We start from the raw sequence: 123,266 nt of genomic DNA on the forward strand, positions 1-123,266 counted from the left end.
TCAGCAAAAGCCCTACCGGCTTCCTTAAAAAGTCAAAAGCCTAATAAACCTAATTCCACATGCTTGATCAGGACAAGGAAAAAGATGATCAAAGAGACAGATTCCAACCTCGGTTTTCAGAAGCGGACCCGCTAATATGCACAATGCTTGAGCCCACTTCCTCCAATTCCCACGATCAATTCTCGGATCAAACTCCCAAAAGCAAACCCAGAAACCAGGGTCCCAAAAATCGATCAAAAAACGAAAGGGGTTTCCTCCAAAATCCCCAAAAACACCGGAATTAAATCCTCGAAACCCAGAAACGAAAGCAAGAGCAATTCAGAACAAAACAGCGGATCACGAATGGGATGGGAAGAAAAAAAGCGCAGGGATCTAAATTTATGAGAAGCTTGGGAAGCGTGAAAGAGGATAATGATAACGATATGGTGACGTTAAAGCTGAGTCAGTTTTCAGTTGAGATGATAAAGATTGCGTAGGGGATATGACAAAGAGGGATAAGGGAAAGACCATTCTGCAACAGGACAAAGCCTAGGAACTGCCGTGCCCTTCCCATTATTCATGAGTCATGACCAGATCGTCATGATTTTCCAAGTAGCAAGTGTTTCTTCAAAATTCAAATAGAAAGTGCTCTTTTTTTTTTTTGTTTTTTCCATTCCAAGAAACAAACTTGATGGCTTTTGGGAAGGAGAAATTACGTCATTGGAGGTAATGGCGGTGGAGAATAATATTTAAAACTAATTTTTGAAATAATATTGACGTGCGCTTACTGCTTACGCTTGGGAAATTTGACTACTTGTACGATAAGGAATAGTAGTTACCTTTTATTTGTCAAAATAAGATAAACGTGTTTTTGTGTACCCAAAAGTTAGACTGCATTTGCTGTTGATGTTAGAAAGTCGTTCTTCACATTTTTAACCATTGAAAATTTTTATAAAAATATCGTAAACACTTTAAAAAATCAATATAAAAATTATTCTTATTATGATTTTGAGTATAATATTTTATATAAAATTAAATATTGGATGTGAGTTGTTATGTTATCTCATACGAAAGGTTGTGACACATCATTTATTTCTCGTATATATAATATTTGGTTTAGAGAATACTTTAATTTTCTAAATTAGAATACAAATATAAAGATTTATGCATTAAACGTTGAAATTATTTTTTATTTTTTTATTTGGGAAAAGCGTGTTTACATCCCCTCATAAAAAAAAACATATAAAACATAACAACCTAATTTTAAAAAATAATAATAATTAGTTAAAATGGGTGAAATAATCACTATATTAATGAATTCAATATTTTATATGTTTTTTTTAAATAACTCATTTTTAACATAAATGTTTTTTATTATTTTAAATATTTACATATAGTTTTAAAATAAATTATTATTTTTACAATAAAATAATAAAGACATTTATGTCAAGATGTGGTAAAAAAAATTATTGAAATGTTAGATTTCCCAAATTAGGTTTCCCATTACCCTTTTAATCAAATAATCTTTTAAAAAATACAAATTTCAAACAATTATTTAAAAATCAATTAACATTTCATACATTTTTTTTTTTTGTTAAACTCACTATTTTTACCATTCAATTATTTCCTTTTAATAATATAGGTATTATCTTTAATCATCTTAAATACTATTTTTTTACATATGCATAAAATTAGAATTATTTATTTAAAAAATTCTCCTTTGTAATTATTTTTATATAGTGTATAGGAACTCGCTTTTCTTTTTTTTCTTTTTTTTTTTATTTCCTTTGAATCAATATCCCATTTGTTCTAGATGCAAAGCATTGAAATCAAGACACTCGTTTAGGGGTTTTGAAAAAAATATAGTATTCATTCAAAATATATTTTTACACATTTACAGTTGTTCATGAGGAGTAAAATAAAATGTTTTTTTTTTTATTGAATTTTGAAATGTCTTGAAGAAATAATTTCAAATTTTAGAATTTATATTGAAAGTTTTTTTAGATTGTCATTAATCTCAAATTGGTTTAATAATAATTATTTTTTACAACTATTTTTATAAAAATAAATAGTTAAAAGTTCTCCAACCCCACATGTTTATTCAAAATCATTCTCCTGTATGTTCTATTCAAAAAATTAAATAAGCTATCCGGTTTAACTCTTTTTTTTTTAAATTTAATTTTTAGAAAAAGATCATTTTAAATTTTTTTAATTATATTAAAATAAATATATTTTGTAAATATTTAAAATATTATAATTTTGTATAACTTATTTTATTGAAAAATATTTTATTATTATTATTATATATATTAAAAATAGAAAAATAAAATTTAATTTAATTTTATATGTGGGGGGAAGGTGAGGCGAGGTGAGACAAAGCAATATCGGAATCCATCCCGGGTTTTAAAAAAATCAAAACCCGCACCAAACCTATTTATTTAAATTCTAAGCCCATGGGAGGGGCATCCAAAAAAACCTGTCCTTTCCTAATTAAAAGGCCGAAATAGTCACCCAGCCTTTCCTCCAGTTGGGCTAAGATTTCTCAGCAAAACCAAACTTTAGCCCAGAAAACCTAGTCTAGGCCCAAGTACACAAAACTCAACCCACCAAGCATGGGGTTGGCTGGACCAAATTTGGGACCAGAAAGACCGGGTTCAAGTTGTAACGAGCCCACATGCAGCTGTTTGATGGAGTAAAAAATATGCGCTTCTATTAAAGTCTAGATCCAAATAGCTTGGACGAGTCCTGAAATATCTATAATCATAATCATCACATCACATGTGAGGGCGGTGCTTTACTCAGTCCACTTTTTGACCAATTATTTAAAGCGGAGTGCGTTATGGAAAACTCCTGCCTTTCCAGGTATTTCCCCTTGAGATCCCTGGTCCATGGTCCAATCTGCCCACCCAAGTCCTAATTAATACGTCTAGAATGTGGGGGTCAACCCTCCGCAATAGACCTGGGTACTTTATAGTACAAATGTTTGGTTAAAAGATTTTTTTATTATAGCCATCAAACCATATTTACTACTTCCCATATTTTATTTTTCAAAGTTAAACGTAGACTCTCTCTAAAAGAACAAACACATCATCACATCAAGTGAGAATGACATTTTTCTTGTAAAAATCTCCCAACTATATTATTCTTGTACTAAACCTCAACCTAAATTTTAATATAGTAGTTCAAAATATGAGTTTGATTTGGCAAATGGCAATTAAAGACTCAAGTTTGTACAAGTCAAAGACCCAAAAATTCACGATCAAGTTTCCATGGGAAAATGCTATCACTCTAAACCAACCTTACATTTTGATTCTCAACCCCTTTTTGAGTCATCGAAAGAACTTTCTCTGCTTTTTTCTTTCCTGACAAACGGCCTATGTGACTTTGATTTTCTCCGAATACTTCAAATTAAGAGGAAAGAACACCAACCTTTACCATTGACCCAGTTCACACCTTCTCTTGGCTGTTCAATCCGGAATACTGATTCCAAATCTTGCAATGATGATGGCCCAAAGTAATATTCCCAATAAGCTTGAAGTTCAATCTGATTCAGGGAACGAAGCCGAATTAGAAAGCCTGGAAAGCAGAAACAGAGGAGGAACAGAGCCCAACAAGAGACTGAACAAGTTGAGATCAATCAAGCTCCCGAAAGTTCGAAGCTTCAAGCAATCCAAGAGATGGGTGAATTCTCGATCTGATCGGGTTTCCTCCATTTTATCCGGCAATCAAGCAACCCCACAAAAGCTTTCGCCGATCCCAATGTCGGATGCTTCCCCCAATTACATGAAGGCCACAAGCTGTTCCAGTGCCAGGAAGGAGAATTTTCAGGCAAGTCCACGTAATTCTGAATCTAGTTTTGGAAGCGTTGATTCAAATTGGGGGAATTCGAATCATCTGAAACCAAACGTTGCCCTTTTGGGGCAAAAATCAGTGAGAGCTTTAACAAGGAGATCTAGTTTTAAACCCATGAAGGGTTTAACAAGAATGTCTAGTTTGAGATCAAAGAGGTCTTTAATGAAGAAAAACTCTGGAGGTGCTGAGATGAAGAGGAAACTGAAGAAGTCGAGATCAATCAAGCTCGCAGGCTTTGAGAGCTTGAGACTGCCAACAGGAAGAGCAAAGAACCAGTACGATCGACCTTCTATTATTTCAGCCGGCGATGCAGCAACCCCGCGAAACCTGTCTTCAACAAACTCTTCTGATTTGAGGAAGGTGCATTGTCAGGCAAGTCCTCGTAATTCTGGATCTGGTTTTAGTAGCAATGGTCAGAATAGGAAGAATTGGGTTATTTTGAACCCAAATTCGGGCTCTGGTCAGAAAACTTTCATGAGGAAATCTAGTTTGAGACCTGTGAGGATTTTAACAAAAATGTCGAGTTTGAAACCCAGGAGGCCTACTGTGAGGAAACACGATAGAGCTACTTGTTCTTCCACTCTTAAGAATTCCAATTTCCCTCACCATGTTGAGCTCCATTCAGGAGGGAGTGAATCTGAGAGAATTTCAGTTATGAAGGTTTGTCCATACAAATATTGTTCTCTTAATGGCCATTGCCATGCACCTTTGCCTCCGTTGAAGCCTTTCTTATTGAGAAGGAGGCGTATGTTGAAGACCCAGAAGACCATGAAACGACATTTCAGTGGCTTAGAGAAGGAGATCCAGGCATACAAGATGGCGTTTAATATCGATACCAGCAGAGCAGGCTCCCCGACAGCAGAAAAGGCTGGAGAGGATTTTTTTGTAGAAATCTATGCTAAACCTAGCGGCAAGTCAAAAGGTGAAGGCGCACATGGTGGAGATGGTGAAGCCAAAAGTGACTCCGGAAGCCTTGATGAGGTCCTGCTTGGTGAAACATCATATCCTCAAATAGGTATGGAAGAGAGTCCAAGCCAACTCAGTCATTTTCAAGCAGCAAACTGTTCAAACAAAAAGGGGTCGGATGAATCAGTTTCTGAAGCCACTGATAGAGACTGGAAAGAAGAGGAAATTGTGGCATCCAATCTTGATAATGAGTCCCATAATTCCAATGTCATTGATGATCAACCAGATTCTGTTGTGTTCTGTTCGCTGGAGGGAGAAGGGCCTGGCTTATGCAACAAGCCCTCCTCAACGCTGGATGATACTGAAAGCACAAGTCATGAGGAAGTTGCTGTGGGTGGAAATGTCTTCCAAGAAGTCCATGAAGAATTTGTTTCCGTTTTGAACTCAGAATCCAATGAGGGTGGTTCTGAATCAAATGGTGAAAAGGCTGATGATTTAACCATTGCAACCGGTGAACCATCCAGCCCATCTAAAAGCACACAGCCATATGATCATCTGGAATCAATAACAATAAATGGTGTCGTCCATTCAGCCTCTACTTGTGGCCCCTTGGATAAACTGACTGAAGGTGGTGAAGAGAAGCATGGAGTTTCTAAGCTGGATTATGGATCCCTTCGAGGTTGTTCTCCAGCTGGAGACTCTGAGCTCCCATGCAACAGTGATGAGGCCATTGAAAGTCAGTTGGAAAAACAAAAGTTTATCAGGATGTGGCGCTTGATATATCAACATGTAGTATCAGGCACTGCTGCAAAGGTCAGAACACAGCTAAGTCTTGATGGAGCGGAAGGAGAAAAACAACAGGATGAGGCTGACTCAGTGGTCAATGGTGATGCTTGCCAGGATTTCTCTGAAACAAATCCAGATATGGAAGATAATGGTGCAGACTGCCAAAAGATTGAACTCTGCCAAATTGATGCCATTAGGCTGGTAGAAGAAGCAATTGATGGAATCCTCCTTCCAGAAACTCAAGACAACTTATCTGATGATCACTCAGTTACCAGTGACACAAATTCAGACCAGGAGATCTCAGAAACAAATCATGGTAAAGATAAGGAACGAAACATCCCAGCTTCCCCCAGTCCAGCAAAAGATGGCTTCAGAGAACTCAACGAAATCCATGGTAGAGTAGCAGATCCAGAACAAACATTGCTCAAACATGACAATACTACCGTCCAAGTACGTGAGAAAACAATTTTCAAGGTGGAAGACAAACCTAGCCAGAAAATGCGCAAGAGCTGGAGCAATCTGAAAAAGGTAATCCTCTTGAAGAAATTCATCAAGGCAGTAGAAAAGGTGAGCAAATTCAACCCACAGGAGCCACGATACTTGCCCTTGCAGCCCAAGTCTGAAGCAGAAAAAATATACCTAAGGCATCAAGAGATGGAAGGGAGGAAAAGTGCTGAGGAATGGATGCTTGATTATGCACTTCAACAAGTTGTTTCTAAACTAACTCCAGCTCGGAGAAGAAAAGTGGCACTGCTTGTAGAGGCATTTGAAGCGATCAGCCCACTGCAGGATATTGAATCCCCCTTGAAGCCTACTGCAGCAGTTCCTTTTCATGGAAAACCAGTGCAAGCCAGTATTAGTTCCTCAGGTCAAGGTGGGGAAGAAACAGGCAAAGAAAATGATGGTGGAAGTCACCCATTGACCCTGCTCGGTCCTGAAGTGAGGCTCAAAGAATGTGCAGAACAGACCAGTGATTCTCTTACTGTGGCACAGAATATTCCAGTTATATCTCCTGATCTCCAGGAAACAAATCTAGATTGTTTTTGCCCTGAAACAGAGCTGGAAAAACCTGTTTCTGTAGCTGCTGATTCAGATGGGAAAGGAGAAGAAATTGCTGCTTCCAGTCTTGATAATGGGGTGGATAATTCCACCCTCACTGCTGAGCAACCTGATTTTGCTGGTGCCTGTTTACCAGAGATCAAAGATTCTGGATTGTGTGATAAGTTTGCCTTCAAAACAGAAGATAATGGGAGCACCTGTTGTAAGGAAGTTCAAGTGGATGGAGAGATTCTGCAAGATGTCCATCAAGAAATAATTTCAAGTTTGAAGTCTGAACCTTGCAATTGCAATTTTGAAGCGAATGGCAAACATCTTGAGATTGGTAATTTCACTGATGAATCATTGGGCATAAATAAAAGTCCAATCCAAGAGGATTCTGAGGGATGGACCACAATCAACAAGGTGGTCTCTTCAGCTTCCGTTTGTGATTCAGTGGAGGAACAACGTGTGGTCAATGAAAAGATCAATGGAAGTCTTGATCCAGACTATGGATACCTTCGAGGAAATCCTTCACCTGGAGATTCTGAACCTGAATCCAATACCGATGTCACCTACAGAAACCAGATGGACAAACAGACACGTAACAGGATGTGGTACCTGATATATCAGCACGTAGTATCAGGAATTGGAGCAAATGTTGAAAGCCATGGACTTCTAGATGATGTCAACAAGACCCTTCCTCAGGGTGCCTCCGAAACAGATCAGAATAAGGGTATGGAAAATCATGATGCGTACTGTGAAGACACTGAACTCCGCCAGAGTGACGCAATTAAGCTGGTACAAGAAGCAATTGATCAAATGCTTTCACCTCAAAGCGAAGACCACCCACTGGATAATCCTTCAAGCACCGGTGTCATAACTGCAGAACAGGAGCTCTTAGGAGAGAATCAGGTTGAAGGGAGGGAACTGAGCATCTCAGCTTCCAACAGTTCTGCTGAAGATGGGTCCAGAGAATTTGACAAAATAAAAGCGAATCATGATAAGAAAGAGGATCCAGAAGAAGCGTGGGTTAAAGCAGATAATATCACAACCCCAAAAGAAGAGAAAACAGTATCAAAGGTGGGGAGCAAATCTAACCAGCCAGTGTCCAAGAACTGGAGCAACCTGAAAAAACTAATCCTCCTCAAGAGATTCGTCAAGTCGTTGGAAAAAGTGAAGAAATTCAACCCACGGGGGCCACGATTCTTACCGTTGAAGCCTGACCCAGAAGCAGAAAAAATTTGCCTGAGGCATCAAACAACAGAAGATAGGAAAAACTCTGAGGAGTGGATGCTGGATTATGCACTTCAACAGGTTGTCACTAAACTATCTCCAGCTCGAAGACGAAGAGTGGAGCTGCTTGTGGAAGCTTTTGAAACAGTTACTCCACCATCCCAAATTGAAGCTCAAAAAAGGCACAATGCGGCCTCACGGGCCACTAGTTGGCCACTAAGGTAAGAATAACGGCTGTTTCTTCCTCTCGGATATAATTTTTGGGTGATCCATGTAAGAAAAAAAAAAAAAATATCTTCCGGGCTTCTCTGAGTTTTGTTTTTGATCCGTCTGCAAAAAAAAAAAGGTGGCCAATTGTAAGTTTGTAACTAATTTATTTGTCATTGTGCCATATGGTAGGTGGCTTTGTGGTTCAATACTCAATAGTGAGTGAAAGGTATATATATAATAATAAGATTTCTGTAATTTTCAGAGCATATAGAAGTCTACATTTTGTGGGAGAACAAATGGAATGAATGTGTTTTCTAATTTGTATAGTTTCTTCAAGAAGATTAATGAATTATTCTCTATGGTTCTTGAATGCCATGCCAAATTTACAATGTCATTCCCCAACCTAAACAATTTCTCAACATTTGTCCATATTTCATTCGTGGCTTCTTGAAAAAAGAATACCTACCATTTTACATATGGTGCCATTGAGTCCGTTAGGACAAATTGCTGGTACATTTTTAGCATTTTTCTAATTAGTGCCAGACATCGGTGAGTTATCATCCAAAACATCCAACCATTTTAATGTTTTATTTTATTTTTTTTGGCTATTAACAATTCCGAGAATCGAGACCGAATCATGACTAATTCACAGTTTTTTTTTTAAGTATACAATAGTTTTAAAAAATAATTTGTAAATAAAGTTTTCATACAACCTAAATAAAATAAAGCAAAAATCATCTCTTAAAAAAGACAATATTTAAAAATCTTTATAAAAAAATTAATTCCAACAAAAAAAGAGATGATTTGTAAAAGTTAATTTTAAAAGGAAAGATGGTTTCTAAAAAAATGATGTTAAATGTTTTTTTTAATTTTTTATTAATATTTTAGCTATAAAGTATTTTAATGATAAAATTATTATAAATATATATATTGTAAAATTAATTGATTTTGCGTACTAAATTCATATTATAATTGATATATTATTTATAAAAATATAAATTATGTTTATCATCTCATATTAAAAAAATTATTTTATATTAAATTAATTATGGTTAAAATATATTTTAGCCTTTATCTCAAATATTAACTTTTAATTAATTATTATTAAAAATATAAATTAATTTAATTCTATACTATTTTTATTTCTATTATAAATAATAAATATTTTAATTTTTAAACTTTATTTGTTACTTTCTTATTTCTTTTCATTTTTCAAATTAAGAAAAAAAAATATTTTCAATTTTATTTTATTTGAGTTTATAATTTTTTTTAAACTTCCGTGCCCTTATTAAAGATCCCTTAACTCACATAGGCTCAAATATCTAGAATGCTAGGAGATGGATTCTATTGTAGAAAGTAGAATCCCAACCCAACACGATTGCAAATCAAGGTCATATTTCTCTCTCTCCATTCATATTTCCAAAGTCTTTTCCTTTTCAAGGTTTCAACTCCGTCTTCCTTCTTTGAGTTCCCATGGCTGGCCAACTATATTTCTTCTTCCCTACCGACTTCTATTATCCTAAGCCACCCTCTGTTAACACCGACAATGCCAACAACCTGTCTGTTCCTTCTCACCATGTCCCAAAAAGCGTGGACCATCAACAGCCCAAAACTCTAGTACACAGCGAGGTGCAGTCCGACAACTTTGAGAAACAACCATCATTCTCGCCAGTACGTTGCGCAGGTAGTTTCCACGCAAAATTAAGAGTGCAGAATCTACAACAGAGACTGTCGTGGCACATGGGCAGTTCGCCTTTCTTGATTGATACGAATCACAGAAGAGCTTTCCAGGAGGCCACCTTTAAGGTTTAGGTTTCATCGGATGTAGTAGCAGAGTCAAGAGTCTTGTTTTTATAACGGATTCTATGGAATTGAAAGATGTCTGCAGTAAATGAGTTAAAGTGTTTTCTTATCTCCCTTCCAAAAATCAAGGTTGGGAATTTTGTGTTCGGTTATTAATGTTTTGTTTGGTTTTAGAAAAGTTAAAAGAAAATCAAGATTTGGAATTTTGTGTTGAGTTATTAATGTTTTATTTGGTTCCAGGAAAGTCTGAAAAAATGTAAAAGGAAGAAAATAATAAAGTAATATATATATATATATATATGTATATATATTTAAAGTCAATAAATTATACTTTTGAAAATTTTAGGCATCATTAACATATTTTATGTTTTTTTTAAAAAAAAAAATTACCTATTAAAGAAAAAAGAAAAAAATAATAATGGGAGGAATATGTTTGATGGATAGAAATCGTGATTCATGGGAGGAACTCCCATTTGGTTAATGAAAAAAAAAATGGGGTGGGGTAAAGATCAACTTTTGTGTTCTTGAAATTACAAAAACAATTCAAATGGTTTAATTCTCAATTGGAAGCATCATCAATAAAAGCCCTTTAACTAATATTGTTCCAAAATAAGCTTTTAGTACGAAAGACTCCAAATCCCAAATGAGATATTAATTTCTTAAGTAAGTTAAAAGGAAATTAATATTTTAACTTAAAATAATTTTTAATGTTAAGCGTTTTAATGCTTTTAGTACTTTTATTGATATAATTTTCAAATAATATTTTAACTACATGATTATTGATGTGATTATATGGAATATTCAACTTTAATATAAAAAATTAATATTTAATTAAATTAATAATATTTTTATAAACTCAAATATTAATTACCCTAAACTTGAAACATGTGCCCCTAGTCATCTCTTTTATTTACGGGTTCAAATCTTATCTTTCATTTTTAAAAATGTGTCAATAATATTTTTAATTAAAATTATTTTTTAAAATTCAACAAATAACCACCTTTATCATGGATTCCTTTTTTATCAAATAGATGTTACTTGAACTCAAAAACCAATTAAACTCTAATAAATAAACTTCTAAAAGTTTTAATCACTAACCTACACTAACTCTACCTTCTAGTGATTGGATAATTAGTAATCCAAGTTCGATTGTTATCATATATATATATATAGGTATTTCTCTAAAAACAATCATATTTTGTTATTGTGGTATGAAAAAGAATTATCTTTCAACTCTTTTATCATTGCTCTCTCTCTCTCTCTCTCTCTCTCTCTCTCTCTCTCTATGATGATGATGATGATGATGATGATGATGATGATGAAGATAAACAAAGACATGGATGTGATCAGAATGGCTCAAGAAAATAAGAGAAAAAGGTATGACAAAACTATAGAAGTTTTTTAATTTCAAGTTTTAATATTCATGCTTTTGTTTATTTTAATCTATTGTTTCAATCAATTCTATACAAGAAGACAACATATTATTATGAACTATCGCAATTTTAATGGTTGTTTTTGGATATGATGTATTGTGCGTCATTCAATCCAAGCATAATTATTTTAGAACTATGATTGGGATTTTTATTTTTTTTTATGTTGTTAGGAAATTTCTTGATATTATTTTGATTTTTTTTATGTTGTTTGAAAATAGAAAAAGAATCAAAACAACAAAATAAAAAAAAGAATTAATTTTTCTAAATAATATTTCGTTAAAATATTTACATAATTTTTTTTTGTTAGGAAATTTCTTGATATTATTTTGAATTTTTTTATGTTGTTTGAAAATAGAAAAAGAATGAAAACAACAAAATAAAAAAAGAATTAATTTTTCTAAATAATATTTGTTAAAATATTTACAGATTTTTTAATTTTTTTTTTTTATGGATTATGTTTATTACTTGAATTTGCCGGTTCCATATTTTGTAAACAAGATGTAACACATGCACACCTATCCATTTTTAGAATATGTTTTCTAATCGAATAAGTTAATATATTTATAAATGATCTCAATGTATTTATTGTTTAGGATAATGAAGAGGAAAAGAAGTTTGAAGATGAATCTTGAATCTTACTATATACCAAAACAAAATATATCAAATCCAAAAGGAGAGGATGCGCATTTCATTCATAAGGCAGATTATCAAACCATTGGTGTCGCTGATGGTGTTGGAGGTTGGACTCAGAGGGGTGTGGATGAGGGGAAATATGCACGGGAACTCATGAAGAATTGTGTCCTCGCCCTTGATAGTGAAAATAAAGGGGTTGTAAATCCAATGATGGTTTTAAATGAAGCCTATTTCAAAACTAAGGCTCCAGGATCATCTACTGCTTGCATCATAACACTTACACGGGACAATGTACGTATTCTAATTAATTTCTGAAGGCAATACTATGTTATATAGAAAAAAAAATTATATTTCAATATTGGGTTTTAACCATTATTATTTGTCATTTTACAGTATTTGCATGTGGTGAATGTGGGAGATAGTGGATTTATGTTGTTTAGAGATGGAGAAATGGTATATAAATCACCAATACAACAAAGAGGTTTTAATTGCCCATATCAATTGGGAAGAAGCAAGGGATCTGATCGTCCAAGTTCGGCAGAGGTACATAAATTTGAAATTCACTCCAATTTTCGTGGTCGATTAATTAATTATTTTTTTCATAATTAAATCTTATGCTTACAAATATTAATTTGATGTATAGGAGCTTAAAGTTGCAGTAAAGGAAAGGGATATCTTAGTTGTTGGAACCGATGGTCTATTTGATAATATGTTTGTAAGTGAGATGAAGGAAATTATAGGTAATGTAGAGAAAGAAGGTTTGACACCAAAAGAATTGGCTTGGACGTTAGCAGAGTTGGCTTCGTATAATTCATTAGATAAAGATGGAGACACCCCATTTGCACAAGCTAAAAGATTTGCAGGATGTGGACAAGACAAAGGTGGCAAAGTCGATGATATTACCGTTATAGTTGCTTATATTGTACTTTGAATAGAATCATTATTACCTCCAGAATCAATGAAATCATTTATAAGGATGTAATTCAGTTCATAGAATTGATTTTAGTTTAGAAATGTATTTTGTATGATTCTAAAAGGAATATGTATAAATATTTGTCTAATGATAATTTTGATAAAGAAATTAAGCTTGATACGAGAGGTGTTAAATACGTTCATCTCATTTTTCTTTACATCCATATAATTCTTTTAAATAAAATTCATATATTAAACAACCAAATCACTCATATCAATCATTTTTTTTTTCTAATTTTTTTTTATATCAATTGTTTTGTGAAATAAAAACAAATGATTAAAAATTATTTTCTTAATTCAAAAAAGAATGGAATTAAAAAATTCATGTCAATCTTGGTTGAATTTAACTTAAAATGTTAGCAACATTAAGTTTAGAAGTTTTTAGAAATGAACAAAATGATTTAAGAACAATTTACGAAGTCTTGAATTTAACTTATAATATTAGTAAATGTGATATGAAAGTTTTTAGAATTGAACAGAAGTCTTGAATTTAACTTATAATATTAGTAAATGTGATATGGAAGTTTTTAGAATTGAACAAATGAATTAAGAAAAATTTACAATGTTCCAAGTATTTTAAGTGCTTAATGTTTTGTTCAAATAGGTTTCCTCCTATTTATAGGAATTAGTGGAATTCTGTGAAATTGTTGATAATTTCTTATCATTCTATAAGTTAATGTTACCAAACTATCTCAAGCTCGAAGAAGAAGAGTGGAGCATGCTTGTCATTTCCACCCTTTCCAACCCAAACAATTTGTCCATATGTAATTTGTTGGTCACTTCTTGAAAGAAAGAATACCGACCATGCTATGGTGCCATTGGGTGGGTTTGGACAATTGCTGGTTCATTTTCAGCATTTTTCTAACTAGTGCTAAACATGAGGGAGGGGTCATCCAAGCCATCCAACCACTATACTACTTTTGAGGGTTGCAATCTATTCTTTAAATTTCATTCATTTGCTCATTGTCTTTTTGGGCTATTAACAATTCCGGGGAGGAAAGGTGTTTCTATTTTCAAAAATAGCAATGGGCTCAGAATCCTAGAATGCCAGGAGATGGTTTCTATTCTAGAAAGTAGAATCCCAACCCAACACGATTGCAATTGCCTAAGGCCACATCTTTTTGACAGGAATCAATAAGAAATATTTTCATGCTGTCTATAAATCAAGGTTAATTTGCTATTTCTCTATTCATATTTCCAAAGTCTTTTCCTCTTCAACTCCCGTCTTCTCTCTCCGAGTTCCCATGGCTGGCCAACTATATTTCTTCTTCCCTACCGACTTCTATTATCCTAAGCCACCCTCCGTTACCGCAGAAAATGCCAACAATCTGCCTGTTCCTTCTCTCCATATCCCAAAAAGCGTGGACCCTCAACAGCCCAAAACTCTAGTACACAGAGAGGTGCAGTACGAGAAGGTTGAGAAACAGCCACCATTCTCGCCAGTACGTTGCGCAGGTAGTTCCCATGCGAAAGGAAGAGTGAAGAATCTACAACAGAGACGGTCGTGGCAAATGGGCGGTTCGCCTTTCTTGATTGGTACGAATCAGAGAAGAGCTTTCCAGGAGACCACCTCTAAGGCTTAGGTCTCATCGGATGTAGTACCAGACCAGAGCATTGTTTTTATGGATTTTACGTAGAGTGTATAACGGACTCTTTGGAATTGAAAGATGTCTGCAGTAATTGAGTCTAGTGTTTTCTTATCTCCCACTCAAAAATCAAGATTGGAATTTTGTGTTCAATTATTAATGCTATGTTTGATTAGAAAAATTTGAAGGAAAATACTATATATATAATTAAGTTTTTATTTTGTTTTAATTATATTTATTTATTTTTATATCTTTTATAATATAATAAAAAAATATTTTTAAATTTTTTTTCTTAGTACTTTTTTTAGAATCAAATATAATTTAAGAAAATTATATCTTTTAGAATTTTAGGTGTCATCAATATATTCTCTTTTTTTGTCCATTAAAAAAAAGGAAAAAAAATCTTTTCGTTAACTAAGAGAATCATACTTTTGAGGATCAAATTTTTCCCCTAATGTCCATCCCATTAAAATTATAGATAATCTCATATGAATTAAATATATTATATTATTTTATAAAAAGTGTTTTCATGTTAAATATATAGAAAAATATTGATGAAAGTTATTGTTATAAAAAATATTACTATTCTTATCATAAATGGTCTTTTTTTTCTCCGAGGATATTGGGAGCTTTTAATCAAATATCACTACCAAAAATTGTTATTATATTTTTTAAAAACTTTTTCTCATAAGGGGTTAAACATTATAAAGTAAGTTTCTATTTGTAATTCCCTTTTAAATATTTTAATATTCTTTAAAACAAAAAAAATAGAAAAAAACATTTGACGATCAAAAATAGAAATAGAAATAGAAAAATAAAATGTTTTAGGAAACATCTTTTAATTGTTTCCCTTATTTCTAAAAGATTATTTTAAAAATTGATTATATAAATATGAAGAATTACTAAATATAAAGAATGACATCTAAAAATTATTTTTAAAATTTTAAATTTTCAAACAAATTTTTATTTTATAAAACATCCTAAAATAATTTTGAACTAATTTTAAAACACTTTTTAAAGATAAAATATGTATCCCAAAACATCCTAATTATTTCTTTTTTCAGGGGTAGTACTCTTAAATATCTTCCCTTCTGGTAAGTTTTTTTTTTTCTTTCTGTCTATTAACAATTCCAGGGTGGAAACCGTGCCCCCTTTTTAGAACATAGAAATCCAAACCCAAAGGAAGAGCTAATTTGACTAACATAGGCTCTGAAATCTAGAATGTCAAGAGGTAGTTTCTATTCTGGAAGGCAGAATCCAAACCAAACACGATTGCAATACCCTGAGCCCCAAGTCATGATCTTGCTTTCCTATAAATTAAGGTGAAAGATTCCAAGTCTCTATTCATATTTCCACGGTCTTTTACCCCCTTCACTTTCGTCTTCTTTGTCTTAGTTTCAATGGCTGGCCAACTGTACCTCTTCTTTCCTACTGATTTCTATTATCCTAAGCCACCCTCTGTTAATGGCGAAAAGGCTAACAACCCATCTTTTCCTTCTCTCCAAACCCCAAAAACCCTCCACCATCAACAGCCGAAAGCTCTGGTTCACAAAAACACGCAGGGCGAGAAGCTTGAAAAAGAGCCATCTTCCTCGATAGAACATCGTGTGAGTAGTTCCCAAGCAGAAGGAAGACCAAGAGTGTACAACAGAAAAGAAGTTCAGGGCAAATCTGCGGAACTGCCGGCGGCGACCTTTCTTGATTGGAACAGTCGCACGAGAGCTTTCTAGGAGACCTTCATGCATGGCTTTTATGATTTAGATTTTATGAGATGTAATGGAATAGAGTCTGTTTTTATGGATTAATTTACATTAAAATGTCAGTTCGGAGTGATCGAATTTAATCTCGCTTTAAAAAATCTAGTGTTGAAGAGAATTATAGTATTTGCCCTTCTTTCAAAAGCAACCAGTAAATTTAATCCTTTCAGTCTTGATTTTTTATGGCTAATTACACACAATTAGGACACTTATTTTGATGAAGTCAAAGACATCGCTTTATTGCTTCATTCCCACGTGCTTTTACACCAAATTTCTTCTAGAAGTTTTCTGTTATAACAACCATTTGGACGAGACATCGAGTTTGAAAAGTCCTGCAAGATAAAGAAAATTATGAAAGATGTCCAATTCTTTATCATTTTATTCGTCATTAGTCATAATAAAAGTTCTGGTTCAGTTTGAATGGAATAAAAAAATGGCCACCGTAATTGAACCTTGAATGTGGCCTCAGCATTTTGAACGGCTTTCTATTTAGGCAACGTTGTTCCATATGTCAGTGGGCTCACATCGGAATTTGCTACTTTCTAAAATCTCATGTGGTTCATAGATTTTGGAAGTTTGAAAATGGGGGAACGCGATATCCACAAGTAGTGGGCTGAAAACCACTTTCCCAAGGTACTCGTCAATCACCAACCAAAACAAAATTCTAAGCACAAAGGTCTTATTACTTATTGGGTGGACGCTTCGCTCCCATCAATATTTGCTTGAAACCCAAGTCACCTCTCTGCTCTCCCCTTCTATAAATACCCCTGACATTGTAACGACTGTTGTTGTACAACACAGCAACAAAGAAAATTTTCCATCGTCTTTTTTCGTCTGCAAATCCCTTCAATTAGTCTTTCTTTTTGGAAGATTTCATGGCTGGCCTCCAATACTACTTCTTCCCCACTGATTTCTTTTACCCTCTTCAGAAGTCAACCAATGGGGACAGCACCACCAAGATGCTTCTTTCCCTCCAGACCCAAGAAAAAGCCGAATCAGATGGTGGGAAACAAGCCAGGACTGTGATGCAGGTCGACAAGTTTTCCCCTATCAAACATCCCTCTTCAATTGCTCTAACTCCCATACAGAAGAAGCGAGATGGGTTCCACAATGCAGCTTAGCATCAACCCGGAAAAAAAACTTGCAGACTCATGGATTTGGCTTTGTTGGGTTGTAATGTATTTTGTTGAAGATATAAATGTTATAATCAAAAATTTAAAAAAATGTTTTGTTGATTGCAATCCTCATAAGGCCTGAAGAGAACTTGATATGGTACCTTGATTGTAGTACCAAAAGCCAATGCCGAACTTTCAAGTCAAAGCTTGAATCTATACTAATTCTAACAGAATCCTAAAATTACAGTCCTGCACCCATAATTTCTATCTCGTGACAATCATCCTGAAGTTCACATGCTCCCACAATTGCTCCAAAAGGGACAAACTGTCTTACTTTTACATTCCGGAAATCAAGGCCATACACCGTGTTACATCTCAGCACACCAACCCATCAAACCTGGACTTTTCTCAATAGTACAGTAGTTTAAAAAAGTTATGCTTAAATTATTGTAGTAGAAGAAGTTATTACAAATATATGGTAGTTTTTGCCACATAGGAGAGAGGAGAGAGGAGAGAGGGTGAGAGAGGAGAGAGGAGAGAGGGTGAGAAAGAGGAGAGAGGAGTATTACAAAAGGGAACTCGTCTCTTGAAGAGACGAGTTCCATGAAAAAAAATATATATATTTTTTTAAAAAAATTCTCATTTACTCAAGGGAACTCGTCTCTTCAAGAGACGAGTTCCATGAAAAAAGACAAGGGAAAGACGAGTTCCCAGGGAAATTTTTTTTTTTTTTTTTAAATATATTTTTTATTTAAAAAAAATCCCAAATTAAATATAAAAAAAATTTCCTAAAGGGAACTCGTCTCTTTGGGAAATTTTTTTTTTTTAAATATATTTTTTATTTAAAAAAATCCCAAATTAAAAAAAAAAAAAAAATTCTTAAAGGGAACTCGTCTCTTCAAGAGACGAGTTCCCATGTAAAAAAATATATATTTTTTTTAAAAATATATATATTAAAAAAAAAAAAATTCTTAAAGGGAACTCGTCTCTTCGAAAAAAATTATTATTTTTTTTTAAATATATTTTTTGTTTAAAAAAAAATTTCCTAAAGGGAACTCGTCTCTTGAAGAGACGAGTTCCCATAGAAAAACAATATTTTTTTTTTAAAAAAAAATCCCAAATTAAAAAAAAAAAAAAAAACAATTTTTTTTTAAAATATAATTTTTTTACATGGGAACTCGTCTCTTGAAGAGACGAGTTCCCTTTAGGAATTGTTTTTTTTTTTTTTTTGTTTTTTTTTTTTAATTATTATTATTATTATATATATATTTAAAAAAAAAAAAATTTACATGGGAACTCGTCTCTTGAAGAGACGAGTTCCCTTTGGAATTGGTTTTTTTTTTTTTTTTTTTTTTTTAATTTGGGATTTTTTTAAATAAAAAATATATTTAAAAAAAAAAATTTCCTATGGCAAAAAAAAATTAATTTAAAAAATTGGACTTTAAGACGAGTTCCCATAGGAAATTTTTTTTTTTTTTTAAATATATTTTTTATTTAAAAAAATCCCAAATTAAAAAAAAAAAAAAAAAAAAAAACCAATTCCAAAGGGAACTCGTCTCTTCAAGAGACGAGTTCCCATGTAAATTTTTTTTTTTTTAAATATATATATAATAATAATAATAAAAATAAAAAAATAAAAAAATAAAAAAAAAACAATTCCTAAAGGGAACTCGTCTCTTCAAGAGACGAGTTCCCATGTAAAAAAATTATATTTTAAAAAAAAAATTGTTTTTTGTTTTTTTTTTTAATTTGGGATTTTTTTTTTTAAAAAAAATATTGTTTTTCCTATGGGAACTCGTCTCTTCCCTTTAGGAAAATTTTTTTTAAACAAAAAATATATTTAAAAAAAAATAATAATTTTTTTCCCATGAAACTCGTCTCTAGTTTCATCTCTTCAAGAGACGAGTTCCCTTTAGGAAAATTTTTTTTTTTAATATATATATTTTTTAAAAAAATATATTTTTTTTTACATGGGAACTCGTCTCTTGAAGAGACGAGTTCCCTTTAAGAAATTTTTTTTTTTTTTTTAATTTGGGATTTTTTTTAAATAAAAAATATATTTAAAAAAAAAAAAAATTTCCCCAAAGAGACGAGTTCCCTTTAGGAATTTTTTTTTATTTAATTTGGGATTTTTTTTAAATAAAAAATATATTTAAAAAAAAAAAAAATTTCCCCAAAGAGACGAGTTCCCTTTAGGAATTTTTTTTTTATTTAATTTGGAATTTTTTTTAAATAAAAAATATATTTAAAAAAAAAAAAATTTCCCTGGGAACTCGTCTTTCCCTTGTCTTTTTTCATGGAACTCGTCTCTTCAAGAGACGAGTTCCCTTTTGTAATATCCTATCACCCTATCTCCTATCTCCTCTCTCCTCTCTCTCACCCTCTCTCCTCTCTCCTCTCTGCAAAAACTACCATATATTTGTAATAACTTCTTCTACTACAATAATTTAAGCATAACTTTTTTAAACTACTGTACTATTGAGAAAAGTCCCATCAAACCTTTGTGAGATTGTGGATCTACACAATGACACATACAAATAATTTGTGGACTAATAGATGTTAGCATTACAGCAAAATAACAAATTATAGGCCCAATGGTGTATCCTAATTCCTAAGTGGATCTAAAGTAATTAATGACACCAAACTAACAGGTTGAATAAATAACTGAGTTACTACTAAATAAATAGAGTCAGACGAGGCGGCACAAATGTAGCCAAGACATCCTAGGGGCACTTGGGTCCTCCTCTCTTGGTCTTCCAGTTATTGTAGCAGGGGCAGAATTGCTTGTTCCCATATGTTCCTGGAGGCACGCACAAGCACTTGGCACAGCATTTCTGGCAGAAGAACATGCAGGGTTTCTTGTAAGCTGTTTTGGAGCATCTAGTCGTGCAACGGGGCGCACACTCTGCATCAAGTACACCACAGTCTTAGCCGTAGCATCATTCCAAATTGTGCCAGTCATGACTGGCTAGTTCCCCAAATTAATATGCAGAGTGCCAACAGTCTGCATATATGTTGATTAATTTGGGGCAGGGCAAATACTTTCAAAATTATCATTGATTCCAAAAATTATGATGTATGGAAAGGCTACAAATTCTATTTAATTGCCAGAAAGGGTGTATATATCTAATGCTCTTACCCTGAGGATGAAGGCTGCCTTGAGTGACACCATGCTGGAATAAATTATGAGGAAAGAAGGTTAACATGGAAGTTAGTATGAACATGTCAAAGAAGTTGTCAAATATTTAAGAGATGAAACTCACCATGGGAAAGCCGTTTGTGCTTTGTTGGGGCTGTGGAGTTGGAGCCTCGGTGATGGTAGCCTGGAAACATCAGTGAGTAACATAAATGAGCTATCAATTTGATACAAAGGTGGAGCCAGGCAAAAATGATCTTTTCTACTTTGTATGATAATACAATTCTGTGGCCCCCAGTTCTTTCAAGCAGCCTAACACCCCAATAGAAACTTCACTTCCCCCCCAGGAAAAATTAGAAGAGGTGAAGCACAATGTTCCTATTACAGTCCCCCAAGAAAAACTGACACAAGTGTTAGATTGTGGTTTACATGTTGAGCAACAGAAAAAGAAAGAGCTATGAGACACTTGACTTACATTGTTCTGTACTAGTAAAAGAAGCATCATCGAAAGAGAGAGCATCACAATGCTCAGTTTTCTTGCCATTGCCCGCTTCAAAGAAAGTAACTTGTAACAATAGCCAAGAGGCAGAGAGAGAACAGAGAGAAAGTTTTAGGAGAAGATGGTAGGCTGTTGAGGACGTTCAGGGGTATTTATAGGCAGTTGGATCACCATGTGGATAAATAGCGCACTGCCAATACAATGACAGTAACAATGAAGGAATAACCTTTTGTGTCTCCCAAATTACAATAGCACCCTACATTAGAGATGACCTAAAACTGAGCCTTTCCATGAAAATGACCAGTCTTTCCCCTCTGTGTCTTAGAGAAACAACTATTTCTTTTTCATTGTCTGCAACATCAGATTCTATGGATCGACTTAAACTGCTTGAATGAATCGGCAAAAAGGGGAATAAATAAAAAATAATATCAAGAAATCAATCTCACTGTATGGTAAAATCTGAACTGCAACATAATCAGTACTGTTTAACATACAAAAACCTGTGAAATTAATGACCAAAACACACTAGGAAAGACAAGAAAACTTGTAATTTCATCTGAATTTCCATGTAGTTTGAGCTGATACAGGTAAAATTGTATTCTAAAACTAGGGGCTTTTCATTCCCAAAGCTCTGCCACTGATTGCTCTCATGGCATGTGAAACGGAAGCTTGAAAGTGATAAGAGACCCACCTCACATGTGCACTCACATGCTCCTATATGGATTTGCACGGGGCCCTCTAAAACCCAGCAGCAACAACTATACTGAGAGTGTGAGATGGAAAATTGATGAGACATACACTCACCTGTCACCCCCTTGTCTTCTTAGGAAGGCAGACTAGTGGTAAGACATCTGTCTATCTATCTATCCATCTATCCATCTCTCGTGACCTATTTCATAACTTTTGTGCCGTTGTTTGTTTGCCACCTTTCTCTTTTCAATATTGGAAATGTAAGAGATAATGAAGAATTAGCCGTCCACTTCCACCATTCAGGTTAGGATTTCCCTAGGGGTTTTGTTAGTTTCCTACTGTCTTCTCGTGACTCGTACTCATCACTCATGGCTTGTTTCTGCAGATGTGGAAGGGTCTGACCTCTTGAAAGCTTAATGTTCTTTAGTCTAAAAATGGAGCTAGAATATTCGCTCTCATAACTAGTCATGATTTAGTTTATAAATCAAATTAAAATGGTTAATTTTATATAGCATGACAAAAAAAAAAAATTCAATTTTAAGAAGCATACCATAGTTTTGTAAATTTTTTTTAGAAAAATCTATATTTGTAATTATTAAAGTTTAAATTTACATATAAATATAATGAATCTTAGGGACTTTCTTGACAACAATTTGGTATATAAGAATCAAATTGAAACATGGATTATGTGGCTCATTTCAACCATTTTCTTTATTTCTTTCTAATTTTTTTTATATCACTTATAAAATAAATAAAAAATGATCAAAATTTATTTATTTTTAATTCAATATTATTTAATATAATATTATATTTTATATATATAATGCTTTTAACTATATAGCAACCATATATAATATTTTTTATTAACAAATTTTAAATATTTTAATCATAAATATTATTAACAAAGAAGTTGTGGATTTAAGTGTTAATTTAATAACTCAAGATATTTAAAGTTATTAAGACAATTTCTTTGAATTTAACTTATAATGTTAGTAACACTATGCAACACAAAAGTTTTGACACATGAACAAATGAATTTAGAATAATTTGGAATGCCTTGAAGTTCTTTTAAGTGTTTGATCAAATTGGAGTTTTTAGAAATGAGCAAATGGGGAATTTTTTTTAATCATAAAAAACTAGTGAATTTCTAGGAAACTCTTGATGAGTTCTTATAATTCTATAATGTTTTAGGCAAGATTTTACAAGAAGTCTTTACAATAATCTGTAATGTTCTACAATCCTCCAAACTAATCGTAGTAGTCCTACCAGATTATGGAAATATGTGGATATCTCTACATGTTGGTGGAAGCTTTCTACCTCTGTATAAACTTAAATGAGGGATCTTTCTTTTGGTAGAATGAGACGGATACTTCATAAACTTAAATAACTAAAATGGAGTATCTTAGTAATTAAAGTCTAATGATGGTAAAGTATAATTTCAATTAAAATTTGAGGAGTAAACTTTCTTTTGATCTTTAAAGTTCTGTTTCATCTCTTTCATTATTGTTTCACACTTGTAATAGTAATATTATGGGAAAAACAACCAGAGATTACAGTACAAGAAAAGGAAAAGGAAAGTATGATAAAATCATTTTATTTTTTATTTTTAAGATTTAATTAATTACTTTTTCAATTCTATATAGCAAGAAAAATATATGTGGTTATTCTTTTAACTTATAATATCAATCCTATGCAATGATTATGAAATAGTTGGAATGATTTTTGAACTATAAGTTGAAATTTCTTATCAATAATCTTTTTAACATATTTTGTTAAAATATTTAACATATATTTTTTATTTTGTGGGTCTTTTTTATTACTTGAATTTGAATTTAAATTTCCATATTTTATGAACTCAAAAAACTAAAGAATCAGGATTTGTTTACATCATAAAATTGTAAATTGTAATGTGGTATCAAGACTGTTATAATTTGTGATTGTATGATAACTAGTAGATTGAAATTACAGTTATTAAATTTACAATTTTTTGATAAAGGAATTGATAGATTATGCAGATAAAGAAGATGTTCATGCCAAAAGAATTGGCTTGGACATTAGTAGAAGTGATTTACTTAATAATTTTAATCATGTCATTTATCTATTTTTCCAAACATTTTAATATTCTTAAATTTAAAAAAAAAAATAGACTTAATTAAATTAATAATATTTTTATAAACTCAAATTATATAAAGATTATCACACTATTGTGTGATCGGGCGGTTGGGCTAAGAAAGGCTTGTATGCAAGAGACTAAAACTGGTTGCGAAGTGTATCATTGTTCTTTATAATGAAAAATAAAGCACGGTTGTAAATCCAAATTCAATACTAAGGCTAGAGATCATCTACTGCTTGCATCATAGTTACACAAGATAATGTAATTAATCTACTTCATTTTTTAAGCCAATAATATGTTAAATAAAAGATTTTTTTAGTATGGTACATTAATTAGGAATTCACTCATTTTTATGGTTGATAAATTAATTATCCTTTTTCATGATTAAATCTTATGTATACAAATATTAATTTAATGTATAGGAGCTTAAACTTGCAGCAGAAGATATCTTACTTGTTGGAACTGATGATCTATTCAATAATATGTTTGTAACTGGGATGAAGAAAGAAAATGATTCGATGCCAAAAGAATTGGCTTGGACATTAGTAGAGACGACTTCATATAATTTATTGAATAAAAAAATAAAGATATTACTGTTTACCTCTATTCAAGTCTGACCTTTTCTTCACCTTCTTATTTAAATCAGTAGGTGAAATTTTTTCTCTGATATAATTTTAAACGGAATATTCAACTTTAATTTACTTTCTCTCTATAAACTATTTATATTATTTTTAACAGTTTTTCTCAAATTTTACATTAAGAAAAAGTCAAAAGATAATAATAATCAAAAGTTTACGATTTATAAACCTTTTCAAACATTTTTAACATTCTTAGTCTTCTAAAAAATAATATACTTAATTAAATTAATAATAGTTTAATAAACTCGAATTAAAACTACCCCTCTTACTCAAATCAAAATTACCGCTATACACTTTGCTAATAAAAAAGAGATGTGATTCGGGGTAAAAATTTGAAACATGTGCCACTAGTCATACCTTTTATCCATAAGACAAATCTAAAATAAAAATATGTATTAACAACATTTTTTAATTAATATTAATTTTGTAAATTCAACTAATAACCACCTTTATTAGTAATTTTTTTCATTAAATAGGTGCTAATTTAACTAAATAACCAATTAAAACTTTAATAAATAAATTTCTAAAAGTTTTATATATATATATAGATATAAAGCTTAAGGAAACTAAGATTCAAGTACCATCAACAAAATGGGAAGTCAATATATTTTCCTTCAAGTTATTTTAAAGAGTAAAAAGGTTCTTAACTAAAAGATATTCATTTTTTAGATATATTTATTAAATGAATTAGTTGGAAATATTGATAATTTTATGTCAATGTAAACTTTTTATACCCAGTAAATTCGAGAAGACAAATTTGCTTATTAGAAAATGTAACATTCAGGAGAGATCACCATATTGCTGAAGGATTTTGACAAATCTAAAGAGTATTTATTAGATATTAATTTTCCACGTACTGTTGATGGAAAAACACTAATTTGTTTGCTTCCACCTTCTCCCTAAAGATAGTCTTGCATTTGTTCGTTTGTTTGTTTTCAACTTTTGTATAAGTTTTGTGATTGAAATGGCTACATATCGAGCATTTTTAGCAAATCTTCTGGTTTCAATGCGCACTCTTCATTTCAAGGTGATTATACTTGAAGCAATTGAATAACACTTTGTTCATCTCTAACAAGCTTCTAGATTCTAACCAGTTTCTGGGGAACATTTTGTAACAAATGCACAGAAACATGGTCTACAACAACTAGCTTCCAAAATTCAACAAAAATGTCTATCATTTACCCTAAAATTGCAATGGAGACACCCATCATATTAGTTAATGTAATCAATGAAAAGAATGAAAAATGGGGCAGAAACACCTCAGGGAGTGGAGGATGAAGTTAGATCAGATAAATGGAGACCGATCACTGAATCAGATGATGTTCAGGGTTCTGCATGCATGCAATAACTGAATCACGACAAAGGCGCCAATACTCTTTGTAGGGGATGGACATCCATGGCATTGGTGCAGGAAGACCAGTCCCCAAAGTCGATGGCATTCTGCAAAAGTTAAAACTGTGAGTTATGTTTAATCCTACTACATATGGGAAAAAGAATTGAAAAACAGGGCCATAATGATACAAAGAGATAAGGAAAATTCACCTTCTCCCAGTGAGCAAACCACGAGCTGATGACGTGATAAATGACCCACAAACACCAGAAAACATGTTTTTATAGTGAGGTAACAGTATTTGTCCTGCAATTTATTTTACCATTTGAGTTAACACCACAAGAAAGCAAAGGGACAATGTTATTCTAACACCACAGTCAAACAGAGGGAACAACAACAGAAGATACAATACAAGATACGATAAACAACTAGATGGTTCACTTTCAATGCTAATCCTAGTCCAGACTTCTAGAGTAAATTGTTTTTTACTTGAGAGAAGGTTGTATTAACTCACTCTTATCCAGCCAATAACATATCAGAATCTTGATGGGGAAGAACATTCCAAAACAAGGAAGTCTCAACAAACAAGTTCAAATTTAAAGTTGCTAAAAGCCATCCACATATTTGAATTATTCAAAGAAAATTCAAATAAGCTAAAAGCAAAAGAGTAAAATTCTGATTGTCTGGAGTCAGATATACAAATCCTTTTAGACATTTTGCTTTGCCTGATCAAACCAACACCACTATGATTTCCAAAAGAAAATCCAGCTAGTCCCGGAAGGCAAGCTATCATAGACAATTAAAGGCCTTCCTCAACAAAATAAAACCCATGAACCCCTGTTGTTGAAGATCATATATTATTTTAACATATCACCTGCCCCCATCAGGACAAAGTAGAAGAGTTCTGAAAAATCGCAGAATGCCTCACCTATGTTCGAAAGGTTGCTGCGAAGAAATGAAACCAAAACACTGGATCTCCTTTCACTTGAATCCTTTCTTTGCTGTGTACCCGTAGATGGTGAACCAATTTCATTAAGGCACCCAATCTCTGGAGAATCAATGGCATTACTCTGAGAAGATATAATTTCAAGCCATGTCCCAGAGGGAAATCTTCTCGGGCTCATCAACCAAAGGAAAATTTTGCTATAAGGTGTAGCATGAATTATAGATATAGTGATCTCAACCAGTATACAAAGAAGGCAGATGGTTGTATTCAGAATGGTGAAAAAAATATAGAAAACAGAAGTTGTTGGTAGTAGAAGTAATAGTGGTGTAAATAGAAGTGATCCAACTATGTGTTGTTCTACAGTGTAGTCATAGCTATCGAGCCTTCGACGAAGAGGATTCCACTTTCGACCCCTGCCAATTATTATGCGATTCGGTAAGAAACTTGACCCAAAGAAACTACTACTGAGTAATTAATACATAACATGATCTACTGCACATTGTCCTGGTAAGATATTATTTGAATCTACCATTCTTTTGATCAGAGAATCTGGCATTTATTCAATTAAAAAAGAAAAGAAAAGAAAAGATTTATGCATTCAGGTCCTCCATTCAAAAGCAACTGCACAAGAATCCTCTTTTAGGAAAAAATAATACTAATGAACCAGACCATATAAAATATAGCTCCACTATAATTAGTAGAACATCATTTTTGTCACAACGCAAATTGAAGACAGACCGTCTCTGACATGAACTCTGGTCTTTCTCCTCTAGATACTCTAATGGCATTTTTCCCATGGTAATTAATGAGACATCAGACAGATGAACAAGAATATGGCAAAGAAGAGTTTCCACCTCAAAGTACAATTTAATTTCCTTCAACTACTTGACAGTCTCTTATATGAAGCAGGAACCACAAATGGCATTAACTGGACATCTCTGATGAATATGCTTACTAATTTATGTATGGATTATTTAGCAGGATAATTTTGCTTTTGGCTGTGAATCATTCAAGAGGCATCCTAGAGTTCATTCAGTAAATGATGAAGAAATGCCGATAAAAGGCTAAAAATGGATCTTAATTCCTGAGTCATATGTTTATCTTTATGCTAGTCAGAAGATAATGGGCCATCTCTTAGCTTAGTTAGCAAGCCAGTTTCATGTCAAATTTAGTATAGGATCATCATATCAGATCCAGCATCAGAAATATCATGTATCAGATCAAAAATCTGGTGAAGACCCCAAGCATATTTCATCCTCAAATCTTGCTTATAAGGTATAATAAAAAATAAGGTGTCTCGTGTATGAAAATGGATTAGCAATGGCAGTCAAACATCACCAACTCTTAATACTTCCAAGCATTAGCAGCCATTTAAATGTGTCCTAGAAATACAAAAAGAAAAATTATACAAGTTCGAAGGAGAGAAGATATAAACACAGCCAAAGCAGCTGAACAAGCATAGAATAAACCTCTTAGCACAAAGAGACCAAAAAAAGATCAAACTAACACTGCTACTACCATCCATAACATCCATGGCCAACTCCAACACTTAGAAAATCCTCATACTTTCTCTTTCAAAGGGGTAATAGAACAGAAGAAACTGATCATCACAAAATAGTACAACCATCAAAAAGCACCAAGAATGATTAATGGGGACAGGTTTGCTTCATAACTCATTGGGCACCCAAAGAACCCTAGCTTTTAGCCCTTTGGGGGGAGCAAATCCGTTGGTTTTCTAGAACAACTCGCATTGATTCTATACTTTCTTTGGAAAAAGAACACCAGTACACTTATGGGACTACACAATGTACAATATAAAATTTGTCTTTTATCCTTTTTGCCTATTTTGGGCTTCTTTGTATACTTCATGTGTACTTGCTTCACCTTCTCTAAGGCGCTTTTAATACATGTCCTCTTTTTGCCCATCAAAAATAAAATAAATTTGTCTTTTATATTTACATAATTGGACAGTCAGCATGGTCCAACAAACCAAGCAAGCTTGGTTCTTCCAAAATTCATCAGGTCTGGATGGGTGGTTAAACCTGCTTGATAAGTTTGAAAAAAGTGAATTTATCCATAAATTGTAAAAAATGTGAGCGAGTGTGACAAAACAATTTCAATAATTAAACACAGAATAGTGGATCACAAGTTTTACCCGAAAAGGCGCCATAGAGCTGCTAAGGCTTGTATCTGCAGTGAATACAAGAGTGAGAGGAACCAATTTACACTTGACACATGTAGTGTTGCCAGTGCAATCATGTCTATCATCAGAGCAGCAGGTATGGTCACCCCTAAAATAATCCCAGATATGGCAAGCCCTTTAATGAAATAAATGAAGAGGAAACCCATATGGAACCAGAGAGTAGACCAGATTTGGATTGCATTAAAAGAAATCATGCCAAGAATTCCTGCCAGCTCTGTGTTTAACTTAAATCCAGCCGGTACTCCCATCAACCACACACAGCCTGAACGCAATAAATTGTTCGTAATATTGTGTGCAAATTTCAAGACACATAAGCAAGCAGATTCTGCATGAAATAACAATGCCAACCCAATCAAGCTCCCCAAAAAAACATCAACCACGATACATGACCACATGGCATGCCTATGTAATGCAGCTTTCTCCGCATATTCCACGCATGACAGGGACCTTATAAATCAAATAAAGTCAGGTTAATGAGGGAAGAAATATGAAATAATATGACTCCATTCCAAACACTACCATAGAGGAAACATTGTCTAATATACCAAGAAACAGCATATCACAGTATCATCTAGAAGATCTCCAAGGCTAAAATAAACCAGAACATGTGACAATGCCATCTGAATTTTTTTAGCCAGTATAAATATAAAAAATACTTAAATATTATACTAGAAATGGTTGAAATTGGTCAAAATAAATTTTAACACAGCATGGAATCAAACAATTTTCTTTTTTTTTCTTTTTTCATTTTGCCCTCATTTTTGTTCCACATCCTCATCTCAAAGCCTTGCCACATGAGGCTTGTGATGAAACTAAATGTCAAGACATCTTTTGTTGCATCCAACATTAAAGAAGAAAAAAAATCCCTTTAATTCATTAAAACAATAAAAATAAAAAATAGAAAAAAAAATGGGGGGAGAAAAAGAAAACCTTGTATAGGATGGAAATTGTAACCCTTACATATCAATTAAAGAATTCCAAATTGCAGACCCTTACAGTACCTGTGATAATCCCCTCCAAGGAAAATTGGCCAATACAAGATCTGACAACAGCGGATTCGGATATTTTTCCACGTATTACAGAATGCCTTTGCTAATATGATGCATATCCATGATTCCGAACCATAACTTGCAAAATGACTGAGAAGCTGAAGAATGATATAGAATAAAGTGGAAAATGAAGCCACGGAGATGGCAAGTAGGTTCCATATTAAGGCAGAGAACCTGAAAATGCAGAACATAGGCCATTAAACATTGCGGTAAAGGGGAGAGAGGGGAAGGGGGAAGCACAAGTGCTGAAGGGATTACATGCAGACAATGGGGAACTGAACAGAAGATCTTTTGGGCCGCACATTTCTATCAAAGAATATTTTAGCAGCATTAGAACTGTTGATTGCCAAGATCACAGCATCCTATATTTGGAGAATCCAGAAAACAAAGTAAGCAAATAAACAACTGAGCCAAATGCCAAAAAGACAACTCCATGAAAATAATACCAGGTCAAGGAGCGACTGCTTTTGGTGAAGTTCATCAACCCACTTGGGTTTCATCAGAGGATTTTTTACTTGCTCAGAAGAACTTCCAAAACACAACAAGAAATGGTGGACACCAAATCTAGGAGTCTCATACACTACTACCTAAATTTGTTCAAACAAAAGCAAGGATATTAACACCGCTGAAAATTACGACCAGAAAAATAGAAGATGTAGCAAAGATAATCATGACTTACATACGTGAACATCACAATCAAAAACTATTTGCCCGTTCCAATGTATGTGATGCAATCTAGGAATCCAATGAATTTCACTACCAAAATATTCATGAGAATCATATATGAACTGCATCCAGTTACTATTTCCAATAGAAGCTTGCCTACATTGTTCTAATAACTCGCCAAGTTTCTGACATCCGCAGCTCCATCGTCCATAATTTTCTCCAAATCCGTCTTGATAATTCTGCAAATTGATATGGCCATGAATGTTCGACTTTCTTTGATCATCTTTGTCCATTTCAATGCTTGACAATTGGCCGTTACAACTAAAATCTGCTGCACAGTGACCCAGAGTAGTGAAAGCTGATGTTTCTTGAAGAAATACAGGCATGTTTTCATTCGTACAATGGAGGATCCCCTGAAAAAAGGAAATACAAAGCACTGTAAGAAAATTTTAGCTAAAATCCTTTCAAACAGTGAAATAAGAAGAAAATTATGTGCCCATTGCAAATGACAAAGCAACTAGCAACGTGAAAATAAAACAAGCCCAAAATGTTATACCCAGGAATGAATTATAAGTAGCACCTTGTTAATGGAGAATATTGTACCCATTAACGCTGTTAGGATATGGACAAATAAATTTCATATAAAGAAGAACAAATATGAATGGAGATAGATACAAAGCAAAAGGTAGAGGCAATGAGGTTTCAAAAAATTGTATGCAGTCATCTTAAGTATCATAATGTTGTGTGTGTGTGTGTGTGACAAATATGAATGGAGATAGATACAAAACAAAAGGTAGAGGCAATGAGGTTTCAAAAAATTGTATGCAGTCATCTTAAGTATCATAATGTTGTGTGTGTGTGTGTGTGTGTGTGTGTGTGTGTGTGTGTGTGAGGTAGAGGCAATGAGGTTTCAAAAAATTGTATGCAGTCATCTTAAGTATCATAATGTTGTGTGTGTGTGTGTGTGTGTGTGTGTGACAAATATGAATGGAGATAGATACAAAGCAAAAGGTAGAGGCAATGAGGTTTCAAAAAATTGTATGCAGTCATCTTAAGTATCATAATGTTGTGTGTGTGTGTGTGCGCGCGCGCGCTGATACTATGAAGTTCACTTTGTGAACATAAAGACAACCAGCAATAATTTGGACGAGTAACAATTTGGTGAATATTGGGGAAAAGGTGTGTCAAATACTGAGAATCATTCAAAGACAATTTAAGAATAATACATGAACCTGTTAAAAGATATTCACAAGTTTGATTGTTATTAAACATATAATCAGGTTTTGTGAAAACTTTTGTGAACTTGTGAAAAAACTTTTAAATTCATTTCCAACCATCCGCACACTGGATTATAGGTCAGGTCAATTCAAATCCCGTACTTGGCTCAGGAAAGAAAAAAAAATGGCAGAATAAGGAAATTAAATTATGGTTTCATACCTGAAGACCAGATTCGTTTTTAGACAGTAAAACCTCATCAGCAGCGTGGGCTACAACGACATCCAGAGAAGCCGAAGAGCAGGAAACGAACCACCCAAAAAGGGCAGTGGAGGATGATGGTCTACACAAAGAGAGCTGCTTTGGCCACCAAACCCTACACTTTCTTCTCATTTTCATCTCATGGTATCAGCGTGGTGTCTTCTTAGATATCAAGAAAATCCAGCTATCGATGAAAGCAGACGGGTTTTATGGTGTTGAAGATGAAACAGCCGAAGAATTATTGGTTCCCTCTGTTTGGTTGATGAGAAAACTGAGGAAAATGGAACATAAATTTCATTTAATGCTGGGATCTAGTTGGATGCAGAGAAAATGAAGAAAAAAAAACACTAAAATTTAAGTATCAGGGCCAGCAACAGCTTTCTGTTTCCGAAAACGGAAACGACAAAAAATTGAAAACAATGGGAAGAACATGTTCGGCATCGCATTTCGAAAAAAAATAAATAAATAACATTCCCAAATCTTCCTGGGAATTGACGCCTTCTGGAAACTAAAAATGAAAGAAATTAAAATTTAAAAAATATATCATGATTTGAAGACTTAGGGCACGAATCAAAGAGTTTTCAAAGAATGTAGCCGTTTTCATTTCCGTTCCAGAAATAGGTTTTCCAAAAATTTCGCACCCTGAGTCTTGCAATCAAACGAGACATAAGCATGATAATCGTACAAACCAAACCCTATGTCTGAGAGAGTGAGAAGAAGCTCATTACGGAGGAAATCGCCACCATTGCCGTCGTAGCTTCAACTGAAAGCCAAAGCTTGTTTAGCGGAGAGAGCGAGGGAGCAACAAAATAAAAGTGTTTTGCTTTCTCTGTCCTTGTTTTCTTTTATTATTATTTTTTCCCCCTCCTTTTTTCATATTAATGATTGTAAATAAAAAAATAAATATGAGAATTAATACACGTTGATTACATTAATAATTTTAATCAAATAAAATAGGATAAAAGATATGCCAAATGTGATGGGAATAATAAGAAGAGGAAAATGGTATCGTAATTTGGCCGGCCCAGATATTCCAGAGGTTTGAATGTGAACAGAGGCCCAAACTAATAAATGGGCTACCCAAAATGCAAGCAGGCTTCGACGACTAAGCCCAAATACCATCTTCGTATGTATACATATTATTATAATAGTTGAGATCCGGAGGCCAAGGATACGATATCGTGACAAGGAGAAGCATCTTGATCAACTTTATCTTTTTCTCCTTTAAAAATGGGAATGAATCAGACTACAGAAGATCCAACGCCTTGATTTTAGGGACGGGTGGGAATGTGGGAACCGAATCTCAAAAGTGGGAGAACCATAATCTCCATGTGATTCAACGATTTGTATTTATTTTACAGCTTTTTTCCTTCTTTTTCTTTTTCTTTTTGAAGATCAAGTAACATTCCAACACTTGCATTCAAACTATACCTAGAAGTTCATCATTTATTGTCTAGTATTTTTAAACAAGACTTAGCTATCGTTATCAATAAATTTGTTACATGTATACATCAAATTAAGATTATCATTTTTGTCTTGTAACATACACAAACAACCTATTTGAATAATAAACTCCAAAGATATCTATCTAGGCCAAGCTAATTAAACATTAATTGACCTCTTTTCCACCATCGTTAAATTAATGATCTAAATTAAGTATTAAAATTTTATTTTTAGATGGTCAATTGTCAATTGACATTAGAATTATGGTGCAATTTAGACGGATTGACCCGAACCCAACCCAATGTTTGAACAAATTTTGACGATCATTTTCAATATTTTAAATGGACTTAAGTTAATTTTTTTCACCAAAACTCAATTTTGGTTGGACTCTGGTTAAGGTTTGAACATTTTCAGCTCAGTCCAAATCCGATTTAATATTTTTATAATATTTATAATATAAATTACCCTTATATAATAATATTATTTTTTATTTTTAAGAAAAATATCATATCATATTATATATTTATGTTTATTCTTTTATTATTATCCTTTAATTTTTTTTAATTTATTATTTAAATTTTCATCTAAATATTATACATGAAATTTGCATTATGCAATTAGACCAATTTAAATTCAACTCAGAGTATAACCCGATTAATCTAAATTTAACCCAATTAACAAAAATCTAACTTTAACAACTTTATTTCAATCCAAGTTTATAAAATAAAATTGAGTTGGGTTATTTCTTAATTCAAGTTGAACTTGGAATTGGTCATCAATATGAACAAGTCGTCCAAGTTACAACCCTAATTAAAATAGGTTATGAAACAAAATTTAAATTCTTAAAAATATATCCATGGAAATCAAAACCTCTAAGGAAAGTAGAAAAATAGAAGATGATGCGAAAATTTTTATTTTCCTAAATCTAATTTAAATTGTTTACATTTTTTTCCATCTTATAATTTAAAAACGTGTTTATAAAATTAAAAATAACTTGTTACTAATAAAACTACCCAAATAGGAAAAAACAAAAAAGGGTAAATTTAAAAGCATAGGGCCTTTATTATTTCAAATTTAAAAAATGTTAAAAGATAATAATAAATAAAAAATGTCTGATCAAGGTCAAATAGAAGGAAAATAAAGAAATGAGGTGGTGGGTCAAGATGGTTTAACAGTGACATGGCATGATTAAGATGTATGCCATTTACGTGGCAAGGTGGCTTCACTATAATGTCATTTTCGTTACATTATTAATCATACTTTATTAAAACATCTGTGTGTTTATCCCACCTACCAACAACCCATGTGAAATTTTGCTTATAATCGGGGCCTAGTCACCTAAATTGGTCCCACCATCCATATCAAATCATTAACTTAACTCAATTATCTCAACCGTCCATTCTACTAAACTTTATTGATTAGGTAAGTTCCTTTTTCTATGATAATATGTGTCACCCATGTTGACTCATGCCCCATCACACTAAAATCAATGAATGTTGTTAGATCCCAACTCATTCTGTGACGCAAACGTTTCCAATTTCATTATTATTATTTTTTGGGTGTTGATTAATGAAATGATATATTATTATTTGAGACTCTCATTAAATATGGTAATGATATTATTTATTTGTAAAAAAAGTGATTGCACTGAAATCAAAATTAAGATTTTTATTTGGATGCTTCTGTTTGGGCTGGGCAGCTCAAGTCGGTAGAATTGATAGTGGGTCACACACGGTACACGTTCACCGACAACCGGCTGTTGACCGGCTGCAAGTCGTGAACGACCGTCTATAGCACGTGAAAGACTATCAGTGGGTCGGTTCGGTTGTTCCGAACCTGAGGTTCGGTTGTTCCGAACCTGAGGTTCGGCAACAAGCCAGCAGGTGCTGGTCGCCTTCTCTATATAAATGGACTCCCCCGGACATATCTCATACGAGCCTTTCGTTGATTGGTCTGAAAGAAAGAGCATAGAGATCTTTTCCTTGCCAGAAGGTAAAACTCAGTTTCCAAGATGAATCACTTTTTTTTTTCTTTTTTTCTTTTTTTTTTTGGTGAATTTTATTGAGTGATGAATGGTGATTTTGAAGAGGGGGTTTGGGAGATCTTGTGGGTCTATGAGGTTTCTGGCAGTAGAAATTGAATCTGCCTCGACTGATAAGTTTTTACGTTGACTTCTACCTGGGGATCTGATTGTTGCTATTTTTTCGTTTTTCATGAAATTTTTATCATCTTTGGTTGGTTGTTGTAGGTAGAAAATTACATGATTAATATCTTCAAAAACCCAAAGAAAACATTTCTAGGAAGAACAAATGGCTACCGGAAAGTGCTTGAATTTCGTGTTTTCGGTAGGATTGTTATTTGGTGGGTGTTTTTGGAGACTCGACTGAAGGAGGGAGGTGGATTAAGATCTGTGATTTCAATTTGAGTTTTAGCGTAGGGAGAAAGGTTTGAAGATGGTATGTTTATATTAATTAGGCGATGGAATCGTTTCTTTGTTGAATCGAGATTTGTGATCAGTTTGGGGAAGGTGATTTAGGGGCTTGTGACCAGTACGCAGTGTTTGGTGGTAAGTGTGTTGACATCGAAGAAAAAATTTGGATTCACCAACAATTAACCCCATGTAGAGAATGAGGAAGCACTGTGAACAAATTTATTTTATAAAAGGTTTAGCGCAAGAAACATTTGATCGATCAGCTGGTTACGGTGAAAATTTTATCTGGATACAGTATCTGCATATGAAGAAATTTAGAATATGCTTTATTATCATTTCATCTTGAAACCTCAATCCCATTCGGTTTCCTCACCGGGAGATACCCATATTATAAACAAACTAGACAAATTATATTGGGAACTCCATATGCTGTGTTACATATTACTTGTTTTATGTTTCTCTTGTATGTTGGAACTTTGTTGGGCAGTAAGCAATATTCAAGATCTGAACGATCTGAACCTAGTTCCAATATAGGACTGCCTCCAAATATTGCTATCTTATTGATCAATGTTTTTGCTTTTGTTTAGATAACTTTGGGATCAAAATCAAGAACAAGGGTTTAGAGCGCTGCAGAAATTGGAGATGGCATTGGTTACAGGAGGAAGGTCAACATTGAACCCCAACGCCCCTCTCTTTATTCCAGCTGCTTTCCGCCAAGTGGAGGATTTCTCCCCAGAGTGGTGGCAATTGATTACCACTTCAACATGGTTCCGTGATTACTGGCTCAGCCAGCACCAGGAGGGGGATATTTTTAATTGTAATAATGCTGATGATGAATTTGATGCCAATGACATTGCTGACCTGCTGCCAGATGCATTTGACTTTGGCACGGAGGAAGACTTCTCACACATGGAAGCCCAGTTTGAGGAGTTCATTCAATCTTCAGAAGCCGAAGAAGCAAATAAACCATCTCACCTTGCTTTGAATGGAACGTCTGGAAATGGTATGGATGAACTCTTATTGCCACAGCGCCTGATTTTTATTTTCCCATCCGGCATTTCAATTATTATATTTTTCTGGATTGATTTTCATATCATATCAAGTAGTCTCTAAAGGTATTAAGTTGGGGTTTGAGTTGCAGGTTCAGCTGTGATGGATGTGAATGCACTGATGAAATTTACAAATGAAAGGGGTCCCAAGTCTCTGGCAGAACCAGCAAAGTATCAGGAGAAAGCAGGCAGGTGCATGAGCCCAAAATGCAGCCCTCGGCCCATCCAGCAGCCCCGCTGAAGGGTGTCAGCTTTGCCAGGGTTCCAGTTAGCAGATCATCCAAGGGGGTCGGAAAATAACTTTCTTAATGTAGCTTCTGTATAGAGCTAGGTTGCGTCCAACTCGTGTATCCCTTCCTATTCAGTCTCATGTATTTTTCTTCCACTTAACAATAGAAACTTCCCAGAAAATGTATTAAAAAAAAGTTTCAAATGAATGAAAAAGAAAAAACCCAAAAATTTGTGTTCATGCTCCCCTCCCATTTTCTCTGTAAAATCTGCAAGAGAATTTCTAATGGTATCATGTTGTCAAGTCCGTTTCAACCTTCACGTAGCGTTGCAAAACGTCATATTAATGTGCAAGTAATGACATCCACATCATCCGCACTCCCAAGATAGTGCGGGTGGCGGAGGGGAGATACTTCATGCTGATGATGATTGGGGTATTTTAAGATTTTAAGATAGCCAACTTCAGCCTGAACAAGCTTGAAGTGGAGAACAATCATAGAACCGCAACACTACTTTATGGGAGTGGATTGATCGAAAATTTATTAGGCATCATCAAGGGCAAAAACCAAACTAAATTTTGGCAGCAGGAGAGGATCCCCCTATAAATTACTATTTCTTGAAAATGAAACATTGCCGGGCTGCTCCTTTTTTTTACCTCTTCAGTTTCCCTGGATAATTTTTGGTACAACCCATTTCAACCATGCAATGCAGCCGTTCTACTAATAAATGGCACTAAGATTATGTTATTTGTTCCTCAGAAGAAAATGAAAATGCTTTTGTTGATAGTACAAGGATATACATCTCAACTAACATTGTGTCACACTACCTCTCATTGATCCCATCTTCCACCAGAAGGAAGGACACTGCATCAAAAATCCTTTTCTAGATCTGGAAAATTACACATGGATGGTGGTTAGCTCAACCATGTCAAAAAAAGTGTCAAATATACTGTTTTTTCCTTTGGCCAAAAGCCAACAAAATCTATTTCCTATTGAATCCTCCAGTTTCTCTCATCTATATGTTTAACCATGTTGCTGACAGGAAGAGTGACAAACTGACAGCCTTCACTTAACTTTCAAGTAGACATCTCTGAAAGGGATTTTGTACTCTCCTCTTGATCCCTTTTCCTTGCTTCAGCTTCAAGTTTAGATTGATTGCCAATGGCATCAGATATAGCCTTTGGTAGCCAAAACCCAGGTCTCTCAAGGAATGGTGCTCGATCAAGAACCAAAGGTTCACGTAGAATTACCTCAATGCCATCATATGTCCACAATGCCAATGTTGCTTCACCTTTGAGACCCAACGAGAACCAACCCAAGCCAGCTACTGCAATATCTATGCTGTTCACATCCCAGCTTGCTCCAGACACTTTGATTTCTTGCTCTTCCCATTTTCCTATTTCTGAAACTCGATCCACTCTGACAGGAGGCTGAGATAAGAAACCAGCAAGAAGAAACATCTAAATTAAAATTTTCTGTAGGAACATTTAAGAGCATAACAAATTCATGATAGCCACATAAGAAACAATGGAGCAGACACTTATTCCTGGATAACATGCATTTCTTTAAAATATAATCTATAGATCTGTATATCACTTTCATAAGTAGGATATTTTAGCAGTGTTACTATTTAACCACTATTGGGAAGAAAAATTCTTAGTTGGCATACAACTTTAAGTCATAATAGTACTTCAGTTGCAGGGTAAATCTTAACCTCCGTTTCTAATTTAGAACATCTCTTGATTTTCAAAGTTATTTTACTTTAAGAATAAAGGTGGCTATCACAGGGAACTTGATGCAGTTGGTTAAGCTCCAGCCTCCCCTAATTAAATCAAAGAACAAAATATTTATAAAATATCAAACTTGGGTTTTAACCAAGCAAATTACTATTTGATGCATCACTGGACCAAAAGTTCAAAGTGCGGGTCCTGTTGAGAATCACACGGAACCATATGGAAAGTAATGACCCTACTCGTGCAAACCAATAGAGAGATTGCATCTTTTTTTTATCAGAGAGAGAGGTTGCATCTTATTTGGACAATATATATCAATAAATTAATAAGTCTTATTTGATGGATGATAGGACCAAAATTTCAGGAGAAAGCAAAGACCAATAAGTGCCACGTGGAAGTCATAGAACCATATCAACAATGATAATACTATTTCTGCAAACTGATAGAGAGATGGTATCTTATTTGGGCAAAAACTTACCTGCAACCTAACTCCAACATGCTTTCTCCAGATTTCATCAGCATTTTCTATCTTCCCCATGTGTAGAGAAACATTTGGTGATGCCCAAATTGTGACATAAATTGTTTCCACTGAAGCCTGATTAAGGTCTAATCTCATTAAGCCACCAACATGAACAGCCTGCCCAGCCTGCAAAGTAAACATGCAAAGCACATTAGATCCATCGGCAGGCTGTATTCTAATGGAACTAGTGCCTTCCAAATCGAATAAATACACCATGGTGTCTACAGATAGCAGCTTCCTTGCCAATGATGTGATAAATGATCGAGAGAAAAATCACAAAACATAACACTAAAAATACTAAAAAGGAGGAAAAAAAAAAACTTTACATTTTCTACAGAAATATCAAGAGAGCTTAGTGTTATGATAAAAGATTCTCCAATTTGTTGACTCATGTTTTCTTAAGCATTCATCTTAATCCCATTTGTAATAGGACAAAGTTAGTATGATTAAGAGAGTGAACATTGCACCTTAATGTGCAGTCAATTTAGATAACCCTTGGTCTTTTGTTGGATGCTCAAGCTACTTAAAATGTGACAATCTCTGACCTGGCAGACAAGCATGATTATCAAACCCATTCATCATGCCGAGTCTGGAAAAATTTTGAAAACCAAAGCTCACTTTATCAAATAAAAACCAGAACTTCAAGTGGAAGAACCACAAGAAGAACTAAAAGTTAATAATAAAGTCAGGTTCACATGTCCCTCAGATATCATTTAAAGACAAAAAAAAAAAAAAAAGTCCAGGGATCTGGATTCAAATGGCATTTGTAGTGTTCTCCATGCCATTCAATACAACCGGGCATTAGATCTCTAAGTAGTTGTTGACAGCAGTCAAATTTTATATTACTTATCATAAGCTTCTGCAAGTTATTCTCAGTAAGTACTTGATGAAACATTTGTGTTTCTATCTGTATAGAAAGATTTGGTCCTAACAAGGAAGCAGTTATGATAACACACAACTTACCTTCATCCTATAAGTCCGAGGCTGTAGCTCCTTCCGTATCTCAGCCATTTTCTGCTCATCCCTATTCAATCTCATGGACATTAAATATGGATGGAGAAGCCCTGGGGTGTCATACATCTTCGCCTTGGCTGACAAAATCCCTCCAATTCTCAAAATTCCAAGAGTTGTCCCAGGAACAGCAGCTTCTGTAAGCTTTGTGAGTTTCACACCCTCTCTCTTTGCAAATGTGTTGATAAGAGTAGACTTACCTGCATTCTGAGACCCAATAACCCACACATTTCCACGAGGGCCAGCCAATTCCTTGATAAAAGACAACAAATTTCTGACACCCAAATCCTTCCGGGCACTAACCAAATAAACCCCACTTAGCTTAGGTGCACCTCCAGCCTTGGCCCGATTCCGTACCCATCTATCTAATCTAGTTGGTGAAATTTGTGATGGGAGGAGATCAACTTTTGTGGCGACAAGAACAAGTTTAGGCAATTTTCTACTAACCTTTGCCCCAACTCTGCTCCCCTCCAATGCCTTGAACAAAGACTTTGCTGCCCGTTTTGGAAATGAACCATCAAAGTCAACACAATCAACCACCATAACTACAACTGTGGCATCAGCAGTCCCAGTGGGTTTCATCAACCGGGTAGCAATCAACCTATCAAAATCAAAATCGGGTATTAAGTTTTCGGCCATCTGGTTCTTCACTTGCCCGTAATTCCTCAAAGAATGGCACCTTGCACAAACTGTAACCTCCTCCCTCTCTTTCTCAGCCTCCCTAGCCATTCTCTTCTTCTCAGACTTTGAGACCCTCTTCTTTTTTCTTTTGTTAATAGTCTCCTCTGTAATATTACCATATCCAACACCTGCTGGAGCAAAACCATCCAAGTCCAGATCGTCATCTTCACCCTCCAACTCCGATTCCCACTCATCAGAATCCCAATCAAACTCATTGCCATCTTCCGTTCCCAAATTGCTTTCCTCCCCATCACTTCCTTCGAATTTACTCTCAATATCATCCACAACATCCTCTTCTTCAGAACCCAACTCATCGACCCATAAACCCTCCATATCCTCCTGACCCTCTGGCATTTCTGTTAGAGTCAACTTTCTTTTTTGATAATAACCAGGAAGATTTGGGTCTTCATCTTGCATATAAACTCCACAACCAGGACAAATTTGGCCATAGCTCTCATCCTCATCTTTTCCTTCACTCAAAATTGGGTTTCCACCAACTTTTCTTGGGTTTTTCCAATTATTTTTCTGTGTTTCTTGAATTGTGTATTTGCTCTTCACTGATAATGCAACAAATGAAAATTTGATGTCGTTCTTCCTGCTATTTTTTCTCATTCCTGATAAGAGAGTATTTCTAGGTAGTAGGCTTTGGTTTTAAAACAAGAAAATGGAGAAAATGAACAACGGAAAACTGAACTCACCTGTAAAAAGACGAAACGTTGCTGTTGAATTTCCTTCTATTACACCATCTTCGAAAAGCACCGGGCTAAGCTTTGCCCCCGTTGAATGGAGACTCACCGAAGATAACAAGATTGCCATTGCTTCAGCTCCCGCCAGTGGCGCCGTATCTGCCAAGGCTGATTAGCTTGGATGAAAAGATAATAGATTTCGACAAAAGGGAAAAGCGCGAGAAAATCCTTGAGGCTGCGTTTGGTGGACGGAATAGAATGGGATACGATAGGATAGGATATATCCTAGACGGGATTGGATATGTATTCTAGGATATGTGTATTCTAAAATTTTATATCTCGTTCTATAAAAAAATAGATATCTTGTAATATAATTCTTAGGGATATGTTGGATATTAAATCCAATAAATATTATATCCTAGTATAACATATCCAAAAGTAGTACTTATATTTGAATTGTAAAATAAATTTAAAATATAAATGAACTATTTATTATTTTCTAATATTTAAAACAAAAAATATATTACATTTCAATACTTTTTGTTTCAAAAAATATGAAATTTCTCTTACAATTTAACAATATTCATGATTGAAATATTTAAACTTTATAAATAACAAACTTTTATATTATATTATTTAAAACATACAAATAATTAATTAATTATATTAAATAATACAAATGTAAATATTATTTCAAAATATATTTTATAAATATTTTAAAATTTTTATTTTTCATAAATGAGTAATATAATATATATGGTAGATTTACGATTATCATATCATATATTTAGTTAAATATAAAATAAAATAAGTGAAAATAATTTATCTTATTCTATCATCGAGAAATATTTATCCTATATCATATTACATCCACCCAACCCAATATAACTTAAGATTAGGTTTAATCCACTAGATAAGATAGGATGAAGTATGTATAACATAAAATATCATATTTCATTTAATAGGAAATATATACTAAAGATATGCATTTCCTAATTGATATAGTATATTTTGATATTAAATTTAATTAATATGATAACCTAAACTAACAAATCCAGTTGAATTGTTCCGTTGTACTATATATATTTGATTTATAAAATGGATAAAAATAAAATAAAATGGAATATATATTATTTTGCCATGTTTAAAATGTTTATATTTCAATATTTTTATATTTAAAAAAAAATCTTACTTTTCAATAATATTCATGATTAAAATATTTAAACTTTATAATTTTTTAAAAATTTTATGTTATCAAAATATATAAAAATAATTTATTATATATATAATATTTATATTATTTTATAATTTTTTTTAGTTCTTTTTCTTTACCATGATTTTAATTTTATAATAAAAATTATTTTTCAAAATAAGTAATATAAAAAATTAAATTTTGATAAAAGATAATAATAATTTATGATGCATGTGGTATGCATATCTTGTATATTGACCCAATATTAACATATCTTTGTATAAAGGCGATATAAAAAAATAAGATAAATAATATATCTCAATTGAACATAAAATAAAATAAATGACATAATTTATAGTATTTCATCACCAATCAAACATAAGATAAATTATTTAATTCATATCATATCTTATACAATATACAATCAACCAAATATATTAAAAGATGCGAGATAAAATAGGATATGATATGTATGTTTTAAGATATCATTGTAAAATAATATTAATATATGTATTACACACACATACATATATATATATATTATTTTTTTAATATTGGATAAAATAATATAAAAAATTTAATTTATGGAGTTTAGATATTTTAATTATGAATATTGTTAAACATAAAATGAATTTTACATTTTTTTAACATAAAATATTATAATGTGATATAATTTTTATTCTAAACATGATAAAATAATATATATTCCATTTTTTTTGTTTATTTATTTTAACTAAATATAATCATAATATAATATATCTCATTAGATTTATGAATTTAGAATTTCATATCAATTTGATTTAACACTCGAAAAAAATATCATGTGAAAACATATCCTAACCCAATACAATGAGATATGATATTATAATATATATAGAATAGTCAACCAAATTTAGCCTAGTACGAGTATAGCATAATATATGATAGGATATGTATATTTTAAAATATCTCATCTCATTGGGTAGTAAATGCAAATTTTAAGATATCATATATCATAAAGAAATGTATATCTCATGATATAACTTTCAATGAAATATAACGGATATTAAATTCAATAAACATAATATTCTACTATAACATATCCAATGCGATATATTATATTATATTTATATTTAGTTTATAAAATAATTAAATATAATATATATTATTTTGTAATATTTTATCAGGTTGAATATGTGTTAAAATAGGTAATAGGATGACTTATCTTATCCCAACATAGAGTAGGATATGTATTCATACTATATCTAACAAATCAAACATAATTTAAGATTTGATTGGCAAGATAAGATAAATATATATATATTATAAAATATCATATACTAGAAAATGCATATTTTATGATATGATTTTAAGTGGGATATGATATGCCTTGAAAATTAAATATAATGGATATGATATCTCAATGTAGTATATCCAATAGGATTTATTATGTTATGCTTATATTTAATTTATAATATGGATAAAATAAAATAAAATGGAACATATGTCATTTTTTCAATTTTTAAAATAAAAAATATTGCATTATAATATTTTTTATTTAAAATATATGAAACTTCTCCTATATTTAACAATATTCATGATTAAAATATTTAAACTTTATAAATAAAAAAAATTATATTATGTTATTCAATATATAAAATAATATATATATATATATATATATATTTTAGTTCAAAATTAACTTATTTTATGTATAAATTATATAAAAAAGATAGATAATATATTTCATCATTAATTCTATCTTATGTTTAATTAAATATATGACATGATAATTAATAAAAGATAAAATAATTTATTATATTTTATCCGACCAAGTAAGATATTATACGATATTTCATCTTTTATCGTATCCTATGCAGCCAACCAAAAGAAAGGTTTGCCACAAGTATTTGTAGGCTCAAGGTAGGGTCTTCTATTGTCATCGTCACTAATCCATATTATTTGTCACAATTAATAATTCAATTCATTAATCAATTTTACATATTCCAATATTTAAAAATAAAATAAAATAAAATAATAGATTATAAAATCTTACTCGATTGAAAAAATGATAACTTCATCCACGACGGTAATAAAATATACTCAATTTTATTTTTCTAAAAAAATTAAACTAAGAGGATCATAATTGTTGCTTATAAATGGACACGTCCATGTAACCGGACACGCGTGCTACGCAGGAGCAGCACATGTCCATGCAATGCACAAAGCATGCCACGTTTCCCACACGCTACCAGCACATCCACACTCCTACTGTGCTGGACATATATATATATATATATATATGACTCCGAAATACTCCCACATTGCTTTATCCACAGCCCCCAGCATCCCATTCCGCAGGAAGAGGCGATATTAATGAAATCTTGTATTTGTTCACCTCCATGGGAGGTCCTCCTCCTGGTGGCTCACTACCTTGACCCAAAAGCCCTAGCTATATCATCCTGTGTCTCCAGGTCATGGTCCATCTCCATGTCCTCCGACCACCTCTGGCAGCCCATCTGCTCTGCCCACTTCCCCTCCCTCTGCAACCTCCGCGCCGCGGACCCCACCGTCCCCTACCGCCGCCTCTACGCTATCGGCTACGTCTCTGTGAAGCGCCGCCTCCGGAGCCCCTCCAAGCCCCGGCTCTCCCTCGATGACGTCGTTTTCGCAATCGACGTCCAGTGCAGGGATTCCGGCATCGTGACCATTGCGAAACCGGCGAGCGACCTGGAGCCAGACCCCAACGGTCTGTTTCGGTTTGATATGGAGGTGTGCGAGCCGCCGAGGATGGCGAAAGTGTTGGCCGGAGTGAGGGTTATGTGGAGTGTGGTGTTGAAAGGGTGGCAGGGGGTCTTCTCTATGATGGAGTATAAGGGGAAGGGGAGCTTTGTTCCGGACGTGGAGGGGTGGTTCTCGAGTGAGCTGCCGGCGCCGGTGTGTTGCTCGGGTAGGGTGGGAAGTGGGCTGGTGGCGGATTTGAGGTTGGGGTTTTGTGAGGCTGAAGATGGGAGAGGAGGGAGGGTGAGAGTGGGGAAGGTGGGAGTGGGTGTGTTGAGTGTAGTGAGCTGGAGATATGTGAGTGTTGATGATGCTCTCAGGTACTTGCAGCATTTTCTTTCACCCTCTCATGACTGATGAGTAGAAATGCACCTCTGCCTCAGTGTATATCTATAATGCCTCTATTTATATTATCATGTTATTATCTACGTGTGCGCTTGAGAGTTGGGACTCTGTTTTTGTATTAACAAATTTTGGATGTAAAGTTTCAGCGTTTCAAGAAACCTAAATTTCCTTGGGTGAAAGTTAGAGCATGGTTTCAGTGTAAAACACAGAATGGAAAATAACAGTCTTTTTTATCGTTTTCTTCGTTATATTTAACTATAATTTAAAAATAAATAAATTGAATATTTGTATTAGAAGTTTAATATTAAATGAAATAAAATTGTAAGATACTGTACAATAAATAATTATAAATTATTTTGGTATTTAAAAAATAAAAAATAAGGAGGAAATATAATATAATAATATAGGATAATATATTGTACAATGGTCCAAGGAAATTGTTGAGCTGGTTGGGCTCAATTGATTAAAATGGATTTTATACCCTCCTACTTTGAATAACATTTGATGTTCTAACCTTCAACCACCGTTTGTTTGGTTAGTGAAATTGTGAATTCATTTAATAATTCTAATTTATCTTGTATTATTTAAATCTAAAATTTGTACTTGGATTTTGTGATAATGTTTTTTTATCATTTTTTTATAAACCTTTGAGATGTAATCTAAAGTGTAGGATATTGTTCAAGTGAAAAATCTAGTGTGAGGTGTTTGGACCCACAAAGTTCAATCTGAAATCATAGTGTGAGGTGTTTGGAGCCACAAAGTTCAATCTGAAATCATAATTCAATTATAATGTTTGAGAGTTTTTGTTAAAAGTCTTAGATTAGTAAAACCTTTACTCATTTAAGAGTTTGAGGAAAATGGACATAGACCAATCGATTACATAAAATCATCATAAAATTTTGAGTTTGCAATTTTATTTTTCTACTCTATTTATTTCATATGCGTTTTTTTTTTCATCATATTTATTACATAATTGTATATACATAATTGTATATATAGTTGTAAGGTAATTAGCTTAGGTTGGTTTAACTATAATCCTAACACATGAGAATATACAATATATATAAATTCTTATAAATTTATAAAATTCCTTAAATGAGTGTATAAATATGTTGTTTTTTATTTATTTATAATTTTTTTATGAATTATTTTTAAATGAGTTAGAAATCAAGATTACGAGGAAATATTTTAAGCTTTTTTAAAAAAGTATTGATTTTTAATAAAATCCATTTAATTAATTATATCAAAACTTTAATTTTTTTATATGAAAATTTTAAATTTTATCTTAAACAAATTATTAATTAATTGGTTTTTATTTTTAATAAAATAATTACATTTTTATGAAGAGGTCAATATCAATATTTACCAATATTGTTATTTTTTAATAAAAAAATATAATCTATGCTTTTATGATGATACTTGTATTAATAATTTGATTACAAATTATTTACTTTAAAATTATCTATAATTTTAAATTTATTTATTTTAAAATTATTTTTATTTTTAATAAAATAAAATTGAATTTAATGAATATTGCATTTTTAATAAAGTTTTAGTTGAATTTAATTATTTATTAAAATAGATGTTCTAATTCTTAGTTTTTTTTATTTATCATATAATAATTTTTATTAATTAAAATTTTATTTATTTGAATTTTAATTTTAACCATTTAAAAGCATGACCACTGATAATTAAATATTATAACAAGTGAAATTTTAGTATTGAAATATAAAAAATAAATTAAAAGGAGAATATGATTTTAAGCAAAACCATGGTAATTGACCGCCTGTAGTGTCAAAAAGCATGTCGGTTTAGGTGGAAACTGTACTAAAATAGCACTGTACCGTATTAAAATTACGATAGTACCATTTTCTTCCCGCCTATTTAAGATCCTCGATCCTTCACAATTCATTCGAACTCGGAAGGACATGGCGCCAAAAAAGAGCTTACAGCACTCATCAATTCCAATCGGTAAATCAGAAATCAAAACCCTAGGAGACTCTAGGTTTTCTAATCGAAAGATTTTGATGGCAATGGATTTCAAATTTTCAGGAAATTGCGAGATCTCAATACAAGGAAAGGCTACCTGCCAATCGGATCCAAACTGCCTTCTCATTTCTGCATCTAAAAATACAAAAATAAAAGTTTCAGGTACTGGTTTTTATTTGTTAGAGATTTTGGTTTCTTTTTGCCTCCTAGAACTGATTTTGGTTCGCTCTATTGGGATGATGGTAAAATGAAGAAAAAAAACTGAAAAGGGAGGCGAATGTTGAAATTTTTATTAATCTTGAATGCTGCTTTTTCTTTCTTTTTCATTTTGATGGTCTGTTATTGATATTGATGTCGAATACTGGAAGGGATTGAAGGAAGAGAAGAGGATTGAAACATTGAATCTTGAAATTTTCATCATTCTTTACTCTATAGCAGGATTTTTTTTTGGTTTTTTTCATTAATCTTGAATGTTAAGATTCACTTTCCTTTTTTCAGTAGGATATACTGTTTTTTAATTGGTCTGTTTGGTTGATGGGAAGATGATGGGAGATACAATAAAAAATAAGGTTTGAATCTTGAAATTTTCACTGATCCTGAATCTTGAAATAATGCTTTATTATCATTTTTTTTATATTATTTTTGCTCAATATTGAATATCGAATTTCTTTTTCTTTTTATATTTGGTGAGACTGATATTAATTGGTCCAATGGAAGAACAAGAAATTGAATCTTTCAATCTTGAAATTTTCTTTTCTTGGCACCCAGGTAAACTGCAATTTGGATTAATGTAAAAATAGCAGAATTTAATTTTTATTTCCTTTTTTGTTTTCAGTTCAAGAGCATTAATCTTAAAACCCTAGAAGTGGTTGCACGTGTTTGATGGTTTGGATTTAATTATGGTTTCTTTTGTTTTCTTGACAATCAAACTATCGTGAGTCTTGTTGTTCTGAGTAGAAGTTTTGTAGAACTTTTTGCTAAATGTGTCTTGATCAATTTGGTTGCTGATGAAATGAAGGAAAAGAAAAAGAATCGATAGTTGAACTTTTGAACTTTTTATTATTTTACATTTGAGGCAGGGAAAAAAGGAAAAATGAGAAGATAAAATTCAGAATCTTCCTTTTAGTCTGGTTGCTTAGCAACTAAATGTTCATGATGTTATTTCCGCTTTGATTTGAAGTCTGATTATTATCTCTTATTGTTTGCTTTATTGTATGTATCAGTAATGGAAGACGTGGATGGCAAGAATTGCAATGATCTTCGGCATTTGAGATTGGAAGAAAGTGGTATAGGTTTTTTCTCATCTTTTTTTTTTTCCTGATATAATTTTTTTTTTGATCTTGGTCTTTGTTAGAGTGCATGATAGACATTGTAAGTCCAAATGCTATAAGCTTAAGCTTTTAGGAAAATTGGTTGTTCAACATGGTATAAGAGTCTCGTTTGGGGAAAGGCCATGTGTCCATATGTTTATGTCCCCAATTTATTAAGTAAGCCTAAAAAGAAGCTGATTGTGGTTGTTTGCCTATGGGCTTGTGTTTCTCCATGTGTGTGTACGGGTTGCAGTGAGTGAGGGTGTTAGAGTGCATGATATATATTGTGGGTCCAAATCCTACTAGCTCAAGCTTTTAGAAAAATTGTTTGTTCAATAGTCTTGAATATTTGAATTTGTTGTTAGTCCTTGCATTTGCATAACTTTATTTCCAGGTCTTACCTTGTTTGTTTGTTTTACTTCAGTGAAAGCAGAGAGAACATCTTTTGGGGATGAGTACTTCTTTTTGCTTATTAACCCTAAGGATGTCTGTAGCCAAAGCAAATCTCTTCTTCAGGTAACATCTATTTGTATAGGTGCATGGTACTTGGATATGGGAAATAGAATGTCTGCTTGATAATTATCTGTGACCTGTGAATGATGAGTGTGTGTAGAGAGATGCGTGAACAAATTGTCAATTGCATGAGGACCGAAGAGCTACACCATATAAATCCGGCTAGTTCGCTGCCCAATTTTTTACTCTCTCCTTGAAGTTATGATTCCTAGGTCTGGTGGCTATGGATAGAGTATCTAATGAAAGCTCCTCGCATCACACCTTTCATCCAATGAACAAAGAATTTCAGGCAAATCACATCAAAATATGGTGCACCTCTCCATTTCATTTCATCAGGACCTTAGCACTGAATTCTGAACCAGGCATTTTAGCATCTTCTTTCTTTCTAACAAATGATAGTAGTAGTGATTACATGGCTGAGTATGCATTGTAGCATATTCAGCCACACAACCAAGAATAGAACATATCAGTTGCAAGTCACATTGCATAGGTTTCACTGCAGTTGCTGAGTTAGCCATCCTCAAAGTAAAGCGGATCCTAGATTCTAGATCTTGTCCTTTCATGCATTTGGAACATTGGTTACCATGTCTCCCTGGTTTTTTTTTATTTTTATTTTTATTTTATGTAGATGTGTGTATATGTGTATTGGAAATTATATTTGCATGCATTGTGAATTATATTTATTTGCATGTATTGCAACTCGTGTTGCCATAGAGTGGATGACATGATTTATTTCTTCCACACAAAAAAAGAAAAAAAATATAAAAGAAAAGTAACAAATAAACATAAATGCTCATTTGTTATTTCTCTTTTTCATGTTTTTAGGTATTATTCTCTTTCCCAATTCAGTGATATTTTCCTGTTGAAGTTTTGGTTCAGTGTCATGTCACACACATCCAATTAGCTGCTTTATTTGTTTATTTTTTCATTTAATATCTACAGCTATCTTAAGCTTGTGGCTGTTTGGGTTTGTAGGAGGTATTGAACATATACAAGGAGGAGTTGCCTGCAATGAATTATGCTGCAAATACTGGGAAAGAGTCAATGTTCCTTGAAAGATGTGTATCAAATGGGTATAAGATGTTTTTTTATTTTGTTTTCTCCCATTGCATACATACTTGTTTCCAAAATGACTGTTCCTCTTTGTACATTATGCTGATCCACATTGAAACTTCAATTACATATGTTTCAACATCCTTGTGCGTAAACCTATGCTACTTAGCTATCCCCTGTGACTCATTTAAATGACTAGGTCAAGTAGCTGTGAATTACTCAAACAATCTGTTGCTTTTGATTTTCTCCAGGAAATATTGCTCATTGCTTTTGCTATCAAATTTCATGGAAGGACCTGGCAAGGTACTTCTGCTTTACAGTTTTTGTTTGTCTATGAAATTGGCTTGGGTGTGGAACCCTTTCTGATTTTCATATTTCCCTCCAACCAGTCAGACCTGAGCTAAGTCTTACATGTATGAACAAGCATTTGCTAGATAAGGCAAGAGTTGTTGTTCATTGAAAGTTATAAAGCACGGTTCTACAAGCAGGAAATTGAGATGGATTATGTTTCTTTCCTCTGTTTTTCTCACTGTTTCAAAGTGTACTAGTTAAAGTTTTGCATAACTCTGTTTTATCTTGATATTTCATTACTACTCATTGATAGAGCATTATAGTTCTTCAGTCATAGCTAATCTTGTTTCATGATTCATCCTTGTTTTCTTTATACAGGTTATAGCTGCAGTTACTTACCAAATCATTCCTGCTGACACACAGTATGCTGAGATTCCTCTTACTGCTGTTAGCTCAAACTTTCAAAGCAAGGTTAGGTGTTCGTTTTGAGTTTCAGTGCCTAATTTTGGTGCAAAATATCAGTAATTTTAGGCTTGTTTTTTCTATGCTAATATAACCAAACCCAGTTTTCAATTATAAGTTCTTGCAACTAATATCTATCTAGTTTATATTTATAACACTTCTCACTATGCTGTTTAATGCTCAATATCAATTTTCTTGGTTTTGTGTGATACAATAGAGAAGATGAGGTAAATATCTTAAAACAGAAAAATAAAACTGAACAAGCTGTGGACATGGCATAAGTGGATGGAAACAAGAGGCCTTCTAAAGCAAAATAATAAATATTCATGGCTGTAATTTGTTGAAGGCTCTTTGCAGAGATTTACTGGACTTTTTGGACTTAGCTTTTCAGTATTACTTAAATTTCAAGTGAATGCAGCGTAACAGCTTACATTACAAGGAATTTTGCTTTTAAATCTGTTGCATTTTTACTTTTCATTCATGCATGGATTCTCTTGCTGTTTCTGTGATTGTGATAATAATTATTAATGATTTTATGGGGCTTATTTTGAAATTAATCACATGGCAATCAAACCACTCTTTTGAACTTTTAGGGGATTGGTCGCCTCTTGTACATAGAATTGAGAAAAAGGCTTCAGAATGTTGGTATTCGCACGATATTCTGCTGGGGAGACAAGGAATCTGAAGGATTTTGGCTCAAGCAGGTATGTTGGAAAAGCTTGTAATAAGAGTACATAGCTGAGGTTGGTTTGTTTATTTGTTTAATATTTTTAATTTTTCTTATTATTATTTTCCTGAAGCCACATTTCTAAAATGAGGCTTTAGGACACTAAAGCTGCATCCCCGAGACATGGTTTCAGAATAGGACATCATGTTTTCATCATGATTATCTACTGCTACATTATTCTGATAAAACTTGAATCATCCTTTTTCTGTGGATATAATTGTTGTGCTTAACAGTCTAAAAAATATTACCATATTTGCATGTAGGAGGCTGCTTCTTAGGGTAAGCTTTGGACTTGAGGCATAATTATTCTATTGTGAGAAATAGAAAACTCGGCAGTTTCTGTAGAAATAATTGCCTTCTTATTTATTGCATTTGATTTATGAAAGCGGATTATGATTGCAGGGTTTTGTATCGATAGCAGAAGTGGATACCAAAGGGAGAGCTCGCAGACTACCCATTAGGGCTGACATTCGCAGGGCACTGTGCTTTCCTGGTGGATCAACCCTCATGGTTTCTCATCTCAGCAAAGACATTTCAGCTAACTTTTCAGATGCTGTGAAGAAGTCTTTTTCATTAAAGCCTCATGAGAAGTCCTCATCACTTGATGTTCAAATTCAAGGGCTGGGAGATATAGGGGAGAGTCTTGATACTCTAAAAGCACCAGTTCAAACTAGCCTTAAAACATTTCTACCTCATGTTTTGGTGAAGGATGGATTCCAGAAAGATGATGACATGTTGGATGGTAAGTATCCAATTATTTGTTTTGGTAATTTATTCTTCCTATCTAACAATATGCCAGCAGTTTTCTTGTATCAGAAATTATACTCTGGTAAATTAAAGATGATATGGAATTTAAGTAATTTAATCTTGTTTTTAATATCATCTGAATCAAAATTTTGTCTTCTGGTTAACTTTTGTGAAGAAAAGAGTCATCATTTGAACATTTTTTATTTGATAATTATCTTTTTCTGACACAAGGAATTTAACCTTGAACCTTTCCATCTCTGCCCTCAATCCCTCGCCACTCGAGAGAGTCATCACTTGAACTGTTACTAACAAGTTGAAAGGAGTCACTGTATATTTAAATCTTGAAAATGACACGTTCATGTTACAGCTCGCAGCTAAACAATTTGAATAGCTTAAAAGATGACGTAGATTAATTCATTTTTTTTTTTTTTGTGATCCTAATTAAATTTCCTTTTTGCAAACAATTTTAATTATGCTTCCATGATGCAAATGTAATATCCTCTGCTGTTCTTAACAGGTTCTTTTCATAATCATGAGTCAATAAATGTCTGTAGAGACCTGGTTCCTTTTGAGGAAGTAGATTGCAACAACATGACCAATGATGTAAGATTAACTGGTGTTGGAACTGATGTTGAAGCAAACTGTTCCTGTTCTGCACATGGTGCCAAAAAGAGGGTTTGGGAAGCCTCATTGTCTTCACTGAAGTCCAAAAAAGTAAAGGGAAGTCATCAAATTGGCTGCCAGTTAGATTCCAACTGGGATATTGTTTCGGGAAATGGTAAAATAGATAATGTGTGTTTTGTTGGATGCTCCTTGGGCACTACTAGAAATGAATCTTTGTCTGAAGTTCTCCCTAGGGATATTCTGTCCAGTAGCTATGTAGAGAAGAATGTTGAAGATTGTAGGCCACTGTCAAAAGATCAGCTCAGCTTTGAACTTCAAGAAAAGGGAGAAGGATTTAGAATCATGTTGATGAATATTGCTGATGATACTAAGAAAGCACATCTTACAAAGGTATTCAGTTTATTTACTCTGTTTTTATTGATGTAATGTTCATAATGATGTTGCAAAGCATCTGTGGTTTTGCATGTTCTGTTACTGAGATTAAATAGCATGATGATGTGTTATTGAGTCAGATCAGTGTTGAAAAATGCTTTGAAAATGGGATCTATTTCAAGTTTGTTGCTACTTTGATATTTAGGAAAGTCATCTTTTCTCCATAGGTGACAGGAAATTCTTCTTAATTTGGCCTACTCTCAGAACTGGGTTTCATAGTGTGAAACCTAAGGTTTGGTAGCTGATTCAGGATGTCAACCCTTATTTTATGTCGAGTTGCGGAATGTAGTTTCCAGAATGAATAAAATCAGTCATTTTTGAGAGTGGAATAAATGCTCCATCTATTCAATAGCTTTTTTGTTTTTTATGCTAATTTTGGAACCTGCATTCTGAGGTCGTATTTTTATCTATTACAAGACTTTACCAAATATCTACCTTCTCAGTTGTAACAATCCTGCAATAGATTGCTATCTGTGTCATTGGAAACTGGAATATTTTTATCTTTGAGGCTTAACTTCATGTCTCACCTCCTGTATCATTTGCTTTTCTAGATATGGAATCTTGAATTCAACTTTAGCGAGAAATCAAAACCCCTTTAAATACATTTTACTGATATTTTGTTCATTATATTAATTTATTGAATTAGTTATTGCATACTGATTTTGGGGTTTGACTAGCCCATTCATCATGAGTTGAAAATACTTCTGTGCTGTATATTGTTCTTTCCCCCCAGTATTTCTATCTGTTTATTACTTCATTTTTTTTCTTTAACAATTTTTATGTAGATAATCAAGGATCTTGGTGGTTCTGTAACCTCTGATGGAAGTGCATGCACACATGTTGTCACAGGAAAAGTGAGAAAGACACTGAATTTTTGCACTGCTTTATGTTCCGGGTTAGTTTTAATCAGAACTGAAAATTATACCACTTGATTCCAGAGCTTTCTGCCTTCATCATTATATTTTTTAATCACATAGTATTATCTATTATAAGTTTTGTAGCCTGTAATTATTAAGCTTTAGATTATGTTGGATTTTTTCTATCATGTTATTGTGTTATTTTCTTTAGTAGTATTCATCATCCCTATAAATACTGCTGTTATGGTAGAATTTATTGATTCCTGTGCTGTAATGGGTGTCATTCGTTTGTTGTAGTTGAACTGTTTAAGGTGAATGAGGTAACTGTCCAGAAAATAGGGAAAGGCATTTGGAAGTGAATAGTTCAATCAGTTGTGATTGTGCACAGGCAAGAAGTTGAGAGAAGCAAAAAATATCACAATAGTTGCATTCATTGTTAGATTTTTTCACTATTATAATAATGAAGCTTTGCCCTGGTAGTCATATGGCAAGACAGTAAACAAACTTGCAGGTTTACAATTTTGGTCAAAAGTCCTTTTCTTCCCATTCTAGTCCCTGTAAAATCTTCTTGGCTATTGATTATTGGACTTTGGTTGTCGCTTCTCATAGTTCTGTTATTGCCGCTGTTCTACTAGGCTACTAGCTTCCTAGTCTGTATACACTTGTCTACATAAACACGTCTTTCTTGGTTATTATATAATATGGGTGTATTGATTGTTATGCAGAGCTTGGATACTATCTCCTAGTTGGTTGAAAGAAAGCTTCCACGAGGGCAGATTTGTGGGTTAGTCAAGAGCACTTTGTGTCTTTTAGCACTAACTTTTATCCAAGCCTTCTTAACACGTTTTTGGGTTTTCACTTGTTTACTTACAGATGAATCAGCATTTATTTTAGAAGATGCTGAATATTTGTTTAAGTACAGAGCTGAAATAAAAAGTGTAATTCTTAGAGCAAAGGCAAGGCCCCGAGCTTTGCTTAAAGGATACAGTGTATGCCTTGCACCTCATGTGCAACCTGCAGTTGAGACCTTATCAACAATTGTCAGGTTTGCTGGCGGAAAGGTATGTTAGAAACTCACCAAGTTCCATACTAATTAAGCCTGTGGAAAAGTTACTTATAATCTAATCATTATATGTTCTATGTAACATTTGTAAATATATGTAAAGCACGGGAAACTTATGAAGATGGTGAAACTAACCCCAACCTTTTTATTTGATCAGGTAATTTATGGATTGGATGTGGTTGATGCATCAAAAACAATTTTTGTGGCGTGTGAAATAGACATGGAGGAAGCGCTGTTGGCAGTGAAGAAAAGGATATGGACTTTCAGCAGTGAATGGTTTATGAACTCTATCATGAGACAGGAGCTCGACTTTGAGGCCCCCCAGTTTGCGGAGTCTCTGTAAATAGACGTATCAAGATTGCTACGATCAGGTAAATAGTTTTTCCTCTTTGGCTCACCGTGATGGAGTGTTTGGTACTCCAAAAATGAGGAACGGAACAAATAATTTGTTTTCATTTTTATTCCCTCCTGAACAGGAATGAATTTCGGTGATTTCAATTATTATGTTTAGATGCATATTGGAATGTACCGGTAAAATAATAATTTATTTTAATTTCAATATTAAGTAAAAATTGGAATGAAAATAAAAAAACTAAATTATAAATAATAATATCTGTACATATTATTTAAAAAGGGAATGAAAAAAAAACACTAAATTATAAATAATAATATTTGTACATATGGTTTAAAACAACATTTTTTTTTATTTTTTTTATTTTTTTAAAAAATCTCACATTGTACATGATTAAAAATATATATTTTGTTATTTTCATTTAAATCTTTTATTAAATAATACAAATGGGTTTGATTTAAAAACAAAATTATTTTAAAAAATTACTATTTGGTTGTTCTTTAAGAAATGATTTAAAAAACAAAGTGAAATAAAGAATTGTTCTTTTTTCTTATTAAAGAAGATAAATTTTAAATCAAGTGAGATTTGTATTGAATTTATTAATAAGTTTAATAATTTTAAAAAATAATTTAAAATTCAAAAAATATATATAATGATTATAAAAAATAATAAATATAATTAATGCTTTTAATTCTTTAATAAATCTTGTAATTTTTTAATAACAACTTCAAATTCAAAAAATTGATTAATTAATTATAGATTTAATAAAGTTATATAGAATGTCATATCCTTAATTGAATAATAAATATATACTATAATAAAAAATTTGATTCATTTATACCTTAAAAAATTAATTTTTATATGTTTTTATATTCATTTAAAATAGAATAGTATTAGTAATTATTAATTTTGAATAATTGTTTTTTATTAAAAAAAGAAATTAATTATGTTTTCATAAGGTGTTAATATCCATATTTTTATAATATTTATAAAATCATATAAATAGTATTAAAAATGATTAACTTTGAATTATTATCATTTAATTTTAATAAAATTAATCAATTAATTTTTAATGTAATTTATATTACATAAATTAAATTTACACTTTGTGTTTTTTACAAAATCAAAATAAAAAAATATTTTTAAAACTAATTTATCAAAAAAAGTCTTTAATTTTTTATTTTTTGAAAAATATTTTAAAAAATAACTTGCTTTAAAAAATCAAACGAATTGAAATTTTATTTATAAGTAGAATTTTAAATTATTTTTTTTTTATTTTTTATTATCGGTTAAGATATTTAAATATAAGAATGAAAGAGAAAATAAATGGGATGTGAACCTCATTGGGTGCCTATGAAATGGGAAGGATGATAAATGCATGCTGTATCAATCGAAGTAACATGTGACTTATGATCTTGTCACTTAAAATTTGAAAAGGTTAGTCATATGAATCGGGAATTCAAGCTGAATGGGATGGTTTTCTAATTTGTTGTTGGACTTGTCCCAATGCAATCAGATACGGGGTTCCTGGTGTTGGACGCTTGCCTTAATTTTTAAATATCTGGGATGAAAAAGGGTAAATGTAGATAATTCTTGCACCAGGTAAAAGATTTTAAAAAATCTCCAATTTCTTTAAGGACGATTTACGGATAAATCAAAACATGGACACCGTGTTTTGGACGAATTTAGATTTAAATAAAAAGGAAAAACGAAGTCCAGATAACCACGGAGCAAGTTGCTCGCTTGCTCCTTGGTCCCGTTCTCAGTTTATACTTTTAAATGGTCTTTCTATATTCTATAGCAACCTGACCGCACTCGACCCTAGTCTCACGACTCTCACCGTAAACAAATCTAATATTTTTGCAGTCACCTGACGGCGCAGCTTCATGGCGAAAATGGCGGCAGAGTCAGTGACTGTGTCCGTACAAAGAGCTCCATTTAGCTCCAAGTGGCAAGCTTCAAGAAGGGACAAGTTGCATACCCAGGTTCGAGCTTCTCAGTCCATGGATGACAAGAACAAAGTCTTCAAAGAGCTGGGTCTGTCTCCATATGCTTTCCCTCTTCTCATACTTTCACAGTTTTTGATAAGGATGGTTGAGCCCCCCTTTTTTTCCTGATTGTTTGTCTTTCCGTTGTCGAAATTTTGAAATGGGTGTTACCCTAGTGCTAAATCCAATTGCTTTAAATGCCGAAATATTACTTATTATTGTGCAAATCCATTCTGGATGTTCAAATTTGAAAACGGGTAGGACTCTTTTTCTCTAAATTTTTAGCTCGTCAGGTGTATGATAAAATTTCTCAAATACTTTTAATGCACTCTCTCTGATTTTGTGTATCATGTGTCATAAGGATAAGTAATATCTCCTCTTACTTTGGTTTTGTATTTGAAAATTTGAAATTGGTCGGAACAAATATCAATATCCAATTGGTTTATGCCGCAATGCTTTTTTTTTTTGGTGGGAATTTATTTTGAGCGGTTAAATTTGAAATGGATTGGACTAAATTTCGTTGAAGTTAAATGGTTTTTACTAAGATAGAGGATGAAATTAAAGCTTGGCTTTCAGGCCGACTTGGTTAATAAGCCAAAAATGAGCAACCATTAGTGAGGTTTGAACTCGAGTTAGCATTCTGGTTTGCTTAGAATGTGAAGCATGTATAACAGTGGGTTTTCATTGTCTATGGTTGCAAATAGTTGAGGTGATTATCATATATAACCACAGAAACATATGCTTAAGAAACTACCGAAGGAATTGAGATTGGGTGGAGGTAACATGTAACATGTGGTAACAATGTTCATGAGAAATTAATTGTGCTTTTGGAGTCCTAAATTTTTGAGTTAAGGGTATCCATCATGTATTGGGATGCACTCGATAATCCAGACCAGACAGATAGCTCTCTCAGTTGGGCTCATGAACAAGTTTGAGCTTGAATAGGGTTGATTGAACCTGATCAAGCTTCATGTCCGGTGCTTCATCTAACTTTCTCCTAATGATTGAAGAATGAATGCTAGGCTTGACTTTGTTTTCCTAGTACAGAGAGGAGGTATGAAGGAAAGGATGGACAGTGAACTATAGGTAAAAAGCATTGATGCATCTAAACTTGCAGATACTTGTGGACTTAACTACCATTTCTCAAATGGGTAAAACATATTTGGTATGTGTAAATGGTGGGAATGAAATTTTTGTTTTCCATTTACGAATGACCTGATCAGAACTAAATGATGAATTGTGATTATTTGTTTATAAAAGTGAATATTTTGCTATACAAGGAAATAATGTTCTGCTGTGCTTCATCACTTACATGTTATTGGAAGTAATATTTGTTTTTTTTCCAGGTCTGTTTTCATTAAGAAAGAAGATTGAAGGTGTAGTTCTCCAAGCTGATATGTTAGCACCGGCAGCATTGGAACTAGAAGAAGCATCACGGATTAGGCAGGAAGAAATGATACGGAAATATAACTTATGGGATGATGTAACTAAATCCAATGAAATTCTTGGCAAGTTAGCTGATAGTTCCAAAGTGGTTGACACTCTCAAAGACCTAACTTATAAGGTAATGTGTTATTCGTTAGTAGAGTTCAACTGGTAATTTTTGTTTGTTTCTTTTTTTCTCAGTGGGGAAACCACTGTGGACCTCCAACCCAATCTGTCCCTGCAGATTTTCATGGAAATCTCATCAAAAGAATATGCATTTTCTTTAACAGGATTATGGCACTAAGAGTTTGGCATTTTGTTGATTAAGCCAACTACGTGTTATCAGAAGCATGTATAGGGCCTGGAATCCTTACCTGCCTTAATCATAATCATCGTTTTTAGTATATTACTGTCTGTTATGGGTCTCTGGAATTAGAAGATATTTAGATGAATACACACATCCACATGTGTAGTTGAGTTATCCTATTTCTGCCTACATAGTTGAATTCATCTGTATCTATCATCCAGATAAATGGCTTGATAAGGAAACAAATCTCCTTCAATTTTCCCCCCTAAATATTTTCTGTGTGAAACATTGTCAATGGTTTGCATTACTTTGTTTGTGGTGTTATTTTTCAAAATCAAGGTGAAGACGATGCATTACATTTTTTACTTGATTATGTCTGCAAATTGGTTCAGGCTGAAGAAGCAAAGTTGATTACTCAGCTGGTGGAGATGGATGCAATAAATCATGGGCTTTTTGAGCAAGCATATAATGCATCTGTAGATGTAAGCAAGTTCTTGTATCAGTACGAGATGTCCAAACTTCTCAGGGGCCAATTTGACATGGAGGGAGCATGCCTGACTATTAAAGCAGGGCCTAGAGGCATTTACTCTGAGGTTTGAGAACCTTGTTCTGATTTTAGATTTAAACAAGAAAAAAGTAATGATAATGGAGTGCTGGAGTGGGAATTTGGTGCATTCGCCATGGCTTGGAACTTCCTATCAACTCCCATCACCCTCCACAAACTAATTCCGCTTACAGAGTGACTAAACCTATGCATTCTTCACTTGATGTTGGACTTGAGCTTCCTTTGATTTTGTAAATTAGTTCTGATTTTAGGGACCAGACTTAGTTTTAACTCGAAATTTAAAACTTAGGATCCTATATAACAGAGGTTCTTTGATTCTTGGCAAAATTTGCTTTGATGCTTAACTTAAAAAGAATCTATTCCTCTTTTCCCCTTCAACTTAGCGTATGAAGAGGATGACATATTGTTAATATTATCTAAGATATGAAGATCCCTGGCATATCTTGAAGTTTATGTATTTTATAAATTATGGCATAGCCTTAACATAGATGAGTGTCATTATATTCTAGTGTGTGAAGCCTGTGAACTGAAGGTGCTGATGTCTTTATTCAGCTGGAATTATCTGCTTATAAAAGGCTTTTTTGAATTAAGTTGTAGATAGACCTTTATATGATCTGCAAAAATATTTCCCCTTCTACAACATGATTTTACTAATATGCGAATTCAGATATGGGCAGAACAACTTCTCAGCATGTATACCAAATGGGCTGAAAAGCAAGGTTACAAGGGAAGGGTAGTTGAGAAGTATGCTTCCAAGAATGGTGGTATCAAGTCTGCAACTATTGAGTTTGAATCTGAGTATGGTTATGGCTATCTTTCAGGAGAGAGGGGAGTTCACCATATGATAAGAAGTTCAGATGATGAATCTATACTCCATGAGGTACAAACTATCAGTTTCCTTCTGGCCTGAAGTAGGATATCAAAATTAGTATATAAGCTTTGATAGATGAATATAAGGGGTTTGTGTTTATGTGAAATCACTTCTTCGTGCTTGTAGAAAGTCACAAAATTTTCCCCTTTTCTCCTTTTTTCCCCTTTTGAATGATGGATAAGATTTTAATCACTTATTTTATAGAGTCCTAGGCTTGTGTTATTTCATTTCTGATTTCCATGGAGCATGAATTTGCATTTACATTGGTACCTATTAATTACTAAGGTGTTGTTTGTTTTTTAAAATTTTTCCTGAAAGCAACTTGGATTCAGATTTCTGATAATTTGATTTTTACTTTTGTTGACTTATTTCTTAATTTGTTTTACTGAATAGAAAAAACCAAATTATTTGACTTTTTTCTGAATGCTAAAAATAACATGTTGAAACCAACCAGCAAAACAAAATCCGAAGACTTGACCCTCACCCTCCACCAACATAACTAAAAAGCTAGAAACACTTCCTAGAATCACTACCAAATGTACTCTAAAGTGAATGTATTGAATTTTTTTTTTTAACTAAATAATATTTAATAAAAATAAAATATTAAAAAAACAAAGAACTTAATGCTTGACACTATTAAGTATTATTTAGCCTTAAGTTTTATTTAGAATTAAGTCAAAAAAACAAACACCACCTAAGAGTTATACAACAAAAGCTCCATAAACTGCAAGCTACTGTTCACCATCCATGAGTTGCTTTAGCAAAAGGGCTGACCATGGGCTAGCTTTCACTCATTTATATTCACCATTTTAGCCAAGTTCTATAATTTTAGCATCATGGGTTTTTATATTAAGTTTTAAGTAGAAACTGACAGCCAAAAGCAATGATAAAGACCCCAGATAATGTTGCTCCATGCCATGATTATTTTCTAAATTTTGAAAGTTATCAATCATTTGATTTGACTAACATATCTTATCCTATTTTGTTTTTGAATTTGGAACATCTTGCAGCAGACTGGCTCAGCAGTAGTGGACGTTATTCCATTATTCCTTGAAACAGCTCCTGACCTACAAATTGATGATGGGGATTTGAGGATCTCATCTCCTTCATGTCATGGGGTTGAACAAGGCCGAACTGGGCATGCTGTTTGCATTCAGCATATTCCAACTGGCATAAGTGTTCAATCCTCAGGTAATAAATGAACTGGTGAAAACTCGTTATTTATAGTGATACTGGAATTTGAACCATTTATGTGATATCAAGAAGTAAAAACCATGCTCTAGCTTGCAGCCCACTGTACTCATATATGCGACAAGAATACCAATGAAGATGTTTCTGTTACTTCTAACAATATATAAATATTGTTCTGTGAAACCATTTTATTCTCTTTCCTAAAGCCCCTGAAAGGATAACTTAAACAGCTCAAACACCTGAACTGCAGACCTATAGGAACCAAACATTTGATCATCCTGTTAAGCTACCAGTTGATGAAAAAGCTTAAACTCGTAGCTAATAAGGCAACAGTCATGCAGCGCTAACAATATATAAGAGAAAACCCTGTCTTTACTTTTTTTTTTCTTGATAATTTTCTCAGAGATCAGATGTGAAAAATAATTTTTGATGTGCAGGTGAGAGAAGCCACTTTGCAAATAAGATGAGGGCCCTTAATCGCCTGAAGGCCAAACTTGTTGTGACTGCAATGGAACAGGGAATTCCTGAAGTAGGTGGCATCAAGAGAGAAGCCATTGCTGATATGTGGAAACAAGAAACCAGAAGGTATGTATTTCATCCAAACAAGCTTGTGCAAGATGTAAAGACCGACATCCAGTTGCCGGATTTAAATTCTGTTTTGGATGGAAATATTGAACCTCTGATTGGAGCAAATATTAGTATGAGACAGGCAAGTGATATGATCATGTAAAACCAAATCATCTTGCTCTTCTTTGTAACTCCTTTGGAAGTTCAATGTTCTGTTCCACATTGTACAAATTTGAAAATCCAAATCTAAAGCTGATCTTGGCTTTCCAAATTAATCCAGACTCGCATCTTAAAATGAAAAAATATAAAATAAAATTGTTTGATGATATTGCTGAGGGATATTTTACCAATTTGCTTGGACCCCTCCTAATTTTTTATTGGCATTTTCAAATTTTCCAGAAGTTTGAACTCTATAAACTTAGATATCGTTTTTAGTCGTGATTTTAAGAAACTCTTCTAATTTTTTTAACATTTAAAATTTTTTATTAAAAAAATTAAAAATATTTGCTAGGATTATTACCAAATATATTCTTAATATATGAAAATAAAAAAATCTGAATAGTAGGCGAAGTGGCTGGTGGCTAATGACTAAAAAAATAATATCATCACTTTTCATTTTTCAATTTTTATTGTGCCTCTTCCGCCATCCATCCACCAACTTCTAGGAGAACTGTCCGAATCGATGAAGGAAACCCCATCTTTCTCATTTTTAATTTTTAACTTTTGAGAAACAAATTGGAGCAACATGAATACACCCACACCTGAACAACGCAAAGGTTTTTTTTTTTCTTCGAACATTTTGTAATTTAAATTTAATAATGAATTAGATTAACCCAATTACCATATTTCATAATTAAAAAAATGGTTTTTTGAGAATAACTTTTAACTATTTTTAAGTGTTTTCATTTGTTGTTTTAGGAATATTTTAAGTTTTAAAATAGATTTTCATTTAACAGAATATTTTATAAAAGCACTTCCTACACAATCTTAAATATTGGAAATTGTCGAATTTCAAGTAAAAATAACTTAATTGTAAAAAAATAAGCCACAAAATAAATTTTATTCCAAAATAATTTTCAAATTAATGAATCTCATTCACATTGGTATTTATGTCATAAAATCTTAGTTAATATTTGAGGTTTTGAATTTTTTTCAAATGAACAGAATCATGTTTATAATTTCAAATTTAAACATAAAATCTCTCACTTTATGTTACAAAAGAATTTAAAGTTATAATTATTAATTAGATTTTTGTGACAAAAAAATTCTCAAGACACTTTGAATGTAACGTGGATTTTTTTTTTCAAATATATTATCTTTGCTTATTAGAAACGCGTATTTCCAAAAGATTTTTCTGTTTCCTTATTTGGAAAGAAGACGAAGAAAACAAAGTATTAGGAAACCCTAAATGATGGTCACGTGGCACACACCTACGACGGCACCGTTCCCGAAATATATCTGAAGGCACAGAGCCACCAATCCAGCTATATATAGGGACGAATGGAGAGAGCTGTCAGCCAAGTTCATCATGGATTCGACACTTAGAACAAGTATGTCTACTATCTTAATTCTCTGTCTATCTCTGTCCCTTTCTTTCCCTCTCTTTCTCTCTTTCTTTATGTAGACACGACTTACTTGGAACAAAAGGCTACTCCTGAAATCGGAATGTCCTTTTTTTTTTTTCTTTTTCCTCTGTTTGATCGGTAAACAAACAGAGCATGGGAGTACGGCGGCCTTTTCCTTTTTCTTTGTTCTTGTTTGATGTCGGTTCAGGGTGTCCACTCTTCGCGTACGTTTTGGTCTTGTTTCTTGTGCTGTTTTTTAATGTGGAGTCGAACTTTATCGAGAAAAGGGAAATCGTTACTGTTATATATAATTTTCTTAGGGTTGCATTTGGATTTGAGGTTCTGGGGAAACAGGTTTAGATATCATCTCGCAGGTTCGAGTTATTTGGGTAAGGCTTTGCAACTAGGAAAAAGAATGCTAGGAATTGTTTGGGGATTGGATTTGAAATAATACTTCGCCATCGTTTTGATTCAACCTTTTAACAGGCCTTCAGTCGATCCGTGGACTTAACTAAGTTAAAAAATTTGCAAAACTTAGGGCTGAATTAAAATCTACTTCTCCAAATTCTCAAATCCAGTTGCATCCTTTCATTATTTGGATCCTTTTTATGGTAAAATATTTGGTGCCTAATTTGGAATTTGAACCAGCGGGTATGAGAATGTGTTGGCTGTTGTTTAATTGGAAATGGTTAATGATACAAGAAAACTCTCCGTTTAAAAACACGATCAGTGGTACAATATCCATTTTTGAAGTATCCTCGAGTTGTCCTCTGCTACTGTTTATGTTTTTCCTTTATTTGACAACTATTATGTCTTGCAGGGTCAGTTTAATCAAATGCTTCTTCATACGGGCATTTATCTGAGGCACAGGATGCTTAGGGTTTCAGAATGGAAGTTACCTGTCAGATCAACATGGAGAGTTTCATGTTTGCCCGCTTACCTAGACACGTGTGATCTCACTAGAAACAGTAAGTTCCATTTTGAAGCAAACAGCAGGCACAAAGTCACTCCTGATCCATATATGCTCTCATCCAAACATTACTTTTGAAAAATTTATGAGGTTTACTGACATAATAAAAGTACATTGCTTTATATTATTGTTGGGTATTTAGCTCCTTATCCCTAATTCTCTCTCCTTCATTTCCTTTCCATGCACATGGTTACTTTGGTACCTCCTTGTGTACAGAGAATTTGGTGGGCAATGAGAGTTGTGGATCATTTGGTTCAATTTGAATTGCTTGAATATCATTTGACCTTAGTTTTGCTTAATTGAAAAGTAGTGGCATTGATACTTTGGGATAAATACACATCACACCAAAAAATAATTGACCAAAAGCATAGCAAATATAATTGGTTGAACATAGCGCAATGATGATGTTGGGGGAGGGGTTTTTATCTGTCATCATAAATGAGGCTTCCTGTTTTTGCACATTGATGATGGATGTTGAAATAACCTCCTTGGAAAGTTCATCCTCTTGCAAATTCCCTTTCTTTTTCTGGTGGTTTCTTTGTCCTGAGGCTCAAGAAGGAACAAATAAATTTAGTAGAAATTATTGTCTTATTTCCAAGTAATCATAAATAGAATTTAACTGATTCTGGCCATTTTTTAGTATAAGTGTGTTGTCTGACCGCCCTCTTTATTTTTACCCTTGTAAATTCTTGTTTTACTTTATTGGGAGGTGGGAGAAGTGGAAAACTTATTAAGCAAGCTTCATCCTTTGGCTATTAGAAGAGGTGTGGATGACTCGCTCAGGTGGAAAGCAAATAAGAATGGGACCTTCTCTGTTAAGTGTTTTTATAGCTCACTCTCAATGGGCATCAACCACCCCTTCCCAGTCAGTACTATCTGGAAGTCCTGGGCTCCAACCAGGGCTAGTTTCTTTGGTTGGGAGGCGGCTTGGAACAGACTACTCACCACTGATCGCCTAAAGAGATTTGGTTGGAACATCCCCAACAGGTGCTTCTTGTGTAAAAATGAGGAGGAGTCTATTGATCACCTTCTCCTGTTTTGTGAGAAGGCCAGAATGTTATGGTATCTAACCTTCTCCCTTTTTGGGGTGCAATGGGTGATGCACTCCTCTGTGAAAAGGAATCTCCTGGGATGGTATGGATCTTTTGTGGGCAAGAAAAGGGAGAAAGCATGGAAAACTGCCCCCCTTTGCCTAATGTGGACTATTTGGAAAGAAAGGAATAGAAGAGCCTTCGATGATGTGGAAAGAAACGATCAAGATATCAAATCCATTTTTTTGTACACTTTTGTGAATTGGGCTAGGGTATATATTAAGGATCATACTTTATCGTTGTTTGATTTTGTAAACTGGTTAGCCACCAAGTAAGGGTCAGAACCTTTTGTTTCTTGATCCTTTGTATCTTGGTATACTTCGTGTATACTCTCTTTAGCCTTTTGGCTTTTAATGAATTTCCTTTATCTATAAAAAAAAAAATGATTTGTGCTTATAACTTCTATTACATACCTGCTAAAATAATATTTTAGTTATATTTATTTTTTACTAATCTATAGGTTCAGGTTCATCATCCAGGTGCCTTCATGCGTGCAGTGATTTCCTTTTTGTTTTGTAATTCTTTGGAACTTCTGAAGAGACATGTGGAAACCTTATAATTGCATATACTTGATACTGTTGCAAGTCACCATCCTAGTGTTTCCAAACTACTTCATTGACTTAATTTTCAGGTTTCAGATATGCAAAAATATCATATCAGACCATGGAAAACATGAAAAGTACCATAGAATGCTCCGAAGAGCTGCCTCTTTCATCTTCATATGAAATGGCCATGGAAGCACTTTCATCTCTCATTACTAGTCAGAAACGTGGAGGCAGATCGTCTGTAAGTGGCAAATATGGGAAATTGGATAGGATGTCGATGTATCTTAAGGTAACATGCCCAAAACTACTTGATTGTTGAAGTGTTTGCAATACAGAAAGCCATATTCTTTGCACCTTCACAAATTTCTGTTTTAGTACGGTTCTTTTTTGTTTTTTTGGTTCTTTAGAACTTCTAAAGGGAAAAATGTGGAAACCTTATAATTGCATACACTTAAGTCTTGTTGCAAGTCACCATACTAGTGTTTCCAAACTACTTTATTGACTTAATTTTCAGGTTTCAAATATACAAAAATGTGATCTCAAACAATGGAAAAAATGAGGAGTATGCCTTCTTTTACTATGCGATTCATGCCAAAATTTATACGCCAAAAAATTAGTATTGGAAGTTCTGTCCTCTAGCTGTGTTACTGAGAGTCCTACTTTCCTATTTGAGGCTGAATAAAGTAACCTTTTTTAGCATGAGCACCAACCTAATCAAATGTTTGAAGTAGTTGCAGCCTCTGGAAGCCTTTGCAGTTTTTTTTTTTTTTTTTTTTTCAATTTTCTGGGTCCCCTACAACCCCGTATGGACAACTTTATAATAGCCAACACATCCTTTGTAACATTCTCCGTTTTCCTTTTCCATATTTTATTGTTATATTTGGAAAATAATATTTTATTTTATTTATATATCAGAAATTAAAAAATTCATTGAAATTAAGATATGTTAAAATTTTATGTGATAGTACCAATTAAAATGGCATGTTCTAAGAAAATATTCAGAATTTGTAGTGATGGTAAATTGTTGATTAGCAACATTATTAGGATATTATTAAGGTATTTAAAAGTGCTGGCAATTGGATATGTATTCTTGCCATCGGGGTGGATTCACTGTTATCAAAAGACACTAGGATATTGGAAAGTGATCATATCATAATCTCTTATGGATTTGAAGATGTCTGCCTTTTCTTTGGATGCATATTCTTCATCTTTCCTTTATGGGTTTCATTGGATTAGGTGTATTTCTGCTGCTTTGATTTCTGTCAATAGTTGCTTGTGTAGTTCTACCCAATATTTGAAAACCAGACTGGACCAACTGGTCCAACCGGTCGAACCACCAGTTGATATCCTTTCAAGTCTGGTTTGATTATTGGGCTGCTGATGAGGTTACACTGGCTTCAAACAGGTTATCTCAGCAGTTCAACCACTGACATGGCTGACTTGGCAGGTTCATCCAAAACCGGTTGCCACTAAATCTTTTTTCCCCACATGCAAGTGAGGAATTTGATGGTAGGGCTATCAACCAAAAAATTCCAAACCTGAACCACTGGGCTACTATATTCCTTTATCATAAAACTTAAAACAATAAAATATAACATGACCTACTTGCTTTCAGATAAAATTACATCTAAATCTTTTAAATAAAAGCAAACATTTACCCATGGTAAAAATACTATAGCTAAAATATCATAGTAATTTTTAAGATAATATAATAATTGAATATATACTTGTTAAAAGACGATAATGTTAAAAATAAAATCTTATTTCATTATTGAATCTATACTATATGTTATTTATAATTAAATATGATAAATATATTACTTACATGAATTTAAAATATTGAGAGATTTATTTTATTTTTATCTGAACTTACTTTGTTAACGTTAAAGGTAAATAAAATGAAAGATCTATAAACTTTTTAATTATTTATATATATTTTAAATTTATTTAATTATTTTTAATATTAATAATATATAAATTATATATTTATTTAGACATGTTGTTATCATGGATTGACCACAGTTCAACCACTAATCTGATCATTAAACCACAAACTAGTAATTTTTTCGATTCAATGACTAGTCTAGTTCTAAAAACATTGGTTTTAGTTTCCATCCAATTGTTGTAGTCAATGATACTAATCTTTCCCTCGAATACAACGCTTTGTCTATGCCCTGCTTTTGTCAACTGATAATTCACAATATCTTGATCTAAAAGATTATATGATTGAATGTCTACTGGTGGCTTAATAGGTAACTTATGTTCCAAATCCTCTGTATAATCATTGAAAATGCAACCTGCAATTTCTTTTATTCTATTTCTTTGTACCTTTCCTTACATTTCCTATATAAATATGATGCATATGAATCTTTAATTCAAAGACAGATTTTTTATATCTTTGTTCTTGATCATATCACGTTATGTATTAAGGCTGCTCAATTATGCAGCACCTTCCGGCGTGATCAATATAGTTCTTACCATAGTTTTTAGAGCAGAACTATAAAGAAATCAGGACTGATAGTACCAACACCTAAGAAAGGACTCAGCTTGGTCTGGTTCTGCTGGAAATTTTTTCTACCAAAGTATGAAAAATTTAAATCTTTTTGGGCAAAGGTATTATGTTTGTTGAATTTTTGTTTGATCTCTGTTTAAGATTCAAATGTTACTGCTTTGCTATTTTAATATTCTGGCTCGGTTGCCTGATCGATCATGAGGTGTTTGAGTGAGCATAAATAAATAAATTAATTAATAAAGAAAAATGCCAAGTAGATATGATCTGGGTCGGTATAGTAAATATGCAAGGGCCTAGAATCTAGTTATAGTCTTATTCTTTGCTGAGGCTGTTGCTGTATCCCTTTATATTATCTATTTCTCTTATAAGTTCTCTTGAAAATATTCACTTTTTATGCCAATTCCTGACAAGATTTCCTTCAAGTAGTAGTTGGACAGTGTTGTCGCCTTAATTCATTGTACTTGTTGAAAAAATTCAAACATAGGAGATAGTCAATATCTTGCATTTCTTGTTAATAAAAGTAGAAAACATTCTTTGACATGAAAATATTATGATTTCTTTGAAATTCTCTTCTGTAAAAGGCTATTTGTTTTCTAAATGGGACTGTAGGTAATGTTAAAATAGAATTTGTGTTCCTTTTACAGATATTAGGCTTGGAGGAAAAAATAGCTGGCCTTAAAATTATCCATGTTGCTGGAACTAAAGGGAAGGTACTTTTCCATTTTAATTTGTTTACATAATTTGCTTAAACAATTGGGTTAGGCTTCAAATTATCATTACAAATCTCATCCTAGCATGGGATCACAGTAAGAACGAAAGGCGAATTGACTTCCTTGTTTAGCCTATATCACTCCTACCCTTTCTCTTTTCTTCATTTCTAGCCTGCCTCTAAAGTTCTCTGCTGTCACCTAGGCCTGAGAGATGCCTCCTATTGTGCTTTAATCAGACTCCCTGCCCCTGATATCTGCAGCCCTATTTGTCGACGAAGGGCCTCTTGGAGCACCTGCTGCTCCAGCTCTTAGAATTTGAAACTTACCTTTACAATTGTATCAAACTTTATTGTTGATACCATATGCCACACCAAATACCTTTACAATCCCTATGACATGGCAACCTTCAAAAACCTGAAATGCAATAAACTTATGGGCATAGGCACTATTGTCATAAAAGTCCTTTTTTGTTTTTCAGGGTTCAACATGCACATTTTGTGAGGCAATTTTGCGGGAGTGTGGCTTTCGAACCGGACTCTTCATTTCCCCTCACCTAATTGATGTGAGGGAAAGATTACGTATAGATGGGTTAGTGGTCAAATGCATTCCTCTATCACTATCTGCATAATCTTTTACCTTTAGTTTTACTTAAACATTGTTTGAACTTCTCTCTCTCTCTCTGTCGCATGCGTATCATGATATAAATTTTAGGAAATAATAATAATAATCATAATAAGAGACACCATAAGAATGACAATCTATAACAGAGATGGCTAGGAGGTTGTATTGGCATCTTAACATCGATATTTGTACTCAAGATTAATTGAGTGAAAATTCCAAGTTTGCAAGATTCACAGGCAGCTAACTTTTTCCCCAAAATCCTTAGATATTTTAATGCTTCAGTTTTCTCCTTTGCTTCATTGCTTCACATCCTTTTTTGTTTCTGATAAAAAAAATAAAAAAATAAAGAAGACTTGCTTCACATCCTTTGAATAATGACTGTTGGCAAATAATAGCAAGCCAATGATATGTGAGATCAACTTTTACATCTTTTATGCTGTGTCTCGGGATGCATGTATGGATTTGAACTCCCAAGTAGACTCCAGCAGAAAATTTCATCCTTATTGCACCTTTTTTCCCGAATTTTTGAATTATTTGTTGCTGATTGAAAAAAAAAAAAGAAAGACGGTTGGAGGGTAGTAACAGGGATTCACTTGAGGCAAGTGGCAGGAGTAAAGATACAATTCTTTGATACACATGCGAGTTTTAAACCATGGATGTGTGAACCAGGATAAAAACATATCTCTCATTATGTTTGTTAGCTACCAACTTATTTTTAACCTGAAGTCATATTCTTGGTTTATTTGAATGCTGAATAGTGAATACTAAAAGTCAGCATTCAACCAGTGTACCTTGGTTTATAACTTTTGATTATAAACATATTCACTTTGCTTAGTTATCAAAATAAATAAATAAAGAATGCTAACGAAAAAAAGTATTTTATTCTAATGGATGCCCTTCAATTCTTATACAGCTTGGACATTTCTGAGGAAAAATTTCTCATGCATTTTTGGGATTGTTGGAACCGGTTGAAGGTATTGCTCAATGCTTGCTTATGATTATTGGAAGAGTATAGTTTTATTGTACAAACCCTTTATTTTTAAATTAAATCCAATACAGGAATAGTTACTTGCTAAAAAAAAAAATGTAATCTACATTTTCTGTGAAGATGTACCACCAGTTAACTTTTGACAGGATCAATTTGCATTTTAATCAGAGACCAAGTGTGGTTCTCAAGCACTATAACATGACCTTTTCTGTCATGGTTTTGGACCAGCCAGTATATTGGTTCCACTTAGGATATTACCAGTTTTATCTATGGGTAGTCATGCAGAAGTCATTTTTGCATTTGAAAACATGCCTGTGTCTATTGGATGAAAAGAAGGCTTGTGAAATTATGCTGAGCTGGCTGCCATTTCATAAAAAACAATCAGAGAATAAGTTCAAGATACTAGATTCTCCCTGCTTTAAGCAGGTGAATATTTCAGTGGTTTGGGTTAACAGTTGTAGGCTGCGAAGTTGAAAGAAGTAAAAAAATAAAAATTTGGTATAAGCTTGTTTTGACTAAAGTTATATTCCAGTTCCTCACTGTTTTGGGACATATACATGTTATTTGGTGATGACTCTGAGTCTGACAACCTAATACAGCCTCAAATTTCTACTAGTTCTAAAGAATTTCTTTGATCCCTCCTACCTTTAAAATACATGTAATTGCTTGTGATATCTATAACTCCAAATTATGCTGCCCAACACACCCATCAATTCCATTACTGTTACTTGAATTTATTTAGTTGAATTCTTAAACTGCATATTTGCACAGTAAAATTTGTTTTGCTTGTAATTGATCAACTGCATTGATCACTAAACATTTGGGTGGCGATTGATGGCTGCCCACTTGCCATTTTAAGGTCACTAAATCCTGCTATCCTATGATCTAATCCTAATATCCTGTTGATGCTTCCTGTATTTGAATTACATAGAGGAAGCAGGAAACTATTACTGGCTCTTAGAAACTCACCAGATATTAGGATGGCTTCCTTGAAGCTGTTTGGCTTCTTTGTGTTGCTTCAGTTTGTAAGCTCTGTTCTTCAAGTGATTGTTGGTGATAGCGGAAATGTTCTTTTGAGACTCTGAATGATTCTTCTCACCAAGGTGGCACTTTGGGGAGAGTGATAAGCGAGAGACTGTTGAAGGACAATCCACAGAGGATAGAGTGGAAACGTTCTGGTTGAGTGTTTTTGCAAGTTTCCACAATCTAGCATATCTACTCAATTTATTATTGTTTTTATTTCTTGGAATGACATGGCAACCACCTAAATATTATATTAATTTTCTTTTCCTGATTTTATTCCATGGTATATTATATTGTTTCAAGAGTATGGGATAGAAAAACTCGATAAAAAGAAAAATAACTCAGCTTATAAACAAGAGAAGTGGATTACTCAAAGTCATGTTTATGTATCTTGTCAAAGTTCACTTTTCATTAAAGATATTCATGATGAGCAGTTTTTTGAGATTAAGTGGTCTTGTAATTTTGAGGTTCTTAGCATTAATCAATCATTAGGCCTTTTTTTTTTTTTGATAGGAAACGACAAAGAAATATATTGATAGAATTAAGAAGTATAAAAGAAGGATGAGGAATCCTCTCACAAAAGCAAACTAAACAACAAGAATACAAAAACAAGAAGCTAAAAGGTAACAACAACAAACAAACTCTCTTAGCTAGACCACCCCATTGGAGCTACACATTGCTAGTCAATCTAGTTGCAGCACATTAAGGGGAATACCCTTAAAAACAATCATTAGGCTTTTAGGTAATTGATTCTTACCACTCAGTGAGAAACATATAAAAGGATAAGGAAACTAAAGGTGAGTAATTTTTAGCCTGTCTGTTGCATGTATCTATGTTATGTTTCGGAGTATTTGTTTCTTTTTCCTTTTCCTTATATATAGATATATATGTATATTATCCCTTATTCTGCTTCCAAATTTAAAAAGTTTAAATGTAAATTCCTATAGTTTAGAAATTTCAATTTTGCAGGAAAAAGTTACAAATGACTTACCAATGCCTCCATTATTCCAGTTCCTCTCTGTTTTGGCATTCAAAATATTTACATGCGAAGAGGTGAGTTGGGTATTTTGTAATTACTATTGTACCTTATGTAAGTTTTGTGAGACTTTAATTTGGAACTGGTTACGAATGTGCAGCTAGTGTTCTCTTTTCCTATCAATTCTGAGTGAGACTTTATTTTTATTTTTCTTGGTTGTTTCATAATATATCTGGCATTGAAAATAGCTTTCATTCACAGGTGGATGTTGCTATTATTGAGGTTGGTCTTGGGGGAAAGAGGGATTCAACAAATGTGGTATATATCTGCTCATAGTCACCTGCATTGATTGTTGAGTTAATCATTATCCAAGAAAAGCTTAAAAACATACAAAAATTCCGTTCTTCTCCTTGGCTTGTTTTTGAAACAATTCTAGAAAATTAAGTTGAGAATGAAGTCCATGGTAATGGAATTTGGTGATAAAACTGATGCAGATCAAAGAACCTGTTGTTTGTGGTATTACTTCTTTGGGGATGGATCACACTGAGACATTGGGTGAGTTATTTCTAGAAATATCGCCCTACTGAACAAATGTTCTCTAATTTGCTTACTATTGTATATCGGTGCTTGTATGTAATGCATTTGGTAGCTGGTCCTGAATTTGACTTTTCTCTCTCTCACACACACATATGTACACACATACACACACACGCGCACGCACGCAGACATACACACAATGGAAGTTGAATTCATGAGAAAATAAAGAGGGTTTTTACGTTTTGAGCTGGTGTATTTATGGTTTACCATAATGATATTCAGGAGATACCCTTGGAAAGATAGCTTCGCACAAAGCTGGAATTTTCAAGGTGTAGTGCTCTTATATATGCAATTTCAAGGAGAATGAATCTGCTTTCTTTAGTAATGAATAATTTTATTGCACTATTTTTCTTTTTATTATCTGAATTGGCAGTTTTCATTTTCAAGTGTTTACTGAACTGGGCTGATTTCTTCCCTGCTCCTGAAGCCTCAAATTCCTGCATTCACAGTACCCCAACTTTCTGAGGCAATGGATGTTCTTCAGCAGAGAGCCCATGAACTAGAGGTACCTCAGCCTCCTCGGTTCTATTGTCTATGATAATCATGATGTAAACATGTGATAAGGTTTATTTATTTTGGTCATTTTATTTTATTTTTTGTTTGGAGGGTCTTTTATGTGTGTGTATCTATGGGGTGGGGGTGGGGAGATGTGTTTGGGGTTTTGGTTTTGTGTCAATTTCACATGTTGATGAAATTAGTTTATTTCCTTGACATGATGCAGTAATCTTATCCATGGAAAAACACCATATCTTATGGATTGGATCCAAAGTAATATTTTAGCTAGTGACCAAATTGGATCATGATTTGAATGCAATCCTGATGAGGATGAATCTCTAAGATATACATCAAGAAAGGGCATTAGTATTAGATGCAATTGAAGTAGGATTAGCATTACTTGGAATTAAATTAGGATTAGTATTTGTTGAAGTTAAATTAGAAGTAGCCAATTAGGTTATAGGAGAATTAGTCATAATAAATTATTTGAATCCTAGTAGACTTTCGATTTCTTAGAGAAGCGTATAAATAAGGCTAATTGACATCAATTGATTAATGATTGATAATATTACGTTTTTTTATTGGATCTCTTCAACTCCACAATATTATATTTTTTATAAAGAAGGGTTGAAGTGAATTCTTTGAAGAGAAAATGGATTATGGGAGTGTGTGAGAAAAAAAAAAAAAAGACTTTTTTCTCTCCTCGTAAGTTAAGTAAAAAAGATGAGTTAAGTAAAAAAGATGAATTGAATACATTTCGTGGTTGTAAGAACCGTTTGAATCCATGCACACCCACATTAATAATTGACCTGATTCCAACATTGAATAAATCTATAGATAAGAATATTTGTCCTAGGATTAGTATTTGTTGAAGTTAAGTTAGAAGTAGCCAATTAGGTTATAGGAGAATTAGTCATAATAAATTATTTGAATCCTAGTAGACTTTCGATTTCTTAGAGAAGCGTATAAATAAGGCTAATTGACATCAATTGATTAATGATTGATAATATTACGTTTTTTTATTGGATCTCTTCAACTCCACAATATTATATTTTTTATAAAGAAGGGTTGAAGTGAATTCTTTGAAGAGAAAATGGATTATGGGAGTGTGTGAGAAAAAAAAAAAAAAAGACTTTTTTCTCTCCTCGTAAGTTAAGTAAAAAAGATGAATTGAATACATTTCGTGGTTGTAAGAACCGTTTGAATCCATGCACACCCACATTAATAATTGACCTGATTCCAACATTGAATAAATCTATAGATAAGAATATTTGTCCATCTGTAATGAAAATTACATTTATAGGAATATAAGCTAAAATATATCCTAACTGGGTCTTAGGATTGGATCAAATTGGAAAATAGAAAGAACTTTGTGGAAAATCGTTAGGTATGAATATGTTAGATACTTGTGACTCGACCAACATTTACATTTACATTTTCCCTCTATGTTTCATTTAATACAAGTTTGAACCTGAGTTTCACTAAAGTTAAATCCACTTTTATTCTCTCTTACTTTATTCCCATCCTTCTACTACTCTATTCCCATCCTTTTATTATTCTACACTATACTTCTGGGTCTTTCAACTAATTTAACCTTTCGAATAAGTATGAAGTATTAACATTCTTTTTGAATGAGAGTAGAGAAGACACTATATGAAACAAAAAAATATAAAAAAGAAGAGGAACATAATCTTTGAAATCATATAGTTACCTCATGGGTAGTTAGCTACACCCATGAATGATATAAATACAACTGTTGCTTTAGCTTTACTCACACCAGTGGCCTATTTCTATGTGGGTCTTATCAAAAAGCGATTAGGTTATTTCGGTGAATACATTAAATCGGCTCCAATCCTTTTATCCATTAACATTGGTCTAAAATTCTTGAAAAAATAGCTTTTTATGATTACATCAACAATAATTCGGCAAAAAAGGGGTATGAATGGCATAACAGTTACGATTGGATTAAAAAAACATAGACTTCAAGCAATTTGGAGAAGAAAAAATTACTTGAATAAATGGTAGAATTAAGACAATAGAGAAAAGCCAACTATCAGAATTGAACCGATGACTGTCACATTACAAATGCAATGTTCTAACCTTTGAGCTAAGTGGGCTCACCAAAAATGGTACATGCATAGAAATTCAATAGTGGAAAACTTTATCTCTTATTCCTTTACTTAAACCCTACAAAATATATATATATATATATATATATATATATATATATATATATATAGAGAGAGAGAGAGAGAGAGAGAGAGAGAGAGAGAGAGAAAGAGAGAGAAGATAAGAAGAAGAAGGGATAAACCTAAGGGTCACACTAAGGCCTTCTAAGTGTCTCACCTATAAGAAAATCAACGCAGTGTATGCAAAAAAACATAATATTATCAATTATTAATACTTTGGTTTATATCAATGAACCTTATTTATAGGTTTCTCTAATAAATTCAAAGTCTTCTAGGATTCTAATAACCTATTATGATTCTAATTCTTCTATAACCTAATTAGCTACTCTTAATTCAACTCCAACAAATACTAATCCTAGTTTAATTTGAAGTAATATTAATACTTCTTTAATGCAACTAATACTAACTCCCTTTCTTGATATCTTGGAGATTCATCCTCATCAATATTAACCACAATTTAGTGAATTCCTTTTAACATGCTGTTTTTGCCTGACTGAAATCAATTTGATTATGCATTTATGTATTCATATCAATTCTTTATGTGTATGATTGAATGAATAATTAGTAAATTCATTTTGCTTATGTATATTAGCATTCTAGTAAAATTTTTACTTCTAGAAAGACAATAAAATTGAAAAACTAATCCATGCAGAAGTGTTTTGAATCTTATCCAAATTCAATATATTATTTTTTTGCATCAAACATTGGATACCACCTACCTCCTATTTGAACCCACATCGACAGGCCCAGTCATTTCTCATGGGTATACATCCTCATACTATTCTAAACTGTTCAATTTGAGGTCAAAATCAGAAGCACACCAAATGACAATGTTATACATCCTTATACTATTTCCAACTGTTCAAATTGAATAGTAGAACTGATTACTTTTGAATGGTTGGTCTATATGTACATTTTATATATTCATTCTTGTACTGCAACATTTTCAGTATGTTCTACTCTTTCTCTCTCTCCGCATATTCACACAGACTAGCACACATATACTCACAACTGTTGGTAGCATTCTCAAATGATATGTTCTTATTCAATTGCAGGTTCCTTTAGAAGTAGCAGCACCACTTGATCATAAGAACTTGAAAGGCTTGAAGCTTAGTTTGTCTGGTGATCACCAGTTCATTAATGCTGGCCTTGCTGTTTCCCTCTGTAAATGTTGGCTTCAAAGTACAGGAAATTGGGAAAAACTATTAAAAAATGTTGGTTGAATTCCATTGCCCTTTACCATTCATTATGCTTTACATGGAAAACATGGAATAATGCATATCTGGTTTATAATTTCATAAAACCTTTTCCAGTTATTGTCATGAGAACTGCAGAATGTTTAGAGAGAGGGTGTTTGAAATCTTTGAAGTGGATGGCAGCTCAAAACCTTAATTTTATTAAAGCATGAAAGAGAATATTTTGGCAGGATTGGGCCATAGATCTGTATAGTTTTAAATATTTTGGGCATTGTAAAACATGCATTTTTGCCTTTTTGTATTGGAAAATTATTCCATCCAAAGAATTAGGAATATGTTTTAAGATTTTTCTTCATGAGTGTGCATTTAATTGTTTGCATACTTCTTCTAACTGCTCAATGTTTGGGAATAAAAAATCAGGCTAACCAGGAAGATGATTTGCTCGAGGCATTCCTCAGAGGTCTTTCAACTGCACGCCTTTCTGGAAGGGCTCAGACTGTATATGACACTCCTCTGAAGTCATACAATTTGTCAGAAGCTACTGAAAATTCCTTTGGAGATCTGATCTTTTACTTGGATGGAGCTCACAGTCCTGAAAGCATGGATGTTTGTGCCAGATGGTTCTCAAATGCTGTGAAAGAAAGGAGGAATTCACCATCATCTTCCTTTGTCAAGGTTGGAAATATGGTGAATGGTTACATTCATCACAAGAAGGAAGATACTGAGGAATCTAATAAAATATCAAAGCAGGTGACATTCATATCCGATAATGAGATGCAATGTCCTCTATGCAGATGCTTTAAGTGCTTCTAGACAGCTTATATTGATTTCATTATCTGGCTCCTTATAAAGCAGTTGACGGTTCTTGTTATTTGTAGCTAGTGTTATTGGTTTCCTAATATGACTCCTCATGAGTGTTCTTTTTCTTTTTTTAATATAAATTACTTGTAGATTCTTTTATTCAACTGCATGGAGGTGAGAGACCCACATATTCTGCTTCCACAGCTTGTGAGGACATGTGCTTCATCAGGTGCTGTTGCTTCACTTGGTCATATTATTATTTTCCCTTCACATGTGAAACCTCATGGCTGATAAATAACCATAATGCTCTGTTCCTTTCTACATTTCAAAAAAAGCTATACTCAACTGTTAGTAGTAATCTGCCATGTTAATCTTGTACTATCTTCTCTTATACTAAGTTACATCTTTGTTTAATGTGGTAAAATATGTCATTACTAGTAACCTAAATCCATGTCCTTTTTTATCCTAGTCAGCCATTACAAGCCTTCAAATTGATTGTATCACTCCATCTTAAAACTGATGTCACTGGTTTGCTTCCCTGAACAAGGGCAATTGATCTCAAATCAAGTCTTCTTTCCAATAAGTGCTCCATTTCTTTATTTGAACAAATTTCTTAAAAACATGTCGGAAAAGTTCACTTGAAAGTCAAACTCAAATGAAAAGACAATGGTATATGTGCTTCATACTGGACTAGGGCAGTAAAACAACTTGCTTCCATATTTTTTAAGCAGAGTTGGGGTAGAATTTTGGAGAAATATTACAGCTGACAGGATTCTAAGCTGTCAACTCATGGAGATAAAGTAGGTGATTTAATGAGGTGGCCTAGTTGACACTATTTTTTCAGCTGAAAATAATTGGGCAGGTTCTTGTTTTCCCTTTACTTCTTTCAAGAAAAGTTCTGCTTGTTTATATGAGACCTGACAAAGCATTAATGCATTCAGGTACTCATTTTTCGAAAGCCCTTTTTGTCCCAAGTATATCAACATACAACAAGGTTACTTCCGGTGATTCAATTGTTCCATTGGATCTTCCTGCCAGGGATTTGTCATGGCAATTCAACCTCCAGAGAATTTGGGAGAAGATAATCCATAACAAAGGTAAACTGCTCCATGGTTTTGCATTCTAAAAAAGTTAGTATTTTATTTCTCTTTTTCTTATCAGTCTCACTTTGTTTTTTTATCCTTCGTTTTGTTGTTGTGAGTGGTGCCATATTGTGAGAAACCAACAAAGGATTGTTTCATTAAATGCTTCTCTAATTGTTATTTAGCTGGTATAGTGGTTGGTGTTGAGCAATGTTTTAAAAACCGGACCGGACCGGCCGGTCCAACCGGTTCAACCGTCGACCGGTCACATTTCCGGTCCGGTCCTCTCTATTAAACCGTTAAACTATTGAACCGGTTACGAACCGCCTGAACCAGCGGTCGAACCGGTGAACCGGTAGAACCGGACGGTTCTAAACGAACCGAACAGTCCATATTGGCCCATCATTTTGCAAGCCCATTGTATAAAATATTAAAAGTTGTAGGCCAAAAACCTTACTGGGCCATGTCTTTGCATGACAAAGCCCACACCCAAACCATTTAAGTAGGCTCAGTCATGAGCCCACAAGGTGGATGCTGTAGCTTTCAACAAGGATGCCTTTTATAGGCATCCTTTGCACCCTTTTTTCTCTCACAAACCGATGTGGGATTGCAAACTATGAATGAAAAAAATTTAACAAATGCAACAAGAGGATTTGAAGCTGGGACCTTAGGTTCTGAAGTGCATTAGGACACCACTCGGCTACACTGATTTGTTATTTGATATACCAAACAAAACAATATATATTGGATTTTAATTTTTTTATAATATTAAATAAAAATAATATAATATTTTTAAAAATTATAAATTAGTTAAAATTTTCATTTTTAATATATTCACATTTAAATATTGTATAGATTTCATTTAATATGATTTAATTTGATAATATCAAATATATAAAATAATATTATTGATGTTTAATTTATTCATATATATTTTAAAATTTTTATAATTATTTTTAATTTTAATAATATATATAAATTATATATTTATGACGTCACCGGTTCGATAACGGTTCGACCGCCGGTCCGACCAGTGAACCGTGAACCGGTAACTTTTCCGGTTCGATCACCGGTCCGGTTCTAAAAACATTGGTGTTGAGCCTAATCTATTTGCAAGTGAAATTGCATCTAAATACTAAATGATTAAGATTCTTGGAAAACATTTTGTGGGGACAATATAAGGAAGTTTTAAGCAATTCCCCTATTGTGGTTTTCTGATTTTTTTCCGCAATGATGTTAGGAATAAATCGTGACATGTGACTGTTGTTTGAGGGGGAATCTATGAATGAGGTATTGGTGTCACTGGTAATAGGTAGTTCATTGTAAATCGATGTGTGAATCATCAGCTTCCTAATTGAGATAACACACACATACACACACACATATAGACACATAATTGACAAATTTTATCCACAAAAAAAAAAAAGGAAGAAGATGAAAGTAGAAATTAGAAAGCAAGGGGGAAAAAAAAAGAGCAAGAATAAAGTATAAAATTAGGAAACAGGGTTAATGATAAACTTGGGTTTTCTTAATAGAACATTTCAAAACACATGAAGGTGCTTTACTTCACTAATAATACATTTGACCTATCTTTTCTAATTTATTGATCATCCCTGGTTTGGGCCTCTAGTTTTATCCTATAAAGAATTGAATTAAAGCATACTACAACCTGATAAAGGAGAGAGAAGCTCTCATTTCATTTTTTTTAAAAGAAAGAAAGAAAGATATTTTAGTAGTGATTCACATATTTGGCCATTTTGGTTAAATCATAGCATCACTAATTAATATCAATGATTAGAGGACTGGGAAATCAGGGAGGATCACACCATGAAGACTTGAACTCTCATCTAAATTCTGAATTTGCATGGTGGTGAAAGTCACTCATGCATTTAACAATGTTGTGGTGATTGTGCTTAAGCTTCTGGATACTGATTAGACTTGCACTTTTTCCTGTTCACTTGCATGGGCAGATGTTGTGGTTGACGAGAGTTTCAAGATGGATAGCCCTAGGATTTTACCACCCTTTGAATTCCTTTATGAGAATGGCTCAAGTGGCAGTCCTTCAAGTAAATGTCTTTCTTCCAGTGCAGTTATGCCCTCACTGCCTTTGACAATAAGATGGTTAAGGGATTGTGTTAAAGAAAATCCCTCCTTAAGACTTCAGGTAAGGATGCCATGTCCATCTTCATTTAACTTAAAATAGATATTCATTGTTAAATGTGAATACCACTTGTATGCGGATGGCCTAATGACTTGGGATTGAGTTTTAAATCTCCTGTAGATGAGGCTGAGACAAACATATTGCAAAAAACCAATGTGCAAATTAGAGGATAGATAAATGGCATTTGATGCTTGATGAAAAAATTTCGGAGCATGAGGATTACTACTTAATCATCTCAGAGGAAGTGTCTTATTTTGCATTTTTCTAGATGTTATTTTTCTGGAAATAGGTTGTTCTGAGAGATCTTACAGAACAATATCAATATTAATATACTATCTTTGTGATCACAATAGCATTGCCTTAGAAAGTAGGGTTAAATTCATTCTTCCTGATTCCCTTTTTTTCTTTTGTTGAAAATTTGGGTTTTGAACTAAAGCTAACATGGAGATGATCTTTACAGGTTCTTGTCACCGGGTCATTGCATCTAGTAGGAGATGTACTAAAGCTATTAAGGAGGTGATAATTTAAAATTTGAATCTGGACGCTTAAAATTAATCATCCTAGAAAAAAATTCTTTGCTCATATTCTCTTGATAAACTTCATTCTCAATTTGGTTGAGAGCAGCCATGGTTCCTCATTCAATCTAGGCCTGGCTAATCTAAACATATTCTTTTATTGAACAAGGAAGGGGAATGTTCTATTTATAGAAGAACAATGAGTTTATTGTATTGTGTATAATTAGCCAACATTGAATTCTGAAGAGAAACTCATGCTATTTCTCCAGAACTTACATTTCCTGCAACATGGTTATGTGATACAACTCTTGGTTTAGACTTTTGCCTACTCTCCTGTGTAGAATAAAGCCATTTCAGGAAACCTTACCAACGCTGAAAAGATGGTATTTTCAGATGAAGCTTCTTCATCAGCTGGATTCCCTTTTGATTGGTTGATTAGTCTTAATTCAAATGTATTGTGTTGAAATGCAGTAGTACTCTCTGTTAGGTTAAGCTCCTTAACAGTGAATTCTTGGTTATGGCAGTTCATTTGTCCAATCTGATTTATTTGTAGTATGATGTGTTCCTTGCCTATACAGTGAAGAAGGGCATGTTCTTTTTGTTTTGGATGTTTCAATTTTTTCCTTTTTGTATGTAAACTGCATGTTTACATAAATAATGTCATGTCAGTATGGATTCTATATGAATTAATATTTTGCATTACCCTTTTTAATCATTTATATCTTGAAAAATAGGAAAGAAAAGAAAAGGAAAAAGTTTTACATGAAGACGGAATTAAATATTTTTATTGAAAGGTATAAATACTTTAAAAACTTTTCTCTCTTTTTTTTTCATGATTAAAACTTGTTTTTCCCAAATATGGTTTCTTGTAAAATGCTTCTTACTGTCTCCGTTTTGATTTGATGAGAGAAAAGTTTCTGAAGAGGGAATTGCCTTCAAAAAATTCTCTCTTAGAAAAAGGCCTTTTTATATAAAAATTACAAGGAGGTGAGAGACCCTCGTATTCTACTTCCACAGCTTGTGAGGGGATATGTGTTTCATCAGGTACTGCTGCTTGGAACTCCAGTCACTTGGTTGATCAAGTGCTTAAAGCGCTGTTCCTTTTTACAACTCAAAAATTGCCCTACCCAACTGTAAGAATCTGTGACACCAATCTTGTACCATTCTTCTTTTTTCATGGAATCCATGTCCTCTTTTTTGTTATCCTATTCAGTCATTACAAGGCCTTCAACCTGACCACGATGTCATTGGTTTCTTTTCCTGAAAAGGGGCAAATAATCTCAAACCAAGTCAACTTTCCAACTGCAAATAATTTGACAATATCATACCCTTGGTGCTTCTTTTTCCTTTACTTATTTCAAGAACAGTTCTACATGTTTATGAGACTTGACAAAGCACTCATGCATTTAGATACTTGATTTTAGAAAGCCCTTTCTGTTGCTTTGGTCCTTCCATCAGACCTTCCTGCCAAGGATTTGTCATGACAATTCAAGCTTCACAGAATTTGGGAGAAGATAGTCTGTGGTGATCAGGAGTGCATGGCAAGATTCATAAGAAATATCCAATGTAGAATGCCCTTTCCAGGATTTTTTTTTTCCTTTATCTTTTCATAATATACTACCCCGAGTTACTGTTTAAACTTGGAAAACAACTGCCATATGATACCGAGTTTAACACAAAATATACAAAAAAAATAGGATAAGATAACAGTATATGTTATGAATTTGATTAATAATGGGATAAAATATGTTATCTGATCTTCATTTTATATTTTTTTATATGTAATTTTGATTAATAATCATTTTCCATGTTTCTATAATTGTTTTTTATGATTCACAAGTCACAATCTTGAGGCACATCAGCCTTATTATACAATACATAAAATAAATATAATTGAATATATTAAAAAGTAATAAAATAAAATTTAAATTTAATTATATTTAATATTATTTAAATAATTATAAAATATATGTTATTTTATTTTATAACTTCACATTAAATTTAATTAATCACACCCACACACATAATTTTTTGTTGTTTGCTCTATTGAGAAAAGTTTTACATGAAGAAAGAATTAAATATTTTTATTTAAAGATTTGCTATTTTAAAATTTTTCATTATTTAGTAGAATATAGAATGAAAAGGCGGGGTGAGGCATTTCTTGAAGAAAAGCATGAAATTAGAGTAATGAAAATCCAAATTCCCGGAGGTGGAGATCCAAAAACATGATTTTAGGCTTTCAGAGCTTCATTAATCTTACACAGTTCGTATTCTCCGCTTTCAAATATCAACGACGCTTATATTCTCATTTTCTGCAAATTCCAAACCCTAAATCTGACGTTTTTTTGCTTGCAATCTAAAGTTTTTTCCCCCCGAAAAATGGTTTCTTGTTCAAGCGTAGTAAAGTACCCATGTCTTTACTTGCTTGAATCAACACTTTCCTGAAAACACTTCTCTTACTTTCACCGTTTGTTTTGACGAGGAGTAGTTTCGGATGGTGGAATTGCCTTCAAAATTTTCTACTAGAGCTAGTTTTTTTTTTTTTTCTTTTAGTTGAGACAAACAGAGGTTGAAGCCGCCATTTTTCTTGCAATCCACTTTTCTCAGGACAATTTTGCATGCGGAATGTTTCTCATCAACACAAACAGAGCCAATAGTTAAATTGACTGAGAATGTTGTAGTTTTGCAGTAACTCCTCTGAGTTTGAGAGCCAGAACGTTGGTTTATCTGAAAGCTAGAACAACAGGGTCTCAAAGACTCGTTTGCTACTCATCGGAGATCGAATCGTCATCAACTCTTACTAGCAAGAAAGTTAAGAAAGAGAGTAGTTCCATGAGTAGTAGGCCAAATACCAAAAAGGGTGTTATCGAGGTTGTTTAATGTCTCATTTACTATTACTATTGGCTTGATGTTCTTTACCATCTTCATGATTACTTGTTCATGCGTAGGAAAATGCATCCAGAACCCAATCGATTGAAATTCAGAGCATCAGGGATGATCCGGCTAAAGTCAAGGCAATGACGGTCCAAGAACTGACAACAACATTAAGGTAGTCTTTCTTTTATATTTAATGGGAAAGTTTCAGCTTCACAGCATGCCATTCATTATTAGGTTTTTTTATATTTAATATAGTTCCCTATTTTTAAGCAGTGCTTCTTTTAGGTTAAACGGGAAATCTAGGTTTGTTACATGTTCACTAATAGATTTTTCTTTATTGTTGTGGAAATGTTTATAATTAAGATGGGTCAATTTCCACTCACTACTTTACTCTCATTGGGAATGAAATAATGAATGCCAATTTATATTTATAGAAACATATCACATAGCCATATATGCTTTGAATGGTCTATGAATAACGATATGACAATTTTTTTTTTTTGTCTGAATGATATGAAATAATATATGGCCCTAAATAGAGTTGCATGGCAAAATAGGATTCTGTAACTGATCCCTTGTATCTGGAACACACCTTCATTGAAGTAAGTGGATTTTGTATGCCTTGTGAATTACAGCATTAATTGTGAGATATTTCTACTTCTATATAGTAATATTCTTTTTCGGGACTCTTTGCAATTGTAGAGGATGAAGTCAGTCAAGTGCATAGTGATAGACTGATAGTCAAATGAAGGGTAATTTGCAGCAGTATGTTATTATTTTGTGTCTATTAATAGTTTTGTTTTTTCAGGAGTGTTGGAGTCCCTGCCAAAGGCTGTAAACGAGATCTCGTGTTGGCATTGAAATCGTTCCTGGACAATAAAGCCTCTGGTATCTCATTCCACAAAGAAATCTAGGTTTTATGTCTTTGATGGTGCTTTATGATGCTATGTCTGGTTTCAGAGATGGTGGAACTCTAAAGTTCCCAAGTTTATCTTCTTTTCTCCATCTTCTTGGAAACCAAAAGATGCATATATGTTCCAAATTTTAAGAGTTTCTTTTATGCAGATGAAAGTTCTCAGGCAGAAGAACAGCTGGAATTAAATATTTTGTCCAAGAGGAAGGCCAAGAATTTATCTGTTGAAGACCATGAGCAAAATGTCAACATTGTTTCAGATGCTTCTGGGCTTAAACAGAGTAAGAGAAGGGCAAAACAGTCTCCTGTTGAGGCTAAAATTGAGGTCAATACTGAAATCATCAATGAAAAAGAGAAGCCATCAATCAAAAATAAGGAGGCTTCAGGTACTCTGAAACATTCATCTTTTTATCCCAATGATGCTCGTGTGTCAACTGTATTTGTTTCTGCAAGTGTTGACTTTGTCACACAGTCTCACACACTCCTCACAGAGTTCACCATAGAAATATGCTTATGTTGTTAACTTGAGTTCAATTGGTTTGACTAAGAGGATGACACAGTATTGTGGTTATTACGGCTAGGCAACAAGCTCTATCAGGGGGAGAGAAAAGCATCCTCAAGAAGTAGTATCAAACAGATTGCAGTTACTGAAAGAATTGATATATCTATGAACGAACCTGAACCATGGACTGTTCTTACCCACAAGAAGCCTCAAGAGGGCTGGATTCCATATAACCCCAGGACCATGAGGCCTCCTCCTCTTACAGGGGATGCCAAGTTTGTAAAACTAATGTCTTGGAATGTTAATGGGTTAAGAGGCTTGCTGAAATCGAAGGGCTTCTCTGCACTGAAACTGGCACAAAGAGAAGATTTTGATGTTTTGTCTCTGCAAGAGACCAAACTGCAGGCAAGCATTTTTAACCATATTGCATGATTTATTTTCCTAATTGGAACTTGAGTTGTTTGCTTTATTGTTGTTTAATTTAGTACTTTATTATAGCTTCAGAATGAAATTGGATTGAAAGTGGACAAGATAATTTTTCCATAATTGAAGTAAACTAGTTTGGTTTCATTTCAGGGAGCGTTGCAAGTTATGAAGGAATGAGATCGACAATTAAATTGTATGGTGGATTTATGAATGATGATATATTTAGTGATTGTTAATTTGATGAAAAGACATTCTTCATTATATATTTTTACTTTTTATTTATTTGCAATCTTCTGTTGTATTGTTTCTGGGTTTTTTTTTTTTTTTTGTTGATAAATAAAAACCAAATGCATTAAAAAATAAAAAAACGCCACAAGGATGCACCAAAGTAACACAGGGATATTGTTTCTGGCATAGTACATTAGTAGAGAAATGAACTTGTTATTTCTTGGTTGCTGAAGGTTATGTTCCATCAAGAATGATTGACCAGATCATTGTTGAAGTACCATCCCTATTTTTCATTATGTTTAAATCATAATTATCTCAACCTTGAGAAATTAGGAGACTTACCCTATTACCCTTGCTGCCTTCATGTATATTTTTTGAAACCTTTGCCTTTGTGAAGTGTCATTTTGGTTCTACATCTGGCTTTCTGCATCCTGAAGCCTGACTCACTATGGTTTCTCCTATAACCTTAAACCTTGAGAGAAAGCCTAAGCCAAGATCAAGATAAAGCTTGCATCCTCCAACTTCTTAGCTCAGTTAGAAAACATTTACAAAATATAAATGTTGTTCACCTAGGTCAATATATTTGAGCTATTTATGATTCTTTGTTTTGCAAGTAGTAATTTAGTGTCATATACTTGTTTGCCTATCATTACCTATTGGTCTTTTATAGCCGTTTCTTTTTAGTTTAAATACACCTTTTAATCCTGGAACAGGAGAAGGATGTGGAAGCAATCAAACAGAGTGTCATAGAGGGCTATGAGAATAGTTTTTGGACATGTAGTGTTTCCAAACTTGGATATTCTGGTACTGCAATTATTTCACGGGTATGTTCATTCTTTTTCTCTAGGAGAAAGTCTATTTTATGGATGAAGAATGGTTGTTAAGTTTGTGTTATTCCATTTGTGGAAATGCAGTTTAATCATCTCTCCAGTCTTCCTGAATTAGAAATCATTGTGGCTTTTATATCAAGATACTAAAAAGTGCAGCTATTTCTTATGTCATTAACCTAAGCTGATTCCTCTGTTCTGAGCACTTTGGACCCTCCTAGCTTCTAAGAATATGTATTAATAATTGCCCACACAATTCATATATTTGATCAACAGCTAAACTTGCTTATTTGATGAAAATGCCACCCTGAGCTTTCAGTAGCTAAGCTTCAAGTGGTTTTGAATGGCAAAAACTCTGGGCTGCACTTGCATAAAAAATTGTGTGGGAGGAGGGTATCAACATTACAATTTTGCATGTTAATGAATTATAGATTTGAGGATACTTCAGGAATATTTGGGATAACACACCAGTGACTGATTTATCAAGATCCTGAATTATGGGTTTAAATCTGGTAAGTTAGGCCCACAATCTCAAGTTGTCAATACATTATAATTTCTGTCCATGTTTTCTTCTTGCAACTATTTGTGTAGATGAAATGGAATTTGAATTGCACTTTCTATGTGTTATAAATTCCAGATCTCATATTGAAGCATGATTTAGATCTCTTAGGCTAATCTCTTAAACTTACATTTCTTATATTCTAACTGGTTTCTACCTGTGAGTTTTCAAGTTCACTTAGGGTGCATCTAGTTCACCAGCCCTAACTTAGGAATCTAAATTATATTTTGTGAAATGAATTCCTGGAATTTAGGATTTAAATTTCAAAATTCTTGTCAATGTTTATTTTCATTTTAGTGTTTGGTTATCTTGGGAACTACTTGGGAATTAATATAGATTTACATAATAAAACCCAAGTAATATTTGTAAAAAATGGATTTAATTATAAATAAGGAAAAACATGTAAATAAGTTGTCCATGTGCCTTTGTCTTCATTCCCTAGAAAAGGGGGTAAAAAGAAAATACCAAGTCTTCCATGGGTATGGTATTTTCTCAAATCTGAAGAAATATTGGAAGCAATTAAAACTTTTAAAGTTTCATGCAACTAAACATGGTAATCTTATACTTGGATATAAGATATCCATTCCCTAGTGAAGATACCTACGAATGAAATGCATCATTATTGTTAGCCTTATCTCTCCTAGACATCCCACTTGACCATCTCAACATTCTCATCTTGATTAGTTTTGTTTTATGCATAGTTCGTAGTTTACCCTGCTTTTTATTCTATGAACCATAGCAGGATTTGTGGCCTTTTTATAATTAAAAAAATAGTAAGTTCACTTGACTGTAACTTTACTTATCCCAAAAAAAAAAAAAAAAATTGACTGTAATTTTAAGACACAGGTGTATGCCTCAAGGCAAGGTGCAAAATGCAGAAGAAAAAAAAATTGAAGTGTAATAGTGATGTACAATTATTCTATGATGCATCACACACACTCTGCATTTATTATGCACTTTTAATGCAGGTAATGTCTCTTGTTATCATCTGAAGATTGAAAAAGAAAACAGCATACAGGCAGAGCAATGATAATGTCCCTAGGTGGGTGGGAAGTGTAGAGTAGGGTGGTAATGAAAACTAAGTTGAGGTTTGGGCAAGGCATAAGGAAGACACACTTTAGTCTTGTTTTTTTCAGGGGGTGCAAAGGTAGCGAAATCTACTTTTGCTGATTTCCATACTTCCAAACTATCATAATTTGCTGCCTGGTAATTAGATGCATTGGCATGCTTTTTTCCTTTTTGGTATCTGGTCTTTTAAGTTACTGATAAATCTCATCGCTTAATCTACCAGATAAAGCCACTTTCAGTCAGATATGGTCTAGGCATATCAGATCATGATAGTGAAGGACGGCTCCTGACAGCAGAGTTTGAATCTTTTTATTTGTTAAGTGGATATGTTCCTAATTCTGGAGATGGTTTGAAAAGACTGGTAATCAACCTTGCACATCTTGTATTATGCTATTTGTTCTTCAGAGAAATGTGTATATATATTGTTGCATTTTTTAAATTTATTTATTTTTTGTTTACAATAAAACATTCTTAGACTGATGGCTCCTTTTTATCCTAGTCATATAGGGTTACACAATGGGATTCAGCTCTTGGAAGTTATATGAAAGTGAGTGTTCTTTTGTTGGTTTTCTTATCAATTTGTATATTGTCTGTGGGGTGTTTCCCTTTGTATATCTTATTTTTTGTATTTCCCATGTTGGAGCATTTTCTTGGTGATTTGTTCTATTTATGTTTACAAGCTGCAGAATCGTTTGTTATCTATGTTGCATGTCTGCCCTAACCCCTTTAAAGAAGAAAGATCTCTCTAATTCTTTGTTAAAATTGTGATAACATTATTCTTAAATATTGTAGTCAATACTCAGTTCCTTTGGTTGGGTGCTAATGCTTATTTCTGCTTCCTGTGCTTCATACAGGAGCTCGAAAAGTCAAAACCTGTCATTTTGACTGGTGATCTAAACTGTGCTCATCAAGAGATAGACATTCATGATCCTGCTGTAAGTGACCAAGATTCTGATATAATAATTCTTCTATATTCTCTTTACAGTTTCCCGTCCAAGCATATCCTAAGCAATAAATTGGCTATCTGCTTGGATGTTGCAAGTTTTCTTGCTTTATGATCAGAACAGAGTTAAAAACAGTGTTCATTTTTGTAAATTTCTTGGAATTTATTTTCATCTTTGAGTTTGTGTTCACTTTTTCACCTTAATATTTTTATATTCTCTAAATTGTTCATCTATCCATAGGGAAATAGAAGAAGTGCTGGGTTTACTGACGAAGAAAGACAATCGTTGGAGAAGAATTTCTTATCAAAGGGTTTTGTGGATAGCTTTAGAAAACAACACCCTGGTGTTGTTGGCTATACTTACTGGGGTTATAGGAATGGCTGCCGCAAATCTAATAAAGGTATTCTACAATCTTTGTTGCTCTATTTTGTTTGTGATGTTGTTCCTGTATTGCTTGATAAACCAGATCGCATTTCTTAGGGCTGTTTTTAGTTTACAGAAGGTAGGGAATGGGAATAGAAAACCTTGGGTTATGAATTCTAGGAATTAATTTTCTAGGAACTAGTTATCCCCATTCTATTGTTGGGAAAAGTTGGGATTTGAGTACAAAACTGTTTTTAATCATCTATGGTTAGTTCGTACATGAATTAAGTTTTGATCAACTTTTAATTGAAAATTAATAATGTCTCGTTGGATCTAATACAATTTCAGTGTAATATTTTGTTTATCATCACACAACACTACATATATGCCTATTTTCATTATATCAGAAAATTAATTTTATATATATTCATTCTTAACTTTTGATTTTTGTCAAGATTGCATTTTCATTAATTAGCATATAACATAAAATGAACATTTTTCACAACACTGCCTAATGTTATCTGAAGGCATCTAAAATGGGATTAACACCGTTTGATATGTTGTTATTTCTGTGTTCCCTTATTCAGTCATGTTGAATTGTAAAAACAGGGTGGCGGCTGGACTACTTCCTTGTCTCAGAATCCATAGCTGACAAGGTTCATGACTCATACATCCTCCCTGACATTGGTGGAAGTGATCATTGTCCAATTGGCCTCGTTCTCAAGCTCTAGTTTTAGTTTTGCAAACAGCAGCTTGTCCAATTGCTGAGGCGATTTGGATTGGATATTTTGGTGATCAGCACAAAATCACACCTTGGGAACAGATTTTCATGGTGATGAGGGTAAAAACACAGAAGTCAGATTTTAATGGAAGACTCTTATTTACGGTTTTGGCATCAATTTTTAATTTTTCCCTGGAAATCATTGAAACTTGTGTATGGGAGAAATTAGGAGGAATTTTGTTGAAATTTACCTGGTCTCAAAGACCACAAGATTTAGCTATGGTAATAATCGCTGATCATATTTGGGACTGGCCTCTGTAGCCACTATTGTTTTTTGAGCCTTGCCATGTAGTGGAAGTTGTAAGGTTAGTAGGGTACTAGGGTGGAGGTTTTTGGTGGTTGTAGCAGTTTCTGTCACTTGTTTCCTTCTAAAAATGCAACCGTAAAGATGAAGTTTTGGGTCAAAATGGTCCATGTATTAAAAAAAAAATATTACATCTATCCACTTTTATGAAATTTATATTCAAACTAGCTTTTTTGATGTCACGTAGAGTCATGCTATAGAAATTTTTTTTTTTCAAAATTTTAATTAAAGCCCTAATTGACAATTGAGGTTTTATTTTTAAACTAAAATTTTAATTGTCAACTAAGATTTCATTTTTTTTTTTACTTTAAAATTTAATTAAAAACTATTAAATTATAATTTATCATTGAAATTAGAAATACATATTTAATAATAAATTATTTATATTTAAGTTTAAAAATCTAGTTTTATTTCAACAAATATAAATGGATAGATAGAAGATATTATAAATGAATATTTTATTTATTAATAATATTAAAATAATAAATTTATATAATATATAAATAAGATATATAATTGTATAATTTATTAATTTAATATATATAATTTGTTGTTTTTTTTTAAGATATTGGTTTATTTGTATTATGTCAAATTTATCCATAGGTTCTCTCCTTGTTGAGGCATATGAGGTTATATATGTATTTTTTTCACTATATAAATATTTAGTGTGTATTTTTTATGACTTTGATGAAACTAGTAAAAATTATATTTTGTAGTAGATTTTTTTTAACTAATTTTATTAAAAAATCTATATATAGAAATTTAAGAGTATACTATTATTTCAATAAGATAAATTTTTCATAATACAAATAAATTAATATCTTAAAAAATAACAAATTAAATATCTTAAAATAATAAATTATAAAATTTTATTATCTTATTTGTATGTCATATAATTGTATTATTTTAAGATTATTAATTTATTGATAAATAAAATATTCATTTATTGTATTATATTTATTTTATTGAAATAATACTATAATTTTAAGTTTAAATATAAATAATTTATTATTAAAGTATATATTTTTAATTTCAATAATAAGTTGTAATTAATAGTTTTAAATTAAATTTGAAAGTAAAAAAAAAAAAATATTAACTGAAACCTCAATTGGCAACTACAGCTTAAGAGTATACTATTATTTTTATAAAGATAAATTTGTCTTAATTCAAATAAATTAATATCTTAAAAATAATAAATTAAATATCTTAAATTAATGAATTATATAATTTTATATCTTATTTATATGTTATATAAATTTATTATTTTAAGATTATTAATTTATTAATAAATAAAATTTTTATTTATAATATTTTTTATTTATCGATTTATGTTTATTGAAGTAATACTATATTCTTAAGTTTAAATATAAATAATTTATTATTAAATCATAAATTTTTAATTTTAATAATAAATTAGAATTTAATAGTTTTTAATTAAATTTTAAAGTAAAAAAAATTAATTACCAATTGAGACTTTAATTAAAAAACGAAGCCTATTGAGGCTTCATTTTTTAACTAAAACCTTAATTGATAACTACAACTTTAGTTCAAAAACTGAAGTCTCAATTGACAATTGTGATTTTAGTTTAAAAATGAAATCTCAGTTATTAATTGAAGTTTTTATTAAAAAAATTTAAATATATTTCTATGGAATCACTCGTGGCACTCTTTTCGGCTATGTTTGGTTCCCGGAAAATACTAAGAAAAGGAAAAAAAATCATGTGGAAAATTATTTTCTTTAGTTTGGGTGAAATGGAAAATATGATGGAAAAAAAATATAAAGGAAAATATTAAAGAAAATATCATAATATTTTCCCTACTATTTTCCTTAAAAAATAATGAGGAAAATAAGAGAAAAAAAAGAAAGAAAAAGGTGGAGAAAATTTTATCGGACTGCTATCGTCTTCACCGGAAACAGCGCAGCACACTAGAGTTGGTCTCGCGATGCAGGAAGCATCGATGACAGCTTCCGCGGAGGGGTGGCCGAAGACGAAGGCCCTCTGCTCGGAGAGAAGACGATGACAGCGGCCTCAACACTGCACAAAAAGTAGAGCTCGCCGGCCTTCTTGAAGAGTCCTGTTCGACGCTCGGAGAAGGTGACCTCCAAGGACCTTTTCTTCTCGATTTTTTTTATTTTTATTTTCTGTCTTCTCATGCTCTGTTTGTTCGACGCTTGGAGAAGGTGACCTCCAAGGACCCTTTCTTCTCGATTTTTTTTATTTCTATCTTCTGTCTTCCCATGCTCTGTTTTTTCACCATATTTGTATTTGCTGAAGACATGCTCTGTTTTTTCACCTTGTGTTTGCCATAATTGAAGTCGACTTCAATGAATGTTTCTTGATGGCTTGATTGCTATTTTATATTGATAAAAAGCAATATTCAAAAAGATTTTCTAAATCTTAATTTAGAAATAAAATATTTCCATATACCCTAAAAATAAAAAGCTACTATATAAAATATAAAATTCAAAATTCAAAAAGATTCCCTAAATCTAAATTTTAAAATTAAATATGTAAAAATAAAAAGTTACTATTTTTTATTTTTAAAATAAAAAATATTTTATATTATATCTTTTTATTTTTACAAATTTAATTTTTAAATTTAGATTTAAAAAATCCTTTTTAATTTTGAATTTTATATTTTATATAGTAGCTTTTTATTTTTACATTATATGAACATATTTTATTTCTAAATTTTGATTTCGAAAATCCTTTTGAATTTTTTTAAGAGCTTTTTATTAGTTGTAAATGTTCCCTTGAAAATAAAAAATAATTATTACTTGTATATTTTATTTGTATTGCACGAGGAAAATTTTATACATAAATCTTATAATTAATAATAAAAAAAATAATAGTAGAGACTTTTTATTAGCAATGTTTCATGTCCAAAAATTCATTCTTTTCAATCGTATTTTTATTGGATTAATTTATTTTATTATTCAATAAATTAATAATCATTTAAAACAAATTATTGATTTTGTTTTCTTTCTATTTTTTTCTTGATTTTTTTTCGTGGTTAACCAAACAAAAGAAAATGAATTCTTTTTTTTTTTTTCCCTTAAATTTTCCATGGATAACCAAACAAGTGAAAAAATTTATATTCATTTCCTTAACTTTTCCTTTCTTTCTATTTTTCCTCCCAATTTTCTTTCTCTCGTATTTTCTGGGAACCAAACATAACCTTCATAAAATGATTTGATGTAATTTTATTTTTTTTTCTTTAATAGATGGGTCATTTTGACCCAAAACTCGTAAAGATGTCTTTAACTCTATGTTTGGTTCCCGGAAAGTACAAAGGAAAGAAAAAAAATGCTAAGGAAAATGATTTTCTCATGTTTGGTTGTCCTATGAAAAATATCAAAGAAAATCAAATATAATTAAAACTAATTAAAAACTTATATATTTTTAAATTATTTAATCTTTATATTGATGAGTTAAAATAAATAAAATGAGTTTGAAGTAATAAAAAAAAATAATTTATCAATTTTTAATCCATTTTTTTATTTTTCTTCACTTTTTCTTTCCTTCTTAAAACAGAGTGACAATTGTGCTCGTGACATGACGCTTGGCCGTGGTACCTTTCCTTCCGAGCAAAAGCTAGATAAACATGACATCACCTCTCAATCATCTCAACCACTACAGAATCATTCAAATATAAAAAAATTAAATTAAAAACTTTAGATTGCTATTTGACTATTTCCATGCCTCTTCATCACTTCCTTCCACTTTTTTAACATTTTCAAGGCAAAGAAGAAATTGTCCAATTTTAATTTTTTTTAGCAGAATTTAATGTTAAACAAATGAATTTAAAAAATGCCTATGTCAATACTTAGATCAATCTTAGTGTAATCAGGCATTGGATGATTCATTCATTGTGGTTTCTTTTTTACATTTTTACATAAATTTTTTCTAATAAGATTTCAAAGAAAAAAATCTTATGGAAGCTTGTCAATGATCAAATAATTACTAGTGGGAATATTTAAATAGGATCATTGCATGGGAATATTTAAATAGGATCATTGCATTTTACATCCGATTGGACCCAAAAATTAAACTTTGGTCCATATAACTTTACTAAATTAAACTTTGATTCATATAACTTAACTATTTAAATTAAATATTCAAAAGAAGTATGAAAATTGAGAAAAGAATATGAACTTTTTATCATTTTAGAAATGATTTTTATTGATCATGAATAAAGAGAGAGTATAAAAACATTAATTTAAATTTTATTCTTTTTGTAAATCTCAATAAAAATTTAATCTAATTTAGTGATTGGAAAAAAATTACACCATTTTTCAAAAAAAAAATAAAAAATTATTATTATTATTATTTTAAAATCAATCACCTTGAAAAATATATATTTTTAAAATAGTGTATATAAAAAATAATTAAAAATATGTCAAAATTATTTTTTTGAAATGATATTTTTTTAAATATATTTTTTTAAAAATTAGTTTTCTAAAAATAATAAATTTTCAGAATAATTATTAAAAAAAATGTTTAAGATAAAAAAGTTTGTTAAATATTATAGTAAAAAATAGTTTTGAATGGTATATTGGTCTCTTCACATTTTATATCATTCCCATTAATTATATAATTTATATGGATCAAATCTTAATTTTTGGGTCCAATTGAATTCAAAACATAATTATCCCTATTTAAATTACTTAGGGAGTAATTTAATGTAATTATTAGCAGAATAATTTAGCGTAATTACTATCCAGAGTTTGGTTGAATGTTGACCAATGAAAGTTAAAGACTTCTTCTCATTTTCTTTTAATATAGTTCAACTTTCTTTCATAATTGTCTTCCTCTTTTTAAATTTTACATTAAATACTCACTCTTTTCAAATATTTGAATTGGTTTTAGATTTCTAAGAACAGGGCCTTATTTATTTATTTATTTATTTTCTTTGCATAGGTGGCGAAATCTAATTGGTCGAGTGACGAAGACGGGAAGGATTGATTGGACGAGCCCAATTCGAAAAAAGGTACAAAGAAGCAGAGGGAAGGGGCTTCACGAAGAGTGTCCGCTCGAAGAATCAGAGGAACGCACCATGACTGTTCGGAAGAGAGCATCATCGGAAACAACCGCCGCGGCGGCCGCCCAACAACCCAAATCCCAAGAAACAACCACCGCCACGTCCGCAACCACAACCGATCCTCCAATCGCTCCGCCGAAATCAGGGACGATTTTGAAGCTGTCTCTCCTACTCATCATCCCATACGCCTACCTCATCTTGTTCCACTACAGAGTCGATGCAGACCTCAAGAGATCTATTCTTATCAACGCGGGTTTGAGCCTCGCCGGCTTCTTCGTTACTCGTACTATGATCCCTGTGGCTTCTAGTTACGTTATCAGGCGAAGTTTGTTTGGTTACGATATCAACAAGAAGGGCACTCCTCAAGGCTCTGTCAAAGTGTAAGTCTTTTTTTTTCTTTGCTATCCTATTCGAATGTGGGAAGTGTATATCTGTTGGATCATTAATTTTGTTTGTGGAGCCTTGAATTTAGGGTGACACTGTTTTGTTTTATTTTGAACTACGTGTGTGTTGTGCTATCAATTTGCATCTCCTTTCTTACCACTTCCTTATTTCGTTTATGTAAAACCGATGTTTATTCAAATTCATGAATTGAGTATGTACCAGATGCTGAATCGTATCTTAATTGTTCAATGTATGTGGTGACTGCTTTTATTTTATTCTACTTAAGAGTTGATATTTATTAAAATCCGTGTTAGATTCTAACTTTTTTTCTTCTTAACGCTCAATGCCTAGAGGTTTTCTTTCTCCTCTCTTTCTCTCTTTTTTTGTCAATTTTCCTTTTTTCAAATTCATGAACTGGGAATGTGGCTTAGTCCATGCTGTTTCTTTTTTTATTAATCGTGATTTCATTCAAATTAAATTGGGCATTTGTTAGACCGGGCGATCTTGTCATAGGCAAATGCCAAATTCCAAATAGAAGCTAAGAGCTTGATATGTATCTAATATTTGCCTCCTTTCTTTTTTATATCAATGCTTTATCTTGAATTACTGGTATTATTTCTGTCTTGCAGGCCTGAATCACTGGGTATTGTTGTTGGGATTGTCTTCTTGGTCTTGGCAATCTTATTTCAGTATTTTAATTTCACATCAGATTCAAATGTAAGTGTATTGTCTTATAAAATTTTCCAGCTCATGGTTTATTTTAATTGCTTTTCAGTTCAATTTTAGTTTTTAAAAGGTCAACCATGAATTTTCTGACTGTATTTCTACAGTTACTTTTTGTTGTAATTATTTATTCATTTGTTATTCTAGAACATCAACTGGCTCTTTATCAGCTAGATTGATCAGGAAGCTACTTTCTTAAAGCAAATGAAGGAATTATGTAGAGGGACAATAGGGGTATAAAATAAATGTTACCATGATTCAACATGTATATAAGTGGAGCTGTAATAGTGGATGCATGCTTACAAGCTTATCCAATGAAGGAAGACAATAAAAACTTTCAATGTACCTATAAGTTGCCTCAAACCTCATAATTTGCTTGATTTCTAATTTTCTAGTGTTTTTATTTTTGAGTGAAAGATCCATGTTAGACATGCTATGTTGCATATCACTTTGCCCTAAAGTAGTGAAGAACCATTAGACATTGAATACAATTCAGTTGTATTCCAATACCCTATTGTTTTGGAATACATGAATATGAACCTAGATACACAATTGCACCTGAAACTACCCAAGCCTCTGTAACATAGTTGGTGCCTTGGTGGTATCATACCTTAACAGTACAAAGGTAGGTGTGGTGACGTAAGCCACAATGTAACGAGCATAGTTCAAATGTCTTTAATAGCCTTATCATTTCATTTGCGATCAATTGGCATAGGGTCCACTTGTTGGTCCTGGCTGAAATCTTAAATATTATTAGTTCCCTCAGAGCATCTGTTGTGCCATAATGGGGCCAAAATCTCCAGGTTGAGAGTGGTCCATTTCTTCTAGTGAATCTTCAAATAGATAGAAAATTTATGTGGTTTGAACCATTTATTTACTGTCAAGCTTCTCTTTGGGCTTTTTGTTCTAAGGTTTTTAAGGGGATTCCCCTTAATGTGATACACCTTGATTGGTTAGCGGCGTGCAACTCCATTGGGTTGGCCTAACTTATAGCAGTTGTCTGTATCTACTTTGTATTTTCTCGCATTTGTTTCATTGTAGTTTTGTTTTTCTTTGGTGGGAGGATTCCTTATCATTCTCTTGTACTTTCCTTTTTATCAATATATGCCTTTGTCGTTTCCTATCAAAAAAAAAAAAAAAAAGTTTCATTTGAGTTGAGAAAGTATTATTTAGAGTTTGGCTCTATTATTTTTGTTTTGGACCATTGATGATAATGTAATTGGGAAACCCTTCTAGAGTTAGAGCAGCCAATCTTGGTTGTAAAAATAGATATTTTTGAGGCCATTGTTTATATGGTGTATAGGGTAGGTGGAAATTGCTAACCTCAGTAGACTTGAGTTTGAAAATAGCAGGGGTGGTCAGTTTTTCTGTCTCTTAGTCTTTGGGTGACTTGTACTCCTTGTATACATGGGTTGCGCCCTTATTTGGCTAGGCACTCAATGTATTCTACTTATTTTGTTTGCCTGTCCAAAAAGACAAAAAACAAAAACCAAAAAAGAAAAAGTGGGGGAAGGTGGTGGGGATGGTTTTGTGGTTTCAGAAACCCATGGATGAGGGCTCTTTTCATTCATGATCACTTCTTATCATTCCCTGAATTATTATTATTAGTATTTATGTATTTCTTTTCCATCTTGTATTTACCAATTTAAGTTAGCTAAGCCCTAGGTTAGTTAGGTCTGACTTTGAAGACATTTTCTTCTTTTAACTTTTAGAATTAAAATGTTGACTACTTCATTCATGCAGTGGCTTGTTGAGTACAATGCAGCCTTAGCATCCATCTGCTTCATGACCCTGCTTGGATTTGTAGATGATGTTCTTGATATTCCATGGAGAGTGTGAGTATTTGGTCATTTTCAAAGGTTTTCTGATTTCCTAGGGTCATATATCTTGCAGAGATATTTAATTTCCACTACATAGACTTTTGTAGTTGTGCTGAAATAGATCCTTATGTGACTGTAATTCTGAAAACAGGAAATTAATATTGCCATCATTTGCTGCTCTTCCCCTGTTGATGGCTTATGCTGGCCATACCACTATAATTATACCAAAGCCTCTCATCCCATACGTTGGGCTAGAAGTTTTGGATCTAGGTAAATGATTTCTAACTCTCTCAATTATTGTTACATAGAAATAACTTATTATAATGTAAATGTGGTGTTTTCTGTCTTTCCATTACTGTTAACATGGATACTTTAAACATGATTGCTGCATGATGGTTTTAAAGTAAGAATTTTTTTAGTTTTCCATTCCTGTAACTTCATGATAGTAGCCCCAGACTCTTATTTCATATGTTGAGTAAGATTCATTATCATTTTTTTTTAAAATAAGTTTACTAAAAAGTTGAAATTTTGTGGAATCATCCATCTAATTGGTGAATATACAAAACCTCTAAAAAACATAGTGAAAATATATAGATGTATGTCTATGTGTGTATTTATTAGACACCTTCATTGGAATTATTGAAACATAAGTGACTGAACCATCATGTGCTAGAACTATCATAGGCAGGGATATGAGATGCCCTTGGATATTCCTTTTTCATTTTGGACCATTCCTTGATTAGATAATAACTGATGGAATTTTTTTAAAAAAAATAGGATTATTCTATTTTGAAAATAAGACCCAGCCCTTATCCATAGAGTTGGTTCTTGAAATTTCAAGTTTTGAATCATCAAGCTTGTTAAACTTTTCTTGATCTCTGGGAGCTGGTTTATTGAGGTACTTTTTGCATGAATCGCTTTAACATCATATAACATAGCACACTAGATCCAATTTTTTTGTTTGGATGACTTTAATTATCGGCTGTCCTGGGTGAAGCCATTTAACACTGGGGGACTGACCGTGCACAGCTTGATGAATAATTACTACATTTGAACTGTTGGTTATTTTGATTATTGAGTTGTTTATCCTTTGGCGACTGCTTACAACTATACCTTGATGTGAACAGGATGGATATATAAATTATATATGGGACTTTTGGCTGTATTTTGCACGAACTCCATCAATATACATGCTGGTTTAAATGGCCTTGAAGTTGGGCAGACTGTTGTTATTGCATCTGCTGTAAGAATAAAGCCTTGTAGAACTGTTGGAATTTGAATTGGTTATGGAATCTGATGCATCATAGCAATTTACAGATTTTGATACATAATGCTATGCAAATTGGAGCATCCACAGACCCAGAGTATAAACAGGCACATGCATTCTCTATTTATCTTGTTCAACCACTACTAGCCACTTCCTTGGCTCTACTTAGTTACAACTGGTAAGTATACTGCAATCCTTTACTGATAGCTGTTTGGGGCTGATTCGTGGAGCCTTAGAACCACATATTAATGCTTGAGTGTGCTTTCCTCACAAAATTAAGTGTTTTGCAAATTTTAATAATTGCTTTTAAAAATCTTTACAATCACTTGAAGTGATTTTTGGACTAGCATTTAATAGGAGTTTCTTTTAGAAGTCTTTTTTTTTTGTTATGTAACACATTACTAAAACACTATTAAAACACTTTTTTTAGTTTATATCTAAACACCAACTGGTTCTTCATAAAAGTGCATTTGATAGAAGCACTATTGACAAAAGTGGCATAGGTTAGAAGAACTTTCATTAGAAGTACTTCCAAGAGAGTCCTAAGTTTCTTTAAAATTTGTTTCTCCTGCATAATCAAGTCTTGCTAACAGTTCATTTGTTGTATCTTGCATATTCCAGGTATCCTTCTTCAGTTTTTGTTGGAGACACTTACACGTATTTTGCTGGAATGACAATGGCTGTAGTTGGCATTTTAGGCCATTTTAGGTATGTTCTGTCATGTTTCTATTTTATGATTAGTTCAAGGTGTTAAGTGTAATACAGATGATCTGCCAGAGCTTGATTGGCAGCCTTAAGTAATAGGTTGCCAGATGAGCATAAATGTGTAGTATTTAAAACATTTCCATTTTTGAACATCTGTAGATTTACTTAACTAAAATGCTACAGTATCTTTTAGTTTTTTACGTGGCTACAAAATCCGAAGTTTGCTTTACCATGTAACATTGTTTTGCTTTCTTACCTTAGAGTCATGTGGTTCAAGATGGTTGGGCAAACTAAAATAGTTATGGCATCCATTTGTTTCCATGGAATTTTCTTCTCTTGAGAGAAACTCATTGTTTCAATTGGTTTCCCAAGTTTTATTTATCAAGAAATTACATGGAAGATATGTGCCAAATCTCACTTTACTATTTTGATCCCATCTGATCTTAATGCATAGAAACTCTTTTTGTTTAGGTTTCTACTGCCTCGACAATACAAGGGATCTATGCATACCATTTATTTGCATAAATTTGCTAGTTATTTATGTTTGTTAATTACCTACTAACTGATATACCTTTCATAAATGATGTTCCAGTGAAACCCTGCTGATTTTCTTTATTCCTCAAGTTTTAAACTTTCTATTATCACTCCCCCAGGTTTAATTTCTGTCTCCTTCTCTCTCAGTCTTCATAACTATGCCAGATGTATAAGGCTTTTAAATTTGGATTGTTTTTTTTTGCAGCTTTCTGGCTATGTGAAATGCCCACGGCATCGTCTGCCAAGGTAGCTTTATATGCAGTGTCATGCTTGAGGAATTCTTACTAGCATCTTCTGTGAAATTTTTCAATGATATTTTACATTTACTTTTTCAGGTTTGACCCGCAGACAGGGCTACTGACTGGAACAAATGATGGGACTGTTGTAAACCTATTTTTAAGACAATTTGGCAGGATGTCAGAAAAGTCACTTTGCATCCTACTTCTCGTTTTCCAGGTGATTGAATCATGTTTTTATGTAGTTTTTTCTTCAACCATACCATCATGTTATATTTATCATTGATGTAGTAATCTTATTGAGCCCAACTGTTAATAGATCCTTCTTGAAGGTCCACATGATACTTAAGAGAGAAAAAAATTAAATAGGATAAACCGATGATCATCTGACTATCTTTAGCCTAAATGTGGCAAGATTGAGGGTGAAGTTTGAGCTTGATATCTCCAAACTAGTTCAAGTCTGTCAACTTGATTGCAGTTGTGTTGTCGTCCAGTGATGATCCCAGACAATAGCAATATGCAGTATGCTTTAGTTACAAAAAGATGATGTATTTTGACGATCAAATTAGAGGGCACATAAGAAGTGGTCCCATTTTTTTCATTGGATCCAGATGGAGATTAAAGGTCTTGAGTGATGTATCTGGCAGAACAACTCAAAAGTAGTGTTGTTAATTTCTTCATGAAGTACCATTTGTAAAACAAATAAGAATCCCCTTCATAACATGATTTCTTCTTGATAGATGTAGAATCCATGGGGCAATTACTTAGAATAAGATTTTGTGCAACAGCCCTTCTTATCTAATAGAAAAGGGTTGCATGATCCTGAATTGATCTTATTCCCAAGCTTGTCTATGAAGAGTGGATTGTAGGCAGGAACTCTTTTTTTTTTTTTTTCCCTTTTATCCTTTTATTTATTTATTTTTTATTTTTTTATATAGACTATATCACTGAGTTGGTCTGAGTGGACCTTGATTAATGGGTCTGGTTGTGGCTGGTTGTTTTGTGACCAAACATATCAACAGTTCTCCCTCAGAGGAAAATTACTTGAGTTTTAAATCTTCAAATCAGCTGGTTTAAAATTATCTGGTGGATTGATAATCTCTTATTGGCCCCTTTGATGGGGGATCCCTACAACTTTCCTACCCAAAGTTCAAACCCAAGGCTCTTATGCATCATAATGCCCTTATATAGTTTATATCAGTCTATACCATTCATTTCAAGTTGGTTGGATCCGGATCCTCATCCATCAGTTTCAAAAGTATCTTTCTTACTTTCTTTATAGTTTTAAATAATTTCTTATGAAGCATTTTCCTCATAAAATATGCTTGTATATATACTGGCAATAATCAGATGTCCAAAGGCTAAATCTATGTATTTCTCAACAGGCTATTGGATGCTGCTTCTGCTTTGTGCTGAGGTGGTTCCTTGCTGGTTGGTACAAATGAGGCAGCAACATGGAAGAAAAATCTTCAGGTTATATTCAGTAACTTGCATGAACTTTTACTTATCATCCAGATGTTGTATATTTTTTCATGCTCCTGAAAGGGAATTCAACACTAGCAATACTGGAGTCAAATCTTTCAGTAGGAAGCGTGCATGGTTTGCAGTTGAGTCATGAGATTCCTATGGACCGATGCTGGTATGATGTGCCAAAAAAAAGAAAAGGCTCCTGCAGGTTTTCGTGTATTTTTCCTTGTATGAGAGGAAAAGTTAATTTATACATTCAAAAATTTTGGATAGTTTTTGACCACCAGACTTTGGTCAAATTTTTGCTTAACATATTACCAGCAACAATGTCCTAGTTTTCTGATAATTAATGGTGAAAGCTTTACTTTATGCATGATATGAATCATTAAAGATTTTGGAGACACCAAATGATGTGTCTTTTGAAGATTTTTAGATGAATGAATTGTACCTTTGGTTGTAGCATATTGATTCTTGCTTATCCCTCTTATGTCGATGACTATGTGGAAGGAAGCACACTGGGGAGTTCGGTCTAAACTTGAACCTAAAGTGGCCGTCTGTAACATTTGCATAAACCATGCATGTTTCTCTCGTCTCCATTTTTTTCTCTTTTATACGATTTTGCTGGTAGTTTCATTTTCCACTTAATGATCTGAATTAACTTACCTAAAAGTTCAAACTCCATATTTTTCTTCTTCCTCTGTCCAGTTTCATCCTGCCAAATTGTTTCCATAACCCGGAAATGAAGTGTGATCCAGCATCATAACCATTTCGCCAGGCCTCACCTAAAGATCTGATGGCTTCCCTATAACCCCCTTTTCGTGTTTTTAATCATTCACTAGAAGCCCCATTTAATTAGTGTTTTCTTGTCATTTTTTTGCTATGAAAAATTCACTCATTTTTTTTTTTTTTTTTTTGGATAACATGAATTCTGACGTTTTCATCAAGAAGAGAATCTATGTAAATAATAGAAACCATTAAAAAAAAAGTAAAAAACATGCAAATAACAGGCAAGAACTAAAATCCCCATAAGCACTTATCAAAATAATACCTGTAGCCAAAATCAACCTCAGATTAGCATCTCTTAAAAGTTGCACAAATTTTGTGTTGCTTGAAAGGTCATTTCACAAATTACCACTGCTAAATTTAGGATCTGTTTACTCCCTTTCAAATCAATTACAAGAAACCAGGTACAGGTGAACCAAACAGAACAAAAATGCATGCTTATGAGAGACTTGACACAGAAGGTACGGGAGGTCCCTATCACCTGTGGCAAAAATTGCTCTCACAGTAGACATGTAATTCCAAAGTCGAAAATTCTGTCTTGGGGAAACCACGTATGCTTCATGTCTCCTTGGTGGATATCTCAATTAAAATTGCATATATGAATGTTCACAGCCGAGTGAAAGGCCCCCACATATTTGAAGTTTCTTGAGAATGGTATTGGGAATTAAGTTAGTCTATATCCATAGCCTTCTCCTTTTCAATTTCTGCAGATGACCACAACTTAATTGTTCGATCATGTGACACAGTTGCAATACAATGTCCATCTGCCACAAATAACAACAGTAAAATTATCCACTTAATGCAGAAACTTCAACCCACAAAAAGAACAGCAAAAAGGAAAATGATGGATACTGCATTATTTAAGAGGTTTTGATCTAAAGAAATAATTAACTGATAATAGCATATTATTATATTACCCCATTTAATTCCTATATGAGACATGTATATATAATTATAGAAAGAATAGATGGTGTTCTAGCAAAATCATTCAATTAAATATAGCTTCTATGGAAACATAGGGTTACAAGACAAAAATCCCAAATAAGGTTCCAACCAAGGCAAAGCTTGTCTACAGGACTGTGCTATGAGTTCACTAAGTTAATCTCAATAAGTCATGTTACCACTTGAAACCATCAACAGAGTTTCTATAAAAAATACAGTAAAAGGGACATACCTATTGGGGTTCCGACACTAAAATATTTTCATTTTTTTATTTATCTGTCTTTATGTTTTTACATGTTTCTAGCCATGGTGTTTATTCTTTAATAGCCCCCCAAACACTAATGTTCATACTCTAAAAAAATGATCTCAAATTGAATTGCTTAATTTCAATTGTAGGTCTAAGCTTTGCTTCTCTAGAACTTAAAAAACTGACCTTCCGTTATATCCAAAGATGTAACTTTTGCTTCATGTCCAGATAATGTTTTAACAGGCTTAAAATCTCGGGCTGACCATACCTGATTCACAGAAATCCAAGATGAAACAAGCTAGCAAGGAACTAAGAAGTCAACAATAAAGAACAATATTTTAAAAGAAACAACCATGGCATTTAGAAAAGAATAATACCTTTGCTGTCATATCATACGAAGCAGTTACCAAAAAGTATCCTTCTTGAGGCTCAAATTTAACTTGTGAAACAAGGTTTGAGTGAGCTGGAATTACATACAAGGATTTCTTCTTTCTTAAATCCCAAATTCGACAAGTATTGTCTTCAGCACCAGTGGCTAAATGATAACCATTAGGGGAAAAACATATCCCCAGAACCTAAAAAAGAAACCACAAGTAAATTTAATTTGGTTTTAAAATATATATATATATATATATATATTTTGTTCTATCTTTTGAAAATCATGAATAACAAAGGAAAAGGCAGCCAGATAAATCGAGTCCTCACAGGCTTAACATGGCCTTCCAATGCAAGAATGCTTCTCCCAGACCGAAGGTCCCATACACGACCAAGTGCATCCAGTCCGCATGATGCTGCTAAAGATCCATCCCGGTGGAAAGATATCCCATATACACTCCTACTATGACCTTCTTGAAGAAGCAACTCCTCACCAGTCTCTACATCCCATAATCTCCAAGTCTTGTCAAAGCTAGCTGTGCCCAGGTATTTCCCTGATGGATGAAAGGCGATGCGGGCAAGACGGTCCAGATGGCCCTCAAATGTCTTCAGAAGAGACCCTTCAGAATTCCACAACCTTGCAGTTCGGTCAGCAGAGGCAGTTGCTAAATGGTTGAGTGCAGGAGAAAATGCAACATCAGTTGCACGTTCTGTATGTCCCTTTAGGGCAGAGACCTTATTTACTTGAGGCATGCTCCATATCTTAGCAACTCCGCTTAGAGCACTAGGGAAAAGCAAACCAAAAGAAGAAATCAGGTAATCCTCACCTCATTTGGCATTTGAGTAATCTTATTGAGCCTTGAGTTCCATTAATCACAGACAACATAGAAAGACCTAATGACCATGTTGCTAGCATTTTTCTGGGGAAATGCTAAGATCCAATTATCTAATCTTTTGATGATTTCTTAAAAACACAATGTTGTAATTATTAATATACCTCAAAAATTGTTTAACCAACAACAAGTACAGACTTCCAATTCACTAAATTTTCCATTTAGATCATAGAAGGGGCAAAAGGTCTACCCATGACTGCAACCTGCAAAGAATAAAGGCTTCTTGCATAACCAATGATAGTGGTGGAAAAAGTAAAGAGATGCTTTTAAAAAGAGCGAGAGGGAAAGAACAAGAGGAAGAGAATTAGCAAAAGGTATGAAAAATTGTGGATATAAATTATGCCTTCACAGCATAAGAGCATCTTAATACTCGGGCCACACCACCAAAGGTTAGATGTAATTGTGTTTGCCTGACAAAATAACTCATTACTCAGAAAATGATTTTTCACGTGTTCTGCTCCTAAAGATTTAAGTTAAGCACTCACACATAAAGGGCACAACATGAGAGAGAGAGAAAGAGAGAGAATACCAGGCGGCAAGCAGTTTTCCATCATGTGAGAAAGAACATCCAGAAAGTGGTCGATCATCTCCAATTTCACTGCAATCTAAGACCAAACTCCCAGCCTCTTTCAAAACCCAATCCATCTCTGCATCCAAATCTTCATCTGGATCATCCCTTTTCCTCCTTGCACGGTAAAGACGTGAAGCTGCTCTCTTAATCGAATACTTAGCAATCTCAACTCGAGCCTCTAAAAGAGATTTTGAACCTTCAGTATAGAATGGGTACTGAAGAGTTTCCTCTTCAACTTCTTCCATTGCAACAGGAGCTGCAGCCTCCTCCTCCTCATGAGCTTTCATCAGCTTCTCCAATTGCCCCTCGGCATCCAGTTTTGCCATAATCATCCTCAGCCGATCTCGTCTTTCCATCTCTCTTTCTCCAAAAAGGGTTATGGGTTCACCAAGCCGGCGAAGGCGAGTCCGTACAGCCATGTCATTAGTAGGCACTGCTAGAGCAGAAGCACGACGCTTCATCAAGAATTCCTGCTTTGCTTTTTCTTGCCGCTCTCTAAACTGTCTGCTCTCTTCTGAAATCTCATATTCTACAGCTGAACCTGAAGCTGCCTGGGCACGGCCTGAGTCATCACGATCAGAATCTGAATCACTGGCTCTCATCTCACCATTTTGTGGAAGGGGTGGCCTAAGGACAGGTGGACGCACAGGGAGAGGAGCCAATGGCCGGAGGATTGGGGCAGAAACTGAGGGTATGGGAGCAATAGGAGGCACAATTGGAGGGGGGACTAATGAAGGTATAATAGGTTGCATTGCTGGTAGTGGGGTAGGATCAATGGTTGAAACTGGAGTTTGATCATCAGTGACTGCCGCAGAAGGTTCTGCAAGTGAAACTGAAACAGGGTTTTCCTCGTCTACATCCATGCCTAACAAAGGAAAACTCAAAATTAATAAAAGCTTATCATAAATAATTCTAGAAAATAAATTGCCACCAAGACAAGTATAATGGTGCACCAGCAGTTCACAAACTTGAAAAAGGAATACAGCCAAATTATGATAAACATAAAAATTATCTCAAAATTTACTATCTGAAACCTCAGCACCATACCAGATCTCATATCATGAAATAAAACTGGATTTTTTTTTTTTGGATAGGTAAGTAAAGATTGTATTGTCAATGAAAGAAAAAGCATGAAGGTATACACGATGTATATATGCTTTTAAGTATGCAAATCATAAGGTAATTTTTTGAACAAATGGGAAGGTCTAGAAATTTTTTTTGAGGGGGAGTGAACCACTCTTATCAACCATACTAGTATCTAAATAAGAAACATTTACGGGTTTATCATATGACCAATATATTTGTGTGCAATAACATCATAGAAGGTAATCATGTCATTTTGAAGAAATTTTATTATTCTTTTATAAGGACAATGCCAATATCCTTTCCCCAATAACCATCAAACAATTAAAGCATTAAAGCAAGCTTTTTTCAAATCCACTTAAACCCAACAAAATATTCCGTAGGAAGTAGTTGTGATTTTGTGGTTTTCACATAAAAAGAGACAATAACACCACAATGAAACTTACCTTGCGAAGAAAATTCAAATTCTGTTTCTCAAACCAATCCAATAATAGCTAAGAAAAGGTAATGGCTTAAATAGGAGTTTTTGGGTTCTAAAGAAAGTGTCACTAAGAAAATATAAATGCAAAATTCAACATAAAAAAAAAAAAAAAAAAGGAAAGAAGAAAAAAGAAATTAAAGAGATATTAACAAACCTAAACACCATCTCAATATGTACCAAACCTAAAGCTTAAGGCTATATTTGGTTCCCGGAAATTTCAAGGAAAATACAAGAGAAAGAAAATAGAGATGAAAAGAAGAAAGAAAGAAAGAGTAAAGTAAAATAAAAAATAGATTTAAATAAATTATTTTTATATACTACTTCAACCTCATTTAACTTATTTTACTTCTATATAAATTTTAAATAATTTGAAAATGCATAAGTTTCTAATTAATTTTAATTATATTTGATTTTCTTTTATATTTTCTATTGTGAAACCGAACATGAGAAAATCATTTTTCTTTTAACATTTTTTTTTCATTCCTTAGTGTTTTCCTAGAACCAAATATAGCAAAAATTTCTGCAAAAATTCTAGTTATGGTTGGAAAAACCAAAACCAAATAATCCAGCCTTTGGATAATGATAAAAAAAGAAAAAAGAAAAAAGAAAAAAAAAAGGACTAAGAAAACAAACTATATCCAAACAATAATAAAGACACAAGGTATAATTGAACACTAAGCCAAAAAGAAAAAAAGAAAAAAAAAATCCAACCTGTATCAGCCCTATAACTCCTGCAGAAGATTCCTCCTTAAAGAAGGCTGCTGCTTCAGATCTTAATTCAAGCCACTCAAAATTACGGGCACACCCACTCGCACTGAAATGCTGAGATACAAAGAACTAAAATAAGAATAATAATTAAACTACCAAACTGATACAAGAAATAAAAAATGAAGAAAAAAGGCAAAATTTTTCTGTCCTCCCATAGCACTTTTGTTTCTTCTCACAGCAGTGAGAAGCAAAAAAGGAGGTGAAAAAAAAAAAAGAATATGTCCGATATTCAATTGTAGAGGAAACCAGTGGATGAGCAAAAAGAAAATGTTCCTTTGCTTGCTTAGAAATGCAGAAAGCTAAATTCCCAATCCTAAAATTTTCATCAGATTGCACTTATTCCCCATCGTCACAATTTCCACTATTTTGCAATCCAGTTCTCTGCAAATACAGCATGTCTGATGTCACTTGCAACTTTTAAAACCAAAAGACACTCAGCTCATCCAAACAACCACCTGGCTTGTTCATGAGTTGTGTTTTCATTTTTTAAAACTACAAACAGCAAAAAGCATAAGACTCAAAAATTTTATTTCCTACCCTTTCCTTTCCCTCTGTTTTCTCAGAAGCCCAATCAACCAAATAATGGCAACAAAAGTTATAAATAAACAGTGAATTAGATATCACAAACGAAACACCAGCTAAATCAGCAACCAAGTAAGATAAGCAATCAACACCATAGTTACTTGACAGGGAAAATTCTCTCTAGAAAAATAATAATAATAAATTTCAGGCGAAAATACATATAGTTGTCCTGAACCTAACTGAAAGGACCAACATATGCTTCTCCCAAGCTCGATGGTAACTTATAAATGAAGATAAATATAAGCTTGAAGAAAGAAATTCCTGGGGAGTTTCCTGGGATTAATTTTCCCAGAACAGAGTGGCAAAACAGAATTAAAATTAGTCAGACCCGTTTCAAATCAAATTCAAATTTTTATGAACCCAAAGAGCCGGAGTGGAAAAGGCTCACACAAAGTGCAAATGATATCGAGTATGGTTTCTTTCAAGACAACTCATCAAACGGGGGGTATGCAGAAAAAAAAGAAAAAGAAAGGGGGCAACAGGTTACCAAATGAAATTGCTGGCTAGTTTTTCCCCGTTAAGTCTCTGATTGGTTGGCGAGAAACTATAGTAAAAAATAAGCAAAATAAATATGAAATTGACACTTCTTGGCACTGTTTGGTTTGTGTTTTGGGAGTGATTCTCTTGCTTTTATGAGGTTAAACCAATGCATTTTTGTTTTCTTGCAAAAGCGAATAATTAACACCGAAACCAAACAACAACTACACAAAACTCACCTAAAAAGAGCTCGAAACTTTTATCCGCTAACGTTTGCTTCTGGTTTCTCAGCAACCAAACACGGTATAACCTGACCCCCTTCACACGCTCACATCTAATCCGTAAAACCCTAATCTCACAGACTTGTCAAAATGAAAAAATAAAAATAAATAAAAATACTAATAATAATATAGAGTTAATGCGAAAATGAAAGAAGAAGAGGGGCACAGTTGCGCAGCAGTTACCGGCGATCGCCGTTCACCAAGATGGGTAGTAGCAGCTTCTGCTTTCCCTGCTCTTCTCCTCCGCGATTTCCACTTCTGAATTTGGGCTCCATCAGACTTCATGGGCATAATGGGCTTACTAAAGGAGGCCCATGGCTCTCGGGCTTCAAAAGGACCTTTGCATAGGGCCCATCTGTGCATAAGATCACATCTCACAAACAATTCACCCACACTACTCCAACCTAATATCCTTTTTATAAGTTTAGGTTGAGTATAATGCATTTGTATCAAATTCACATCAACTTGTGTAACTTGTCGAATAAATAGGCAATTTTTTAGTGAATTCACATGACACAAATTCGTATCAACTCACGTAATTTTATTTAATAAATAAGTTATTTTTTAAGTAAACCTACATAACACAAACCCGAATGGACCTATTTTATAATCTTGTTGATTAATCTAATTATAATTTTAAACCATATAATGCATATTTAATTTGCTTTTAATTTGTTTTTAAATAACTTAATTTAGTCATAAATATATTTGGTTAAAACATAAATCATATAATTTTATACCAAATTAATTCATACTAATTACTAACATGAGAATTGAATTATTAAATAGGTTAGATATGTTACACAATGCATCACTTGTTTAATAATTATATAATATATAGGTTTATTTTTTGATACGATTATTATTAGTGCCGGATTTGGGTTAAGCTATGTAATAGAATGTTTAAGTTTTGACACAAATACAAACAAGATCCATTAATAGAATGCTGCCTTATATGAGATTGAGGGCATATTTCAAAACTTTTATTGAAAATGATTTTTTTTTTCTTGGAATTTTTAAAAGCTTATAATCTTTTTTAAATGAAGTAATGAGAATATATTCTTAAAATATGTTTTTAAAAAAAAAATAGATTTGACATGTTTCTAAGCGTTTTTAATAAAATATGTTGAGAAATAATTGAAAATATGAAAAATATTTAACAAATTCTACATTATATATAGATACATAATATCTTTATAGAGAATAAATAAAAAAACAGTGTTTTCATTTTTAAGTTTGGTTTTTTTTTTGGTGAAAATAATTGAAATCTATTATTAACAACTTTTCTTAAAAACTATTTTTGAAAGTTGTCACACATCCTTGATTTTCAAATTGAATAATCCTGACCCCAATTTGGAAAATTTAGCAGGGTTTTAATGATCCTAAAAATATGATTGGCTCCTCCTTGTGAATGTAAAGCGAAATGCAATGTAGAAGAGTTGTAGAAGCAATAGTTGGAAAACATAAAGGGCACCAAATGTTTGGGGCAATTTTGGGAGTGGCATCATGGTCTTGGTTGTGATGGTGGTGAAGTAGGAGATGTAATAGGAAGTTACGAACATGCGTGGTTGTGGTGGGGTTATTGTGTCCGGATGTCCATCGAGTATTAATGGGGTTTGGGGCTATGATCTTCGGCAGGGGCTTGTCTAATTGTGGGACGCAGTCCCTGACTTCCCACCCATGCAGTCCACCAATGCCCTGCCCTCTGCTTGGTTTGTTTTGTTTTGGGAGTCAAACACCCTCTCAATTGCATTACATAGCACTGCACTGCTCTGCTTCCTCGCTTGCAAGAGGTCCAATCATGGGGAATATCAGATCCCAGCACCTGCTCATCATTAGTTTCTGTTTTTTCTTTTTTCTTTTTTGGCATTAGGAGCTTTTGTCTCCTTCTCCAAATGAAACTCAACTAAGAAACAATGCCCCGGTTTTGCTGTAAAAGTTTTACACAATGGAAATGGGTCATAAAGGTTGAATAATAGAGAGACTTTGTTCCAAGAGCATCACAAAGAAACTAAGTGCGCAGATTATGACAACTATTAGCCCCAGGGATTTCACTTTTCAGGTAGGTCATACATATCAGCATTCACTCCCATCAACTGGTGGGATGGCTCTAATTGGCAACCATAATAAGCCTTTTCCCTTTTCCTCCTTTCATAAGGCAAAGCTGGGTTGAAGGACAAGGCACCCACCCAGATTCCAGACGTCTTTCAGTCTGTTCCCTGAGTGACATACAAGAGAGTTCAGACCACTACTATTCTGAGACAAAAATTAAATTGTATAGGCACTAAAATAGAAAAGAATTAACATATTAATGCATTATTGGGCAATCTCTGGTTTATCAGAATACAAGAAGACTCTCACTCAAAGCCAACAAGAAGATTGCTGACTCATCATTGACATTCCTTTATAAACATATACAAGTACCAAGGATGACCACCAAAGACACCATGTACTAACAAGGCGCCCTATTCCCAAATCCCAATTGGGGAACACAAAGTTCCAAATCACTTTACAGAATATCTTCTGAAGCAGCTACAAAAATGCAACACCAAATGAACAATCATCACTGTGTTGCCCGCGTTGGACATGACTCACTATGTTGGCTGAGTCGGTGTTATGTACTGTGCACTCTCTGACACATAAGCAAAAAACAAAAAAATTAAATGAAATATAGAGCACTTCTTTATTTAGTTCGAAGTCACAAGTCTTCTATGAAACAGGCTTCTTCCAGCTCCAAGAATTTCCTGCTTTGCCTGATCCATGGTGACTCACTGGACCGCAATGATGTATGGTGTTCCTTGGCTGCGAAGCAGCCTTCTTATCCAAAAATGACCCTTCATCAAACAAAAAATTTGCTCTCTTCCTCCCTCCACTCCTCCATCCACGATCTGCCTGATACTCATTATCATGAAACCTTGAGGATCGATACCTTGACATATAACCTACCTCCTCCCCCCTGCTATTCCCGTTCCCTGTTCCCCAAACTCCACCAGCTCTTCTATCTTTCAGATTCTCCAAATCGTTATACTTATTCTCATACTGGTTCCAACCTGATGAATTATTCCATCCATCTTTCCATATAGGTACTTCCATGGCCCCATAATAGTCCCCCCATCCTGTTGCTTCCACAGGCTGGTGGTCCCAGTCTCCCCATCCTGTTGCTTTCACAGGCTCATTAGAATTTCCCCATCCTGTTGCTTTCACAGGCTCATTAGTATTTCCCCATCCCGTTGCTTCCACAGGCTCCCCACAATCTCCCCATCCTGTTGCTTCCACAGGCTCCTCAGAATCTCCCCAGCCTGTTGCTTTTACAGCTCCCTTATTCTGAGTACAACTAAGTTCCCAAGGATTATCCACATTTTGATTATGATGCCATAATCCAGGACCTGAAGGAATATCAGCTGCTTTCCCAATATCCTCTTCAGCATCCCCCCATCCAGTGCATGAAAATGATTGATTTAGTAGGAGGAGAGAATTACCAAGACTTGAAACCTTTTCACTTTTAACACAATCATCAGGATCCACAGGTTCCCGCTCCAAGTCCAATATCATCTCAGGATCAATGCTACAGTTCCAATCAATTTCATCAATATAAATATCCGGATCAGGCAATGATATGTCACAGGGGAGACCATTAATCTGTGCCCAAAATCGGTTTTTTGCATTGTGGAATGCCTCTTCACCTGCAGAGTCATTCCACTGCAGCACATTATCATAGAGGTATATGAATCTCTTGTTTTCCAAGAGCCTTTGCCAAGAAAATGATCCAACGGAACTGCAGAATTTCTTCTCCCATGAAGGTACAGTGGGCTGCCAATTGCCTGTGAAACAAAGCAGAGGTAAAGTGTCAGATTAATTACTAGAACAAAACCCACTTATCATATTTGGACCAGAAGCATAATATTTTCCAAAGGGGGAAAATAAAGTATAATTGCTAGAAAGGGGAGCAGAATATATGCAATTAGAAACAGGAATGGGAAATAAATTCTAAAAGGGAGTTGCTTAATGTAGAACTGAAAATGCTCAAACTTGTCAGAGGAACCCATAGAAAGCATAAAGAGGAAGAGAGTGGAACAGGTAAGCAAAACAACTATGAAGCAACTCCACAAGTCAGAAATTTGAATTTCTCCAACACTCATCATTTTTCCACTGCATTAAGTATGTCATTAACCCATTTCCAAAGTCCACTTCTCGCCATTTTTTGGTGAGATATTTGTTACTCGAATCTTCCCTTTATTTACTCGAATGTTTCCAAAATTCTCCACTTTTCCAGAGTCACATCCACCATATTTTTTTTGGGTGTTTTCGACATCCGTTACATGAATGTTTTCAAAATTCTCCACATTTTTAAAGTCCGCATCCAACGTCTCTTGGGTGTTTTCAACATCCGTTAGTCGAATGTCTCCCTTACCCTGAATATTTCCCAATTATGGAACTTGCAACAGATCATTTGAACAGAAAAGCCAAAAAGTATAACAGAACTAACGACTTTCCAGAGTTTCCCAGCAGCCATGCAAAAGTTTACAAATTTCCATGACTAACACAATTAGGACCTCTAATATTTAGAACAACAATAAAATATGAACTACCTTCAATTCCCTAATTATCACTCATCAAACAAAAGCATTAAAGAGAACAAAGTAAACCTACCACAAACCCTGAACAGCTATAAGAGAAGTCACTGTATCTTACTTAAAATAACTAAATCATTGAAGGAATCCAACCTTTTTAATGCTCTAGAAAAGAAAGTGAACAAATTAAAAGGTGCGAAACCCTAGTCAGTAGAGATCAATGAGAACGTAACAGAAACCATCGACTACAAATATATTCAATTTGATCACAAATGCAATCATAAACAGACTTAAAACCCTAATATAAAAAATCCCAATCTGAAACAGTGTGAAAAAAACCGCTCTCACAATCAAGCAGAAACTTCAACTTTAAATAAACAAAACCCTAAACTTCATAGCAACCGCCTTAAACACAATAATCAAGAACAAGCGTCAAAAAAGTCAGAGAACAAACCCACCTATATAACAAAAACCCATTGAGGAGAAACTGAACATGAGGAATTTTACAGACCATTACTCAACTAAGAGGATTCTTCGTTTTTCTATCTAAGGCAACAAAACTAAAGAAAACGCATTCGAAAATTCAAGACTTAAACAATTAAAAAGAAGAGTTTTCAAAATCGGAAAGAACCCATTAGCTGAGACCAAAATCCCATCAAAAGACGCCATCACCGCAAAAAAACCAACGAAGAATTACTCATACAAAAGATTGAAAAACGATCAAAGGAAAAAAACCACCAGAAACCACACAAAACACGCACCCAGCGGAGGCTTCCTGTTGAGTGATCTCGTCTTCTGAGATTCTTGATGATGGTAATCACCTTGTCGTCTCCGACCACCCATTCTCAGAACCCAAAGCCAGCCAACACCAAAAAGGCCTGGTTCCAGGACAAGAAGAGATCGGTGTCAGACAAACTGCGTTTTCCGCACAGAAACAAAGCTAAAATAACAAATAAACAAAACTGAAAGAAGAAGAAAAAGAAATACCAGGAATCGCAGAGAATAGGAGATGGGGCCTGACAGAGATTTGATCAGAGTTCCAAAAATGGTTTGATTGATCCGAAAAAAGTTGTTGCGTATTGAAACGAGTTTGGAGCGAATTGCGAATGGGAAGGCCTCAGAGGTTGTCTCGATATCACTCTGATGCGCCCATTGGCATTGTATTTATAGCCCCTGTCTTTCATGTAATTTGGAAACTATATTTGGTTTCCTTCTCTGATTACGAATTTACGACTGAGTCACGTGTAATTGACACGGTTAGTTTCCCACTCTCTTTCCCTCCCCGTGTACTTCACGCTCGCGGTCGCTGCACACGTGGAGGCTGCTGGTGCATCCGTTACTATTTCTTTGCCATCTTTCTCTTTTAAGTACGTCGTTTATTTTGGGAAAGATAAAATTGATGATATATTTGGGTTAATTGTATACGAATATCTTTAAGAATGAAATTTTACGCAATCTTTCCCTTCCTTTACAAATAAGGGATTGCATTTTCATTGGATAAAAATCCCGACTTCTATTCTAATTCAAACTCTATTTCCTACTTTAATTTAAACAAATAACAAATTCTAGCTTAATTTAAATTCTATATTCTACTTTAATTACAATTAATAATAGTTTTCTACCTATAATTTAAAATCTATATCATATTTTAATTCAGATTAACAATAAGCAGATAAATAAAAAGATAAACATTAACTTTCTCTAATCTTTTTAATTAAATAATTATAATTTTTTTATTTTCGATAAGAAAATATTTAACAAATAAATCATTGAGCCTCAAGCCAAAAATGATTTCATCTATTTAGGTCAATTAAGGAAAATAATAAAAGATGACAAAAAATAGGAGGATAGCAAAGCATATAATGAAAATAATAAAGACGATATACAAAATTAGAATGACATGAAAATAATAAAAATGATGCACAAAATTATAAAAGGAAATGTCTAAAAATTAAACACATAATAATAATAAAAATATTTCTTTAAATTTAAAATAATTAAATATTAATAATATTTAATTCTATAAAAGTTATATTTATTTTCATATAATTATGTATGAATTTCTAAAAATAAATAATAAAACAAATTATACTATCATATCAACTGAGGAAACTAGTATAGGTCTAGAGGGGTATTAAATTCCCATTAAAGTTATATATAAAAAAAAAACTTAATAATTGAACCAAATTTACTTTTTTATGTGACATTGCCCTCCTTCCAAATAAAATTGGAGTAGTATATACTTTTAAAATATCTACAGATCATACCAACATCAAATTCTTATGGAATAAAGCGACAATATATGCCTATTAAGAGATGGTGGAAAAATATTCTAAATAAAAATGTGTCTTGATGAACTTTGATGTGATGGAGTGTCGACACGCGCTTATGAGACGAGTTGTGGCGCGAGTGGCTGAGTGTTATGTTGAATGCGGTTTTTGGCGAGTCGGTGACCGAACTGGACTAAAAAGAATTCATAAATTGACGAAAATACCCTTGTCGAACTAGTTTCAGAAATTTCAAACTCACCTACTGCGAATTGAGAGAGGTTACGCCTCGTGGGTCAAATTTTAAGTTTTAAAATGTGGGTCAAATTTCTTTGAATGACGATTTCACCCTCACACGTTATTTCAATATTACCATACGAGCACCTATAGACTATCGTAGAGCAGCAATTTTATTGGTCCGAGGGTACTTTGGGAATTCATGGTTTCATGATTACTTAACCTAGGACCTATGATGATTAGGAAGAACGTGGGAAAAGTAAACAAAGAGCACCCGCGCTTGCATGCACAATGTTTTCCATTATTTATTTATTATTTATTTTTTCATTCTTAGGTTTGACTTCAATTCAAGTGTTGTCTCTGAAAATTACACATGGGTCCCACCATGGAATGAAAATAGTAGTGTTTTTAAGATATTTCCCGGTCAGAATTAGAACAAATCATTATTAGAATATGAAATATTTTGTTGTGATTCTTTTTCAAATTACTTCTCTACCACCAAAATTTGTTGTTTCCTTAGTAATGATCAAACCCGGTCTCTTTTTGTTTTTTCCTCCTAATAAAATTTAAGTTGAAATCATATAAAAACCGACATCAAATTATAAAATATATTAAATCGAGTACAAATAATTAAAAAAATACCTCGTATTTTATTTGTGAGTTAACTAGAAAGTCATTAATAACTTTGTAATAACATATATTCTTGTAAAAATAGTTTTTTATTATTGGTTGTTAGGTTTTTTTTCCTTAATAAAATTTTTCCATGTAATTGAAAAAATATATAAGAAACAATTTTGACTTAAGAGAGTTTTTTTTTTTTTTTGGGTAATGTCCTTTCATGAGAAGTGTTTCTTGCCCTTATACATAGGCTTATGCCAAATCATGTAAATCGTTTCACACGATGAGATTTAATTAATTGCACTTTTTGATACTATTATGATTTGTAATTAGATGAAGTAGACGAGAGGATTAAGGGTATGTTGGGGAGGCAAGGGCAAGTTGGCGTGTAGGCAGAATGATGGGGAACAAAGCAGGAGGAAAATAGAAGAAGAATGTGCGGTGGGAGTCATTCAAGTATTGGATGGGTGGTAGACAAATGATAGTGATTCCAAGTCCAAGTCCAAGTACATTGAAATGGAATATGCCAAACCACCCTAGCCACCGGAATTGTTTATTTATTTATTAATTTTAATAAAGAAAATCAACAACCTATTCATAATAATCCACGTTCAACCATTTTTTTTAATTTTTTTTTTTAAATTCTGAATTCAACTAACTCATTTGCAAATTAATTAATGTTGAGTAAGAGAGTTCAAACTTTTATGGTATTTGAAATCTTTACCAAATTTAAATTTAATTTTAGAGTCATCATTTAATATCACAACCTCCTCCATGTGCATGATGACAGTTGTTCTTGCTACGTCTTGTCTCACAGCCATCAAGGGTGATGAAGCAAAAGCCACCACTGTTCAAAGATTAGCTTGTCTGCTGATTTGCATGATGGCAAAGTGACCCCACAGCACCACATCAATCTACTTTGCTTCACACTGAAAAAATGGCCAAAAGCATCGACTTCCACTCCTTATGAAATGATTAAAACTGACCACTCTTAATCGACTTTGGTATTTGCCTTAAATCATAATGAAGTTTCATCATTATTAAGATGGTTTTAAAATGCATGCAGTATCAATCTTCAATCCTAAGAATCTTTTGATGGTTTCTATTGCATATTTATTGCTAATTTTCATGGCCTCCTGTTGCACAATATTCTCTCGTGACTTAGTTAATAAGCATTACACAAAATTTTGCATTTAAGCTAATTACTAATTGGGTTTGACCATCGCAATCCATACTCCAATAATCTTTTTTGAAGGTTATTGCTTGAGGAATGATGTTGTCTTTTAAGTGATTGTATTCATGAGTCCAAAACTTTGTATGTGTTGGGTTCTTTTTGGTCCTACATAGGATGGAACATGGTTAAAAATGATTGTGAACTTGTCGAAATAGGTTTACTTTTTGACCTTTTGAGGTCTTTGATCAATCTTACCACTTGCATTAATTATGTTGCAATATGCTCTTAGTTTGTTATGTGTATTCTATTGATTGGATCACTAACTTAATTATATTGATTATGTTGCAATATGTTTTTGGTTTTAATTTTGATCGAGTCACATGTATTCTATTAATTAGACCCCAAACTTAGTTACATTGATTATGTTGCAATATGCTATTGGTTTTAATTTTGATTGAATTACACGTATTATATTGATTAGACCATGAACTTAATTGCAATATTGATTATGTTGTAATATGTTTTTGGTTTTTTGGCTGTTGGAAGAAACTATCAGAGGATTATATATAACAAGTTGATTATGCCGAAAACATGTCATTTTATTGATTAGGCCATGACTGTATATAAGTGTGGGAGCAGGTTGTGTTGGATGATAGAATAATAGTATTTCACACTTGCTTTTTATTGAGGTTTAGGTTAATTGTCATTTCTGAAATGATCCCATCGGCTAGTAACAATAGTTGCATTGATTTCGAAAAGACATTGGAGCTAGTTAAGATAACTTTTTCGTACCCCTATCCACTCCATAGATACTACATTGGATGCTAAAATTTCGATAGGAACAAATGAATTAATGTGGCATGAATGATCTAGGAGAATGTCTTTACTATGACTTCCCTCGTAATGGTGCTAAATCATCACCATTTATTAATTAGACTCCTTATTTCAACCATAATTGTTTAATTCTTTTTAAGGATGGGACACTGCATGGATATGATTCCATGATTTGAAAGAAACAAATTAAAATTTATAGATAAGGATTTCCCATTTATGACTTGTGACTAACTACATTAAACCTTATTACTGAAGATAGGGAAAAATTATCGCTTTTGATAACGAAGAGATATAATTGAAGAGGTTGATAATATGATATCTTCTTGTTCTTGTTCTCCTTTTTATATGTGGTAATCTAACCATCTTTAGCCTATCATCGATTTTAACTTCCAATTGATCTTCAAAGTCAAATTCCGATCCTAATTCCTTTATCTATACCCTTAACTGCATTTCATTCCTTTAAATTGTGTACTTTTAAGTGGATACAATTAACTTGACTAGAAGTTTCCATTATCCATGCTTATTAGGTGAAACAAAATAATCCGTTCTTCTCTTCTTGTTGATCCAAACACCTTCAAAAAAAAAATTATAAAATATGAGCCATCGAAGTCAA

At 33.1% G+C, this 123,266-nt stretch overlaps 15 protein-coding genes across 29 annotated transcripts in view; 9 read left to right on the plus strand and 6 right to left on the minus strand.

Moving 5' to 3' along the window:
* Positions 1-632, minus strand: part of LOC100258980 (triacylglycerol lipase SDP1) — a 6,438-nt gene extending 5,806 nt beyond the window's left edge. The window contains exon 1 of the mRNA XM_002276321.4: positions 1-632. This exon is cut by the window's left edge and continues 1,803 nt beyond it. The gene's annotated coding sequence lies outside the window, so the exon portion shown is untranslated.
* Positions 633-3,131: 2,499 nt separating this feature from the next.
* Positions 3,132-8,270, plus strand: LOC104880127 (calmodulin binding protein PICBP). Its single transcript, XM_010655633.3, has one exon. The coding sequence runs from the start codon at positions 3,478-3,480 to the stop codon at positions 8,017-8,019; it is 4,542 nt and encodes a 1,513-aa protein (XP_010653935.3). The 5' UTR covers positions 3,132-3,477; the 3' UTR covers positions 8,020-8,270.
* A 3,567-nt stretch (positions 8,271-11,837) lies between these two features.
* LOC100248710 (probable protein phosphatase 2C 55) lies at positions 11,838-12,820 on the plus strand. The gene is made up of 3 exons (XM_002274420.5): positions 11,838-12,164; positions 12,267-12,416; positions 12,517-12,820. Exons 1-3 carry the CDS (start codon positions 11,838-11,840, stop codon positions 12,802-12,804), a joined length of 765 nt encoding a protein of 254 aa, XP_002274456.5. The 3' UTR covers positions 12,805-12,820.
* A 4,801-nt stretch (positions 12,821-17,621) lies between these two features.
* On the minus strand, positions 17,622-21,586 carry LOC100852723 (protein GAST1). 2 transcript variants are annotated; one of them, XR_009466458.1, is made up of 5 exons: positions 20,915-21,586; positions 20,567-20,626; positions 20,443-20,476; positions 19,803-20,208; positions 17,622-17,700 (listed from the first exon to the last, which is right to left on the minus strand). XR_009466458.1 is itself a non-coding variant. In XM_059739255.1 (4 exons), the coding sequence occupies exons 1-4, from the start codon at positions 20,981-20,983 to the stop codon at positions 20,027-20,029; spliced, it is 345 nt and encodes a 114-aa protein (XP_059595238.1). In that variant the 5' UTR covers positions 20,984-21,586; the 3' UTR covers positions 19,750-20,026. The 2 variants fall into 2 exon arrangements, 1 of the variants encoding a protein (XP_059595238.1); XM_059739255.1 differs by lacking the exon at positions 17,622-17,700 and having other exon boundaries at positions 19,750-20,208.
* A 3,809-nt stretch (positions 21,587-25,395) lies between these two features.
* LOC100260688 (uncharacterized) lies at positions 25,396-32,887 on the minus strand. 3 transcript variants are annotated; one of them, XM_002274505.4, is made up of 10 exons: positions 32,778-32,887; positions 32,011-32,320; positions 30,591-30,986; positions 30,354-30,494; positions 30,166-30,269; positions 29,860-30,081; positions 28,811-29,305; positions 26,638-27,068; positions 25,922-26,015; positions 25,396-25,819 (listed from the first exon to the last, which is right to left on the minus strand). In XM_002274505.4, exons 2-10 carry the CDS (start codon positions 32,185-32,187, stop codon positions 25,684-25,686), a joined length of 2,196 nt encoding a protein of 731 aa, XP_002274541.1. In that variant the 5' UTR covers positions 32,188-32,320; positions 32,778-32,887; the 3' UTR covers positions 25,396-25,683. The 3 variants fall into 3 exon arrangements, with proteins under 3 accessions (XP_002274541.1, XP_010653933.1, XP_010653934.1); XM_010655631.3 differs by having other exon boundaries at positions 32,739-32,859; XM_010655632.3 differs by lacking the exon at positions 32,778-32,887 and adding an exon at positions 32,735-32,753.
* A 2,266-nt stretch (positions 32,888-35,153) lies between these two features.
* On the plus strand, positions 35,154-37,441 carry LOC100248739 (polyadenylate-binding protein-interacting protein 2-like). Its single transcript, XM_002276474.5, has 3 exons — positions 35,154-35,484; positions 36,511-36,926; positions 37,065-37,441. The coding sequence occupies exons 2-3, from the start codon at positions 36,566-36,568 to the stop codon at positions 37,211-37,213; spliced, it is 510 nt and encodes a 169-aa protein (XP_002276510.1). The 5' UTR covers positions 35,154-35,484; positions 36,511-36,565; the 3' UTR covers positions 37,214-37,441.
* Positions 37,442-37,927: 486 nt separating this feature from the next.
* Positions 37,928-42,122, minus strand: LOC100255617 (GTP-binding protein BRASSINAZOLE INSENSITIVE PALE GREEN 2, chloroplastic). The gene is made up of 4 exons (XM_010655630.3): positions 41,843-42,122; positions 40,416-41,758; positions 39,411-39,578; positions 37,928-38,629 (listed from the first exon to the last, which is right to left on the minus strand). Exons 1-4 carry the CDS (start codon positions 41,958-41,960, stop codon positions 38,276-38,278), a joined length of 1,983 nt encoding a protein of 660 aa, XP_010653932.1. The 5' UTR covers positions 41,961-42,122; the 3' UTR covers positions 37,928-38,275.
* A 3,179-nt stretch (positions 42,123-45,301) lies between these two features.
* Positions 45,302-46,306, plus strand: LOC100250432 (probable F-box protein At5g04010). Its single transcript, XM_002274559.4, has one exon. It carries the CDS (start codon positions 45,378-45,380, stop codon positions 46,137-46,139), a length of 762 nt encoding a protein of 253 aa, XP_002274595.1. The 5' UTR covers positions 45,302-45,377; the 3' UTR covers positions 46,140-46,306.
* Positions 46,307-47,999: 1,693 nt separating this feature from the next.
* LOC100245305 (uncharacterized) lies at positions 48,000-58,813 on the plus strand. 3 transcript variants are annotated; one of them, XM_002274588.4, is made up of 15 exons: positions 48,000-48,098; positions 48,180-48,278; positions 49,340-49,402; positions 49,851-49,942; positions 50,915-51,012; positions 51,244-51,295; positions 51,662-51,754; positions 52,339-52,449; positions 52,875-53,214; positions 53,737-54,233; positions 55,061-55,170; positions 55,858-55,916; positions 56,006-56,193; positions 56,353-56,566; positions 58,414-58,813. In XM_002274588.4, exons 1-14 carry the CDS (start codon positions 48,056-48,058, stop codon positions 56,536-56,538), a joined length of 2,031 nt encoding a protein of 676 aa, XP_002274624.1. In that variant the 5' UTR covers positions 48,000-48,055; the 3' UTR covers positions 56,539-56,566; positions 58,414-58,813. The 3 variants fall into 3 exon arrangements, with proteins under 3 accessions (XP_002274624.1, XP_019077012.1, XP_019077011.1); XM_019221467.2 differs by lacking the exon at positions 48,000-48,098 and adding an exon at positions 48,615-48,685 and having other exon boundaries at positions 48,187-48,278; XM_019221466.2 differs by lacking the exons at positions 48,000-48,098; positions 48,180-48,278 and adding an exon at positions 48,748-48,884.
* LOC100267609 (peptide chain release factor PrfB3, chloroplastic) lies at positions 58,434-63,736 on the plus strand. Of its 2 annotated transcripts, none has more exons than XM_010655628.2 (6): positions 58,434-58,584; positions 59,882-60,099; positions 60,660-60,860; positions 61,500-61,712; positions 62,714-62,894; positions 63,332-63,736. In XM_010655628.2, the coding sequence occupies exons 1-6, from the start codon at positions 58,434-58,436 to the stop codon at positions 63,622-63,624; spliced, it is 1,257 nt and encodes a 418-aa protein (XP_010653930.1). In that variant the 3' UTR covers positions 63,625-63,736. The 2 variants fall into 2 exon arrangements, with proteins under 2 accessions (XP_010653930.1, XP_002274658.1); XM_002274622.3 differs by having other exon boundaries at positions 62,717-62,894.
* A 1,086-nt stretch (positions 63,737-64,822) lies between these two features.
* Positions 64,823-84,210, plus strand: LOC100262456 (folylpolyglutamate synthase). 5 transcript variants are annotated; one of them, XM_002274649.5, is made up of 17 exons: positions 64,823-65,011; positions 65,847-65,994; positions 67,719-67,921; positions 70,789-70,854; positions 71,333-71,442; positions 72,389-72,449; positions 74,456-74,539; positions 74,724-74,780; positions 74,957-75,017; positions 75,282-75,328; positions 75,487-75,564; positions 78,799-78,957; positions 79,360-79,689; positions 79,891-79,969; positions 80,682-80,837; positions 82,793-82,986; positions 83,444-84,210. In XM_002274649.5, exons 2-17 carry the CDS (start codon positions 65,862-65,864, stop codon positions 83,501-83,503), a joined length of 1,878 nt encoding a protein of 625 aa, XP_002274685.2. In that variant the 5' UTR covers positions 64,823-65,011; positions 65,847-65,861; the 3' UTR covers positions 83,504-84,210. The 5 variants fall into 5 exon arrangements, with proteins under 5 accessions (XP_002274685.2, XP_010653928.1, XP_010653927.1 ...); XM_010655625.3 differs by lacking the exon at positions 64,823-65,011 and adding an exon at positions 65,028-65,250; XM_019221731.2 differs by lacking the exon at positions 64,823-65,011 and adding an exon at positions 65,261-65,415.
* A 1,409-nt stretch (positions 84,211-85,619) lies between these two features.
* On the plus strand, positions 85,620-93,306 carry LOC100257338 (DNA-(apurinic or apyrimidinic site) endonuclease, chloroplastic). 3 transcript variants are annotated; one of them, XM_019221877.2, is made up of 12 exons: positions 85,620-85,707; positions 86,188-86,369; positions 86,447-86,547; positions 87,184-87,263; positions 87,441-87,674; positions 87,870-88,195; positions 89,158-89,268; positions 91,122-91,259; positions 91,398-91,445; positions 91,753-91,833; positions 92,083-92,242; positions 92,815-93,306. In XM_019221877.2, the coding sequence occupies exons 1-12, from the start codon at positions 85,635-85,637 to the stop codon at positions 92,934-92,936; spliced, it is 1,656 nt and encodes a 551-aa protein (XP_019077422.2). In that variant the 5' UTR covers positions 85,620-85,634; the 3' UTR covers positions 92,937-93,306. The 3 variants fall into 3 exon arrangements, with proteins under 3 accessions (XP_019077422.2, XP_002274714.3, XP_010653926.1); XM_002274678.5 differs by having other exon boundaries at positions 85,624-85,761; positions 86,180-86,369; XM_010655624.3 differs by having other exon boundaries at positions 85,632-85,761.
* A 4,888-nt stretch (positions 93,307-98,194) lies between these two features.
* On the plus strand, positions 98,195-105,842 carry LOC100252210 (uncharacterized). The gene is made up of 11 exons (XM_002274702.5): positions 98,195-98,713; positions 99,347-99,434; positions 101,184-101,275; positions 101,412-101,530; positions 102,388-102,503; positions 102,578-102,705; positions 103,149-103,235; positions 103,825-103,885; positions 103,972-104,012; positions 104,102-104,222; positions 105,388-105,842. The coding sequence occupies exons 1-11, from the start codon at positions 98,349-98,351 to the stop codon at positions 105,445-105,447; spliced, it is 1,278 nt and encodes a 425-aa protein (XP_002274738.1). The 5' UTR covers positions 98,195-98,348; the 3' UTR covers positions 105,448-105,842.
* Positions 105,843-106,520: 678 nt separating this feature from the next.
* Positions 106,521-113,259, minus strand: LOC100243602 (U4/U6 small nuclear ribonucleoprotein PRP4-like protein). 3 transcript variants are annotated; one of them, XM_010655622.3, is made up of 8 exons: positions 113,136-113,259; positions 112,911-113,033; positions 111,556-111,666; positions 109,239-110,145; positions 108,147-108,600; positions 107,819-108,016; positions 107,628-107,709; positions 106,521-107,016 (listed from the first exon to the last, which is right to left on the minus strand). In XM_010655622.3, the coding sequence occupies exons 4-8, from the start codon at positions 110,141-110,143 to the stop codon at positions 106,922-106,924; spliced, it is 1,734 nt and encodes a 577-aa protein (XP_010653924.1). In that variant the 5' UTR covers positions 110,144-110,145; positions 111,556-111,666; positions 112,911-113,033; positions 113,136-113,259; the 3' UTR covers positions 106,521-106,921. The 3 variants fall into 3 exon arrangements, with proteins under 3 accessions (XP_010653924.1, XP_059595239.1, XP_010653925.1); XM_059739256.1 differs by having other exon boundaries at positions 111,556-111,993; XM_010655623.3 differs by lacking the exon at positions 112,911-113,033 and having other exon boundaries at positions 113,136-113,247.
* Positions 113,260-115,242: 1,983 nt separating this feature from the next.
* LOC100241733 (uncharacterized) lies at positions 115,243-118,681 on the minus strand. Its single transcript, XM_010655621.3, has 3 exons — positions 118,511-118,681; positions 118,285-118,401; positions 115,243-116,773 (listed from the first exon to the last, which is right to left on the minus strand). Exons 2-3 carry the CDS (start codon positions 118,364-118,366, stop codon positions 115,662-115,664), a joined length of 1,194 nt encoding a protein of 397 aa, XP_010653923.1. The 5' UTR covers positions 118,367-118,401; positions 118,511-118,681; the 3' UTR covers positions 115,243-115,661.
* Between the last annotated feature and the right edge of the window lie 4,585 nt (positions 118,682-123,266).

The sequence above is a fragment of the Vitis vinifera genome, chromosome 8 (assembly GCF_030704535.1).
Source record: "Vitis vinifera cultivar Pinot Noir 40024 chromosome 8, ASM3070453v1".
NCBI classification, from domain to species: Eukaryota; Viridiplantae; Streptophyta; class Magnoliopsida; order Vitales; family Vitaceae; genus Vitis; species Vitis vinifera.

Excerpts from the sequence above, each read along its gene's own strand:
- LOC104880127 (XM_010655633.3), top strand. The coding sequence starts at position 3,478 with ATGATGATGGCCCAAAGTAATATTCCCAATAAGCTTGAAGTTCAATCT.
- LOC100248710 (XM_002274420.5), top strand. The coding sequence starts at position 11,838 with ATGAAGAGGAAAAGAAGTTTGAAGATGAATCTTGAATCTTACTATATA. Across the intron at positions 12,165-12,266 it reads TAACACTTACACGGGACAAT|TATTTGCATGTGGTGAATGT; the intron begins GTACGTATTCTA and ends GTCATTTTACAG. Across the intron at positions 12,417-12,516 it reads ATCGTCCAAGTTCGGCAGAG|GAGCTTAAAGTTGCAGTAAA; the intron begins GTACATAAATTT and ends TTTGATGTATAG.
- LOC100852723 (XM_059739255.1), bottom strand. The coding sequence starts at position 20,983 with ATGGCAAGAAAACTGAGCATTGTGATGCTCTCTCTTTCGATGATGCTT. Across the intron at positions 20,627-20,914 it reads TTTTACTAGTACAGAACAAT|GCTACCATCACCGAGGCTCC; the intron begins GTAAGTCAAGTG and ends TGATGTTTCCAG. Across the intron at positions 20,209-20,442 it reads AGGCAGCCTTCATCCTCAGG|AGTGTGCGCCCCGTTGCACG; the intron begins GTAAGAGCATTA and ends TACTTGATGCAG.
- LOC100260688 (XM_002274505.4), bottom strand. The coding sequence starts at position 32,187 with ATGAAAATGAGAAGAAAGTGTAGGGTTTGGTGGCCAAAGCAGCTCTCT. Across the intron at positions 30,495-30,590 it reads TTTTTGATTGTGATGTTCAC|GTAGTAGTGTATGAGACTCC; the intron begins GTATGTAAGTCA and ends GAACAAATTTAG. Across the intron at positions 26,016-26,637 it reads CAGCAACCTTTCGAACATAG|GACAAATACTGTTACCTCAC; the intron begins GTGAGGCATTCT and ends AATAAATTGCAG.
- LOC100248739 (XM_002276474.5), top strand. The coding sequence starts at position 36,566 with ATGGCATTGGTTACAGGAGGAAGGTCAACATTGAACCCCAACGCCCCT. Across the intron at positions 36,927-37,064 it reads GAATGGAACGTCTGGAAATG|GTTCAGCTGTGATGGATGTG; the intron begins GTATGGATGAAC and ends TTTGAGTTGCAG.
- LOC100255617 (XM_010655630.3), bottom strand. The coding sequence starts at position 41,960 with ATGGCAATCTTGTTATCTTCGGTGAGTCTCCATTCAACGGGGGCAAAG. Across the intron at positions 41,759-41,842 it reads AACGTTTCGTCTTTTTACAG|GAATGAGAAAAAATAGCAGG; the intron begins GTGAGTTCAGTT and ends CTCTCTTATCAG. Across the intron at positions 39,579-40,415 it reads CTCGGACTTATAGGATGAAG|GCTGGGCAGGCTGTTCATGT; the intron begins GTAAGTTGTGTG and ends TTTACTTTGCAG.
- LOC100250432 (XM_002274559.4), top strand. The coding sequence starts at position 45,378 with ATGAAATCTTGTATTTGTTCACCTCCATGGGAGGTCCTCCTCCTGGTG.
- LOC100245305 (XM_002274588.4), top strand. The coding sequence starts at position 48,056 with ATGGCGCCAAAAAAGAGCTTACAGCACTCATCAATTCCAATCG. Across the intron at positions 48,099-48,179 it reads GCACTCATCAATTCCAATCG|GAAATTGCGAGATCTCAATA; the intron begins GTAAATCAGAAA and ends TCAAATTTTCAG. Across the intron at positions 55,917-56,005 it reads CCACGAGGGCAGATTTGTGG|ATGAATCAGCATTTATTTTA; the intron begins GTTAGTCAAGAG and ends GTTTACTTACAG.
- LOC100267609 (XM_010655628.2), top strand. The coding sequence starts at position 58,434 with ATGGCGAAAATGGCGGCAGAGTCAGTGACTGTGTCCGTACAAAGAGCT. Across the intron at positions 58,585-59,881 it reads CAAAGTCTTCAAAGAGCTGG|GTCTGTTTTCATTAAGAAAG; the intron begins GTCTGTCTCCAT and ends TTTTTTTTCCAG. Across the intron at positions 61,713-62,713 it reads ATGAATCTATACTCCATGAG|CAGACTGGCTCAGCAGTAGT; the intron begins GTACAAACTATC and ends AACATCTTGCAG.
- LOC100262456 (XM_002274649.5), top strand. The coding sequence starts at position 65,862 with ATGCTTCTTCATACGGGCATTTATCTGAGGCACAGGATGCTTAGGGTT. Across the intron at positions 75,565-78,798 it reads AGAGAGCCCATGAACTAGAG|GTTCCTTTAGAAGTAGCAGC; the intron begins GTACCTCAGCCT and ends ATTCAATTGCAG. Across the intron at positions 79,970-80,681 it reads GAGGACATGTGCTTCATCAG|GTACTCATTTTTCGAAAGCC; the intron begins GTGCTGTTGCTT and ends TAATGCATTCAG.
- LOC100257338 (XM_019221877.2), top strand. The coding sequence starts at position 85,635 with ATGAAAAGGCGGGGTGAGGCATTTCTTGAAGAAAAGCATGAAATTAGA. Across the intron at positions 85,708-86,187 it reads GAAAATCCAAATTCCCGGAG|TAACTCCTCTGAGTTTGAGA; the intron begins GTGGAGATCCAA and ends GTAGTTTTGCAG. Across the intron at positions 89,269-91,121 it reads GTACTGCAATTATTTCACGG|ATAAAGCCACTTTCAGTCAG; the intron begins GTATGTTCATTC and ends TTAATCTACCAG.
- LOC100252210 (XM_002274702.5), top strand. The coding sequence starts at position 98,349 with ATGACTGTTCGGAAGAGAGCATCATCGGAAACAACCGCCGCGGCGGCC. Across the intron at positions 99,435-101,183 it reads ATTTCACATCAGATTCAAAT|TGGCTTGTTGAGTACAATGC; the intron begins GTAAGTGTATTG and ends TCATTCATGCAG. Across the intron at positions 104,013-104,101 it reads CCACGGCATCGTCTGCCAAG|GTTTGACCCGCAGACAGGGC; the intron begins GTAGCTTTATAT and ends TTACTTTTTCAG.
- LOC100243602 (XM_010655622.3), bottom strand. The coding sequence starts at position 110,143 with ATGGATGTAGACGAGGAAAACCCTGTTTCAGTTTCACTTGCAGAACCT. Across the intron at positions 108,017-108,146 it reads TGGAAGGCCATGTTAAGCCT|GTTCTGGGGATATGTTTTTC; the intron begins GTGAGGACTCGA and ends TTTCTTTTTTAG. Across the intron at positions 107,017-107,627 it reads ATCTTTGGATATAACGGAAG|ATGGACATTGTATTGCAACT; the intron begins GTCAGTTTTTTA and ends TATTTGTGGCAG.
- LOC100241733 (XM_010655621.3), bottom strand. The coding sequence starts at position 118,366 with ATGGGTGGTCGGAGACGACAAGGTGATTACCATCATCAAGAATCTCAG. Across the intron at positions 116,774-118,284 it reads CAACAGGAAGCCTCCGCTGG|GCAATTGGCAGCCCACTGTA; the intron begins GTGCGTGTTTTG and ends TTTGTTTCACAG.